The sequence below is a fragment of the Vigna unguiculata genome, chromosome 11, assembly GCF_037176805.1.
Source record: "Vigna unguiculata cultivar grain cowpea cultivar isolate G323 ecotype 2 chromosome 11, ASM3717680v1, whole genome shotgun sequence".
Classification (NCBI taxonomy): Eukaryota; Viridiplantae; Streptophyta; class Magnoliopsida; order Fabales; family Fabaceae; genus Vigna; species Vigna unguiculata.
The window spans coordinates 3,776,156-3,893,109 of record NC_140802.1 but is presented as its reverse complement, the minus strand read 5'-3'; the positions used below and the strand labels follow the sequence as shown (position 1 = coordinate 3,893,109).

General features: G+C 31.2%; 11 protein-coding genes, 4 long non-coding RNA genes and 1 pseudogene across 64 annotated transcripts; 7 read left to right on the top strand and 9 right to left on the bottom strand.

The window, feature by feature from the left end:
- Positions 1-1,801: 1,801 nt before the first annotated feature.
- BUG22 (cilia/flagella-associated protein) lies at positions 1,802-7,917 on the bottom strand. 5 transcript variants are annotated; one of them, XR_014986159.1, is made up of 6 exons: positions 7,825-7,917; positions 7,486-7,549; positions 7,354-7,385; positions 3,410-3,655; positions 2,195-2,431; positions 1,802-2,052 (listed from the first exon to the last, which is right to left on the bottom strand). XR_014986159.1 is itself a non-coding variant. In XM_028053264.2 (6 exons), exons 2-6 carry the CDS (start codon positions 7,536-7,538, stop codon positions 2,044-2,046), a joined length of 573 nt encoding a protein of 190 aa, XP_027909065.2. In that variant the 5' UTR covers positions 7,539-7,549; positions 7,825-7,913; the 3' UTR covers positions 1,802-2,043. The 5 variants fall into 5 exon arrangements, 4 of the variants coding, with proteins under 4 accessions (XP_027909065.2, XP_027909064.2, XP_085524571.1 ...); XM_028053264.2 differs by having other exon boundaries at positions 3,414-3,655; positions 7,825-7,913; XM_028053263.2 differs by having other exon boundaries at positions 3,414-3,655; positions 7,486-7,580; positions 7,825-7,903.
- A 6,205-nt stretch (positions 7,918-14,122) lies between these two features.
- LOC114170748 (uncharacterized) lies at positions 14,123-23,127 on the bottom strand. The gene is made up of 4 exons (XM_085668755.1): positions 23,090-23,127; positions 22,932-23,013; positions 18,915-19,025; positions 14,123-14,219 (listed from the first exon to the last, which is right to left on the bottom strand). The coding sequence occupies exons 1-4, from the start codon at positions 23,125-23,127 to the stop codon at positions 14,139-14,141; spliced, it is 312 nt and encodes a 103-aa protein (XP_085524881.1). The 3' UTR covers positions 14,123-14,138.
- A 6,086-nt stretch (positions 23,128-29,213) lies between these two features.
- LOC114169140 (cysteine-rich receptor-like protein kinase 10) lies at positions 29,214-32,477 on the bottom strand. 2 transcript variants are annotated; one of them, XM_085668679.1, is made up of 7 exons: positions 31,661-32,477; positions 31,067-31,183; positions 30,814-30,968; positions 30,288-30,498; positions 29,939-30,176; positions 29,702-29,852; positions 29,214-29,610 (listed from the first exon to the last, which is right to left on the bottom strand). In XM_085668679.1, exons 1-7 carry the CDS (start codon positions 32,451-32,453, stop codon positions 29,302-29,304), a joined length of 1,974 nt encoding a protein of 657 aa, XP_085524805.1. In that variant the 5' UTR covers positions 32,454-32,477; the 3' UTR covers positions 29,214-29,301. The 2 variants fall into 2 exon arrangements, with proteins under 2 accessions (XP_085524805.1, XP_027909978.2); XM_028054177.2 differs by having other exon boundaries at positions 30,814-30,953.
- A 10,914-nt stretch (positions 32,478-43,391) lies between these two features.
- Positions 43,392-48,511, top strand: LOC146880869 (putative disease resistance RPP13-like protein 1; annotated as a pseudogene). The gene is made up of 3 exons (XR_014986299.1): positions 43,392-47,304; positions 47,562-47,835; positions 48,049-48,511. The product of XR_014986299.1 is annotated as a putative disease resistance RPP13-like protein 1 (transcript).
- LOC114170543 (cysteine-rich receptor-like protein kinase 10) lies at positions 48,153-53,229 on the top strand. 2 transcript variants are annotated; one of them, XM_085668634.1, is made up of 6 exons: positions 48,153-48,290; positions 51,540-51,695; positions 51,779-51,988; positions 52,208-52,445; positions 52,590-52,740; positions 52,819-53,229. In XM_085668634.1, exons 2-6 carry the CDS (start codon positions 51,584-51,586, stop codon positions 53,122-53,124), a joined length of 1,017 nt encoding a protein of 338 aa, XP_085524760.1. In that variant the 5' UTR covers positions 48,153-48,290; positions 51,540-51,583; the 3' UTR covers positions 53,125-53,229. The 2 variants fall into 2 exon arrangements, with proteins under 2 accessions (XP_085524760.1, XP_085524761.1); XM_085668635.1 differs by lacking the exon at positions 48,153-48,290 and having other exon boundaries at positions 51,079-51,694; positions 51,791-51,988.
- A 174-nt stretch (positions 53,230-53,403) lies between these two features.
- LOC146880868 (uncharacterized) lies at positions 53,404-57,335 on the top strand. 2 transcript variants are annotated; one of them, XR_014986301.1, is made up of 3 exons: positions 53,404-53,457; positions 54,017-55,471; positions 55,644-57,335. It is a non-coding gene; the product is annotated as an uncharacterized LOC146880868 (long non-coding RNA). The 2 variants fall into 2 exon arrangements; XR_014986300.1 differs by having other exon boundaries at positions 53,442-53,552.
- LOC114169208 (cysteine-rich receptor-like protein kinase 10) lies at positions 54,593-57,542 on the bottom strand. Of its 2 annotated transcripts, none has more exons than XM_085668633.1 (7): positions 56,683-57,542; positions 56,416-56,529; positions 56,136-56,338; positions 55,837-56,047; positions 55,311-55,548; positions 55,020-55,170; positions 54,593-54,938 (listed from the first exon to the last, which is right to left on the bottom strand). In XM_085668633.1, exons 1-7 carry the CDS (start codon positions 57,455-57,457, stop codon positions 54,630-54,632), a joined length of 2,001 nt encoding a protein of 666 aa, XP_085524759.1. In that variant the 5' UTR covers positions 57,458-57,542; the 3' UTR covers positions 54,593-54,629. The 2 variants fall into 2 exon arrangements, with proteins under 2 accessions (XP_085524759.1, XP_027910053.2); XM_028054252.2 differs by having other exon boundaries at positions 56,136-56,305; positions 56,683-57,541.
- Positions 57,543-73,988: 16,446 nt separating this feature from the next.
- Positions 73,989-76,931, top strand: LOC146880867 (putative disease resistance RPP13-like protein 1). Its single transcript, XM_085668904.1, has 2 exons — positions 73,989-74,934; positions 75,142-76,931. The coding sequence occupies exons 1-2, from the start codon at positions 73,989-73,991 to the stop codon at positions 76,929-76,931; spliced, it is 2,736 nt and encodes a 911-aa protein (XP_085525030.1).
- A 1,006-nt stretch (positions 76,932-77,937) lies between these two features.
- On the top strand, positions 77,938-91,260 carry LOC114169211 (uncharacterized). 35 transcript variants are annotated; one of them, XR_014986352.1, is made up of 12 exons: positions 77,938-78,068; positions 78,587-78,792; positions 78,891-78,923; positions 79,023-79,376; positions 79,921-79,987; positions 80,446-80,559; positions 83,522-83,727; positions 83,826-84,266; positions 84,857-84,923; positions 85,390-85,513; positions 86,663-86,976; positions 87,070-87,624. It is a non-coding gene; the product is annotated as an uncharacterized LOC114169211 (long non-coding RNA). The 35 variants fall into 35 exon arrangements; XR_014986346.1 differs by having other exon boundaries at positions 83,826-84,312; XR_014986336.1 differs by having other exon boundaries at positions 83,826-84,690; positions 85,403-85,513.
- On the bottom strand, positions 79,162-82,392 carry LOC114169209 (cysteine-rich receptor-like protein kinase 10). Its single transcript, XM_085668687.1, has 7 exons — positions 81,619-82,392; positions 81,350-81,467; positions 81,071-81,240; positions 80,772-80,982; positions 79,827-80,064; positions 79,561-79,711; positions 79,162-79,470 (listed from the first exon to the last, which is right to left on the bottom strand). Exons 1-7 carry the CDS (start codon positions 82,390-82,392, stop codon positions 79,162-79,164), a joined length of 1,971 nt encoding a protein of 656 aa, XP_085524813.1.
- On the bottom strand, positions 84,098-87,513 carry LOC114169207 (cysteine-rich receptor-like protein kinase 25). Of its 3 annotated transcripts, none has more exons than XM_028054250.2 (7): positions 86,733-87,513; positions 86,293-86,406; positions 86,014-86,183; positions 85,716-85,926; positions 84,763-85,000; positions 84,497-84,647; positions 84,098-84,406 (listed from the first exon to the last, which is right to left on the bottom strand). In XM_028054250.2, exons 1-7 carry the CDS (start codon positions 87,511-87,513, stop codon positions 84,098-84,100), a joined length of 1,974 nt encoding a protein of 657 aa, XP_027910051.2. The 3 variants fall into 3 exon arrangements, with proteins under 3 accessions (XP_027910051.2, XP_085524812.1, XP_027910052.2); XM_085668686.1 differs by having other exon boundaries at positions 86,014-86,216; positions 86,308-86,406; XM_028054251.2 differs by having other exon boundaries at positions 87,027-87,513.
- Positions 91,261-93,348: 2,088 nt separating the features above from the next.
- On the top strand, positions 93,349-97,626 carry LOC146880865 (uncharacterized). The gene is made up of 3 exons (XR_014986217.1): positions 93,349-94,083; positions 96,768-97,026; positions 97,122-97,626. It is a non-coding gene; the product is annotated as an uncharacterized LOC146880865 (long non-coding RNA).
- LOC146880866 (cysteine-rich receptor-like protein kinase 10) lies at positions 94,600-97,548 on the bottom strand. 2 transcript variants are annotated; one of them, XM_085668508.1, is made up of 7 exons: positions 96,774-97,548; positions 96,475-96,621; positions 96,220-96,374; positions 95,923-96,133; positions 95,294-95,531; positions 95,003-95,150; positions 94,600-94,908 (listed from the first exon to the last, which is right to left on the bottom strand). In XM_085668508.1, exons 1-7 carry the CDS (start codon positions 97,546-97,548, stop codon positions 94,600-94,602), a joined length of 1,983 nt encoding a protein of 660 aa, XP_085524634.1. The 2 variants fall into 2 exon arrangements, with proteins under 2 accessions (XP_085524634.1, XP_027910123.2); XM_028054322.2 differs by having other exon boundaries at positions 96,502-96,621.
- Positions 97,627-102,552: 4,926 nt separating the features above from the next.
- Positions 102,553-110,642, top strand: LOC114169257 (uncharacterized). Its single transcript, XR_014986414.1, has 3 exons — positions 102,553-103,080; positions 103,197-103,372; positions 103,652-110,642. It is a non-coding gene; the product is annotated as an uncharacterized LOC114169257 (long non-coding RNA).
- On the bottom strand, positions 103,548-106,529 carry LOC114169256 (cysteine-rich receptor-like protein kinase 10). 2 transcript variants are annotated; one of them, XM_028054318.2, is made up of 7 exons: positions 105,755-106,529; positions 105,489-105,608; positions 105,219-105,373; positions 104,923-105,133; positions 104,337-104,574; positions 104,047-104,194; positions 103,548-103,952 (listed from the first exon to the last, which is right to left on the bottom strand). In XM_028054318.2, the coding sequence occupies exons 1-7, from the start codon at positions 106,527-106,529 to the stop codon at positions 103,644-103,646; spliced, it is 1,956 nt and encodes a 651-aa protein (XP_027910119.2). In that variant the 3' UTR covers positions 103,548-103,643. The 2 variants fall into 2 exon arrangements, with proteins under 2 accessions (XP_027910119.2, XP_085524902.1); XM_085668776.1 differs by lacking the exon at positions 105,489-105,608 and having other exon boundaries at positions 105,725-106,529.
- A 124-nt stretch (positions 110,643-110,766) lies between the features above and the next one.
- LOC146880864 (cysteine-rich receptor-like protein kinase 10) lies at positions 110,767-114,952 on the bottom strand. 3 transcript variants are annotated; one of them, XM_085668770.1, is made up of 7 exons: positions 113,310-114,952; positions 113,046-113,165; positions 112,765-112,919; positions 112,467-112,677; positions 111,916-112,153; positions 111,648-111,795; positions 110,767-111,559 (listed from the first exon to the last, which is right to left on the bottom strand). In XM_085668770.1, exons 1-7 carry the CDS (start codon positions 113,677-113,679, stop codon positions 111,251-111,253), a joined length of 1,551 nt encoding a protein of 516 aa, XP_085524896.1. In that variant the 5' UTR covers positions 113,680-114,952; the 3' UTR covers positions 110,767-111,250. The 3 variants fall into 3 exon arrangements, with proteins under 3 accessions (XP_085524896.1, XP_085524893.1, XP_085524894.1); XM_085668767.1 differs by having other exon boundaries at positions 112,467-112,919; positions 113,310-113,889; XM_085668768.1 differs by having other exon boundaries at positions 112,467-112,916; positions 113,310-113,889.
- Between the last annotated feature and the right edge of the window lie 2,002 nt (positions 114,953-116,954).

Below are 116,954 nucleotides of genomic sequence, written 5' to 3'. Positions count from 1 at the left end.
AGTGGGACCGGACCGGAAAAGTCAAGAGGAAACAGACTAGGCCGAAGGTTGAGTCGAGTTGACTTAGGCTGAAAGTCAAGACAACACAGCCCGATTTGAAGGTTACGATGACCTGACCCACACCGGAGGTCAAGCAGGATTGACCACGCCGAAGGTCAATACGGTGGTACCCTAATCAACTTTTCCAGCTCCTCAGTGAACCCAAAAAATAAAAACTCAAAGCCAAATCTTCTCATTTGCCTTTACTATTAATATTCTGGATGTAATGCCTTTGCCAAGCAAAGGTTTTCCCATTCATGGACGATAACAGCAAAACAACTTCTTTGATTCTCAATGGTTCCATCTAACTCAAAAAAATTGTTCTGCTTTAGCTTTCCAGTACAAAAAGTTGGATCATCAAATGAAGGAAACAGTATGTGTGCCCTTTCCAGTGATGAAACAGCCGTGTCTACAGATTCAACCTACATCTGATCCTCTGTCATGATTGGTTATGATGAAAGCTGCTAATGTTGCTGCAAGGCCTTCAATTCACTTTTGTACCATCTCCAAATATTGTTGCACAGATTCTTTATGATCAGATAGGTTCTTTTCATTGTCACCTGAAATTGGTATAACACTTTCTTTCTCTCATAATGCTTCTCTTTCACAGCTGGAGAACGCAACACCCACTCACTCTTCTACGGTAATTTCATAATCAAAACACCATGCTCACACTCACAACTCCAAAAGGAAGATTACAGATGATACAGAAACCAGAGAACTTCTCATTATTTTCTAAAAGCATACAACAAGACCTATATATAACCAGAATTAACTAAACAGCAGAATTATTAAATTTTGTTTAAAAAAGCTATTACAATATGCATTACATAAGTCCAATCCAAATATGATAATGTTCCATCAATTGAAATCTTTGTACTTTTATTTCATTATTTCCATTATCAAATTCCCACATGATTCACAATACCGTCATCCTCAGAGTCCTCAACTATACTGGCACTAAACTATGTTTTGTTACAGTCTTCAAGGTTAATTTGTTAAGAAACAAACAAATATATATAAAATATAACGGTTAGAAAATATACATAAAAAAAATCATCAATAATAATAGACGAAAAATAAAACAAAATAAAATATATATTTTATTTACAAATAAAAAAGACATGGGAAAAGAAGAAATGAAAATATAAATATCTTTAAAATCAATATTTGAGTAATTGATTTAAACAGACTATTAATCAATTAGAATCATTAATAATTGACTTCAGAAGCAATTCTTAAACTGAATTAATTCCCCGCTAAATTGAAGATTGTACAATTTTCTATATAGATTAAACGAACTTTAGTGTTGAAATTTGAAAAATAGGTTTCTCTAATCAAATAATTTTTTTTCTTCCGGCCATCGTTTGAATTATTAGGAAAGAAATGGCATCTAAGTAGGATTTGACCCTTTTTTTCAACTTTCTATTCTTAAAACTGGCATGCTTTTTATTTAGAACATTTCTAAAATTGTATAATGTTGATGCCTCTTACTTACACTTAGACTAAATATGATCAATATTATCACAATTAACTAATCACTACAATGGGTTTTGCCTGTAATAACATTTAAGAGTCAGCCATGAACAGTGGAAATTAAAATAGACATTGCAGTCTCACCATTCCTACTCCCAAATTATGTCTTCTCATCAATTATTATACTGTTTAAAGTGAACTTCTTACTCCATTAATTCTTCTCACAAAAATGGAAATCCTTTGTAGGATAAGCAGATATCAGCACATACATCAGTAAAGCAATGCATTTAAAGCAAAGCACAACGTCATAAAATTAACTTTCAATATAGCATCTAGCACAACCCTAAAGCATATCAGAACATCCTACAAAAGTACCAGGAACAAGCTGTTGCAAAAGTTATTATAGGATCTAACAGAACATAGATACAAATTTTAGAATAGAGTCCAATGTTACAGTTATTAAATGTAGCATGCATAAAAATAACACCCAACTCTCTCCAAGCTCCATTCCATCCTTCAACAGCATATTCACGATTTCTGCATGATGACAAGAACAGGGTGAGATTTTATCCAAAAAGAGAAAGTAAAAAAATACAAATAAAGAGAGATTCCTAGTGTACAAATTGACAAGATAAGATAAATATTGAAAAACTATTTGTACTTATGCAGACTCTCTAACCTGCATTGGAAGGTACAATTTGAACTCAGGAGGGAGTTCTTCTTCAGAGTAGAGGCGATCAGAGAAGTATATCCTTCTCAGGCGACAGTTTGCATGAACCTGAACTCGCAGTGTCTCCACATAATTAGTACCATATGCTCTCTTGGTAAAATCAGCCAGGTTAAACTGTATTTGATTCCACCCGTCATCCATTCTCAGTGGCATGGTGCAAATGTACGGCTTTACTCGAGTGACAGCCTATTATGTATTATGACATGAAAATTAGAAAGCACGAATCATTTGTAAATCATACGGATTGTATTCCAGTAAAGATATTGAGATCATTTTAGCAACAATATTATAATATTCCATGTCTCTTTTTTCAAGAACTGTAGTATACTACCTAAGAGATGGCTGTTAGAATGGGCCTAGAACAGGCTTTTATTAAAAAGTTGTTGAGTTGTTCCTATTTGTATGACACCATCAGTTATTACCTACCAATTCATGACCCAAATGATTAGTCCAATGCCCCAAGGTGGTTCCTCTTCATTAAATTCTTTTCAATTAACGCTCAATACCACAACTCCTAATAATGACGACACAAATTGCTATCTGAAAAGGAACTCATTCTACTTGTAATTCACATCCTATTTACAATTTTCACAACTATCGTAGGTTCTCCTTGACATTTTTCCTTCCTCTCCTGTGTCTCTTCTACAATTTCTAAAAATGTGAATGAAGCATTTGATCATCATGGATAGTAACCATGATTGTTGTGAAGTTCTCTCTATGGTCTCAAGCGATTTTCACATGCTTAGTTTTGAAAATATAGTCACACTATTCAAAATATGTTTACTTAATAATGTACATTGATGATATAGTAATACCGGAAATGACACTAATAGAATTTCAACTAAAGGAACAATTATGCAGTCAATTTCAAACCAAGGATCCTAGATGTCTCGGCCCAATCAACGGAAGGTATTGTAGTTTCCCAAAGGAAATATGATCTAGACATCCTAAAAGAAACAAGTATGATTGACTATAGACCAAAGCGGTTTGAAAACTTCAACTCGATCTGCCAAATTTTGGTGATTTCCATATTTTGGTGGGCTGGCAAGCCAGCCCACAGGCCACAGCTCACTTTGCCATCCCTAAAAAACATGATATGGAAGAAATAAAAATTCTACAAGCTGTGGACAAACCCCTTAGACATAAAAACAAGGGCAGACTTACACACTTGAAAATTTGAAGCTCGAAATCGTCGTCTGACATTCTTATCATCCAAAACTTGAATCTCAAATGTGAAATACTTCTTTAGATTCTTGACAATTATAACCAAGAATGGAAGTTTTATACCAAGTGTTGCAGCTGGGTCAGCTGGGCATGTAATGTATGTGGACTGAATATTTGACCCGATTATTTCCAGTACATTGGATTGAATGTCTTCATCCTGAGGTCGTTTAATATGACCATTCACAACTATAAACAAAGTACAAGAAAAATCAGTGACATAATACTTACTTTGAACAACAAAAAGACAGTTCATAGCATCAGACAACAAACCACAAATATGTTAAGACAAACAATTAACCACTAGAAACCATTTAATTCATCAAATATAAATCATCATCAGCAAGAAATGGGTCACATTGATCCTTAAATATGTGAGCCATTGTCTCTAAAGTCCTTGAAAACACAAAAAAGTTGTATTTAGCCCCTGAAAGTCTGAAAGAAAAGTCCAACATTACATCCTGCTCAAGGTTATTGAATCAACATTTAAATCACCAATCCAAGCTATTTTGAATCGTGAATGATAATATTGTATTGAATAATAAGATTCATGTATAATGAAAAATTACTTTAAATATATCATATAAATGATAAAAAGTGTTCAATAAAAACAATTTAAAGTAGAAATAGATAAAATAACTCCAGCAGAAGTCATACAAAACAAAACTATTACTTATAACTAAGTTTGTGAAATTTTATTTCAGAAGAAAGAAGAATGAAAACAAAATCATTAAATAGTTAGATATAGTACATGCATTGAATGAGTGAATAACAAATAAAGGTGGAAAGATCAAATAGAGGTGGAATGATCAAATAGGATAAGTTTACCCAAGTTCTTTCAAATTCATTTTCATTTAAAAAGTTAAACTAACATGCTCACTTAATTTTCTAATTAGAATTGGTAAAAATGCAAATTTGTGTTCTTTCAAATTCATTTTCATTTAAAAATTTAAAGTAACACGACCATTTAATTTTTCCTCATCAGAATTGGTAGAAATGTAAGAACATGTAAATCGTATTAGTCATTTGAAGATACGTAGATTAATTTTATGTAGCATAAGATACAAAGTCATTTAAGTTTCATCTTTTGATACAAATCAATAGAAAGTGAAAATGTACCAAAACAAACACAAGATTTGAATCATCACTTGTAACATTCTAATAACTATGTTCCTGCTATTAAACTTTGTTGGACCATTTTCTCATTAAAATTAAGGGCTTCGGGACCATTTCAACATTAAGCTATAACATTCAGGAATCAATTTGACTTTTTCACACATTCAGGGACTAAATCAGATTTTCTCGTTTTTTTAAAAGAGTAAATGATTGCGCCTCATACATTGAAAGACCAAATTGATCATTTACCCACAAGAAATAAAAGAAAGATGAAAATATTAGAAATATTTTCTTGCGAAATCACCCATCACTACACTTTATATAGGGAAAAAATGCAGAAGGCAATCAAGAGAATAAAATGCTAAATGTAATGTAACAGATTGCATGATAGGCATTCAAGGAATTTATGAGGGAGAGTTGACCTGTGGGATTGTAAGAAAGTGGAAAAGGACGAGAGGGAAAAACATAAGTAGAGGCCTTCCCATCTGAGGATGGGAGCTTAATATACAGTCTGATACTGCTATGGCACAGGATTACAGCGTCACAACACAACTGAAGGTCTCAGCAAAGGACCTTCCTGATTTCGAAAATTCCTACGAGAATCATAATAGTTTTGTATGTTTTACTTTGAAGATAAGCTGAAGGCTATGGAGGAAAGTATTCCTAGGAAAACCACCTATCACTAAAGTTTACATTAGGATTAGGAAAGACCAGAGAGGCAATCAAGGAGAATCAAATACTTAATTTAAAAGACTGTATGTATGATGAGCTATCAAGGGGAATTGAATGATTTCTCTCAAGTACAATGAGTTTTTTCTATAAATGATGATTGGTGCTGGAAAGTACTTTTTTTCTGTTTTTTAAGTTATATATACTTATATATTAATTATTATTATTATTATATATAACATTAATTATTTTCAATCTGCTCTGTTCTTTTCCATTTTCTGTCAGTAAGAACTTTGCCCACTTCTTTTGAATTAAATGGCACCCATACCCTGGATTCTGAACTTGGGGTTCTGACAATAACTTTCAGAGAGGCAACCAAGGGATTTAGGAGGGAAAGTCAACCTCTGTGACAAAAAGAAAGGAGAAAACAAGAAAGCAGGAAAGAATAAGTAGAGGACAGTAAGGAAGAGTGCAGGGTCTGTGAACACATTGTGTTATACCTTTTGTTTGGTACTAATATTTATTTCAGGAAATAATATATTGGAATAACCTCATTTAAATGTGTTCCATTACAGTTTCTAACAGATTATGCAACTCTCATTTCTCTTACACTTTAGGGCAGACTGCTAAAGCACAAAACATATAACAAAAAATATGTACGACAAGAACTACAATGAATTTCAGAGATTGGGGAATTTTCTCTACCTTTCACTTGTTTTATAAACTTCTTTACACAAAAACAACTGAACCTTACTATTCCCAGTAGAAGATGAATTGCATCCACTAATGACATTGTGCTCTATTCAGAACTAAGTTTTCACCATACTATTTACAGTAAGGTTCTATTATCAGTTTCTCCATAATTTTTTATCCATCTTTCTTTACCCCTTTTATCAAATATCATTCTTTTTGAGATATCACTAGAGCCACAAACAAATATCATCCTTTTATCAAATATCATCCTGGTGAGATTTTTCCACGTTCTTTACCACTTTTATCAAATATATTCTATCTTCTCTTCTACACATTGTACACTAACTTTCTCCTGGACAGATGATGCTTCCATTCCCTTTTTTTTCTCACGTTGACACTCCCCCCACATTTACAACAAGGGGGTAATCAAGACATGATGTTTCAGCTAAGGCATACAGACTACAAGAAATAAATTGAAAGCAGATACCGGACTGAAGCATGATGTTTCAACTATGATACAGAGTAACTTAATACAGTATATTAACGTATAGGAGAAAGATTCACCGAAAAAAAAAAAGTGATCTGAGAATATACAAATTCCTTAACACGACAGGAAAAATGGAAATACCAAGACTAATCTTACACATTAACCTTTCATGGCATCAATACGCAAAAAGATCAATGGGTAAGGATACCTGTATCCTACCATGAGATGTCCGGTGAAGTGTCAGTGTTACAAGGGTACATGAGATAGAAAGAAAGGTGATCTTTTATTGAATGAAGAACAAAATTTGGGACAATTGAATGAAGAAACATTTTAAGTTCAGTAGAACTCATAAAATGATAATGATACAAAAGAGTCAATCCCATATAAAATAGAGACTCTGGACTCTCCTAACTGTCTTGGGATTCTTAGACAGTTAATTCTTCCCCCATCCCACCTGGTGCATATGATAACCCCCTAAGTGGAGATAACAAACCTCCTAACCTGCCCCGTGTAACTTATTTTAACAATAAGCACACTCCTTTTCTTCTTGAAATTGGCATGTTTAACTATAGGTCTGCTATCAGTCAGCCTAGTAGTGTGAACCTTACTATTTAACAACATAATAAATAAATTTTGAAAATGAGAATAAAGTTACATAGTTTCAGACCAAGGCACAGCAGAGTATTGTTGCATTTAAATCAAGCTCAAATATTAGATTGTGGGGTGCTTTAAAAGATAAAGTACAGTAATTGGCTGGAAAATGAACAAGTAAGGCTAAATATCTTCATAATAATTAGCTATACACTGTGCATGTGTATTTTATGACAATCCCACTATCGATTCTTCAATCAATGGTCATAATTTTTCACATTGAAGCATTCAAATCCCAAAACATTACGACTACAAACCCGAAAGCACGTACCTTCTTTGTCCCATATCTGCAGTGGTTTACTCCTAAATAATATTAAAAAAACAACGAAAAATATCAGTAACTTCATCACAGACAATAGACAAAAACAGAATTGTGAAACGAAGATGCCAAAACGAAACATACCCAAGGCTGTATAATATGGAAAGAAATCCAGATTGGAATGTATTCTTGAACATCTTCCACACTGCTAAAAAAACCTCAACACAACAATATCAAACCTAGATTAAAAAAAATTATAAAAAAAAAGACACAAGACACAAATTAGAATAAGATTCCACACACAACAACCTAAACGGAATGAACTTGGATTCGGGAAAGTAAAGAGGGAACGAAAACGAGTAATCGAATGTTACAAGGCACATGAGAGGGATGAACGAATCCAAAGTAGCGATGTAAAACCCTAAACGCGAATTGTTGTGTAGACACAACAAATAACATAAACAAGTGAGAATAAGGACTTACAGATTGGAGCACCGATAAAGGTTTTGCTTCTTTCTGCGATCACAGAACCACAAACATAAAAAGCTCGCAGAACTTTAAACAACTTTGATATATAAATGGTTAAATGTGATTTTATTTCTAAAATGCAGGATGAAATCAATTTTGGCCATTAAATTTAAAAGAAAATTTATATTGATTTTTTAAAAAACAAATTTGAGAGAAAAAAATAAAACACAAAATATTATTTTTAATTCAAATACCAAAACTATCTTTTTTTAATATATCTTAAAAGGTGAAATATAATTAAATCAACTACAAATAAAAATATTTTAAGAATAGTTATCAACAATGTTATTAGCTTTTATCTTATTTCTTAGGTATAAATTAAGTGTTATCTATATTTTCCCCCAAAACAATTCACGGCAATAGAGAAAAATAATACGATAAATATAATTGTAATAATCTTGAAGAAAGAAACCCAAACACTATTTTTCACATTTTTTTTATAAATATAAAAAATAATTAAAAAAATTGATATGACTATTATTAGAATAAATAAAAATAACCAAACATAAAAAATAATATAATAATTTATATCCATTAATAATATATACTAGATAATTCACCATTTTAATGTAAATATACTTTTTTTAATATTACTCTTTCACAAATAACATATCTTTTAAATTAAAATAATTATCTTTTTAAGACACTGTTTTTTAATTTTTTAATTTTTTAATAATTTATTTTTAAAATTCAATTAGTTATATATTTCAAAAAAAAACTATAATTAATAAAAAGTTACATATAATAGAATTATAAAAATTATTTAATTTTTAATGATTTAGATAAAAGTTAAATTTTTTGTCATAATAAAAAAAAACATGAGCATATATTTTTTTAATTATTTAATTCTTTGTTTTATCATAATAATAAATAAATGAATAGGCACATATGTTTCTACTAATAAAATAAATATACCAAAACTAACAATTTTAAAAATATTTTTTTTAATCATAATAATTATATAACTAAGTCTTTTTATTTATTTACCACAACTATTTTTACGATAATTTCTCATAGATTATATAAACTAAAATTGTGAGGAATAAATACGAGGGTAAATAGAGGTAAAAAAAAAAATTGTACAGACAAAAACAACTACAAACAAATATAAGTCGATTATTGATCACTTTTAGTAACACACTCAAACAAATTATTCTATCTAGGGATATTAATTGGACGAATAGGGTATAGATAGGAGCTCCTAAATACCATACCTGCAAGATAAATATATGCGTTGTACCCATAACTATATCCATGTAGGTATTCGTTATGCGGGTACCCGTATATATTTTTTTAAATCCATAGATATTCAAGGGTACCTGTGGGTATTTACAAAAAGAAAAATTTAATATTTAACAATAAATTTTAACTATAAATTCAAATAAAAATACAATACATAATATTTATAAATTTCAAACAAAGTGTAAATAACTCATTTAAATAGTTTTGAATAACAATTTACAAATAAATGGAGATTTTTTAAAACCAATTGATACAAAATAACCCATTCAAAATGAATGTGTTAATATTTTAATCATTTTTTTAATTTAAATTAGAGTATAGCTGACACGGGTATCCACGAGTACGAATACTATGATACCTGTACATATCCCGTTAACATGCGGATATAAAAAATATTCATACCTGATGTGACCCCAACAAGCCCAAGCTCAAGTGCATAAACAAGCCCAAACTTATATCAAGGCCCAATCATAAGAAGCATGATGAGAAAGATCCACATGGACTTTTCACAAGATGATCAAGTCAATCATGGGCTTTTTACATTATTCACATGGACTAAAAAAATCTACAAAATATGAGTTGATGCATGAAGGAAGTAGTCTAGATTTAAATTGGGTCATTGTTTAGGCCTTGTTTTTCTAGAATAATAAGTTAAATAATGTGTAGTTGAATTAATAAAATTGGGCTTGACTAAGCCCAATAGGAGATTTGGCCATGAGCTACCAAAGGTCAAAGGTGGACTAAGCGGAAGTCAACATTCCTTCCTACACCTCATGGATCATGCATCCCATGGAGCGAAGTTGACTTTCGCTTAGTCCACCTTTGACCTTTGGTAGCTCATGGCCAAATCTCCTATTGGGCTTAGTCAAGCCCAATTTTATTAATTCAACTACACATTATTTAACTTTTTATTCTAGAAAAACATGGCCTAAACAATGGTCCAATTTAAATTTAAACTACTTCCTTCATGCATCAACTCATTTCTTTAGCCCATGTGAATAATGTAAAAAGCCCATGATTGACTTGATCACCTTGTGAAAGGCCTATGTGAATCTTTCTCATCATGCTTATAGTGATTGGGCCTTGATGTGGGCTTGGGCTTGTTGATGCACTTGAGCTTGGGCTTGTTGGGGTCACATCAATACCCATTATTCGCGGATATCCATTTTCAATATCCATTTTCTACCCGTTACGGGTTTTATCTGCAGCTACCCGTGGGTACGAATTTTTTTGACATTCCTAATTCTATCTATTATAAATCCAACATGAGCTTATTTAAGAAATAAGGTGTTTCAAAAATAAAATTATATATATATATATATATATGTATATAAACGAAAGCAACAATAGAAAAAGAGGGGTAGTTAATGAGGATAATCTCAAACCGATGCTAGCGATAAAGAGATTGAGATATTGACTAGATGATGATTCTACTCTTATGAAAATATATATAATCCAAGTCAATAGAAAAATATTGATAAAAATTTGAGGTATTTATTAGTATAAAAGGGTCGTATTAAAATCAGTTATATAAATTTTCCAAAGGATAAATATTTTATACACGTTTATTCATCAAATTATATTCAAATATTGTCTAATAGAGAAAAACATGAAAGAAGATGGTTAATTTATCGTAGACATTTGGATAGTCATTTGTTTTTGTTGCAAATTATTCATGAGCTAGAAAACTTTGAATATTTGTTAAGCATAAATATTTTGTATAACATTTTATTTGTAGTTAACTAGAGTAGTAAGAATTTACAATAAAAGTATATATGCATTGATGAAGTTATTGAAAAGTACAGATAAAATGGATTTGAAAATGCATTGATTTCTGCCAAAGAAATTTTTCTTGAAATGGATATAAGTTTTGTGAAAAACTTATTAGTCATAGAAAAGATAATTTAATAAAAATGTTGATAATGAAATTATAGAATCTCTTAAAAAATCATTTAGAATTGATTACTTTATGTACATTGTATATAAAGCAATAACCATGTTTCAAAATAGATTTGGACAATTTAAAATATATGAAGATATTTTTTATTTAGTATTAAAAATTTTAAAAAGTGTATATTTTTGAAAGATGGAAGATGAACCAAATTTTGACATGTAACACTCCCAAAATGTCAACTCGATGAAGAGAGTCATATTGACTTTATTTAACACATTGGAACACATATTAACATTCAATTGAGTAAAAGATATTGTTGTCAACATTGGTAAGTGCAAGCATAAAAGAATGTATAAGAGAGCCATAATGCATGAAAACACATGAGAAAGTGTCAAAAGAAGAAAAAAGTGAGACAAAAATTCAAGAATAAGGAAAACTTATATTCCTTTTTTTTTTCATTATTAGAATGTTATTATTTACATTAGCATAAACACAAGCTTTGGTGCACCTGTGTGTAGGTATTTTAAAATATACATGGTATTATATTAGTAGGGAGTGACAGATTTTGACCAAAAGTTTTGGAGGGATCAAAATAATATACTCAGAATTTATAATTTTAATCATTGTCACTAATATAATGAAAATATATATAATGTAGTATTAGATCTTCTTAGATGCTTATGGGCTCACATTTTTTTTCAAAAAATTAATAGGAAACTTCTCGATGTAATTTTTTAATCTTAAGAAAGAACTTCTCTAATTGAAAATTTTTAATATTAGTATCATGCTTCAAAATATGTGAAGGAATTGAATTTGTCTTGTTTTTACTTCGCAAATAGCTTTTCTTTTATGACTTTTAAAAGATGAATTTATTGTTTTATTCTTCATTAATATTGCTATTTTAAAAAAAAAAACTTTAAGACAACAGAGAGGGTTACTTTTTTTTTTTCTAACGATAGAAGAAAACATGAGAAATAAGACCAAAAATTCAAAAGAAAACATGTGACAATAGAAGATGAGTATAATCTGTCAAAAATTCAACACACAATGAAAGACAAAATAACAAATATCTTAATATTTTTTTATTATTTATTATATTTTATTTTATATTTTATTATTTATATTAAATATGCTACTTTACAAATATATAATTAACTATATAATTAATTTTCATAAATTCCTGAGCTATATTACTTATAATAAAAGCATAAAGGGGGGAAGGGGATTATGGCTTCCTCTCCCCTACTATTATTTGTCCTTTTTGTTGTTAGTAGGTGATGATGACATTGTAATGTTTAGGTTAATTTGCGTAAATAGAAGTGTTGTTGTACATGTGTGTACGCATTTTTTAAATTAATATACAAAATAAATTTATATTTATTAAAAATAAAATGAAATGAATGGAAAAAAGAATCGTTGATCAATAGGAAAAAAATAAGGAAAAAAGATAAATAGTTTTATAAAAAATACGTAGAAGTAACGGTTAACTTTTAAAAATTTAACAAATAATTATATTTTAAAAGATAAAATTGGAATTATAAATCTTCTTCATATATAGTTATAAATATACAAAATAATTTTTTAAGTTTAACAAATAATTATATAATTATATTGTAAAGGGTAAAATAGGAATAATGATTATGAACACAAAAGAGGGAGTCCTCTTTGTATATAGTTGTAAATATTTATAATTATAAGGATTAAATATATTTTTTATCCCTCAAGTTTCAGTGAATTTTGGAATTAGTTCCTCTTCTAAACTTTATACCAATTTAGTCATTCATATTTAGAAATGCGTGGATTTAGTCATTCTTACCAAATTTTGTTAAGTTTATTTGACATTTTAAATGCATTTTATGATAATATTTGAGTTATTATTGAAGTGAAAATGTGTAAAATGGTGTAAACAATTCAAATACTATTATGAAATGCGTCTGAAACGTTAGATAAACTAAACAAAATTTGATTAAAATGATTAAATTCCACGCATTTTTAAAGATGAAGTACTAAATTAATCAAAAGTTTTAAAGAGGGACTAATTCCAAATTTCACTGAGACTTGAGATATCAAAAACATATTTAACCCTATTTATAACAAAATCTCTAAAATATAGTTGCAGATTTTTATTTTAAAAAACATATAATTATCATTGATGAAAAAAATATCTGCAAATACTAAAAATGGTTTCTTGTAAATAATACATAGATACTTTCTGGATTAAATATTTTGCGAAAAAAATATATATAACTTTTATAGAAAATTTTATAGATAATAAATATTTTTCTAATAATGCGTAGAAAAATCTGCAAGTATTAATATTTTTTTTTTGCAAAATAATTTTACACAAAAAATTTTGTAGATATTTTTTGCAAAAAGTAATTTTGTAAAACATTTCATAGATACTTTTTACAAGAAAAAAAAACAGAATAAAAATTATAAATATATTTTACAAATATTTTTTTGGAGCAAAATTTGTAAGTAATATTTGTTTTCTAACAATGCATATATCAATATGAGTCATCTCTTTCTCGAAATACCAATAAAAAAAATATAATTTTTGAATTACATACTATAACTTTTTAATCTTATTCATAATTGTGTAAATTATGTTAATTTTACATAATTAAATGTAAATTTGAAATGTGTATTTCAAAATATCTTTTATTTTATTTCGGTTGTTTCAAACATACATGTCGAAGTATGCATTCTAGCTTATCTCTTACCCTAGTATAAGAATTATATAAATTACACATTCTAAATATTATTTACTTTACATAGTGTTTTGAAGCATCAAACACCACTTGCGAATAAATGTTGTGCAAAATAAAACTTTTGAAATTTTATTATACTTATGATTAAGCTTATTTACGAGGTTTTAGCGTAAAACATGTTATGCTTTGCAAAGTTACACGTAGAAGTGCTTAATGATTAATAGAATTGGGCAGGGAAAAATATAGATCTAAATGAAAATTTTAAAGTTTAGAAAAACAAATTAAAATGTAACTATGACAATTAAGCATAATGTTAAACCATATTTGTTACATATATCATAAAAGTTTCTGTAAAAAAAGTTTTCATAAAATTTCTAACAGTCACATTTAAACATAACATGATGGAGGTTACATGAATATTGTTAAACATGTTTACCCTTGAGACTTTCATCCCAATGCACTCCATTACCACTGGTACTTGGGCTATTTGTTTCTTCTATTGGCTGAAAGTCAAATAAGATGATAATGAAAATTAAAAATTTCAAATAATAATAACAGGATCAAAAAAAAAAAAATTATGAGCACTTTCAACTACAACAAACCATAAAAGCCAACAATAGATATATAAGTGAATATATGAACAATTATCCATTTCATAGTCTTAATCATAAATGATTCCCATTTTTCTTTTTTCAACTTGTGGCATAGGGTTTTTGGTGATCCATCTTTTATTAATACTTGACTTGATCAAATTAGCTTGTTCCCAAAAATAATTAGAGGTTTGGGAAAATTTTAAAAAAGAAAGATGAAGTAGTTCAATTGTTATTTGGTGGAGGGTGCAAAAGGTATCAAAGTTGGTTTGACAACCATTAAAACACACTCTTGTTCTGCTAATGAAAATAACATGTCTTGAAAGATCTCACATAATCTCAGATAAGCTAAGAAGTAGGTGTTAGTGACTATATAATGGACTCTAAGTCTATAATGTTCCTTACTCAATTCAAAGACATTTTGAACTAGTGTTTGATTTTTCTTATTCTGTTGTAGTAGTAGAATGTTGTGAGGGTAGTTCTTAATTGATGATGTGTTTTTTTCAACATCCTTCAACAATACCATTGTGTTTTTCTTTATTTAGAATATTTTTTTCTTTGGATTTAATAAGATTAAGACTGATAAAATATCTTAAAAGTACCTAAATATTTATTTCTAAAACTATCTAGGAACTTCTTAACACTAGTGATTTCTTGATATCAGCTCCTTTCAATATTATATCATTAATATAAACTAATAATGTTGAAGTGGATTTAGCAAACGGTGAATGATCATCATTGAATTGTTTATAATTGAGAGGGAAGAGTAGTAGGTAAATTTGGAATACCATTATCTAGTATAGGTTGTGTTTAGGCCACAAAGAAACTTGGGAAGCTTACAAACCTTAGAAAAACGTTGAACTTTAAGACCAAAACAACCATGTATACCTCTTCATATAAATCTTCACAAAGAAAAGAAATATTCACAGATGTTCCAACAACTAAATCAATTGCAACAAGTGAGAAAGTATCAAAACAATTCACTTCTTCTGTATGTGTAGCTCTTTCTATTAATTTGTACCTTTCAACAGTGCCATCAAAATTATGTTAAAATGAAAAAGTTTCAAACTAATTAAAAGCAATATGATAAGAAGAGGTAAAGTTGATTTTTATTTTGAATTTGTTAGATATGACACAAATAATTCGTCTTGCAATTTAATTAAATCAATTACCTTCTTTGTGTTGGGTTTATATATATATATATATATATATATATATATATATATATGATTATAATTAGTGAGAGATTGTGGTTCCATATGGTTATATGACATTAGTCTTATACATATAAGACCTTTGACACCACTTTTACACCAAAACTTTAAGGCAATAGTGTTATGTGTTTTTATTCTTATATAATGTTTAACTTTGTATTTTCTATTCAATGTGAGACTTTTTGACTCACACTTGGACTATTCTCAACACTTTGTGATGTTTCGTAGAATGACACAATTTACAAAAAAATTAAAAGATGAATCAATATAGTTAAAAAATGAAATTTACATGAAAATTAAGCAGATCAAGAACATTGTGTAAGGACAAGGTGTGAGATACTATAATAGTTCTTGATATAGAGGTAGGGACTTGAAAACCATTAGCTAAAGTAAAATGAACAAAGGAGATAAACATGTAATTGGTGAGATTCACTAGATTAAAGGTTATATTGTCAATAGCACATATAGAATGAGATCATTCAACATTATTTGAGATCTTAAATGAGAATATTGATCATTCAAACCTTCGAGGAAAATAATTATATATAATTGTTAATCTTTGAAAGTTCTCATTGACGGTATAACATCACAAGATCAAGCTTTGGAACCTTAAATTGAAGAATGAGTCTTAAATTCTCAAGTTCATATTAAATTGTTAACCTTACTCAAATATCCAAAAACTACAAGAGATCCTTGATTGGACTAATACAAATCTTCTCCAAGTTATGGATTCTAAGGATGTTTCTTTCTAAAAACCTATATCTGGAAGATATTTTTAAACATTTGAGGCTCAATCAATCTAAATAATTGATTTAAAGATTGACTATGATATTGAGTGATGGATCCATGAAAGAACCATATTTTTATTATAATGCTTCCATACACCATAAAGCAAAAAATGAATTTAATGATTGGTGTAAAATTTTGTCAATGAATATGATTTTGGTCTTTGACAACAAAATAAGTCTCATAGTACAAGTCCATGGATGATAATTTGCATTCATTCAAAAGTAGAGATATAAGAATCAAAGAAGGGTTATCATTTAGATGAAGGAAATTAAAGGTTTGACAGATTCATTGCAAGATCTTGAAAAATCTAGTTTGTCATTTATGAACATAGCAACAAAAGCATAAGCAAGATGAACAAGAAAGAAAATCAAGAAAATTGAAAAATAGACTCTTTGAGAGAGTTCTAGCACCATCTTTATAAAAAGAGAAAACAAAAATTTATTGATTGATGTTTTTCATACGTTGTACAACAAAGAAAATGACATGATATAGTCATTCAAGTACAACCTTAATAATGCATAATACAAAAAGTGTTTATCGACAAACTAATTGATTAAATTAATTACTAGAAACATGTTATACACTTCTTTTTGAAAAAAAAGTTATTCTAGTGTCGAAAAATCTGCTTTATCTATACAATTTGTCCATATATTAACCAATTTCATATCTAATTCATGTACTAATGATTTATTAACCACTTGAAATGTCTCATTGAAAGAATTTTTTTTCAACTCATCCAAGATGAGACCATATTTTTAAGCCCTTCATTTCTTAATTATCACGAACATCATTCTTTAGCTTAGAACCAAAATAATTTTTAAGAAAGAGAAGACTATACCCAAATGTCAACATTTGATTACAAACCTAATGTGAGATCCAACCCTACACAAGAGTAATATCTAATTGTAATGTTCTAGCACAAATAAAAAAAAATCATGTTCAATTAAAATAAGATGATTGCCTAAGATTCTCTGTGATCAAAGATAGTAACTTTAATATCATAGTCTTCATATCTTCAATATATATACAACCACTAATCATTGTAATCAAAGTTAAAATTGGGTCATAATTAGGGATTAGTTAGAAAATCGAAGAGTATGATGGTCACAAAATGGTCATCCAATCATGTGATAGTCATTTTGTTGCTTCTTGGAGTATAATACCACTTGATTGTACCTTTGTGATATACTAAAAGATTGTTGTGGCTTTGGTGAAGCACAACATGTTGGGTTTATATATTTTTCATATATATATATATATATATATATATATTTATATATATATATATATATATATATATATATATATATATATATAAATAAGACATTTGACACCATTTTTATTTCAAAACCTTAAAGTAATGGTGTTATGGATCTTTATTTTTATATAGTGTTTAACTTTGTCTATTCTATCCAATGTGAGTCACATTTAGACTATTCCCAACAATTTCTCCTCAAAGGTGAGTCCCTTTTTTTTTCATATGGTATATTTCCCATGAGGTGTAGATGACCTCTTTTGGTTATGGGTTATGCGGTCAGTCACTCGAACCTGACTCTAATACCACTGTTGGGTTATGTTTTTCATATATGAGTTATGGTTATTGAGAGATTGTGGTTCTATATATATAACATTTGTATTACATATAAAAGACATTTGACACCACTTTTACCCCCAAAACCTTAAGACAATGGTGTTATGGGTCTTTATTCTTGTTTAACTTTGTCTATTCTATCCAATGTGAGACTTTGACTCACACTTGGACTCCCAACACAATAAAGGATGCATAAAAAGGAGAATTTCAGATTTTATGTGTTCTTGGTGGAGATGGGTTTTTGGTTGAGGTTGTTGATTACCTGGTACAAATGTTACATCATGAGTTATGATTGGTGATGTATAGTGTCACTTAAATTCTAAAAATTCATACTCATCACAAGGGAATAATATGCTTTAAGGATATTTGTGAAAGAAAAAAAAAACACACTATATATTGAATCGGTGATTACAATTAAAGACATGTTTTTGTTTCCGTAACAATATCTTTATTAGAATTTTTATTGTTTACTCAACAGAGAATATTTGTAAATAATTGCAGGTAATAGTCCAATTGTACACTTTAATACAATTAAAATGATATTTACTTGATTGTCCATAAAGGTCGGAGAGTATATGATTAACATGTGATATGAAATGAAGAAAAATTGACAAAAGAATTGAAAATTAAAGTACTCAAAGTATTTAGAGCGATCATTGGTAAGATTTTTTCTTCTTGAATATGGAGATAAAATAAAATCGTAATAGAATCCTCATTTGTGAAAAGAAATATACAAGAAAATATACTAAAAAAGTTTTATATAGAGAAACACATGTCATTACATCTGCAATAAACAAAAAAGAAGTTTAACAAGGATAATGAAGTTGATAATTTTGATAAAAAACATAATCTCAATTATACCTTTACTATATCAATAAAAAAGAAATATTATAAGTCAATCCTTACAAATATCTAACATTGTAAAAAAGAAAAAGGTAAATACCATCTCATTAATTTATACATTTCCCAGCAATAATTTTTTTTTTTGAAAAAATAAAGTTGATGAAAACATACCTTTATATTCTCATGAATCTTCTTTTCCTGCTTATCAACCTTTTTTTCTTGTAAATGAACCTTCTCTTCTCTCTCTATGTCTTCTTCACTATCATCATCAATCATTTCAAGCTACTCCAAATAAAACATATAGAAAAAAATACAAAATATTCAAATGATATTCACTTGTAATATTGTAGCACAAAAATATGCAATATTATACAAACTTAAAAGGTGTACTTAATTACTTGGTGCTAGGGGAGAATATGTTAATGAAATATTATATAAATACATGATACCTTTGCTGGAAATTTAAATTTTATAAAAGATATGCAAAATAAATAATTATACGGATAGCACAAAGAAATAAAAATTGGATTAAAAATTACAATGTGTCTCGTTAATTATTATCAACATTTACAAAACAATGTTACTAACTTTTGTATTAGAGTTAACATTGAAGCCTCGATACAAGAACTCAAGTGTTTGTGAGAAACAAATAAGCAAATCCCTTTAAATTTTAAATATCCCAATTTAATTCTTCAAGGAGTTCTTTTATTCAAAGTTTTAAAGAACTTAAAACTAATTGTGCAGATTTAATTTGGTTGATTTGTACTCTTTGGATTGATGGCCGTTAGTATGTAATTATTGTTGATCTTTATTGACTTGAGTGAGAACTTGGTTGATTATGTGAAATTGGGTTGAATGATGAAAATGATATTTGAAGTTGTTGAGTGGTAATCTTAGTTTAAATGGGTCATTTTTATTAACTTGATATGTTTTGTGACTTTTTTAGTTAAGGAAAAATCCCATTTGAGTTAGGGAATGTGCAGAGAGTCAATATTATGTAGATTTATTGGACGAGCTCACTCCCTATTGGGTGAATACTAAAATTGAGTATAATACAAAGAGGGAGGAAGCTTTCTCACGAGTGTCAAATATGGGTTTTTCAGAGAGGTAGGAGAGGTTTGCTCATTAGGCGAGCCAACCTCTCATTGAGGGAGTTCGTGTTTTCTATTACAAGTCATCTAGAGAAAATTGAGATTTCTGCTTTGTTAACATTAGATCAGGCTAAAATTTTGACACCTGGTCTTACACATAGATTCTTCACTTTGACCATTGGAATCTTTGATTGAAGTTCTCTCGTTAGAGAAATGATTTTTTTCCATTTTGGTATAATAAATGGAAATATTGTAATTGAATGTTATGATAATGCAATAGAAAATAAATGATGAATTATTAGCATGTAATTTGAAATAAATAATAGGTGATTTGTGTTATGAGATGAGTTTGGATTTAGGTAAAATACATGTGTACGACATGGTGTGAGGATTTAAGATTATATGAGAATGTGATGAATGACTTATGTATGATATGTTTTTCTTGGGACTGTGTTTACCAACTTGTTAATGGTTACTATGAATTAAGATGAATATGAATGGAATGACTTTTGAGAAATTACTATGTTTTTTTTTTAGTGATTAGTGTTTTAAAGGAATGTAAACATGCTTTTATTTTTGAAGAAATTGTTGTGATTTGATATGTTTGCATATGGTGGAATGAGAAGGTACTAATTTCCAAGGGAAGATGATATTGTGTTTGGTTGATGTAAGAGTTCTGTGGTGAGACTATTTTGACTCTACTAAGTATTGGACTAAAATAGAGGAAGATGCCTAAGGTGAGAGCTAAATGAGGTCCTCATCCATAGATTTGGCATTGAGGGTTAAATCTACAACTAGGTGATTTACCCTGTTTCACTTTTGGTATGAGATGTGGCCATGAGATGATGAGGACCTTTGAAGGAGAATGGTGAGTTTAATAAATGCAAGGTATGAGATTCTAATCAATACACTAAGTCCTCTAGGACGTCGTGTCTAATGTATGATGATTGCAAAAGAGTGTGAAAGCGCCATGAGAGCCTTTATGATTGTAATGATTTTTGCTTTGTACTATAAATTGATGTGTGAATGCAATAATATGTATGATATTTTATTATGACCATAATGGAGAACTATTGGTATACTTTAATGACTCCAACTTACCATACTATTTTTGTGTCTATTTTGGTGTTATTACCTTTCTTCTATGATCGTGTAATTCACGTGAGTAGAGGATGATGCAAGAGTTGATAGGGAGTAACACTGATGCTGCCAAGAGACATATGATAATTGACATAGTTACAAGGATAGTATAGAGAAAGATATTTTGTACTAGTTTTAGATCTCCTTATATTTTGGAATATTGTTTTTCTAAAACTTCTAAGGTGGAAGATGGTATATAATATGTCTTGTATCCTTCGATGATGGTATGTTTTGATAACTTAATGATGGAAGCCGATTGATATTGATGCTTTAATATTAAAATTTGGGTTGTTACACTAGAAAAAAATATAAGTATAATATAATGTAAATAAAAGAAGTTATTAATTAGTTTTCTAAATTAGTTCTTTCCACAAATTGAAATTATGAATTTTTATAATAGATTTAGAAAGTCTTATAAATTAAGGTACTTAAAACTCTGTTTCATTTTATTTTTCTTTTCTTTTTGTTAATAAGTATAATAACTTATCATTTTGAACTATACTTTTATTAAAGATTTCTATACAAGAAATATGCAAAATAGTTAAACTTGTCCTTGAGTTGGCTCAATAGTATTTGCTTCATATATAGTATCAGAGGTTCCTATTCTCTATTGAAACAAACTTTAATATCTAATAATAGTTTCTCAAGATTTTTTTTACTTCATTTTGAAATTAATAACTACCCTTTAAACAAAACAAAAAATAGACATGAGTTAACTTCATTTGAAAATGATTGACCAAAAGATCAAAGGAGACATTTTTGTACAAGATACAACGTTGTAAAGAAGTGCTTTGTATTGAAGGACATACCATGACTTTGATAGAATGAAGAAGCGTTTAGAACAAAACAAAAAATTATAATATTATTCTAAAAAATGTGAAGAATTCAATATTAATGTTACTAAGAAAAATGGTGGAATAACTATTTGGTTGAGAAAGAGATACTTAGACCATATAAGGGATCTACCCTGTCAGAACATGAAAGTATTAAACCTCAAAATTAAAACTTAATCATCTAATTTAGCAAACTATACTCAAAATAATAATTAGAATATTTAATGTAGGATTAAAATTTTGATTTAAACATAACTTAATCTTAAAAAACCCATAAGAGATATCCCTACTTATGTATGTATTTTAATTTGTTTTGATTCTAATTGATGTGGAAATTTCTAACAAGGAAGCCAATTTTGTTGATTAAGGTTGGTTTTAACAATGAAACACAAATCCTAATGGTTTTTGTTCTAGGCACTTTGATTTGGATCCAATTACCGGAATTATATGCTTTCTTTTTTTTTACCTCATGCTATGCTATGATAAAAATAACATTCGCCAACTTTAATAGAATGAGAATTTTTCTATAGGAAAATTTTTAAATAGAAATTGCTTTATATAGAGTAAACCCATAAAGTTCTTATCACAGTACCATTAAGAGAGATACAAAGTTACAATTGTAATTCATAAATTAGATCTCTAAACTAGATTGGATGGTGACATAGTAAGGTTATATATTCATACCCAAATTTCATGGATGCATGTTACTTTTTAAGCAAATACTAACTCAACTATGCATGATTCCTTTTTTTTTTTTTTTTATTTCAGTAATTTTTCTTTTCTTTTTTCCATAGACAAGAAAGATCTTAGGGGAGTTTCTCTTCTGAGTTAGAGTGTGTTAGAAAATAACCTTAAAACTTTTTTGCCCATCTTAATTTACATCTCATGCATGTTTATACTCCAAATTCTACTCATTTTAGTGATGTTGACCTCACATTCAAATATGCATAAATTCAAATAAAAACCAAAACAACACAAAAAATAGAAAACTCTATACATCGAAATTATATGAAAAAGGCCCATCAAGACATATTTCAAAAATTCAAATCTAAATATTAACCTAATTAAATTTATATGAATTGAAAATGAAGTTAAAATAATTTTACAAAAGAAGAAAGAATCACCTTGTTCGAAACAATCTCAGGTGTCCCTGGTGGAGTTGGTGATGTCGATTGACGATGGTGACGACGACGAAAGTATTTAATTCTAAAAAAATTGAAGTTAAGTTCAAAGAACATGTAATGAAAGTAATACAAAAGAAAAATAAAATTTATATGAATACCCAAATCTTCTATCATCGCTTGCTTGACGAGCTGCCATTTTTAATCTCAACAAAGAAGAGAAGAGGAAGGTGACTTTAAAACTCGGTTAAAAAGACTTAATTTTTAGTGTAACAAAAATATTAAATACAACATTAATTGAAAAGAGAAAAATAATAAATATATCTTTTTAAAATATTATTTTCTATCTAGTAATAAATTTATTACAAAGTTTATTAACTCATTCACTTTATTATTTGCATTAACGAGTTAATTCCAAATAAAGTTATGGTGTGTTGAAAGTCCTACATCGACTAAAAATATAGGATAATTTCATAATATATAAGTAAAGTATGGTCCAAACCTTATCTCACAAGCTTGTTTTGTGAGCCATAATTAGGCTTAAAGTCCACTTCCTATCATGTTCAAAGGAAGTTTTTCATGATTTGCAATTTTTTTGTTGGATTTGGTTGGTTAGTTTACTATATTTCCTTGTAGTCATTTGCTTAAAGTGGCTGTCATTACTGTAATTATTTGAATGATTTGGAGGATGAGAAATCCTAGTAGATTTTTGGATCTAATTGCGTTTTCTTCTTCTATTTTTCAAATTAAGGTGTTAGTGCATATGATTGAGAGTAAATTTACGAAGCATATGAGTAATATTATATGTGATTGAGTATAGTGATTTTGTGGTCGTAATATAACAAGTTTCATCTGCTAATAGATATTGATAGTGTAACTAAAGGTTATCTTGATTTGACTTCATGTGTTAATATTTTTATAGAAAGTCTGGGTAAATACATGGATAATTTTTCAACTTTTTCAGGAATAAAAACTATTATTTATATTGAGTTTATAAAGGTCATTTATGCTTTGCTGCATTCATTAGTTAATTCATGTAAGTTTACTTTGATTTTTTAATTATCTAAGTAACCATTTTTTGGAGAATATGTGAAATAATTAATATTGCAAGATATTATATAATATCTTCTATGAAATGGTCCAAGAAAAAATTATATAATTTCTGTAACGTTCTATTGATATATTTCTAAAATATTTTTATTATTATTTATTTATCATGTTTAAAGTTAATATGATATTAATTACCCTTAATGTTTAAAAAGAAAACAATTTAGCTATCTAAAATAAATTTTTTAGCAATTAATAACCGAATATTATTTTAATCTCACTTATCTTAGAATAATGAATGACTTCTTTTAATGGAGATGAAGAATATCAACATGATGGATAGAATATGAGTAGTAGTTTCCTTGTACCTACCACTAGAAAATATATGTTCCATACCTATTTTCATATATATGCAGGTATATGTTATGTAGACACCCGTATAATTTTTAATATCTGTAGATATCCAGGGTACCCACAAATATTTATAAAATAAATCTAAATATTTAACAATATATTTGAAGCATAAAATTCAAATAAAAATACAATATATATCAATATCATAAATTTCAAACAAAGTTCAAATAACCAATTCAAATAGTGTTGAATGACACTTTACAAATAAAGGGAGATTGTATTTTAAAACCAATTGATAAAAAAATAATTCATTCAAAATCAATATGTTAATATTTTAATCATTATTTTTTTATTTATTTAAATTAGAGTTTAGCGGGTACATGTATTCACAGACACAGATATTGTGATATCCTTGACATGATCAGATAAGATAAGGATATAAAAAATTACTCGTACTCATTAACTATATATTTTTTCCTATTCCCTCCTTTGTCACTCAAAATTTTAAATAAAACATCAATTTTAAATAAAACATTTTCCTTCTCATGCCTCATGCTTTTACCGTTATCTTTAGGTTAAAATACCTTTTTAGTCCTAATTTTCGTCAATTTTTGTTAAATAAGTCATAATTTTAGTTTTGTGTTCAAATAGGCGCCAATTTTTGTTAATTTTGTTCAATTGAGTCTCTTTTTGCTAACACAATTTAAATCATTAACGGCCATGAACAGTGACTACCACGTGTCACTTCGTGGTTTTTTTGAATTTTTTTTATTTCTTGAATTTTTTTAAATGTCCAAGTGTCAATCCAGCAGCGTGTCATGTGTCAAATTCAATGTTCTATATTTAATTTGGTCCCTATATTTGTTATTTTTGTTTAATTTAGTCCCAATTTTTGTTAACCTGAACCAATTTGGTTTCTCTCCAAATTGAAACCAAATTTAATTTTTATATTAAAATTCACAATTTTTATTAAATATTTTTATATAATATATTAAAATTCACATCATTATAACTTTGATATAAAAATTAAATTTGGTCACGTCTTCAATAGGGACAAAATTGGTCAAATGTTAAACAAAATTGAGACTAAATTGAACAAAAATAACAAATATAAGGACAAATTGAATATAGAACATTGACTTTAACATGTGGCACGCTACTGCGTTGGCACATGGACATTCTAAAAAAACTTAAAAAAAATTTAAAAAAATTAAAAAGAAATCCAAAAAAATCACGAAGTGACACGTGACAATCATTGTTCATAACCGTTAATAATTTAAACCGTGTTAGCAAAAATGACCCAATAAAACAAAATTGAGAAAAATTGGAACATATTTAAATACAAAACAAAAATTAGGACTTAATTAACAAAACATGACGAAAATTAAGAAAGAAAAATATTTTAACCTTATCTTTATTATAGGAGTGGTTTATTTTTTCCTTCTCCTTGTTACTCGGAAGGATGTGTATATATATATTGACCCCATCGATGTTTCAATACTCGTCTCCGTCCTCATGTTCATTTTTGTTTTAAATTTCTAAAATATCTTTACTTTTTAGAAAATCTAAAAATCTTATATTAATTATTCTTTGATTTTTGATTTATTAAATGTTTACTTAATAAATCAAAAATTTGTTAGGAGTTGCACACATTTTATTATATTTACTTTTTTTATAATTATTTAATTTTTATCCAATTATTATTTTTATTTGATATTTGCATAATTATAATTTTTTTCTTTATATTCGATATTAAAGAAAAAATTATGTATCCTTTTAACATTGCATACTTGATAATTATATATATATATATATATATATATATATATATATAAATATTGTAAAAAAATTATTTAATTAATATTTTAAATAGTAAACGAACGATCAAATTGAAATGGTTATGTTTGTTTTAGGTTAAATTATCTCTTTGGTCCTTCTATTTTATATATATATATATATATATATATATATATATATATATATATAAATATTGTAAAAAAATTATTTAATTAATATTTTAAATAGTAAACGAACGATCAAATTGAAATGGTTATGTTTGTTTTAGGTTAAATTATCTCCTTGGTCCTTCTATTTGTCATAAAATTTCATTTTGGTCCTCACGTTTTTCGTTGTCTCAATTTGGTCATCATTTTCTTAAAAATGACTCAATTTGGTCATCACCGTTAACTTTGACCAAACAGTGTTAAAGTCAATGCCACGTGTCAATTTTGGGTTTTTTTTTTAAAATATTTTTTTTATTTTTTTTTCTTTTTGACATGTGTCACTTGACAATTGTGCCACGTGTCAAAGTGATTCAATTTGATCCCTATATTTGTTTTTAGTTTCAATTTAGTCACAATTTTTGTAAAAATGAAGCAATATTGTCCTTTCTCAAATTGACACTAAATTTACTTTTTTTATAAATTTTATGGTGATATTCTTACTAAAATTAATGTTTTTATTAAATATTTCTATAAATATTTTAAATTAACTTTAAATTCTACACAAAACATTAGACTTTGATTTTGTTTTGAACTTGAAATTTAGTTCCTAAATTTATGTGTGACAAGTTATTTGATTTTTAATCTTTACCAAGTTTGTATAATATGATACACTTGATACCTTTATATATGATGACAAAATTGTTAATTTTTGAAATTAAGTTTGGGGTTTAACTTTGTTTAATAATAAAACTAAAAAAAATTATTTAAAAATATTTCTATAAATATTTAATACAAATGTCAATTTTATTAAGAATATCATCATAAGTTGTATACAAAGATTAAATTGAGTCTCAATCTAAGGAGGAACAATATTGCTTCATTTTTTATAAAAATTGGGACTAAATTGAAACTAAAAACAAATATAGGGATCAAATTGAGTCACTTTAACACGTGGCACAACGGTGAAATGACACGTGTCAAAAATAAAAAAATACAAAATAAAAATTCAAAAAATATTAAAAAATTCAAAAAAACCAGAAATTGACACGTGACATTGATTTTAACACCGTCTGGTCAAAGTTAACGGTGATGACCAAATTGAATCATTTTTAAGAAAATGAGGACCAACTTGAGACAACGAAAAATATAAGGACCAAAATAAAATTTCATGACAAATAAAGGGACCAAAAGGATAATTTAACATTTGTTTTATTACATTCAAAATGCCCATTTACAAACTCAAATCGTCTATTTCAAACCGTTAACAAAAATTAGAGTGCTCACTCTTTACGGATTAAAACAAAATAGTATACTATTTGAAATTAAATAAAATACATTATAACTTTGTTGGAGCGTAATAATGTTAGGTTGTGATATTTTTTCCTTTTCAACGATATCTTTGAATATTTGGCTTTAGTCATTGGAGTATTCAAGGTATAAGGTTGAACTTTTAAGTCTTTTGCATAAGATTCATGTGTCCCTTTAGTATCTAATTTGATACTGATTAGATCATACTTTAAGGTTGGTGTGAAGCAAGTAAAATATTTGCTTCAGGCTAAAAGTCTTAATTTCTTTTAATACAAATATTTTCTATTAAATTAATTATAGAATTATGTCTAAAAAATTCAATTTTTTAATATTAATATATTTTTGTTAAATTGATTATAAAATTATGTTTAAATAAAAAAATATCAAATTTTTTTTGGTATTAATATACATCTATTATATTAATTATAACCTTATCTTTGAGAATAAAGTTTAATTAAATTATTACTGGTATCTATTAATTTTTATTGCTATTAAAAATGATATTTAATGAATTAAAATATTTTTTCAATAAATTATAAATTTTGCTTAAAAGAAAGAAAATGATTACTTATCTTTCTTCTCATATAATCAATTTTGATTCCACTCCTTTACTTTCATTGCTTTCTTATATTTCAGTATTCTTCTTTTGAGGGGTTTTAATAGATATTTTATTTATTGAATCTCATATTATTTGTATTGTATCAATATTTTTATCCTTATCTCTGATAAGTATCTTTTATGTTACTATTGTTCTTATTTTATTAGTTGAATTTATATTAGGATTAAAAATTTATTTCTTTTGTCCGATTTTTTATTTTTTGGTACTATTCGATTTATGAGTTTTTAGAATTATTTTACATATATTTTGACCAAGAATTGATTTTTTTTTTGGATTGAATTATATTTCTATTGTCTGATTTTTGTTTTTCGGTACTATTTGATTTATAAGTTTTGAGAATTATTTTACATATGTTTTGACGAAGAATTGAAATTTGTTTTGGATTGAATTGCAAAATGAACAAGAGTTGAAACTAAAGAAAGTTAAATAAAATTAATTACAATAATTTAATAGATATTTTACATAAAAAAATATAAAATTAAATAAAATTAATTATAATAATTTAATAAATAATTTTGCATAAAAAAAAATATAAGAGATGGCAAATCGTGTCGAGTTACTTTAATAATCTCATCCAACAAAGATATTGTAGAATGTGTTGATTTCGAATGTATATATATTTGTAAATTTTAATCTTATGTAAAATAGTGGTTGCGAGGCTTTCCCTTGATTTGACTCATTAAAAGTGTTCACAAACTACTTCATTATCGCTTGATATTTTCATGCAAAGAACAATAATACCTTAGCCTTGTACTTGATATCACAATACATTTCTTTCACCATCTTGATTGTTAGATAAAGTACTTGACTTCATATTAGTATTTTTCTTTCAAATGATCTACAACAAAGGTCGCCTTTACCCATAAATAAAGATGATACTCTAGCTTATTTAATTTCTTGTTTTAGTAAAAATAAAAGTTAAATAATCAAAGAAGGAAAAACAAAAAAAAAAAGGTTGGAAAAACAAATAAATGATGTTCTTATGCAAACAAAGAAGTAAAAGAAAAATATAAATACAAAAAGGTCTGAAAAATATATTGTGTACTGATCATTCATTATATGTCATTGCTTTCTCATAGTCAAACTATTTAAGCAAGTTTGATTACCTTGGTGCAATGCTAGAGATTGATGCATCATTAATGGAAATATTTTTGGAACTTTCAGTAGCAGAAGTTTCCACTGAGGTCATTCTTCCAACTGAGAATGCAGGTTTGTTGGGTTTTGGAATGTTCATCACATCACTTGCCAACAATACCATGATAGTGGACATGGTTGGTCTAGTTGTTGCTGCTTCTTGAACACACAATAAACCAATCTGTATAAACTTCTCAACTTCATTGGATATGTAGGAATTTTCTAACACTGGATCCATCAATTCCAAGCATTTTCCTGCACACCACATTCTCCAACTCTACATACCAAATTTTGATTTGAGAACTTTGTTACAACTCTAGATGATGCTGTTGGTGAAATTTATGGATCAGTTAAGAGGGAAAACTCACATATAAAAGAAGACTCTGACCATGTTCTGATAGAAAAAATCCACTGTTCTTTTTCCCACAAATGATTTCTAGAACAAGTACTCCAAAGCTGAAAACATCAGATTTCATTGAAAACAATCCTTCCATAGCATATTCCGGAGCCATGTATCCGCTGCATGATCAAAATTGATGTAACTTTCTAATCTCTCACATGAAAGAACATGTTTCAAAACTACATTAGGAAAGAACAAGTCTTACTAAGTGCCCATTACTCGGTTTGTATTTGCCTGGTTCTGACCATTTTCAAATGCTCTTGCTAATCCAAAATCTGATATCTTTGGATTCATTTCATCATCTAACAGAACATTGCTAGCTTTGAGATCTCTGTGGATTACCTTGAGTCTAGAATCCTCATGAAGGTATAAAAGACCTCTTGCTATTCCATTGATTATGCTTGACCTTAGTTTCCAATCAAGTTGCTTCCTTTTTTCATCATCTGACACCATAAGGAGATAGAAGATTTCTCAATATATAAAAGTATTGGTCATAGCATGGAAAGACACTAAAGATAACCATGAACAACTAATGAAGATATCTAAAATCATACCAAATAGGTGAAAGTCAAGACTTGCATTTGACAAATACTCATAAACCAGTATCTTTTCATTTTCGTCCAAGCAGCATGCCACAAGTCTTACAAGGTTGCAATGTTGCAATTTAGCTATGAATGTTACTTCATTCTTAAACTCCTCGGAGCCTTGACTAGAAGCTTTTGATAGCCTTTTGACTGCAACTTGTCTTCCATCTGGTAGAATTCCCTAATAAAATATTGCAGTAAAATAATAAGGTCTTTTCTATATTTTGAAAGTTTTTTTCTGCAAATATATCGTAGGATGGTTTCTCTAACCTAAGCTAGTATCAGACGTTGAAGAGAAAAGAAATATAGAGGTTTTGTTCACAGTTACTCACTACCACTAGCAATCTTCTTTACATTAAAATGTAACTATCAAGAGAGAAGAATGAGATTGTTATACAAAATAAAAATAAAATACAATTTACACAGCTAAATGTGTGTTAGTCAAATAATGAAAAAATTTATAAAAATTTACATCCAAATATCAATTATTAAATACCTTGTAAACTGGGCCAAATCCACCTTCACCTAATTTAGACGTTTCTGAGAAGTTATCAGTACTCTCAAGAATTGTGATTAATGGGATTATAGGCAAATTTGTATACGCAGACAGAGGAATAGTATCAGTTATCAGCCCATCTACAAAGACAAGTTCTGAGTTATGTATATAAGAATAGAATGGCCATGTTCAAGTAGAAATAATATATGAATTCTAGCATTAGCATTGTGTTATTGCTAGAAATTATTATTACCTTTTCTTACTCTATTCCAGTAGCATAAGCAATATATACTCAAACACAGAGCTACTAACCCCACCACACTCAATCCAATGATCAAGTTTCTTGACTTACTACCATCCCCTTGTTTAGCTGTAACAATATAAAACAAGTACATTAAATTTTTGACAAATTGTTCAAATTCAGTAAACAAACTAAACAATTTGTAAGGTTAAACATGTTTTTGGTTTTTTAACTTTAAGTTAATATTGAAATTAGTTCAAATTCGAAACTTTAACCCAATTCGGTCCTCAACTCTAGAAATGTGTAAATTTAGTCATTTTAACTAAATTTTATTAAGTTTATTAGACATTCCAAACTCATTTCATGATAACATTTGAGTTTATTATCCCGTTTGACATATTTTTACTTCAATGTTAGTTGAAAAACACATTTAAAAACATCAAACAAAGTAAAAAAAGTTTGGTTGAAAGAACTAAATCTACGTATTTATAAAAGTAAAAAACTAAGTTGGTTCTGGAATAGAACTAATTTCATTTTGGGAAAAAACATATTTATCCAAATTTTGTATGATTGCAAAACAAGAAAAAGGTAACTGAAGTGTTGTACCTGTTAAACCAGGCACAATATATGATTGGTTGTCGAAAAGGTAGAACATATAATCATCGTACTTTATGTGACAACTTGCAGTTCCCACGAGCCACCCCAGGTTATGTTCACAACATTTTGGAACCTGTGCCAGCATGGCCTCCAAGCACTGTCTGCATCTCTCACTGGTGAGGTCTCTGGTGCACTGCACCAGACCATACCTTCTCTGAGTGGAGCTCAAATTGAAGCCATCCATGTAGTACAACTGGTTGGTCTCCACAGTCGCTTTTCTGATCAAACTTCTCATGAAATCCTCACCCTTTTGAATCTCTTCTGCATCAGACACACTTTTGTTCCCAACATGATGTCTCGGATGGTTTATCGTGACATTCCCAATGAAGTTCTGATTGGAGTACCTCAGAATGCAGAAGTTGTAGTACATGACAGCGGAAACCCTGTTAGGGCAGTGCTGAAGGACTCTTCTGGAAGCAGCGGAGACACAGAATTGGCAGAAGTAGCCGACAACATCACCACGACAATCATAGAGGCCATACAGAGGGGTGCTGTTGCCTATGGTTTTGTAGTTATAGCCTTTGCTTGTGGCTGCATCTGAAGATAGCCATGAGAGCATGTTGTTAATGTTGGTTTTGTATGCATTGCTGAGAGGCTTTTGAGGAGTGAAATCACAGTCATCTCCCAAATAAAAGGGTGGTTGTGCTTTGGTAACTAGAGATTTGAAGCTTAGCAAGAACATGAAAACAAAGAAATATAGTGATCTCACATTGAGTTGTGTTTTTGGTTTTCCCATGCCCATGCAGAAGAACTGTGTGAATTTTGCTTTGGTGCCAAGTGATAAATATATAATCATTGTATATAAAATATTTATTTTTAAGAGAGACTCATCGAAAACTTTATTTTTTTTCTTATTACATTATATCATTCTATTACTTTTGGATAATGAATTATGGACTATTTATTTATCTACTTTTAACCCATCATTCCAATGAGAGTCCAGATTTTTACAGGTTTTTTTGAATGCTGTCTTCTACTGAGCATTAAAAATACACTATATTTGTATTTTAAATATCTTTTTAATATATTTTTAAACGTCAAAATTAGTTATAATCAGTGTACTATGAAGGCACAGTAGAGGAACAACACAAAATATCAACAAGAAATCCAAATTCCTCCAATCACCTTTAAATTATTACATCACACTACTAAAAAAATCAAAATAAATAATTAAATGATGATTAAAATATGAATTAAAAATAGGTTAAAAAAATAGGTGAGAACTATCATTATCCTTACTTTTTTTTTTCTATATATAAACGGACATTTTTAATTTTAATGAGACATTTTTCTATGTATTATGTATGTAAAGACATTTTTCTATATATAAACATTTTTCTAATAATTTTTTTAGTATAGAGATTTTGTATTAGTGTACATAAATTTTATCATTTTTACTTTTAAGTGATTATTTATTTAAATTAAAATATTATATTATTTTATCTTTTAAATAACTATTTATAAAAATTTAGTCGTCATTTTAAACTAAAAATATTTATTTACGATAAAAAAAAGTAAGCACAAATATGTATGTTTTCTCTAATTTATATATAAACTTATTTTAATTTATTAATTTTTTTTCTCTTACAAATTTATAGAAATTTTTTTTCCAAATAACTATGGAAGTAGATAATTTGGTTTATACTAAATCAAGAGAGTGAAAAATGCAGTGATTCATGTGATTATTATAGGTGGATGAAAGAGACATCAAGATACCTTTAGAGGTCCAATCTTGTGATATATGAAAAGTAAGGGAAATTATTAGAACTAGATCTCAATCAATGGAGGCACGGTTTTATTTTGAAAATTTTATTTTATAAAGTATAACAGATTTTAATTTCTTAGGAATAATTAAGATAATTAATATTATTATGGGTAAGTACTATATTTTATTATTCGTAATATACGTTTTATCCTTGTTCTGTTAGTGTAATCTAAATTGTTGTAAGAAGTATCATGAACTTGAGAAAAGAAAACTAAATCCAGTAATACCCATTCCATTTAAATATATTTTTAATTCTTTGAATCTAGAGTACTATTTCTTTTAATCTTTCAATTAAAAATTTTGATATTAGTTTTAATCACTGAGGTTAAATTATGTTAGTTACGTTGACAATGTGACAAATAATAATTTTCTCATCTTCTATCTGAACTTAATTAAGATCCTAATAAAACATTGGCATTCTAAATAACAAGGAAGTTAATAATTAAATAACTTAAAAAAAAACATATTCAATAAAAATTCAACAAATATATAGACCATCAACGTTTGTAATCTTGTCCATTTAAAAATGACATAACGCAAAATAAAAAAGTTAAGAAAACAATTTTTTTAAATTTAAATTTTTAATAAACGTTCTTAAAAAATATGTCACTCAATTAAATTCATTTAAAGAAAATATTTCAAAATCGTTACCACATCTTACCATTATATAGAGATAATTGACCTATGTGTACACATTTATTTTTTTACTTAAATTCTTAACAAATAAATAACCGTAGTTTTAAAACTAAAACAATATTTTATTAAGTTTATTATTTAAACCAGCGTGGACACGGCGCCATCGCGTCTAAGAAATAAATAACCGTCATTTTAAAACTAAAACAATATTTTATTAAATTTATTATTTAAACTAGCGTACACACGGTATTATTGCGGTGTTATCGCATTTGTGTGTACATATTTTTTAAATATGAATAATAATATGTTAGTAGATGATAATAGTATAATGTTATTAAGTTAATATATAAAATAAATTTATATTTATTAGAAATAAAGTGAAATGAATAGAGAAATTAATTGTTGATGAATAAAAAAAAAGAAAAAAAGTTTTATAGAAAATAGGTAAAAATAACTATTAATTTTTAAAAATTTAATAAATAATTATATTGTAAATGGTAGAAATGATATTACGAAATGTGGACACAAAAGAGAGAATTCTCTTTATATATTGTTATAGATGATTTTTTTTAAATATGACTATTTTACTTTTTAAACTAAAATAATTGTTTATAATAAAACAGTTATTTACATAATAAATAAAATGTTGCTACATTTACTTATGTACTTATGGGAATGGAGCAGAACCAATTGGACATGTTTCATGATTTTCTATCAAAAGTTCATTGCTTTGTATACAAATACATGAAATAAATTCATAATATTTATTGCTGCATTCACTTATGAAAATGGAACCGCGTGGATCTCATGACATCAAAAGCTTCATTGTTTTATTCATTCATACAAAACCATGAAATGAATTCATAATATCTATTGCTGCATTCACCTCTGGGTAGAGATGGCAAATAAACCCGTCCCCGTGGGTATTGTCCGAACCCGTCCCCGTTTTGACGGGGAATCCCCGCATTGACTGGGTATGGGTATGGGTATGGGGAATCCCCGACTTTTTCAGTTGGGTATGGGGATGGGTATGGGGATGTACATATACCCGCCATAATACCCGTCCCCGCCATATCTCCATTCTCGTTTAAATTATTAAAACATTCACAATTAATCAAGTAACCCCTATATATATATATATTTTTTTTTTCTTTTAATTATTTCATTTGTCATGAAACTCATTCTCATCTCCAATATATTTTTTATCTTATCATAACCTTTATGTAATTATGTTAAAATGATGTATGTTAATAAAAAAAAATTTATGCCTTACATTTGAATATTTATATTATTTTTTAATATTTTTATTTATTATAAATTTTCCTTTCACATGAGAATGTTTATACTCTCAATTTAAGGTAATATGAAAAAATTCTTTACTTATTATTATTATTAATTTTTGTTTAATTTGAAGAACTCTTTTGTTTCATTAAAATAATTTTTGTTATTTTTCAACCATTAAGTATATATGTTGATATTTGAAAATTTTTCTTAGTTCTCTAAGATATTTTTCGTCTTATCATACCTTAGTTATACATTTGATTTCCTTTGTGTGATTTTTTTCGATAGTCTCTCAAATTATTTCTAAAACACACATTTGTTAGTTTTTTAATATTTTTATTTATTGTTTTTATTTTCATCATGTAGAATAATATTTTGATATATTCTATCTAATTATTTTTTATTTTATAACTCATTATTAATCATAATGTAATTTTTTCACTTTAAATTCTGTTTGAAGTGGTTAAAATTATATATATATATATATATATATAATGATATTTAGGAATAATATATGATAATTCACTACAAGAAAAACATGAAATGGTGACTGATTTAGTCAGTAACCCATATCAGTCACTATTTTTCGTCATTGGTGGTAGTAGTTGATTTATTGTCTGAATCAATGATTAAATTAGTGACCGATTCAATGATCGAATCAGTACTTGATTTAGTGACCAATTTAATTACTAATTTATTTGTAATTTAATGACAATTTTTTTGGTCACTAATGATATTTCTATTTAATTTTAACCACTTCAAACATAATTTAATAATTAGTTCTCTAAGGTATTTTTCATTTTATCATACCTTAATTATACATTTGATTTCCTTTTTTGTGATTTCTTTCGATAGTCTCTCAAATTATTTCTAAAACACAGATTTGTTAGTTTTTTAATATTTTTATTTATTGTTTATTTTCATCATGTAGAATAATATTTCGATATATTCTATCTAATTATTTGTTATTTTATAACTCACTATTAATCATACTGTAATTTTTTTCACTTTAATTGTATAAATAACTTTTATTTACTACAACATAAAAATTTAATGTAATTGCTATGAATATTTTTTTGTCACTATCCAACATATATTGAAGTTCAAAAGATACAAAATCTATGTCAAAATTTTATTATTATGTTTATTATTATTTCTTTGTGTCATTTTGATCAAGTGATATATTATAACTTTTATTAGTGTATAAAAAAGAGATTCATTAGAATTTAAAAAATTGAAGTAAACAAACATTTAAAATATATTTTAATTTGAATATTTGTTTTCCTTTTATATTTTTTTTAAATATTTTTTAATTTTATCAACTAAGTTCATCAATGTTGTAGTTTGCAAATTTAATAAATGTTTTGGTTCACATGAAATTTTATTTGGTATTCTAATATAAAATATAAACAATTATAATTTATTTTAAGGTATTTGACATCGAAGAAAATCCTCCTAATATTGAATATTTCATAATATTATGTTTTCTTTACTGTAATTTATTTTCTTTTATAAAAATTAATATTGAAGTAGTTAGAACACGGGTACGGGTATGGGTACGAGATTATACCCGTTACCCGGTGGGGATGGGGATGGGAAAAAAGTTTGATACCCGTTGGGTTTGGGTATGGGGATGGGGATGAATTTTTTATGCGGGGATGGGTATGGGATAGCGAAACCCGTCCCCGCCCCGCCCCGTTGCCATCCCTACCTCTGGGAATGGAGCAGATTGGACCCATCTCATGATTTTTCATCAAAAACTTCATTGTTTTGTTCAGTCATACAAAGACATGAAATATAAATCCATAATATTTATTGCTGCATTCACTTTTAAAAATGGAGCAAATTGGACAAATATCATGATTTTTCATCAAAAAGCTTCATTGCATTTTGTTTAGCCATACAAAGACATGAGATAAATTCATAATATTTGTGAAATCTATTTTCACATCATTGTTGTTGCAAAAGGAAATTCGTTGCTCAGATGCTTTATTTTTTTCTTTAATGGTATTGTAACATCCCGTCAGGATATTACTAATTTATAAATCAAATATGGAATAAATAAAAACAGCGCATTTATTAATACTTCATTTTCCCAAAACGCGGGAAAATTTAAAGCTTTATTAATTGTGCGGATAAATTAAAAGCGTTCATTACAAAACTAAAACCTCAATAACATCAAGTCACCCCTCAGGGTTTACAATTGTTTTCAAAAACAAATAGATACATATGAAAGTTTCCCAGGTCAATCCCCTCTCCGCAACTAAGCTGCACCAGAGCCACCTGCATCACCAACATCTGCTCCCGTGTATCGCGTACACGATCATCGCCACACACACGCAGATAGGGTGAGCTTAGCAGATAAAATCACATATATATATACAAAGCTATAAACATATATATATATATATATATATATATATATATATATATATATATATATATATATATATATATATTTACATGTACATATCTCAACCTGCTTACATATCACAACACTTAACTTAACTTTCCACATTACTCTATGTTTATATTCCCTCGATTTAATCTCCAGTACGTTTATTCGTGTTCTACTTCGTCTGCTGATTTCTTCAAGGTGACTTGCTGCCATACCTATCGGCCACAACCGATAGAGCACGTGCGGGAAAACATGCTACGGATCATACACCGCAACGCCAGGTAGAGTTCCCATATACGAACAAAGCCCGTATCGTCCCAAGACTACCAAACTCGTCAGCCAACAACTGAGGAGGGCAATCTAACTGGACCCATCCGTACTGGCCACAACCAGCACACTCATACCGGCCACACTCGCCAACCAGAGCCACAACTCAAAGGTTTCTCGTGTTCATCCGCCATCCCGAGCCACAACTCAAGAGATGCTATTCCGAGCCACAACTCAAGGAATACCACGTGCTTAACCCCTATCCCGAGCCACAACTCAAGGGATACGTTCCGAGCCACACCTCAAGGAACTCCAGCAACCCCACCTTTGAAGCATCACCAAAAGCCTCGTAGATCACGCCTAGAGAATCAACAACACTAATACTGATGCAGTAAAAATCGTCTGGCGGGGGACACGTACCGCCAGGCACTGCCGCTTCCAGACCGCTTGGAAGTTATGATGAGTCGAACCTTGGCTCACATTCAATAATTAACTTTTGGGGAATTTAATATTATTTTTGCGCTTACAAATTTGATATTAGTTGTATCAAATTTATTATTAGATATCCTTGAGTTTAATAATGCAAGTGTAATTTAATTTAGGTCCTTAAGGGTGTAAATAAAGAATCTTTTAATTCATAAATTAAGTCCCAAAATAGGAATTTTGGAGAGAAATAGTCCAGGTACTAAATGCACCCCCAATTCTCATGTTTACACCCCTTTTTCCAAATGGAATATCTATTATTAAAATAAAATATTTCTAGAGCTAGCTGCACCCCCTGTTTTCAGGTTTACACCCCCTTCTGTAATTTAACTTTAAATTTCTGCTTTGCACCCCTCCTTTTTACTAAGCTGCACCCCTAATGTCACTTAAGATCTAATCCATCAGATTTCGCCACATGACAATCCTTCACTTAATAAAATAGCCACTCGCAGTTTGCCACATCATCAATCCTCCACTAACTCATATTACCAATCAAAACATGCCACCTCATCACTCTCTCTCTTTCTCTCTCTTTCACACAACCAAAATCCTAACCCTAATCTTCTTCTTCTCTCTCTTACGCACCAATCCATTCCGCAGCCGCCACCTTCGTTGCCGCCACGACCTCGTCCGACCACCGTAGCTCACGCCAGAATGCAGCCACCCGTCGCGCTCACGCCGGAAAATGCAACCACCATCTACTACGACGCATTCCGTTGCCACCAACGTTGCATAGAGCTCGGTCCAGCCTCCATGATTCACGGAACCACAGCGTCATTAACCTCCGACCACCGTCTTCGCAGTCGCGTTGCCGGAACCACCGCTGCACTTGTCCATCTCCGTCACGCATCAAGCTCGGACTTGAAACTCCCGTGCCACCATGAACCAGCCACCATCTCCTTCATCGCGCCTCTGTCTAGTCTCCTTCCTCGTTCATCTCGCTGCCACCACCATGGCAACACCACCAGAGCTCGCGGCCTGCCTATATCGAGCCCGCAACTCGCCAGAACCGCGGCCACAACCACCGGCAACACCCGCGCCAACGCTCATCCGCACCTGTGCTCGCGCCTCACCCTCTTCCTCGCGACGTCAACCATGGAAACCACTATCTATTCCGTTCAGTTTCACCAACATAGATATGCAGTGGAATCTGCACCTCCATTAGTCGCGAGAACCAGAAGCACCACCGTGAAGACGAAGGTACCCGCGACAGAAACCACGGTGGAGAAAGGAGGAAGAACCCTAGTTCTGGGAAGAGAAAACGCACTGCCACGTGTCCGCTTCTTAGTGGACAGTCACAGAGTCAAACTGGTCAACCAGTCAACTCTGGGCAAGGTTTCGTCACCGTTGGTCAAACAGATTATTTTTAGCATGTGGTTCCTCTTTAGGAACCCTAAATTGCCTAACAGAGGAAAGAATCGTCTGGCGGCAGTCCATCGCCGACCAGACAATTTCTGGAAATATTCCCGAATCACCACTTTAATTGGAATCCAACAATTCATACAAAATCATACCAAATTCAGAATATCAATCATAATTAAATTGATCGACGCATGAAATTACCCTATTTAGCATGCCAATCAAATTAAAATTAAAGTTAACGCGTAAAGCTCCCCTAACCTGGTTCCTTAGCTTAAATTAGAACAATTGATGAAGCTCTCCCTTGATCACCAATGGCCACCCTTGGTTTCCCTCAATTCTGCCTTCAACTCCCTCACGTCAGCCCCTCTCACTCACCCTTGCCTCTGTTTTTCTAAGTCTAGGTTCAGCTTTGCCAAAACCTTGCCTAAACTCCAACTTTTTCCTTTTAAACTAGTACTTTAGGTTACTTAAAAATATTAAAACGAATTTAATTTCATTTACCTTTTAATAACCCTCCATCTCTCATCATGAATGGGAATGCAGCCCCCCCCTCTGTTAACCTTTCCCATTTCCCTCTAAAGTCACCATTAGCAAAATAAAAACAAGCATAATTTCCATTTAGCCTTTCCAAGGTTTGAACCCATGACCCCTTTGTTACCACTCAAGTGCATAACCATTTCAACCAATCATGTTTCATGCTAACCATCACAATTCAAGTATAACATACAAGAACATGTTTTCATAAATTTAAATAACAAAACCATAACATCAAAAGTTAGCATACATAGGACTCGAACCCAAGTCCTCTCACACAATCAAAGTGCTCTCAACCATATGAGCTAGCACTTTTCCACGTCATATCAACCATAATTTAATGTCATAATTATTTCCCCTCCCGTATTTATTAATTAATTATTTATTTAGTTAATTAAATTCTACAGGTCTTACAGGTATCCTAAGACTCACCATTGCAGTAAGGGCTTTTTGCCCCGGTTATTTTCCTCATTTTGTCTCGGGTCTGGAACCGAGGCATATTGGGGTGAGGCCAAAAGGTACCCCCTTTTGGCCTCGGTTGTTACCCGAAGTCATAGAGTCCCTTTTATGCCTCGGTTCTAAATGAACCGGAGCCATATGGTTCCTTTTCTGTCTCGGGTCCACGTTTCCATTTCATCCCAAATAACAACATTTTGCATTGAATTTTAGTTACTCTTTCGATTAATTCCAAACAAAAAATTGGCATAATTCTTCCACAATTCAAGAGGCGCAATTCTAAACTCCAATAATATGCGCAAAAATCACAGTAGCAATATCATCAGAAACAAATATGAAATTGTCAACATTCTTCCACAATCAAATATGCAATTCCGACCTCTAATAACCACCGCGCGAAACAACACACAAATCATCGAAACGATTTCATCAAAAATGCACAATCATCATGAAAAGAATTGATTCAATTGAGATCGGAATCGAAATCGTTCACTGGAGACGAAGCCATCGAAGAACCACCACTGGCGCTGCGATCAACGAACCACTATCGTAGCGATGAATGCGAACCATTGTCGCAACGATGAACGCGAACCACCACTGCAAGCCATCATCGGTGCCGCTACGACGAACGATGAGAAGACAGGAAGAGCTCACCAGGAACCATTAACGCGAGAATGATTTCTTCGTCTCAGCGGCGATGATCTGGATCCGCGATTGGGGCTCGCGATTTGGGTCCTCAGGTTTGATCAGGTCTGGTGACGGTGCAGTCGCACGACCTTTGTTGCGGTGACGGTGGCTTTCTGCAGCGGCGGAGATCTCGACGATGGTTCCTCTAGTGGAGCGCGATGGCGATCTCGCGAAAGGTGCTGCCATGGTGGATCGCGTCGCCGCATTGCAGATCTGGTGCCCTGTTTTCGCGTCGTAGTGGTGGCCGGTGTTGTCGCTAGGGTTCATCACCAGTCAGAATGGGTGCGGCATAGATGGGTGGTGATGTTTGCTTTGTTCATGCGTGAGGTGAAAGGGAGAGGGGATCCAAGAGACTAGCGAGACGCAGAGAGAGATGGAGAAGATGCAGCGGCGCGCGAGGAAGAAGTAGAGGGGTCCGCGCTTTTGTGCCCTAATTAAACTATATGGCCTCGGTTCAATTAATAACCGAGGCATATAGCCCTATTTGGCCCCGGTTTAGTGCCACCCGAGGCCAAAGACGTAACGGCTACTGACATTTTTGAAATTTCTAGCCACGTTTTTGGCTTCGGGTCTGTTCAACCGAAACATATAAGCACTTTTGGCTTCGGATTTTTCTTGAACCGAGGCATAAAAGTTGTCTGGAATTGCAAAAATGACACCGCGCCATTTTATGCTTCGGTTCCTTGCCAACCGAGGCCTATAAGGCGAGGTAAAAATGCAATTCTACATTAGTGACTCCTTGCATCTAAATGTATTTCAGCATTTAAAATCCAATATAAATTATTCTTCCTTGTAATATTAAAGGTGACAAATTCAAAATTTGCAAGATTTAACATGTTTAGAAATAGTACATAAAATAATAGTAATAATAATCATCATCATAATAATAAAAATAATAATAATAATTTGAGATGAAGATTGATAAAGTCCAACTATTCTTATGACGAAAATAATAATATAAGATAAAATTGTAAATGAAGAAAGGACTAGGAAGAACCTAGATTAAGACATACAAAACATTGTCCTTAGAGAGAAAAAACTTCCACTAATCCTCAGTTGATTGGAGCATGGTGCTGATAACGCGTTATAAAATAAAACTAATAACAGAGAGAAGAATAGAAGAATAGAAGGAAAAGGAAGTATAGACAATGAGAGAATAGGAAACAACTTTTCTGTTGTCTCTCTTATTACTCATAGGAAGAGTCCAGTCCTATTTACAGATACAACATGGTAACCCATGTAACCCATAAATGATAGAAATCAAATAATCAAATATTTAATAATATATATATATATATATATATATATATATATATATATATATTAAAAGAAAAAATAAAATAAATACAAAATTAAAAGAAAATTAGTAGATTAGCCTATCTTCGAGCATGTGAGACAAGATTTTGAATCTACATTAACTGATTCTAAATCAAGATATACATCTTAATCCCTAAACCAAATAAATGATCCATTTTATAGTAGAGATATTAGGATATTTTTAGTCCAATAATCTCCTCCTATTCACAAGAGTCTCTCTCACTTCTACATAATACCTTTGCACCCTTACAATAAATTGATAGATAAGATCGAATATGTGAAACGTGATCAGAGGTTCTTATGCTTTGTAGACTTTTCTTATGTCTTCTTTTCATGATTGAGTGGGCACGTTATCATGTGATGGCAGAAATTATGTACGATGTAGGACCACTCGGTTTTATCGCATTCATAGTAAGCCATCCAAATTGACTAGATGCAATAAAGTTGTTAGATATTATGTTTCATTGTTTTGCAAATATATAATTTTCATCTCTATAAAATTGGAACTGTAAATTTAGTTCTAAAGGTTTCTAAAATTAAACAGCTACATCTTCTTGGCCAGCCATCCTTTATTGAATTAAAGCCATCTCCAACAAAATACTCACTCATTATCTTTTGTCAGTCCTTCATCCACCTAACGAAGCTGCAATTCCAATTTTCAAATCTTCTCTTTGATTTGGCCACTCATTTCCGACCATGCCGGTGCTTGAAACACTTGGTGGTGCTCTTTTTGGTGCTGTTCTTCAAGTGCTATTTGACAAGCTGGATTCTCATCAAGTTCTGGACTTCTTTCGTGGGAGAAAGCTCGATGAGAAGCTGCTGAAAAATTTGAGGAGGAAGTTGGTGTCCATCAATGCTGTGGTTGATGATGCAGAACTAAAGCAGTTTACTGATGCATATGTTAAAGCGTGGCTTGATGAGGTCAGAGACGTGTTGTTTGACGCAGAGGATCTGCTGGAGGAAATAGACTATGAATTCTCCAAAAGTGCATCACAACTTGAATACCAGAGCAGTGCTAGCAAGGTATGCAGTTTTGAATCCAAGCTCAAAGAAGTTCTTGATGACCTTGAATCTCTTTTAAACCAAAAGGATGATCTAGGTCTGAAAAATGCTGCTAGTGTTAGATCCGAATTGGGTAATAAAGTGTTAGAGATAAAAAATGAATCCTCATCGTTGGTGGCTGAAGATGTTATTTATGGCAGAGATGATGACAAAGAAATTATCCTTAATTGGCTGACATCAGACAGTAACAATCATAACCAGCTGTCAATACTTTCTATTGTGGGTATGGGTGGGATGGGTAAGACCACACTTGCCCAACATGTATATAATGACCCAAAGATTAAAGAAGCTAGATTTGATGAAAAAGCTTGGGTTTGCATTTCTGATGAATTTGATGTTTTGAAAGTATCAAAAGCAATTATTGGGGCTTTCACTAAATCAAAAGATGATAGTGAAACCATAGAAATGGTTCATGGAAAAATGAAAGAAAAGTTAACAGGTAAGAAGTTTCTTCTGGTTCTGGATGATGTTTGGAATGAAGACCGAAACCAATGGAAAGCATTACAAACTCCTCTTAGGTGTGGAGCTAAGGGAAGTAAAATTCTTGTGACAACACAAAGTAACAAAGTTGCTTCTATCATTCAGTCAGGTTACATACACCAACTAAAGCAATTGCATGGAGTTCATTGCTGGCAAGTTTTTGCTAAACATGCATTCCAAGATGAAAACTCTAAGTTGAATTCTGAATTGAAGGATATTGGTATGAAGATAGTTGAAAAGTGCAAAGGATTACCTCTGGCCCTCGAAACGTTGGGATGTCTTTTACACACAAAGTCATCTGTCTCAGAGTGGGAAGGTGTATTGAGAAGCGAGATATGGGACTTAGCGATAGAAGAAAGTAAAATCATCCCCGCTTTGTTGTTGAGCTATTACCATCTTCCTTCTCATCTCAAGAGGTGTTTCGCTTGTTGTGCATTATTCCCCAAAGACCACCAGTTTGACAAAGAGAGCTTAATTGGCTTATGGATGGCTCAAGATTTTCTACATTGCTCTGACCAGAGTAAGTCTCCAGAAGAAGTAGGCGAACAATCCTTCAATGATCTATTATCGAGGTCATTCTTTCAACAGTTAACTATAAATGACAACGAAACACATTTTATCATGCACGACCTTCTCAATGATCTAGCCAAATATGTTTCTGGTGAAGTGTGTTTCAGGTTGGGAGTTGATAGAGCAGAAAGAGTTCCAAAGAAAATTCGTCACTTTTCAACTATAGTTGATCCTGTTCAATATCGCAAGAGTTTATGTGATGCTAAAGGTCTACGGACATTTATATTCATTCGGGGGCACTTTGGGATGTCAATGCAAGAGTTGATCTCAAACTTTAAGTTCTTACGACTCTTATCATTGCCCGAGTGTTATGACATTAAAGAGTTGCCTGACAGTATAGGAAATCTTATACATCTCCGCTCATTAGACCTTTCTGGTACTCACATAGACAGACTTCCCGACTCAACGTGTTCACTATGTAACTTGCAAGTGTTGAAGCTTAACTATTGTTACTTTTTGGAGCAGCTGCCCATGAGTTTGCATGAACTCACCAATTTGCGCTGCCTTGAACTTATGGGTACTACTTTAAGAAGGGTTCCAATGCTTTCAGGGAAGTTGAAGAATCTTCAAGGACGGATGAATGACTTGTTGTTTGACGAAAGCAGTGGGAGCAGTATTCAACATCTAGGAGAAATTGATCTTCATGGAGAGTTGTCAATTAAAAATATTGAAAATATTATGAATCCCTATGATGCAATGACAGCGGATTTGAAGAATAAAAGACATCTAGTGGCACTAAATTTAGAATGGAATTTGAAGCGGAACAATGAGAACTCAATGAAAGAGAGAGAAGTACTTGAGAATTTACAACCTTCCAAACATTTGAAGCGGTTGTTAATCGATGGTTATGGTAGTACACAATTTCCCAATTGGTTATCTGATAACTCTTTATCAAATGTGGTGTTCTTAACCTTGATGCGCTGTAAATATTGCCTGTGGATGCCATCCCTTGGACTTCTGACATTTCTCAAGAAGTTAAGACTTGACGGCCTTGATTGCATAGCAAGGATAGATGCTAATTTTTATGGGAATAGCTCTTCTTCATTTGCATTCTTGGAAACGTTGCACGTCGATAATATGAAGGAATTGGAAGAATGGCAATGCATGAAGGGTGCTTTTCCAAGTCTTCGACGTCTTTCTGTATGGACATGTCCCAAACTGAAATGGAACTTGCCAGAGCAACTTTCTCATTCAAAGGATCTTATTATTGAGCGTTGCGAACAACTTGTGGCTTCAATTCCCAGAGCAGTAGAAGTCGAAGGAGTGAAGACGGAGGCATCTTCATTTGATATGATAGGGCCCCTCGTATCTCATACACCTCTTAAATTGGATATTTATTTTTGTCGGGGCATGAACATTCCTACGAACCTTTGCTACCATTTCCTTGTAGAATTGTGTATCAGTGATAGTTGTGACTCTCTCACGACCTTCCCTTTAGACTTGTTCCCAAAACTCTTTAAGCTTGAATTGGACGAGTGTCGTAACCTACAGATGATATCACAGGTGCGCCCTCACAATCATTTGAACAGTCTGATAATTGAAAGATGCTCTGAATTTGAATCATTTCCCAACGAAGGATTATTTGCACCTCAGCTAGAGAGATGTCGGATTGATAAATTGGAGAAATTGAAATCAATGCCTAAACACATGTCTGCCCTCCTTCCATCTCTTGAATATATGTCTGTACAACATTGTCCAGTAGTGGAGTTGTCTGACGGATGTTTGCCACCAAATCTAAAAGAAATGAATCTCAGGAATTGCTCCAAACTTGTTGCCTCCCTAAAGGGGGCTTGGGGAACCAACCCTTCCCTAGAATGCTTGCATATTGCTGAAATGGATGTGGAGTTTTTTCCGGGTGAAGGTTTGCTTCCACTCTCTCTTGCTCACCTAATCATAGACAATTGTCAAAATCTTAAGAAACTAGACTACAAGGGTCTCTGTCACCTCTCCTCTCTTCGGAAATTGAGTCTTCATAAATGTCCTATACTCCAATGCTTGCCAGAGGAGGGTCTGCCCAAATCCATTTTAGAACTCAGAATTAGCCATTGTCCGTTGCTCAAACAGTGCTGCAGGAAACAAGAAGGTGAAGACTGGAAAAAGATTGCTTGCTCACATTAAAACCATATGGGTAGATTGAAAGAGTCGCCAATCAGGAGCTGTGCTGATACAACATTTTAAAATTGCTTTGGACTTTGGAGATGATTCCATACCCATCTCTTTGTAGATATAAAATTCTGTCCACATCTGCTGCAACTCACAGTATTCTCAGAAGTTTTGAGGCAAAAACTCCCGACAGTGAGTGCATCCAAATTGATGACCATAATGGATTTTCATTTGATGTAATGTAAACAATGTACATCTAATTTTATAACAACATTATGGACGTTGTTTTTATAATGGACCCAAAAGCACCATTATAATTAGTTTGTGATGGTTGCAAGTTTTAAATCCTTCCTATCTTGTACAATCTTAAATTTTAGATGAGTTAAATTCAATATAATGTTATATCAACTGAAATTCTTCTACTTTCATTGAATTGTTTTCATTCTCAGATACCCATATGATTAACAATACCGCCACCATCAGAGTTCTTATGGCCTCTACAATTGCCGTGGTGACGTGGTTGGATACTTTTGTCAATTTTGTGTCTCCAATGCTGCCAGAGAAGTCCTCAGCACTGCCCCAATAGGGTGTCTGCTATGCTGTGGTATGATTTCTGCATTCTGAGGTACTCAAATGAGAACCTCTTCTGGAAAATTGTTACCTACCCAATATGGCATGCTGTTGAAACAAAAAACATTTCCAACAAGGAAGAGATGAAGAAAGGTGAGGATTGAATGCATGTAGTTGAAGGAACATGTCTAAAGATCTATAAATTGATCATGTATTGCTCGTTGCAAAATACAACAAGTTATTATATACAAGAGTATTTATCTAGAGACTATGTTTGTCAACAAATTAGGCTCAGCTTATTTTCAGATTATATAGTATTATATACAAGAGTATTATATATACGATCAGCGAATCACTTATTTTCAGATTAGACTCAGCAACTGAAGATGTTTGGTAGAAGATATGATCATCATACTTTATAGCACAACTTCAAGTCCAAATCGTCCATCCTGATTTCTGTTCTCGATATTTGGCAACTTGGGCTAATGCGGTTTCCAAACACTGTCTGCACCCTTCATTTGTGAATTTGTGAGATCTCTAGAGCACTGTACCGAGCCATATCTTCTCTCAGTGGAACTCAAACAAAAGACATCCATATAAAACAACTGGTTAGTTTCCTTTGTTGCTTTTCTGATCAAACTTCTCACAAAATCATCTCCTCTCTGAATATCTTCCATGTTAGATATATTTTTGTCTCCAAGACTATACGATGATATGTTTGTTAAAACAGTCCCATAAAAGCTCTCATTGGAGCTATGATGCTCCGACACTTCTCATAAATGGCATATTCCGTGTTCGATATGTATCGGACACCGATACTCATATAATACTTATATGACACACTATGTTCAATTTGAATTTGAAAGATACTTTTTTATCTTTCATATGATTTTAACAATTAAAATATGGAACAAATCTTATATTATTATTATTTTTTACATATTGGATATTAGATAAATAGATTAACTTCATTTTTGTGTTAGTTAACAATGTGTTGTTGATAGTTTCAAACAAAACATGTCTACACATGCCGTGTCCTATATTTTTCTAATTTAGCTTTATCTTTTTTGTGTCTGTGTCGTATTCGTACCCGTTTCTGTATCTGAACAACATAGCATTGAGTATCTTAGAAAGACAATGATACTTTAACCTATTTTTTTTAACTGACTTTTAATCCACTACTTTAATCACCATTAGATCATCACATCATATCACTTAAAAGAATTAAAATAAATGATCTAATGATGATTAAAAGAGTGGGTTAAAAGTAAGTCAAAAAAATGTGGGTTAAATTATCTTTATCCATCTTAGAATACAGAATTCATACCAAACCATAGTAGTAGAGACACAGAATTGGCAAAAGTATCCAACGACATCACCACGACGATCATAGAGGCCATACACAGGACTCTTGTTGCCTATGCTTTTGTAGTTATAATCTTTGCTTGTGGCTGCATCTGAAGATGCCCATCTGAGCATTTCATCAAGATTTGTTTGGTATACAGTCACTTCCCACAAATTTTGGAAAAAAAACCGAAAATTATGAAATGTTTAAAAAATTAAAATTAAAATAATAAAACAAATAATATTTTACGGCGTTAATAATATTTTTTAAATTTATTTTGGAATAATTTAAATTAACTGTTAAATTTAGTAAATATTCATATTTCGTTAAAAAATATTAAATTACTTATACTTAAAAAGTAAAATCTTAGAGTAAACTACTTAATTGAGTGTATACATAAAGGTGAATTATTTTTGTTTAACATTTGTTTTTCAATTTTATCATTTAAATAAAAGTTTTTAAATTAAAATAATTATTTTATCAATTTTATTTTTATGAATGATTGTTTTTAGATTTAACAGTATTTTCAAAAATTAAAAAAAAAGTATGAAGTAACATATGTGAGAGTCATCATTCTTCATTAACAGAGATAGAAAAAAAAAACTAAATTAAACAAAATTTAAAAATATTACGACCTGATCGAAAAAAAAATTATTAGAACCGAATGAAAAACTGAAGGAATATAAAGATTAAATACGTAATTTAATCTTATAAAAATTATTTATAAATTATGAACAAAAATGTCAATTACTTCTCCAGAAACATGTGACAATCAAAACTTGAAAGAAAAAAAATAAAAATATCAAATAATTAAAAAACTAATAATTGGAACAATCGTCAACAAAATAAACATGAATAAAAAATTAACTTCCATAGTATATTTCTTTTATATTATTTTCTTATATTATAATAGATATAAAAAAATTAATTTATTTAAATAGTATTATTTTATGAAATTAATATAAAATATATTAAATAACCAAATAATTAAAAATTAAATGATCCAATAATTATAGAAAAAAAAATAATACCAAAATGTAAATTAAGGATAAAAACGCAAGTTACTTCCATCGAGACATGTGGCAGAAAAGAACAAAAAAAAAAAAAAAACTAAAAAACTAAAAAACTAACCATTGAACAGAACTAACCCTAAACCAAATACAGGATCCATTTTATAGTAGAGAGATATTAGAATATTTTTATTCCAGTAATCTCCTTCTATTCACAAGAGTCTCCCATTTCTAATCTACATTTACACTTGAGTCCCACAAGCGTGATTGTTGAGTTCTCTCATTTCATCTTTTCATGATTCGGTGGGCACGTTATCACGTCATGGCTGTATAGGACCACTGGGTTTTGTTTTATTCATCACAGATTTTGCAACATCCATGTGTTACATCCTTTTTTGTGCATGCCCATATGAAATAGGAGTCTCATTTTTTGAATAAAACAACTTCACGCATTCATAATCTCTTTTTTCTTCTTAGAGTCCAAACAAGTATGAGTTGGTGGTGGCGTGTCGCCTGTTTGTGAAAATGCTTGGGAGAGCCATGGATCGCAAAGAAAAACGGGATATATATTTTTTTTTCTCTCTTACTTTTTTTTTTCTTCCTTCTAAACCCTATCACTTCTGCATTTTTACTGTAGGTAATTGTCTTTTTTTTTTCTGTAGAGTAAATTAACTATTTTTATTTAAGTTTCTAGATAAAATATTTATTTTGGTTTATGTTGTTGAAATGTTTTTAAATATTTTTAGCCCCTCAATATTTTGTTTATCATAAAATCTTATATGTTTTGCGTTGCATGATAATGTATGTAATTAAAACAAATGATATAAATTATTAAATGGTTAAATATATTTTTAATAGTTTAAGTTTTAGTGAAAATTAAAATTAGTTTAGTTTCAAAATTTTGTAAAATTTAGCCTTCAAACTTTAGACATGTGTGAATTTAATTCTTTTAATCAGATTTGGTGAGATTTATTTGGTGTTACAAACGCGTTTCATAAAAGTATTCGAGTTATTTATACTTTTTGACACACATTTTCGCTTTAATGTTAGTTGTGAGAAACGCAATTGAAACGTCAAATAAACTTAACAAAATTTTACTAAAATGACCAAATCCGCGCATTTTTAAGATAACAACAAAATTGGTTTAAAATTTCAGAGATGAGGTAATTCTAATTTTCACCGAAAATTAAGGGACAAAAACATATTTAACCCATTATTTAATAATAACATGTAATAAGGACATAATTGCAATTTAACTAAGATAGTTCTATAACTTTAGAATTTGAGATCATGTTCACATAAGACAATGACATTTTCGTTAGATTATAAAACATGTAATATAAAAATGCAAAGGTTTTAGTTCATCTTCTGATAGAATAACAGAAGAAACTTCATATATGGATGCACCATGTTGGGAACACAACTAAGCGTGAGATCAATATGCTTTGTTCAAAATATGGCTATTTGTTCAAAATAAGAGACTCAGACACTTGTCTTTGTAGATGGAATTCGGCGATCATCATTTCATAAAATTCAAACCGAGGAAATGTTGAATACTGACCTGCCTATAATCCCATTAATCACAATTCTACGTAGCACTGATACCTTTTCAGAAGCAGCTAAATTGGGGGAAGGTGGATTTGGCTCTGTTTACAAGGTTTTCATTATTTGAATTTGTGAAATATATTCTTTATTGCTTCCATCTATTTCTATGATTTTTTTATCCCAAACTTTTATCTGGGAATTCTACCAGATGGAAGACAAATAGCAGTGAAAAGGCTGTCAGAATTTTCTGGTCAAGGTTCAGAGGAGTTCAACAATGAAGTAATGTTCATAGCTAAATTGCAACATCGCAACCTTGTAAGACTCTATGGATGCTGCTTGGAGGAAAACGAAAAGATACTTATATACGAGTATATGCCAAACTCAAGTCTCTACTTTCACCTGTTTGGTATGTTTTCAGATTGCTTTTCACAAAAATTGGTATCAGTTAATGTCAGGTGGTGTTACTACGGGTTTTAAATTGTTGGGTTCTTTCAGAGGGAACAGTGGGAAATGCTATAATATCCTTTGGTATTTTTTTTTCCGTGTTAAGGAAAATACTTAGCATTTGCTGTTTTGCTAAATGGCCAGTGTTGTTTAAATCCCTTCTGTCTTCTTGAGTTGACAGATGATGAGAAAAGAAAACAACTTGATTGGAAAGTAAGATTAAGCATTATCAATGGAATTGCAAGAGGTCTTCTATACCTTCATGAGGACTCTCGACTCAGAGTAATTCATAGAGATCTCAAAACTAGCAATGTTCTATTAGACCATGACATGAATCCCAAAATATCAGACTTTGGATTGGCAAAGGCATTTGAAATTGGACAGAACCAAGCAAATACAAAGCGAATAATGGGCACTTAGTGAGTTCTACTTATACCAAACATAACTTAAAAGTAGCACTTGTGAATGCTTATTTCAGAGTTTAATTATTGAAAAAAAGATGAAATTCCTTGTTATAAACTTGAAACAAGAGAAATTAACAAAGCTTTATTGACTTGCATCAGTGGATACATGGCTCCTGAGTACGCTATGCAAGGATTGTTTTCAGTGAAATCTGATGTTTTCAGCTTTGGAGTTCTAGTTCTAGAAACCATTTGTGAAAGAAAAAACAATGGATTCTATCTGTCGGAACATGATGAGACTCTTCTTTTATACGTGAGTAATCCCTATCATCAATACTTGCTAGCAGAAGTATAACAGTATCATTCTCAAATTAACTACAAATAATTGCAGGCTTGGAGAATATGGTGTGAAGGAAAATGTTTGGAATTGATGGACCCAATGCTGGAAAAATCCTTCAAAGCCAGTGAAGTTGAGAAGTGCATACACATTGCGTTGTTGTGTGTTCAAGAAAATGCAACATACAGACCAACCATGTCAGATGTTGTAATGCTAGGGATTGACAAATTAAACCTTCCAAAACCCAAGCACCCAGCATTTTCTGTTGGAAGAAAGTTCTCAGGGGATGAACCAAAATCAAAAAGATCCAAGAATCTTCTTAATACTAATGTAACAATCTCTATTACTTTACCAAGGTAATGTATAATTACGAAAAGGATTTGTCTCTCCTCAAAAGTGACATACTAAAGTTGTATTTATCAGAAATATAAATGTAACAAGTATCACACGGATCATTGTTATCAATGACTGAGATTTATTCATGTAGATATTTATTTAGACATATAACACTTCGACAAATAAGAATATTCTACAATCATTCAGCATCTTTTATTATATATATATATATATATATATATATATATATATATATATATATATATATGTATGTATGTATATATGAATACTATGGGATATTTTCATGGTAGGACACTTTTATTCTTTGAACAATACGACGCGCAGTCACATCAACTGGTGCGTGATGTACATCTCTTCTCAAAATTCTGATAATTTGTATGTGTTCAGTAGGTTCAATGCGTGTTCCAATAAATGCTCTCAATATATGCTTGGTGAGCGTGTTTATCCTTATATATGGTTCAGTAATGTTCTTTTAACTATGTTACTATACCATGTACAAGATCCTTTTAATTCTCTTTGTTACTGATTTCAGTTTATACAACTTTCTACTGGCGAACTATTATGTGACAAAATAAGCTTTCAATGATTTGTGGCAATTCTTGAGAAGTAGTGATTAGATAACTCCTCCGAACTGAACATTGATTCATATTCTATCTGTCTCTCCTTGCAATTGAATCACCGCCTTTCAAATTCCTTTGTTTTTCTATATATTGGTTCTCTCAATGCTAGTTGATTTTTTCAATTTTTTGGCTCACTTTTCAAATGATATTGGTATCACGTTTCTTCCGGAAGGAATCTAAAAGTTTGTGCATGCCCATAGGAAATAGGAGTCTATTTTTTTATTAAAACAACTTCACATATTCATAATCTACTTTTTTCTTATAACCCAAACAAGTATGAGTTGGTGGTGGCTGTCGCCTGTTTGTGAAAATGCTTGGGAGAGCCATGGAGTGGAGCACAATGCCCATGGGTTTGCAAAGAAAAACAGGATATGGTGATGCTTATTACAAAATCGATGAAGTGAGTTTTTCGTGCCTGAAAATTGGGGGATACGCCACTCTTTATTAAGAGCTTCATATTCGAGTTAAGTTGACCTGTTGGTATTGTAAATATTTTCTTGTTAATCCGTTATCATGGCATATCCTGTGAGTTTGAGGCTATTTTGTTCTCATCGCAAATTTTTCCTTTCCTGTTTTTAGGAGCAAATATTGAGCTATGTTCATTACTGACAGATATTTTGGTTTCCACTTCCTACTTGAGCATACATGTATATTTGTTTTTTTATTTTTCTCCAAGATTGCTGTTTATAAAGTGTACATCAGGTTGAACCTTAAAAGAGTACATTATTGATAATGGAACAGTGACTAGGGTGTAGATGTGGATGCTGGCTGGCAAAAGTTTGGCAGGTTATGACTGGTCCGGTGGTGGTGTATCGATGCTGAAGATTTGTGAGGTGACACGCAATGTCCCATGAGGAGAACTAATGAAATCAAATACAAAATTGTTCATTACCTCGGTATAGTAACAGAGGTTGTTACATCATTAATGGAAAGATTCTTGGAACTGTTTGATGTAGAGAATTCCACTAAGGTAATTCTTCCTATCGAAAACGGAGGGTGCTTGGGTTTTGGAAGGACCATTCCCTCACTTGCCAACATCACAACAACATCAGACATGCTTGATCTATCTTTTGCATCTTCTTGAACACACAACAAACCAATCTGTATGCATCTCTCAACTTCACTCCCTACGAAGGAATTTTCCAGCGTTGGATCCATCATTTCCAAACATTTTCCTTCACACCATATTCTCCAAGCCTGCAAGTATTGTTAATATTGTCATGCATCAACTAGAATTCTTGAATAGTTCTTGGCCATATATAACATGAGGAGACTTACATACAACAGAAGAGTCTGACCATGCTCTGACAGATAGAATCCGCTATTCTTTCTCCCACAAATGATTTCTAGGACTAGAACTCCGAAGCTGAAAACATCAGATTTCACTGAAAACAATCCTTCCATAGCATACTCGGGAGCCATGTATCCACTAATGCAAATAAATAGAGCTTTATTATCTGTCATGTTAAGGTGTATGAAAACAAAGAATTTCTTTTTTCTAAATTACATGCTTAATAATTTCTCCATAAACCTTATTGTTTAAGAATCTTTAGTATGAGTAAAACTCACTAAGTGCCTATTACTCGTTTTGTATTTGCCTGGTTCTGTCCTTTTTCAAATGCTCTTGCCAATCCAAAATCTGATATTTTGGGATTCATTTCAGGGTCTAATAGAACATTGCTAGCTTTGAGATCTCTGTGAATTACTTTCAGTCGAGAGTCCTCATGAAGGTATAAAACACCTCTTGCTATTCCATTGATAATACTTAATCTTAATTTCCAATCAAAATGCTTTTTTCTCTCATCATCTGACAACACAAAAACAGAGAAGAAATTGAGCAACAAGACAGCATTTGAAGATCTAGGACATGATTATTCATTGCATGATATAACTTGAATTTAGTTTCAGGTTATGAAAGGAGAAGAGAACGCTTCTATGGGTATTATTATCCTGTCTTGCTGTTCCTATTCTTAAAATCAAGAGTACCCCATATACATAAAGTACTTTAAAGCACCATAGACAAAATGTAAGGAAACAATTGCAGAGCAAGCATTTGTACTTTTAATTGAAGCGTCGAAGCTGTGTAAGAACATACCAAAGAGGTGAAAGTCGAGGCTTTTATTAGGCAAATATTCATAAACCAGTATCTTTTCATTTTCCTCCAAGCAACATGCAAGAAGTCTCACAAGGTTGCGATGTTGCAGTTTAGCTATAAGCATTACTTCATTATCGAACTCCTCTGAGCCTTGACCAGAAAATTGTGACAACCTTTTAACTGCAATTTGTCTTCCATCAGGCAGAATTCCCTGACATACATAGCGATCAATCAATAAAACCACATTGAAAGATGATAAAAATAAAGAATGCAAATCCAAAATTCCAAATCACTAAAACCTTGTACACTGGGCCAAATCCACCTTCGCCCAGTTTTGATACTTCAGAGAAGTTAGCAGTACTTTGTAGAATTGTGATTAATGGGATAGTAGGAAGGTCTGGATTCAGTGTGTCCTCAGTTTGAATATTGTGATATGATGATAGAAGAATGGCACGAGGTATCAGCCCATCTACATAGTCAAATTTTCGTGTTCTTGTATGAACTAAATAACCATATTTGAGTATGGGATGACAAATAAGCCATAAAAAAAATTGTCATGTATTGTTCAAGGAAACTTACCTTTTCTAGTTCTACACCACCACCAATATACACTCAAACATAGTACAGTTATCGACCCCGTCACACTGAAGCTAATAATCAAGATTTTTGACCTGTTATTGCCCCCTTGTTTAGCTGTAACAGTATAAAAGAAGAATAATTATTTTCCAAAGAAATCAACCTCAATAAATAAACAAACAAGTATTACCTGTGTCACAGAAAGTCAATACTATCCCAATTTACAATACAACAAATGAAAAACCTGTTACTGTAAGATCAATGAATCACCTAATTTCGGATTAGGCTCAGCAACCGAAGATGTTTGATAGAACATATGATCATCATACTTTATGGCACAACTTTCAGTCCAAATCGCCCATCCTAATTTCTGTTCACAACATTCGGCAACTTGGGCTAATATGGTCTCCAGACACTGTCTGCACCCTTCATTTGTGAGATCTCTAGTGCATTGCACCGAGCCATACCTTCTCTCAGTGGAACTCAAATTAAAGGAATCCATATAAAACAACTGATTAGTCTCTTTAGTTGCTTTTCTGATCAAACTTCTCACAAAATCATAACCTTTCTGAATATGTTCAGTTTTGGATACATTTTTCTCTCCAAGAGAATGCCATGTTGGGTTTGTGAAAACTGTCCCATAAAAGTTCTCGTTGGAGTACCTTAGAATGCAGAATTCATACCAAACCATAGCAGAGACCCTGTTGGGGCAGCGCTGAGGTGCTTCCTGGGCAGCAGTAGAGACACAGAATTGACAAAAGTATCCGACAACATCACCACGACAATCATAGAGGCCATACATAGGACTCTTGTTGTCTATGTTTTTGTAGTTATAACCTTTGCTTGTGGCTGCATCTGAAGATGCCCATCTGAGCATTTCCTCAAGATTTGTTTGGTATACACTGCTGAGAGGTTGTTGTGTTGTGTTTTGACAGTTACTTCCCACAAAAATGGGTGTTTGTGCCTTCGTAACTTGTGGTCTGAGACTCAGCAATATGAAGAAACCATAGCATATTGATCTCAGGTGTGGTTTTTTTCCCGACATAACTCTGCAGTTGCTCAGAAAATGATTATACGAAAAATCAAAAACATTATAGTACCGAGTGATCCATTTGATTATACATGTATATCCTGATAAAAGAGTATATTAATTCCATCTTAAGTCAACATAGTTATCTCTCAAAGTCCTATCTATCTTCAATTATGTGGAAATTTCTCTGAAGGAACACCCTTTTCAATTTTTTTCAAACTGGTTTACTATTTTTAATATGGTTTACTATTCCAAGTCAAAATTTGAATTTTAACCTTCACGTGTTAAGAATATGTCAAAAACAAAAGAAAAAAAATCAACGTATGAATTGGGTTTCCTTACCAAATTCTGAAATGTTTTGAAAATTAAAATTAAAATAATAAAAATAAATAATACTTGACTTTTCCAAATAAGAGTTTGGAACGTTCACACAGAAGTCCAGAAAGTAACTGATACACACAAATGCAAGCTTTATATTTATGCTGGTCAGCCGGCCCGCGCAGGCTGCGACCTGTTGGTTTTTGCGGGCCAGCAGATTCATTATATTGGCCCGCCCTGCGTTTTTCTGACGGATCGGCCCACCGGACCAAGCTCATATTGCCACACCTATTTAGACGCACACTTAGATTTCCAACAATATATTTAAAAATTAAATTAGATATTTATCTTTTTGTATTATTATTATTATTTTGTTGTTCTTGTTCTTTTTCTATTATAAAACAAGGTTAGAGGACTGATTTTTACATAGAATGAATGAGATACTCAAAGTTTTATTTTATCTTAAAAGAACGAAAATGTTCATATAGTATTGAATGTGTAATAAATACAATGTACTATTAGCTTCATGTTTAACGCAACAGAAGACTTCTTTAGTCTCCAAAAAGTCCCATATGACTACTTTTCCGTTCGGCGCCTTCTCCTTGCACCTTCAAGTCTTCTTCAGTACCTTCCAAATTTACCATTTTACCCCTAATTAATTTATAGTTGCTGGTAGGTGAAAACAGGTGGAAGAGCGGTAAATATCATTTACTGCGGCAACATATTTTGTCTGAGCTGCACCCCCAGCTTCTTTCTCCTCTCCGTTTCTTCTCAAGTCCTTTGTGCTTTCTAAGTGTGGTCCCTTTCATCTCAGTGGTTCCTTCATTTTAATTCTCTTCTCTATACTTCATTCTCTCCTTGAAGGTGGTTCCTGGTCCAAGGTTCGTGTTCAGTCACGGTGGTCCCTTCATTCTCTCATTGTATTTTTTTTTCTTTTTATTCTATGAAACGGATTTCGTGATCTGTTTCAAGAAAAAGCAAAATGAATTTCAAAATCCGTTTGATATTTCTTTTATTTATTTTTTTTCAGAAACGAAATTCATGATCCGTTTCAGAAAAGTATGAAACGGATCTTGAAATCCGTTTCAGAAGTTTCCATGTTTTTTTTTATGAAACGGCTTTTGGGATCTGTTTCATACTTTTCTGAAATGGATCACGAATTTTTGTTTCACAAATTTTAAACTTTTTTCCAGAAACGAAATTTGTAATCTGTTTCAGAAAAGTATGAAACAGATTCCAAAATTCGTTTCATAAATTTTCACGTTTTCTTATCATTTAGTTTAATTTATTTTTCGAAAAGTTATTTAAAAATTAAATATTATATATAATTTTATTTTTAGATATATATTAAAAAATATGAAAACAATAAAAGAAAACAAAAATTAATAAATAAATAAAAGATTTCAAATTTAAAAAACATATACTTTAAATAAATTAAAAATAGTTATAATACAATGAATAATTTTTTAATTTACAGTTTAAGTATTTTTTTTAATTTAATTTGTTTTACGATTTTTCTTTTATATAATTAATTAAGAAATAAATTAAATAAAAAAGTAAAATTTAAAAAGAGTCAACTTTAAATTAATATATATATATATATATATATATATATATATATATATATATATATATATATATATATATATATATATATATATATATCACTCTCTTAACCATGAAGTCAAAAACTGAACAAAATAAATATTAAAACTAAAATAAAATAAAATAGAATATTCAAAAAAAACACGAAACGAATATCAAAATCCGTTTTCCAAATACATGAAACGGAACGCAAAATTCGTCTCAGAATTAGCAAAACCAAATTAATAAACGGATCTTAAAATCCGTTTCTGGAAGTTGTGAAACGGATTGCGTAATCCGTTTCATATAAAAAAACACAATTTTCACGAAACGGTTTTCAGAATCCATTTCTAAGTGGACGAAAAAATAAATGTGAAGGGGAAGGTTCATCAATTACCGTAAACATTCACGAAAAAACATTAAAAATTTGACAAAACTTAAGTGGACGAAGGGGGAGGTTGTTTGTGAATGTTGGAAGCATCGTCGCGGGACTGCTTGGGTTGGTGCTTGCTGGTGCTTGATGATCTTCTCCACACAGCAACGTCAATGGGTGAATGGAAAAATGAAGGCAAAGAAGGCAGCAGTAAGGGTGAATGGAAAAAAGAGAACCTGAATTTAAATGTGCCTCATGATTAGGGGTGATCATGGATTGGATTTTTAATGATCCAATCCACATCCATTTTAGATCCAAATAACTGGATTAGATTTTCGATCCAAATCTATTTTTTCAAAAAAAGTAGATTGGATTTTTTAGAAATCCAGATCCAAATATTTAGATCAAGTTTAAATCCAGATCTAAATATTTGGATCAAGTTCAAAATCAAAAATCCATTTTTCATAAAATAAATTCAAATTAAATTTTTTAAAACGTGTGTCCATAGGGTTGACACCATAGAATTTGACAGATTTTTTGTCGAGGCCAACGAGGCCAAATTTCAACATGGGATGAACTTGGATGACTTTCGAACGAATTTCGGTCGGGGATGACATGACCAAATTTGGGCCAAGGTCGACTTGACAAAATTTTAGTCGAGATCGACTTGACTGGATTCGACTGAATTTCGGCCAGGGCCGATTTTGCCTAATACGACCAAATTTTGGCCAAAGCCGACTTGGCCAAATATGACCACATTTTGGGCCAGGGCCTGATCAGTCAAATTTCGATCAGGGTTGACTCCACTAAATTGTCGGTCGGGACCGACTTGACTGAACATGGTCAATTTTCGATCACAGCCGACTAAGTTGAATAATGTCAAATTTCGTTCAGGACTCACTCGACCGAATACAGCTTAATTTGGGCTAGTGCCGACTTGACCAAATTTGGGTCATGACCAACTCGACTGAATTTGGCCAAATTTAGGTCAGGACCGACTCGCCTAAATATGACCAAATTTCAGTCGCGATCGACTCTGCCGAATATGACCAAATTCAGGCCAGGACCAACTCGGTCAAATTTTGGTCGAGGCCAACATGACCGAATTTTGACGGAAGCCGACTCGACTGAATTCGGCCGAATTTCGATCGTGGCCGACTCAGTTGAATACAACCCAATTTCGATCGTAACCGACTCATTTGAATACGGCCAAATTTCACCATAGGCCGTCTCAGCCAAATACGACCAAATTTGGGTGAGAGCCGACTCGGCCAAATCTCAATTGGGGCCAACTCGATTGAATTCGAACAAATTTTGACTGGAGCCAACTAGGCTGAATATAGTCAAATTTTGATAAAAAGATATGGAATTAATTTTATTTGATAAAAAGATATGGAATTAATTTTTTTTCCATAAGATTATCCTTGAGAGAACATTAATAATAACATAACTTCATATTCATATATATAGTTTACATCTATGTAATTGTTCATGAAATATTACAAATATATATATATATATATATATATATATATATATATATATATATATATATATATATATATTTATATATATATATATATATATATATATATATATATATATATATATATATTTGTAAAATATTAAGAGTCCTACATCAGAATAGAAGATTGTCTATATTTTTAATATCTCCTAAAGACATTAATAGAAAGTATCCATGAGTCAATCTTCAGAAGATCCATCAATAATATCTCGAACAACTCTCATTGAGCAGGTCCCTTTTCTGCTCATGCAACAGGTACATATGAAAGAAAAATATGAAAGGAGAGAGGTCTTTATAAGCCTTAAATATCAATCTTAATAAACTCAACAAACAATACAGACACTGGGGGCCTAGATTTGGACCTACAACCACAAAACTTGATCTTGTTTTACCATACATATGGATCCATATTCCACTTTTGATGATCCAATTTGAACATCAAAAGTTACTTTGGGAAGTGATTAGGTAGTTGAGTATTTCTCATAAAACATCGGTACAATCATAATTATTTCTTTCTCGAGAATATTAGCCATTCATCGGCTCACAAAAGAGATATATACTCATTACCTAACCTTGGTGATGCCGAGCAGGTATCGGATAGTCCTAAGTTTGGCCTATGAATATCCTAGTCCAGTGCGCTATTCTGAACTATCCAGATATTCACCTACTTGGTAAAACTTCCTTAGACCCCACCATGGTCCCTGCCTTTCATCCCGCAGTGTATCAAACTGTGACTTCCCAAATACAAACACTCTGACACTGGTTTAATCTCAACTTATTGAAACTAGACTTAACTCTTACTTAACTGACATACTCTTGGATATTTTCAAAGGTCATAAAATGTGATGACTATCAAATCATGTCATTGTATAAACTATACACAAAGAATATAAAACAATGATAAAATGTACATGCAATTTTCTTCTATCCAAGCTCACTGAATAAAATAATATTTACTTTCACTTCACATTTATTTTTATTTTTTAATTATAAAATAATGATAAAATAAGAATCAAAGCAAGAACTTTAAATAAATAATTAGATAAGGATTATAACATTATAAATAAATATAATAACAAAAATATAAATTAAACGGGACCAGTGCGTAACTAGAGATAAATTAAATAAAATAAATAAACAGGACCAGTGCATAACTGGAGATAAATAAAATAAAATAAATAAATAGGACCAGTGTGTAACTGGAGATAAATTAAATAAAATAAATAAACAGGACCAGTGCATAACTGGAGATAAATTAAATAAAATAAATAAACAAGACTAGTATAATTGAAGATTAAATAAAATAAATATAAGAGGATAATAAATAAAAATAAGTTAAATAAAAGTAAATAGAATAATATATGAGTCAAAATAAATAAAAGATTAATATAAAACCCATGAATTTATCAAGATTAATATAAAAAGAGCTTAACCTCACTCCCCCCTTACCTTATTGATTGAAGGGCACACTAATAATCGTTGAAGAAGACTAAGATCTCTTTGAATCTTTGCTCTAAACTTTCTTTCTCTCTCTTCTTTCTCTTCCTTTTTCTCTCTCTTCTTTCTCTCTCTCCTTTCTTTTTCTTTCTCCTTTTCTTTCTCCTTTCTTTCTTTCTTTCTTTCACCTTCACGTAACCTCATCCCGTATATATATATATATATATATATATATATATATATATATATATATATATATATATATATATATATAAGCAAGCCATGTGTTTATCTTTTTTTTTCAAAAATCATGATTACATGCATTAATGAAGAGATAATCCTTATCTCTTCATCTTATCTTTTTCTTTTCTTTTCTTCTTATCTTCTTATCTCTTCTTCTTCTTTTTCTTTTTTTTTCTTTTCTATATTTTTTTTATCTGTTTTAGAAGATTCTTCATATATATATATATATATATATATATATATATATATATATATATATATATATATATATATATATGTATATATATATATATGTATATATATATATATATATATGTATATATATATATATGTATATATATATATATATATGTATATATATATATATATATATGTATATATATATATATGTATGTATATATATATATATGTATATATATACATATATATGTATATATATATGTGTATATATGTATATATATATATATATATATATATATATATATATATATATATATATATATATATGTGTATATATATATATATATATATTTTATTTGTTTTGTTTTGTTCTTATTGTTATATTTAATAAGTAAACACTACATCATGATAAAATATATTTTTATTGTTTAAACTACATTTAGATAAAATATGAAACATTAGTAAAATCATAAGATTTCTAATTGTTTTATTTAAAATAAATAATACAGTTTATTAAAAATAGGATGTTACACATAAGGTTAGCTTTCCTATTTCCAGTAAAATAATGTATTTTCTCTTCTTTCGATCAATAAGAAACTTGAAGAAGGATAAACAGCAAAGAAGAACATTAGCATAATGCAACTAGTAAACCAAAGCACCATTATTTTATAAAAGAATCCAGTATTTCAGTGCAATAATGTGAGACGTGCGACGTGGGACGTGCGACATGAGACGTGAGACGTGAGACGTGAGACGTGAGACGAGAGACGAGAGACGAGAGACGAGAGACTGAGACGTGAGACGAGAGAAGAGAGACATGAGACGTGAGACGAGAGACGTGAGACGTGAGACGTGAGACGTGAGACGTGAGACGTGAGACGAGAGACGTGAGACGTGAGACGTGAGACGTGAGACGTGAGACGTGAGACGTGAGACGTGAGACGTGAGACGTGAGACGTGAGACGTGAGACGTGAGACGTGAGACGAGAGATGTGAGACGTGAGACGGAAGACATGAGACGTAGAACGTGTGTCGTGGGACGACATGGGACAAGTGACGTAGGACGTGAGACGTGAGACGTGAGACGTGAGACGACGTGGGACGTGAAACGTGAGATGTGGGACGGGGGAAATGGGACGTGCGACGTGAGAAATGGAATGAGAGACGTGAGACGAGAGACATGAGACGTGAGACATGAGACATTAAACGTGAGACGTGAGACATGAGATTTGATACGTGGAACATGAGATATTAGATGTGTGACGTGGAACATGGAACGTGAAACGTAGAACGTGAGACGTGGACATGAAACATGAACGTGGGACATGGGACGTGAAACATGGAACGTGGAACGTGGAACGTGGGACTTGAGACGTGAGACGTGAGACGTGGAACGTGAGACGTGAGACGTGTAACGTAAGACGTAGAACGTGAGACGTGACACGTGACACATGAAACGTGGGACGTGGAACGTGAGACGTGAGACGTGTTACGTGGGACACGAGACCACATAGGATGCGAGACGACGTGGGATGGGGGACGTGGAACGTGAAATCTTAAACGTGAAAAATGAGACGTGAGACGTTCGACGTGAGATTTGGGACAAGAGAAATGAGACGTAGTACATGGAACATGAGACGTGGAACATGAAACGTAGGACGTGAGATGTGGGACGTGAAACGTGAGACGTGGGACCCGGGACGTGGGACGTGAGATGTGTGAGAAGTAAGACGTGAGATGCGTGAGACGTAAGAGTCGTGCGACATGAGACGTGAGATGTGGGACGTGGGTATGTGACGTGATACGTGAGATGTGAGACGTGAAACGTGGCACATGAGACGTGAGACGTAAGACGTGTGACATGGGACGTGAGACATGAAACGTGAGACGTGAGACGTGAGACGTGCGACGTGTAATATGCGACGTGCGACGTGCGACGTGAGACGTGTGACATGCGACCTGCGACGTGTGGCGTGTAACGTTCGACGTGCGACGTGTGACGTGTGATGTTATGAGACGTGAAACGTGAGACGTGAGACGTGCGACGTGAGATGTGCGACGTGAGACGTGCGACGTGCGACGTGAGACGTGAGACGTGCGACGTGAGACGTGAGACGTGCGACGTGCGACCTGCGACATGCGACCTGCGACCTGCGACGTGCGACGTACATAAATTCATACTAACAAATTTAAATTATACTCTTGTAAAAAAATGTATTAATAAAAAGATATTAAATACATATAAAATTGAAAGAATAAAAATATGTGGGTAAAAGTAATAATTAATGTTTATTGAACACATAAAAATAAAAATTATGAGGATAACAACAATAATTTATATTTATTGAACTATTAAATGAGCGGAAGGAAGCAAAAGATGATCTGAAAAGTTCAACTAAGGATAGACAAAAAATCTAATTTTCATGATCCTATTCATTTTCTCTATGATCCAATCCATTTAATATTCATTTTATTAAAAATTCAATCCATTTTATTGGATTTGGATATCAATCTGATCTACATTTTATATATTTTATGGATTGTATATCCATACTCTAAACCTAGATTTTCAAAATGGATAATCTAAAATATCCAATCCAAATTTTCAGTTTATATTTTTGGTTAGGTTAGGCTAAAGGTTGAGACGGATTAGCCTAAATTTAGTCGTATTTGATTGAGTTGGCATGACCCTATACAAAATTTGGCTGAATTAGGCCAAATTCTGTCAAGTCGGTCCCGATCGAAATTTGGCTCAGTTGGTCCTGGATAAAATTTGGAAGTATTCAGTTGAGTTCACCTCGACCCAAATTTGACTACATTGAGCTGAGTCGACTTAGACAAAATTTGACCGTATTCGGCTGTCGGCCGAGACAACCACGACCAAAATTTGGCTGTATTTAGCCTAGTTGGCTCCAGTCAAAATTCGGTCGAATTCAAATGAGTTGGCTCCGATTGAGATTTGGCCGAGTCGGCCCTGCTCCAAATTTGATCGTATTCGGCTGAGACGGCCTAAGATGAAATTTGGTCGTATTCAAATGAGTCGGTCACGTCGAAATTTAGCTATATTCAACTGAGTCGACAACGACCGAAATTTGGCCGAATTCAGTCGAGTCGACTCCGGTCAAAATTCGGTCGTGTTGGCCTCGACCAAAATTTGACCGAGTTGGTCCTGATCTGAATTTGGTCGTATTCGGCAGAATCGACCGCGACCGAAATTTGGTCATATTTAGGTGAGTCGGTCCTGACCTAAATTTGGCCAAATTCAGTCGAGTTGGTCATGACCAAAATTTGGTCGAGTCGGCACTAGCCAAAATTTAGCCGTATTCGGTCGAGTAAGTCCGAACGAAATTTGACTATATTCAACTTAGTCAGTTGTGATCGAAAATTGGCCATGTTCAGTGAAGTCGGTCCCGGTTGACGAATTTAGTGGAGTCAACCCTAACCTTAATTTGACTGATTAGGCCCTGACCCAAATGTGGCCATATTTGGCCAAGTCGACTTTGGCCAAAATTTGGTCATATTAGGCAAAATCGGCCTTGGCCGAAATTCAGTCGAATCCAGTCAAGTCGATCTCGACTGAAATTTTGTCAAGTCGACCTTGACCCAAATTTGGTCATGTCGTCCCTGACCGAAATTCGTTCGAAAGTCATCCAAGTTCATCGCAAGCTGAAATTTGGCCTCGTTGGCCCCGACAAAAAATCTGTCGACTTCTATGGTGTCAACCCGATGGTCACAAGTTTTAAAAATTTAATTTGAATTTATTTTATGAAAAATGGATTTTGAATTTTGAACTTGATCCAAATATTTAGATCTGGATTTAAACTTGATCTAAATATTTGGATCTGGATTTTTAAAAAATCCAATCTATTTTTTTTGAAAAAATAAATTTGGATCGAAAATCTAATCCAATTATTTGGATCCAAAATGAATGTGGATTGGATCATTAAAAATCCAATCCATCATCACCACCTAATATTCTTTAAAGATCTCTTTATTTTCATGCCGTGTTAGCAAAGCTTTGTTATGGTCATTGTGGTGATAATAAGTTAAAGATAATAATTTTATTGTTTGGACTTTGTTATTTGCTGGATTTGATACATTGACATTTACCTTTTAAAATACTAATTATTTAATAATTATTTTTTTATAGACTAATAAATTTAAAAAAATAAAAAAAATATTTACTATTATTTTAATGGTTAAAATACTCCCTTGGTCCATGTTTTTGTTGAAAAATCTCAAATAGGTCCTAAGATTTTTTTGTCTCAATTAGGTCCATATTTTTAAAAATGTGTAACAATTAGGCCCATTCCGTTAGTATGGTGTTAACGGTTTTAATGATATGCCACATGTCAGCTTCTCATTTTTTTGAATTTTTGAATTTTTTTGAATTTTTTGAATTTTTTTGAATTTTTAATTTTTTTTTGAAAATCATTCATGCCACGTGTCACATCAATATTGTGACACGTGTCAAGTCAGTAAGGTGACACGTGTCAAGTCATTGTTTAAATCTCAACTTGGTCCATATATTTGTTATTTTAATTATATTTCAGTCCATTTTTTTTTAATTTTTAATTTCATCCTCTCGAAATTGAGATCAAATTTAACTTTTATATACATTTTATAATGATATTTTTATTAAACATTTTAATAATATTAATTTTATTTTATATTTTGTTTTAAAATTTTAAAATATTTATGTTAACTTGTTACAAAATTGTTTTAATAATTTATATACAAATGTTATAATTGGTTTAAAATTAAAAATTTTATAAATTTAAATATAAAATTTTAAAACAATTTTGTAAAAAGTTAAAATAAATATATTTAAAAAAATTTTAAAAAATGGACTGAAATGTAATAAAAATAACAAATATATGGACCAAATTGAGATTCAGACAATGATTTGACACGTGTCACCTTACTGACTTGACACGTGACACAATACTGACGTGACACATGGCATGAATAATTTAAAAAAATAAAAAAAAATAAAAAAATTTTAAAATTTTTTAAAATTTTTTTAAAAAAATTCAAAAAAAATGTGGAGCTGACACGTAGCATATCTTTAACACCGTTAACTCTATACTAACGGAATGGGCCTAATTGTTACACATCTTCAAAAATATGGACCTAATTGAGATTAAAAAGATCTAAGGATCTATTTGAAAATTTTCAAAAAAACATGGACCAAGGGAGTATTTTAATCTATTTTAATTAACGATTTTCTTTAAAAAAGGTATTAAATTTTGCTATGTGAAATGGTTGAAAGTTGAAAATTGGTATTTCATTCGCCTTTTGATTTATCATGTAAGTATGCGTGATTATTTATTTTTAGTAAATCACGTCTTTGTATAAAGATCTAAAAAATAATTTAAGAATTATAATAGTTTTAAAGATGATATTTGTTAATTTTATTTATAAATGTCAAATCTGATATTTTCAGCTTTGGAGTTCTTCTCCTTACCTGCAGAAGCAAAACTAAAATTATCTTTCCCTTCTCATCAAATATGGTCAAAATAGAACTTTTCTTTTTGTTTACAAAAACTCCCTCAATTATTTGTTTCTCTTTCTCTCAAAGAGAATTCTCAATTAAATAGAATGAAATGAAATAATTTTCATATTTATAGGGTAAAAGAAATCATTCCTTCACAAAAAAATACATAAGTACTCTATAATCTTCATAAACAGGTATAACTACTAACGAAAAGATGTCTCTATTCATTAAAATATATAACCTTTCATTGGAAATATTTGATCGATTAAGGGAGAAAATTTCATACTTCAGGACAATTTTTTTTTTGTCTCTAAAATATTAAATTTAGTATCAACTTATTGTAATTTTTTGTACATAAAGAAAATGTTCTTGTTTTGGTGGGTGTTACAGTAATTAAAAATGTTGGGTTTTAATTAAGTTGCATATTCTTTGAAGTTCCTTTGTATTTTGATGGCGTGTTGGCAAAGTTTTGTTATGGTCATTGTGGTGTTAATAAGTCAGAGATGATATTACTTTTACTTTTTGGACTTTGTTATTGCTGGATTTGATACATTGACATTTTTTTTAAATAATAATAATTTAATAATTCTTTTTTGATATAATTGTAAATATGAAAAAGTAAAAATTTATTATTATTTTGATAAATGATTTTCTATAAAAGAGGCACTAAAATATATTTTCCTTTGTACGTGAAATGCTGGAAAGTTCAAAATTGATGCTTCATTCTCCTATTCGTTTATGAAGTAGCTATGCGTAATTATTTATTTTTAGTAAATCGACCTTTTCTCTTTTCAACAGAATAATAATTTTAAAAAACTCCTAAATATTACAATGATATTAGTTTTTTCTATATTAAGATGATGTAAACATGATAGAAACATCTTTCGTATAGTAAAATGTTAGGCAGTGATTACCTACAAAACGTTACATTATTTTTTATTTTTATATTTTGTTTTCAAGAAAGAAATTATATGAAAATGAAATATATTATATTTTATTAATAAAAAAACAAAACGAGAAATTGAATAGTAACATAATTTAATAAAATATAAAGACGTGTTAATTATTATAGAAAGTTATAATAAAAATAAAATAAAGTTAAAAAAAAACTAACTTTATGGAAGTTAGTTATTACTGACAATTCTCACGTTACATGAGATTGAAAATTTACAGAAATTTTTTTTTTTTCTAAAAAATCTTATTTTGACAAGTATTTCTTTTATAGATAATTACTTTTTATAAAGTTATAAAATTTATAAGTATTATTTACAAAATTTGTTGTAAAAAATATTTTATATAAATATTTTATAGAAAGATTGTATCAAGTTCTTGCAAATTTTTTTATAACAAAATTTATAAATATTTCTTAAAAAAATAAACAAAACAATAAAAAATATGAATGAATTCGAAAAGTGAGAAAACTGCGGAATATATGTTGTTAGATATATAATTTTTTTCTATGATAATATTTTTCAAATTGTATTTTTGTTTCGTATCGGTAAAACCCTAAATTATGAAATTTAGGTTTTTTTTTTCTTCGCCTGTAATTGATTTCTTCAAATTGAAATCATAAACAAATGCTTACGTTCTTCCTCCGCTGCCTATCATCATTGATTTATTGATTGTGAAGATTAATGAATGACCCTATGTATGTGTGAGGGGTTTATTATGATTGTACCGCGTGGTTCAATTTCAATAGGAATTAATTAGAAGATTTCAATTGTTAAATCATTAAAAAATGTCACATTAAAAATTGAAGGCTTAAATAGTCATTTGGTCTTAGGTTTGGTCAATTTTTTTTTACTTTGGTCCTACTTTTGAAATTGTTTTCAATTTGGTCCTACCTTTCGTTAAATTTTTTCAATTAACTCCTTTTTCTTAACTCCGTCTAAAATGTTATAATTGAAAGTTAGGTTTGTGTGATTTTGAAATATGGTTGTCTTCCATCCATCTTGAATAGGAATGTCTCGTTGGGCATCTTCCTCTTCTTGCAATAGTTGGGTTCACTCAACTTGCAATTCATGTCATGGTAGTTCTAGGGTTTCAGGCTCACCCCCAATTTACGATTGCAGAGACATTATAGTGGTGCACAATCATTAACCCTAATCATTAACACTAATCCCAAAGAATAGTCAATACAAATCAAATCCTAAACCAAAACCTACCTCCGCGATGAATACTTTCAACCCTCCGCGAACGATTCTTCAAATATCAACGTCAATATTGGATGACAGAAATTGATCTGAAAGGGGCAATTGAAGGATATCCCCAAATCGACAAACAAATCCCCAATTCGACACCAAATCCCCAATTCCACAAACAGAACCCTAAACCCAATTCAATTAACCTTAAACCTTAAATGTTGCAATTACAATTAAATGACCAACACAATAAATTATCAGACACGTCACTCAAAGTGCTCCACGTCATAGGAAAGAACCACGTTGGCTACTGTTCCGTTAACCATTTAGATGAACTTAAAGAAAAGGATTTAATTGAAAACATTGAACGAAAGGTAGAACCAAATTGAAAACAATTTCAAAAGTATGATCAAAGTGAAAAAAGTTGACCAAATGACTATTTAAGTCAAAATTGAAAGTCCCAAAACTAGAACCAAATGATTATTTAAGCCAAAATTGAAACTCTTGGAATTGGAAAGACGTTTTCCTTCTTACGCTAATGGATTCAATTGGAAAATTCAAAAGAACTTCTATCATGGTTTTTGGAGAATTGAGTGTCACGGCATATAAAATAATCGAATGGTACAGTTCGCGTACCAATAGCAATAATGGGATGCAATTACTATAATGGACGTTATTGATTATATTTTCAATATAAATTAATGTTCATTTTATTATACGGATGGTGTGTTTTTAATTTGTCTCTATTGTTAAATTAAAATTTAAAATTAACGAGAAAAAATGTTATATATGATTAATAGCAATAATATATTATATATATAAATAAAAAATGATATATTTTGTTAGTTATTAAAGTGTTAAAATTTTAAAATTATTTGATATTAAATTATTAGTTTTTTTTATTTATTTTAATTACTCATGTTATGGATGTTAAATTATGTATAATTGATTTATAGGTTATTTAAAATTCATTATTATAAGACATTTTTGTATCGTCATAAGGTTGATCAATTGTTTTTATAATTAATGAACATGATTGTACATAGTTTTGTATGTGTCGTTAGTTTTATTTATATACTCAAAGCTAGTAAATGATTTTAGTTTATGCATATTTCAATTATTATTAATGTTATAATATAATTAACATCATTATGTTTCTGTACTAATGTATCACCCAAAGGAAAATATTGGTATGCATAAAATGATTATTTATATCTGAATCCGTATTTATGTTTAGTTTTTGTGACTCAACATTAATATTAGGCATTTGTTAATGGAAGTCTCTGTTCCAATATCTTTACATTTGCTCGCTATATATATATTCCAATCTTCAATGGGTTGAATTTCCCTCGCTAGAGTTTATGTGAATGAGCATAGCAAGCAACATTAAGTCCTATTTCCAAAGTTGATAATGCAAAAAAAATTATGAAATTTTTGGAAGAGCACTCTTAAACAGTTGACAAGTTCCTTGTTGTGACATTAATGAGTACCTTTACCACTATGAAGTTTGATGATTCATGTACTATGTACGAGTATTTGATTGAGATGACAAACATCACAACAAGACTCAAGTATTTGGGAATGACAGTGGATGAAAGTTTTCTCGTGCAGTTCATTTTGAACTTGTTATCGTTTGAGTATGATTCGTTCCATATGAACTACAACACTGTGAAGACAAATGAAATGTGCGTGAATTGCGCAATATGCTAATTCAAGAGGAGACTAGACTCAAGAACTTAGGAAGTCTCTCCATTCATTGTGTGAGGAATCAAGGAGCTAGAAAGAAAGTTTTTAAGAAGTATGGAAATGTAAAGGACCGTTAAAGATTGATGAGTCATCCACCAAAATCTAGAAGAAAAATTATAAATGTTATTTCTATTGAAAATCATGACATTTCCAAAAGGACTAGATAAAGCATAGTGCTTGGTTCGATAAGAAAGGTGGGCAACACCTATATGTTTTAAATCAAACTTAACTGAAGTTCCTCATAGATACTTTTTATGTACCTAGTATCACTAGAGATTTAATTTCTTTATCTAAGGTTGATTTTTTTTATACTCTTTAAAGTTTGGGAATGATTGTTTCAGTTTATTTAAGCGTACTTGTATGATTGAATATGATACACTTTATGATGGTTTATACCAAATGAATTTGGATAATTTATATACGAAACTTTTATGACCTTGGATCACAATGTTGGAACTAAATATAGTTTAGTGGATGAACGACCTGCTTACTTATGGCATAAGCATTGGGACACATTTTCAAAGAAAGAATGCAAAGATTAATAAATGTAAACCAATAAAACACACAAAGAAAGGAGCTACAAGAAACACTCAACTTCTTGAAATTGTATACACTGATATATGTGATTCGTTTGATGTAAATTCCTTCAATAAAGTTAAGTTCATCACCTTTATTGATGATGGAGATGTTTATTTATAGCATGAAAAATCTCAAGTAGTGAATGTCTTAGAAATTTATATAAATTAAGTGGAAGACAATTAGACAAAAAGATGAAATGTCAAGTTAGATAGAGATTGTGAGTATTATGTGAGATATAATAAAAGTGGACAACACCTAATCCATTTGCTATGGTTACATTATTTATTTTTATTATTATAATTTTAATTTTTTAATGACTAAAATATACATTTAATTATAAATACACTCAAATCGTAGTTTAAATTAATATTTTAATTTTTAAGTATAAGTAATTTAATATTTTTTAACATAATATGAATATTTACTAAATTTAACAATTAATTAAAATTATTCAAAAATAATTTCAAATACTATTAATGCTGTAAAACATTACTCATTTTTATTATTTTAATTTTAATTTTCAAAACATTTCATAATTTTCGGTTTTTTCAAAATTTAAAAATTCAAAAAATAGTTCAGAATTTGGTAAGGAAACCGAATTCTGACGTTGATTTTTTATTTGACATATTCTTACAACGTGAAGGTCAAAGTTCAAATTTTGACCAAGAACAGTAAACCCTATTAAAAAAAAGTAAACCGTTTGAAAATAATTTAAAACGGTGTTCCTTCTCGATAAAATTTTCACATAATTGAAGATAGGACTTACAGAGGTATATGTTCACTTAAGATGGAAATAGTACACTATTTGATCAGAATATACAAGTATAATGTTTTGATGTTTGGTATAATCATTTTCTGAGCAAGTAAATAACGTAACTGCAGAGTTATGTTGGGAAAAAAACTACACCTGAGATCAATATGCTATGGTAAAGGATTGGAAAGCATTACAAACTCCTCTTAGGTATGGAGGTAAGGGAAGTAAAATTCTTGTTACAACTCGCAGTAACAAAGCTGCTTCTATCATGCAGTCAGGTTACATACACCAACTAAAGCAATTACATGAAGATCACAGCTGGCAAGTGTTTGCTAAACATGCATTCCAAGATGAAAACTCTAAGTTGTATTCTGAGTTGAAGGAGATTAGCATGAAAATAGTTGGAAAGTGCAAAGGATTGCCCCTAGCTCTTGAAACACTAGGATCTCTTTTAGGCACAAAGTCATCTGTTTCAGAGTGGGAAGCTGTATTGACAAGCGAGATATGGGACATACCGATAGAAGATAGTAAAATCATCCCTGCTTTGTTGTTGAGCTATTACCATCTTCATTCTCATCTCAAGAGATGTTTCGCATATTGTGCATTATTTCCCAAAGACCATAAGTTTGACAAGGAAAGCTTAATTCTATTATGGATGGCTCAAAATTTTCTACAATGCTCTCAACGGAATAAGTCTCCAGAAGAAGTAGGTGAAGAGTACTTCAATGATTTATTATCGAGGTCATTCTTTCAACTAGGCCCTGATATATACAGCAAAACATATTATGTCATGCACGACCTTCTCAATGATTTGGCCAAATATATTTCTGGTGAAGTTTCTTTCAGGTTGGGAGTTGATAGAGCAGAAAGAGTACCAAAGAAAATCCGGCACTTTTCAACTGTAGTTGATCCTGTTCAATATCAGAATAGTTTATGTGATGCTAAAGGGCTACGAACATTTATATTCATTCGGGGACACTGTGGGATGTCAATGCAAGAGTTGATTTCAAACTTTAAGTTCTTACGGCTCTTATCATTGCCTCAGTGTTATAACATACGAAAGGTGCCTGACACTATAGGTGATCTTATACATCTTCGTGCATTAGACCTTTCAAGTACATTCATAAAAGAGGTGCCTCACACTATAGGCCATCTCATACATCTCCGATCATTACAACTTTCAGATACACTCATAAATGAGGTGCCTCACACTATAGGCAATCTTATACATCTTCATTTATTAGACCTTTCAAATACAGACATAGAAGAGGTGCCTCACACTATAGGAAATCTAATACATCTCCGTTCATTAGACCTTTCAGCTACCAAAATAGAGAGACTTCCCAACTCAATGTCTTCACTCTGTAACCTGCAGGTGTTGAAGCTAAACATGTGTTTGTATTTGAAGAAGCTGCACTCGAATTTTCATGAGCTCACGAATTTGCGCCGCCTTGAATTTATGGGAACGATTTTTAAAAAGTCTCCACTTTTGTCTGGAAAGTTGAAGAATGTTCAAATATGGATGAGTGGGTTTGAGGTTGGCAAAAGTAGTGAGTCCAATATTCAACAACTAGGAGAACTTCATCTTCATAAACATTTGTTAATTCAAAATGTAGAAAATGTTGTGAATCCCCATGAAGCATTGGAAGTGGATTTGAAGAATAAAACGCATATTATAGAGCTACGTTTAGAATGGGATTTGATGCGGAACATTGACGATACAAGGAAAGAAAGAGAAGTACTTGAGAATCTGCAACCTTCCAACCATTTGAAGCAGTTGTCAATCGATGGCTATGGAGGTACCGAATTTCCCCGTTGGTTATCTGATAACTCTCTATCAAATGTGGTGTCCTTAAGCTTGAGTAACTGCAAATATTGTCAATCGTTGCCTTCCCTTGGAATTTTGACATTTCTCAAGCACTTGACAATTGACGGCCTTCATCATATAGTGAAGATTAATGCTGATTTTTACGGGAATAACTCTTTTTCCTTTCCATCTTTGAAAATGTTGGACATCTCTAATAATAAGGAATTGGAGGAATGGCAATGCATGACAGGTGCTTTTCCAAGTCTTCAGAGTCTTTATGTGAGGAATTGTCCCAAGCTGAAAGAGCACTTGCCAGAGCAACTTTCTCATTTAAAGAATCTAACTATTGAGTGTTGCGAACAACTTGTGGCTTCGATTCTGAGTGTCGTAGAAATTGAAGGTGTGAACATGGAGCCATCTTCATCTGAAATAATTGGGGCCCTCGTATCAGAAACTCCTCTTGAATACTTGCGTATTTATTGTTGTCCAGGTATCAATATTCCCATAAACCATTGCTACCATTCCCTTGTAAAATTGAATATCAGTCATGGTTGTGACTCTCTCACGACCTTCCCTTTAGACTTGTTCCCAAAACTCTGCGACCTTTGTTTAGAAAAGTGTGATAACCTACGGATGATATCACAGGGGAAGAAGCCTCATCGTGACTTGAACAGTCTGAGAATTAAAAAATGCTCTGAATTTGAATCCTTTCCGAGTAAAGGATTATCTGCACCGCAGCTAGAGAGATTTTGGATTGAAGAATTGGAGAAATTGAAATCAATGCCTAAACACATGTCTACCCTCCTTCCATCTCTGGATGACATGTTCATAAACGGTTGTCCAGGAATGGAGTTGTCCGACGAATGTTTGCCATCAAATCTAAAAGAAATGCGTCTCTGGAATTGCTCCAAACAACTTGTTGCTTCGCTGAAGGGGGCTTTGGGAACCAACCCTTCCCTAAAATTCTTGCATATTTACAATGTGGATGTGGCACTTTTTCCGAGTGAAGGTTTGCTCCCACCTTGTCTTACCGATCTATTTATACAGGATTGTTCAAATCTTAAGAAATTGGACTACAGGGGTCTCTGTCATCTCCCTTTTCTTGAGGTATTGGGTCTTCGTAATTGTCCTATACTCCAATGCTTGCCGGAGGAGGGTCTGCCCGATTCCATTTCACAACTCATAATTGAAGACTGCCCCTTGCTCAAACAGCGTTGCAAGAAACAAGAAGGTGAAGATTGGAAAAAGATTGCTCACATCGATAGCATTTGGGTTGATGACGAATTTGTAGAAGAGAATCCGTAAAAGAACAATAAGACGAACTGCTAGTTGCAAATTAGTAATGCTGAAATTCTTATATGTCTGCATTTTCATAAGGTGCCAATTCTTTACACTATCTTTGAAGCATTTGTGTTCCGATTCCGACCCAAGTTTGTCCGTCAGTCATTGTTAGGAACAACCACCGCGTTCCCAAGGTATTGTCCGCTTTGGAAAATTTGAACTCCGTCACGGTTTTGTCCTTAAAAGATATCACAATTTGAAATTGGTGCAAATATTTTAATATCTAGTTCACGCATCAACTTTTCTTGTTTCTAATGTCTTATTATCTTATGTTTAGGGAACATGGAAAATGGTGAATTGGGGAAAGTTTGAAAGTTCTGGCGCCAATTTTGTACTTTGTACATGCAGTGGTCATGGTTTCATCCATTCAGTTGTTAGGTAAAGACGTTTTCTTGCCCACTCTGTTTCCCCCTTTGTTCAGGTACATTATATGATTTTTTTACCAATAATTGCTTTGGACTTCGGAGATGATTGAGTATCCATCTCTTTGTACATATATAATATTATGTCCAAATCTGCTGCAATAGTTTATATCTCAAACAGTATTATCAGAATATTTGAGTCAAAAGCTCCCGACAATTATTGCATCCAAATTGATGACCATAATGGATTGTGATTTAATGTACTGTAAACAATGTACAACTTTTCTAATAAGATTAAGGACGTTCTTTTTATAATTGACCCAAAAGCACCTATATAATTAGTTTGTGATGGTCGCAAGTTTTAAATCCTCCGTATCTTGTATAATCTTAAATTTTAGATGAGTTAAATCCAATTCAAATATAATGTTACAACAATATGTCAAAAAGAAAAAAAGAAAAAAATTGACTGTCGGAATTTGGATTATATAACGACCCAGTTATAAGTGTTATACTACTATTTTTATCGATATTAAGGAATTCTAAACTACATAAGCAACGTGAGACTATTAAACATGATGGTAAGTATATATATATAATTGAGAGAGTTTTTGTAAAGAAAAAGAAAAATTCTATTTCGACCATATTTGATGAGAACGGAAAAATAGTCGTATGAGAGTTTTTTGGAGACAAAGAAGTCTTCTGTTACGTTAATTTCAAACTTGAAGCTACAAATTTTCAGGTACTACTTTGTATTTATTACACTTTCAGTACTATATGAAAATTTTCCTTCTTTTTTTTAAGATTAAACTGTGAGCATCTCATTCATTTTAGTAAACTTTAGTCATTTAACCTTGTTTTATAATAGAAAAAGGACAAGAACAACACAATAACAATGAAAAAAAAGGATTAATAACCAATTTAGTTTTTGAATGTATGAGATTCTTTCATCTGAACTTGATTAGAAATAATTTGTCTGGTTGAATGGTTGTCAGAATAAAACAATGCTGGATTTTTATAGTCGATTTTAAAATCATCAAGAAGATATATGTAAGTCGCTGCAGTTCACAAGATGATGCAGCTAAGGTTCTGTACAATTTGATTCTCTGAAGGGTATTTGTTTTCTACAACTTTTTTGGTTCACCTCAAATGATTAGTGCACGTGCATGCCCATAGGAACTAGGAGTCTCTTTCTTGGAAAATATAACAACTTCACACATTAATAATGACATTTTGTTTTTTTGTTATCACTCAAACAAGAATGAGTAGGTGGTGGATGTGGCCTGTTTGTGAAAATGCTTGGGAGAGCCATGGAGCAGAAAGGCCATGGATTTGCAAAGAAAAATGAGGATATGGTGATGCCTATTACAAAATGAATGAAATGATTCTTTCATCGCTGCAAATTTGGGGATTTGAAATTCTTTATTAAGAGCTTTATATCCGAGTTACCTTGCCGTGTTGGAATCGTAAGTATTATCTTATATCTTATTAATGGGTTGTCATGGCATATGAGTTTGAGGCTGTTTTCTTCTCATTGCAATTCTTCTTTCCTTTCTATTTTTAGGAACAAATATTGGGCTATATTTATTACTGACAGGTATTTAGTTTCCTTTCACCTTAAACATACATGGATATTTGCCTCTCATTTTTTCTCAAACATTGTTGTATATGAAATGTACATCAGCTTTTTCTTCAGCTTGCACCTTAAGAGAGTACAATATTGATAATGGAACTGTGACTAAGCTGCCATGGTGGTGTGTTGGTGCTGACGACTTGTGAGGTGACATGCAATGTCCCATGAGGAGAATAAATGAAATCAAATACAAAAATGTTCATTACCTCGGTATAGTAATAGAGGTTGTTGCATCATTAATGGAAAGATTCTTGGAACTTTTCGGTGTGGAGAAGTCCTCTAAGGTCGTTCTTCCAACTGAAAATGGTGGATGATTGGGTTCTGGAAGGGCCATTGCGTCACTTGCCAACATTACAACAACATCAGACATTGTTGGTCTATCTTTTGCATCTTCTTGAACACACAACAAACCAATCTGTATGCATCTCTCAACTTCACTTCCTACAAAGGATTTTTCCAGTGTTGGATCCATCATTTGCAAACATTTTCTTTCACACCATATTCTCCAAGCCTACAAGTATTTTGTAGTTTGTTAATATTTTTAAGCATTAACTAGAACTGTTGAACATTTTGTTGGCCATATATAACTGAGGAGACTTACATACAACAGAAGAGTCTGACCATGCTCTGAGAGATAGAATCCGCTATTCTTTCTCCCGCAAATGATTTCTAGAACTAGAACTCCGAAGCTGAAAACATCAGATTTCACTGAAAACAATCCTTCCATAGCATACTCAGGAGCCATGTATCCACTATTGCAAATCAATAGAGCTTTATTATTTGGCATGTCAATGTGTAGGAAAACAAAGATTTATTGTTTCTAAATTATTTATTGTTTAAGAAATGTTTGGTATGAGTAAAACTTACTAAGTGCCCATTACTCGTTTTGTATTTGCCTGGTTCTGTCCTTTTTCAAATGTCCTTGCCAGTCCAAAATCTGATATTTTGGGATTCATTTCAGGGTCTAATAGAACATTGCTAGCTTTGAGATCTCTGTGAATTACTTTAAGTCGAGAGTCCTCGTGAAGGTATAAAATACCTCTTGCTATTCCATTTATAATGCTTAATCTTAATTTCCAATCAAAATGCTTTTTTCTCTCATTATCTGACAACACAATAACAGAGACGAATTTAGCAACAATACAGTATTTGAAGCAAAATCTTTCAAATACCAAATGAGATTTGGCCTTAGCCTAGGAAAATAAATTTAGTATTTTATCCTTAAAGATGATCTATAACATGATTATTCATTGCATGATTATGCTAAAGTCCGGATTGCACTGGTCCAACCCAAGTTTATTAATTACCAGTTACCATTATCATTATATTATCTCTCTGTTATTATTATTTTTATCCTATATAAGTTGTTAACAAAACTCATGGATCAATTTATCCTATATAAACACTCTATGAGTAAACACACTATTCAATATTAAACACTCTTTAAACTCGGTCCATACTCTCTAATTACTTTAGCATCAAAAAGTTTTATGCAGCAGCTAGATCTCCCCTCTGACCTCCCTTGGAGCTCAGTGCAAAATACTCATTAGTTGGAGCCCGACTTCTAGAGAGAGGGTTGACTCAACTCGAAGACTCCTTGGTAAATTCCGTTAAGAACACCCAGTCTTGCTATTTTTATTCTTAAAATCAATAGTACCCCATATACATGAAGTACTTTAAAGCTCATAATAGAGCCACTTGACATGTGAATCAAGAATAACTTCTATTTTTAAACCTAAAATTGCAAAGAAAATATTGCAGAGCAAGCATTTGTACTTTTCATTGAAGCTATGAAGCTGTGTAACAACATACCAAAGAGGTGAAAGTCGAGGCTTTTATTAGGCAAATATTCATAAACTAGTATCTTTTCATTTTCCTCCAAGCAACATGCAAGAAGTCTCACAAGGTTGCGATGCTGGAGTTTAGCTATAAACATTACTTCATTATTGAACTCCTCTGAACCTTGACCAGAAAATTTTGACAGCCTTTTAACTGCAATTTGTCTTCCATCTGGCAGAATTCCCTGACACACATAGCGATCAATCAATAAAAGCATATTGAAAGATGATAAAAATAAATAATCTATATCCAGATGTCCAAATCATTAAAACCTTGTACACTGGGCCAAATCCACCTTCCCCCAGTTTTGATACTTCAGAGAAGTTATCAGTACTTTGTAGAATAGTGATTAATGGGATAGTAGGAAGGTCTGGATTCAGTGTATCCTCAGTTTGAATATTGTGATATGATGATAGACGAATGGCACGAGTTATCAACCCATCTACATAGTCAAGTTTGTGAGTTATTGTGTGAACTAAATAATCATATTTGAGTATGGGATGGCAAATAAGCCATCAAAAAAGTAGTCATTTATTGTTCAGGGAAATTACCTTTCCTAGTTCTATTCCTGCACCAATATACGCTCAAACATAGAACAGTTATTGACCCCGTCACACTGAAGCTAATAGTCAAGATTTTTGACCTATTATTGCCCCCTTGTTTAGGTGTAACAAGATAAAAGAAGAATAATTAATATTTCAAAGAAATCAACTTCATTAAATAAACAAACAAGAATCACCTGTCATAGAAAGTGATTACTACTCATTTTACAAAAGAACAAGTGAAAAAAGTGTTACTGTAAGATCAATGAATCACCTATTTGCAGATTAGGCTCAGCAACTGAAGATTTTTGGTAAAACATGTGATCATCATACTTTATGAAACAACTTCCGGTCCAAATCATCCATCCCAATTTATGTTCACAACATTTTGCAACTTGTGCTAATATGGTCTCCAAGCACTGTCTGCACCCTTCATTTGTGAGATCTCTAGTGCATTGCACCAAACCATACCTTCTCTCAGTAGAACTCAAATTAAAGACATCCATATAAAACAACTGATTAGTAGTACCCTTAGTTGCTTTTCTGATCAAACTTCTCAAAAAATCATCACCTTTCTGAATATCTTCCTTGTTAGATATATTTTTGTCTCCAAGAGAATGCCATGATCGGTTTGTTAAAACAGTTCCGAAAAAGTTCTCATTGGAGTACCTTAAAATGCAAAAATCATACCAAACCATAGCAGAGGCCCTATTGGTGCAGCGGTGAGGGGCTTCTTTGGCAGCCGTAGAGACACAGAATTGACAAAAGTATCTACCCACGTCACCACGACATTCATAGAGACCATACACAGGACTGTTGTTTCCTATGCTTTTGTAGTTATAACCTTTGCCTGTTGCTGCATCTGAAGATACCCATCTGAGCATTCTCTCAAGATTTGTTTGGTATACACTGCTGAGAGGTTGTTGGGTTGTGTTTTGGCAATTACTTCCCACAAAAATCGGTGTTTGTGCCTTCGTTACACGTGGTCTGAAACTCAACAGTAAGAAAAAACCATAGCATATTAATCTCAGGTGTAGATTTTTCTCCACCATATCTGCAGTTTGCCTTAAAGACTTACTCAGATGTTGATTATATAAAAATCAAAACATTATACCAAGTAATGCATTTGATTAGACCAACTAATGCATTTGACCATGTCTATTCTGATCAAATAGTATTACCCTCTTATCTGCAATATGTGGAAACTTTCTCCCAAGTAATTAACACCGTTAATTCTTTTGTTTTTTTTTTTCAAACGGAATACTTCATAGTCAAAATTTGGTTTATGAAAACCGAGTTTTAAACTTCATTCTTGCAACAATATGTCAAAAAGAAAAAAAGAAAAAAATTGAATGTCGGAATTTGGATTATATAACGACCCAGTTATAAACATGGTAAGTATATATATATATATATATATATATATATATATATATATATATATATATATATATATGAAAATTATTTGATTCTATTCTATTTAATTTGAGAATTCTGTTTGAGAGTAAGAAAAACAAATAATTGAGAGAGTTTTTGTAAAGAAAAAGAGAAATTCTATTTCGACCATATTTGATGAGAACGGAAAAATAGTCGTATGAGATTTTTTTGTAGACAAACAAGTCTTCTGTTACGTTAATTTCAAACTTGAAGCTACAAATTTTCAGGTACCACTTTGTATTTATTATACATTCAGTACTATATGAAAATTTTCCTTCTTTTTTTTAAGATTAAACTGTGAGCATCTCATTGATTTTAGTAAAATTTAGTCATTTAACCTTGTTTTATAATAGAAAAAGGACAACAACAACACAATAATAATGAAAAAAAGGATAAACAACCAATTTAGTTTTTGAATGTATGAGATTCTTTCATGTGAACTTGATTAGAAATAGTTTGTCTGGTTGAATGGTTGTCAGAATAAAACAATGCTGGTTTTCTATAGTCGATTTTAAAACCATCAAGAAGATATATGTAAGTCGCTGCAGTTCACAAGATGATGCAGCTAAGGTTCTGTACAATTTGATTCTCTGAAGGGTATTTGTTTTCTACAACTTTTTTGGTTCACCTCAAATGATTAGTGCACGTGCATGCCCATAGGAACTAGGAGTCTCTTTCTTGGAAAATATAACAACTTCACACATTAATAGTGACATTTTGTTTTTTTGTTATCACTCAAACAAGAATGAGTTGGTGGTGGATGTGGCCTGTTTGTGAAAATTCTTGGGAGAGCCATGGAGCAGAAAGGCCATGGATTTGCAAAGAAAAACGAGGATATGGTGATGCTTATTAAAAACTGAATGAAATGATTCTTTCATCGCTGCAAATTTGGGGATTTGAAATTCTTTATTAAGAGCTTTATATCCGAGTTACCTTGCCGTGTTGGAATCGTAAGTATTATCTTATATCTTATTAATGGGTTGTCATGGCATATGAGTTTGAGGCTGTTTTCTTCTCATTGCAATTCTTCTTTCCTTTCTATTTTTAGGAACAAATATTGGGCTATATTTATTACTGACAGGTATTTAGTTTCCATTTCACCTTAAACATACATGGATATTTGCCTCTTTTTTTTTCTCAAACATTGTTGTATATGAAATGTACATCAGCTTTTTCTTCAGCTTGCACCTTAAGAGAGTACAATATTGATAATGGAACTGTGACTAAGCTGCCATGGTGGTGTGTTGGTGCTGACGACTTGTGAGGTGACATGCAATGTCCCATGAGGAGAATAAATGAAATCAAATACAAAAATGTTCATTACCTCGGTATAGTAATAGAGGTTGTTGCATCATTAATGGAAAGATTCTTGGAACTTTTTGATGTAGAGAACTCCTCTAAGGTCGTTCTTCCAACTGAAAATGGTGGGTGCTTGGGTTCTAGAAGGGTCATTGCGTCACTTGCCAACATTACAACAACATCAGACATGGTTGGTCTATCTTTTGCATCTTCTTGAACACACAACAAACCAATCTGTATGCATCTCTCAACTTCACTTCCTACAAAGGATTTTTCCAGTGTTGGATCCATCATTTGCAAACATTTTCTTTCACACCATATTCTCCAAGCCTACAAGTATTTTGTAGTTTGTTAATATTTTTAAGCATTAACTAGAGCTGTTGAACAGTTTGTTGGCCATATATAACTGAGGATACTTACATACAACAGAAGAGTCTGACCATGCTCTGACAGATAGAATCCGCTATTCTTTCTCCCGCAAATGATTTCTAGAACTAGAACTCCGAAGCTGAAAACATCAGATTTCACTGAAAACAATCCTTCCATAGCATACTCAGGAGCCATGTATCCACTATTGCAAATCAATAGAGCTTTATTATTTGGCATGTCAATGTGTAGGGAAACAAAGATTTATTTTTTCTAAATTACTTACTGTTTAAGAAATGTTTGGTATGAGTAAAACTTACTAAGTGCCCATTACTCGTTTTGTATTTGCCTGGTTCTGTCCTTTTTCAAATGTCCTTGCCAATCCAAAATCTGATATTTTGGGATTCATTTCAGGGTCTAATAGAACATTGCTAGCTTTGAGATCTCTGTGAATTACTTTAAGTCGAGAGTCCTCGTGAAGGTATAAAATACCTCTTGCTATTCCATTGATAATGCTTAATCTTAATTTCCAATCAAAATGCTTTTTTCTCTCATTATCTGACAACACAATAACAGAGACGAAATTGAGCAACAATACAGTATTTGAAGCAAAATCTACCAAATACCAAATGAGATTTGGCCTTAGCCTAGGAAAAGAATTTAGTATTTTATCCTTAAAGATTATCTATAACATGATTATTCATTGCATGATTATGCTAAAGTCCGGATTGCACTGGTCCAACCAGAGTTTATTAATTACCAGTTACCATTATCATTATATTATCTCTCTGTTATTATTATTTTTATCCTATATAAGTTGTTAACAAAACTCATGGATCAATTTATCCTATATATACACTCTATGATACAGGGAGTAAACACACTATTCAATATTAAACACTCTTTAAACTTAGTCCATACTCTCTAATTACTTTAGCATCAAAAAGTTTTATGCAGCAGCTAGATCTTCCCTCTGACCTCCCTTGGAGCTCAGTGCAAAATACTCATTAGTTGGAGCCCGACTTCTAGAGAGAGCGTTGACTAAACTCGAAGACTCCTCGGTAAATTCAGGTAAGAACACCCAATCTTGCTATTTTTATTCTTAAAATCAATAGTACCCCATATACATGAAGTACTTTAAAGCTCATAATAGAACCACTTGACTTGTGAATCAAGAGTAACTTCTATTTTTAAACCTAAAATTGCAAAGAAAAAATTGCTGAGCAAGCATTTGTACTTTTCATTGAAGCTATGAAGCTGTGTAAGAACATACCAAAGAGGTGAAAGTCGAGGCTTTTATTAGGCAAATATTCATAAACTAGTATCTTTTCATTTTCCTCCAAGCAACATGCAAGAAGTCTCACAAGGTTGCGATGCTGGAGTTTAGCTATAAACATTACTTCATTATTGAACTCCTCTGAACCTTGACCAGAAAATTTTGACAGCCTTTTAACTGCAATTTGTCTTCCATCTGGCAGAATTCCCTGATAAACATAGAGATCAATCAATAGAAGCATAATGAAAGATGACAAAAATAAAAATCCAAATCCAAAATTCTAAATCATTAAAACCTTGTATACTGGGCCAAATCCACCTTCTCCCAGTTTTGATACTTCAGAAAAGTTATCAGTACTTTGTAGAATTGTGATTAATGGTATAGTAGGAAGGTCTGAATTCAGTGTTTCCTCAGTTTGAACATTGTGATATGATGATAGACGAACGACATGAGATATCAGCCCATCTACATAGTCATGTTTGCGAGTTCTTGTGTGAACTAAATAACCATATTTGAATACGGGATGGCAAATAAGCCATCAAAAAAATAGTCATGTATTGTTCAAGGAAATTACCTTTTCTAGTTCTACACCACCACCAATATACACTCAAACATAGTACAGTTATTGACCCCGTCACACTGAAGCTAATAATCAAGATTTTTGACCTATTATTGCCCCCTTGTTTAGCTGCAACAATATAAAAGTAGAATAATTTATTTTCCCAAGAAATCAACTTCAATAAATAAACAAACAAGTATTACCTGTGTCATAGAAAGTCACTACTATTCCAATTTACAGTAGAAGAAGTGAAAAAAGTGTTACTCTAACATCTATTACTAGATAGTTTTTCTTATGGTTATAGCGGTTACACATCAGTTTTTGTATCAGGTTTTTTTCTGTTATACAGAGTTTTATATAAGCTCTGTTTCTTCTCTTTCTATAGTACGTTTTTCTCAAATCAATACAATGAGAATTCTCACAAAATCTGAGAACTAAGAAGATCAATGAATCACCTATATGAAGATTAGGTTCAGCAACTGAAGATGTTTGGTAGAACATATAATCGTCATACTTTATCACACAACTTCCGGTCCAAATCGACCATCCCAATTTATGTTCACAGCATTTGGCAACTTGGGCTAATATGGTCTCCAAACACTGTGTGCACCCTTCATTTGTGAGATCTCTAGAACATTGCACCAAGCCATATCTTCTCTCAGTGGAACTCAAATTAAAGACATCCATATAAAACAACTGGTTAGTCTCCTTAGTTGCTTTTCTGATCAAACTTCTCATAAAATCATTACCTTTCTGAATATCTTCCATATTGGATATGTTTTTCTCTCCAAGAGCATGCCATGACGGATTTGTTAAAACAGTCCCATAAAAGCTCTCATTGGAGTATCTTAGAACGCAAAAGTCATACCAAACCATAGCAGAGACCCTGTTGGGGCAGCGCTGAGGGGCTTCTTTGGCAGCAGTAGAGACACAGAATTGACAAAAGTATCCAACCACATCACCACGACAATCATAGAGGCCATACACAGGACTCTTGTTGCCTATGCTTTTGTAGTTATAACCTTTGCTTGTGGCTGCATCTGAAGATGCCCATCTGAGCATTTCCTCAAGATTTGTTTGGTATACACTGTTGAGAGGTTGCTGGGTTGTGTTTTGGCAGTTGCTTCCCACAAAAATGGGTGTTTGTGCCTTCGTAACATGTGGTCTGAAACTCAGCAACAGAAAAAAGAAGAAACCATAGCATATTGATCTCAGGTGTAGTTTTTTTCCCACCATAATAACCCTGCAGTTGCTTCAATTACTTGCTCAAAAAATGATTATATCAAAAATAAAAACAGTATACCAAGTATCACTTGGATTTGATTATACATGTATATTCGGATCAAATAGTATCACTGTCTTAAGTCAACATAGTTATATGTGGAAGTCCTCTCTTCATTACTTACTCTAAATAACGGAGATATAAATTTGTTCTTAATTAAAATAGATATAATTTTTTTAGAATTATAAAATTACAAAATTATAAAATATTAAATTATAAATTATAAAATTATAAATCATATAATCATAATGATAAAATCATAAAATATAAAATTATAAAATTATAAAATTATAAAGTCATAAATTATAAAAGAATAAAATTACAAATTTGGAAGGAAGAGATTACGAGAGATTCTGAGTTCAACTCTCCTGGTAACATTTGGAAGAGTTCCGGTTAATAGGTTGAAAGAGTTCAAGTTAATAGGTTGAAAGAAACTAACTAACTATTAATATGCACTGATAAAAAAACTAACTATTAATATTTATAGATAAAAAAACAAAATTATAAAAATTAAAGAATTACAAAATTATACAATTATAAAATTACATAATTTATGCACAAAAGATAACGAGACAAAATAAATGTCATATCATTGAATATATAATCATATCACTTAACTAACAAAAAGAATCTACCAAAATCTAGCAATAAATACTCAATTAACAATTTAAAATTTCTAGGGACTTAAAATTGAATGAAACCTATATTTTAATGCCTCTTTTAAAAAAAATTATATATTAAAGTGGTATTTTTTTTATATTTGGTATTGTATTAAACAAGAATTTATAAATGATTATTATTGTAAAATATAAATTCAATATATACCAAGTCCGTCACAGAAGAAACCTAATCAAGACGCAAAAGCACTATCTCTGACTTATTATTACCAGGACAATGACCATAAGAAAACTTTGCCAACACGGAATCAAAACAAAGACAACTTTGAAGAATATGCAACCTAATTAAAACTCCATAAGATCTTTAATCACCGTAACATCAACCACAACAATAACATTTTATTTATATTTATGTAATCATTATTATAATGGGCTGATAATAAATTTAATACTTTAAAAAACAATTTTTTTTGTCATTAAATATCAATTTTCTCTCTTAATGGACCAATATTTCCCATGAAAAGTTATATATTTTAAGAAAAAAATTGTTTTAAGAATATATAGATCTAAAGATGAATTTTAATTAACAAATTATAATATATTTTTCATTCAAAATTCAACATATAATAAATATATGTATGAGATTATACATAAAATATATTCAACAAGTGAAATATCAACTTGCGTCTACCAGAAGACACACATCAAATATGTCTCACTAACCTTTGATCCAACATTCAAGACTTGTATTTTATTTACAAGCAATCTAAGGAAAAGATCGGTATAAGTTCAATACAACTCAAGTCGTGCATCTACCCATGTCATAGTGTGTAAGAACTTATATCTATGTGACTTAATCATCTATATAAAACAAGATGATACGTGTTAAAAGATAAATTCCAATACTTAAATAGTAAAATCAAACAACAATCCAATATCCTCCCTAATATGTGACCACAAATTCACATAATTCTAATTAATTTTGACAACCATTTTCATATAACATAAATTCCATCAATCTCAATAAACATTGTTATATTATATAATTCATTTAAGTAAAATAATAAATCAGTCATATAAACGATGAAAAAACTCAAATGTTAGCATAAAATGTAAGGCCCAGTTTTCTTCCCTAAAGTTTTAAGGGCTGCCTTTAAGCTATTGGGCCTAAGGGCTGGCCCAAAGTATAAAACCAGCCAAAATGTCTGCCATAATTCACTTATCCTACTCTTTTAGAGTCTACCCCTTGGTGCTTTGAGCCGCAACCGTCTTCTCTGCTAGGGTTTCACGACACCTTCCGTTCGCATTCAGCTTGGCCATCCCTAGCTCACCTCTGAGTCTGTTCTTAGAAGCTGTTCGTGCTCCACGGTTGGGTGTCGAGGTTTCCAGCTAGCTTTATCCAGGTACGGGAAGCTAGAACCTCTCTGTTTAATCTGTTTAATGTGATTATAAGTTGTTTACGGTATATTTTTTTTTTTATGATCCTTGAACTGGTATGTTGTTGTGAATGCATGAGATGGTTGGTGTTGTTGTTGGCATGTGCAAAATACGACTGTTACAGACATGGCAGTGGCGGCGACTATTAAACTCGCCCAAGAGAGCTCATCTCGCCTAGGCGAGGTGAGCAGAGGCTCGCCCAGGCCTTCTCGCGCAAATGGCCGCCCAGGCGGCTCGCTCAATTTCGAGAAAGCGAGCATCTGGCCCAAGCGAGGCGAGGCGAGTCTCGCGTAAGCGAGAACGTGCGGAGGCCCCTGTTCCAGATTTGCGAACTCTCGCCTAGGCGAAGAGGACTCGCCTGAGCGAGAGACTCTCGCCTGGGCAAGACTCCTCAGCCTGAGCGACGGGTTGAGCGAGGTTGCGTTCAGCTTGGGGTTTTTCTTGTCTTTTGATGGTTGAACTGTGCTTTATTGTACTATTATATGATGGCTTGAGGGAAATGAGTATGCATGTTGGGAGGAGTTTATTCGTGGGGAATTGTGGGCTTGGCATGATTTGTATATGAGTTGTACATGAGAAGTTGGATACATATATATGTGTGTATAGTCACAAATTTGGCATGAGCAACAATAAATCTTGATGGTTGGTAAACCAGTGGCATGGTTATGTTATGAGGAGAAACACTTTACTCATGGTTGGGAATAACGAGTTGGTAATGATTCAACGTATGAGAATTGAGGAGTTGGTTATGGGTGTTGGCATGAACTTTCATGTGTGATGTATGTGAAAATTCTTGACTGTTTATATTAGTTGGTCTATGTCAGTGCGTAATTCCTTGGAGTCTCTAGGTGAGACTTTCAGGGTCGTGCTTCAGTGGTCGGGACGTAATTCCATGGCCCCTGTTAGTGGGTGTCCATGGTGGTGCCCCATCTATATGGTCTGGTAAGGATTCAAGGTAAGGTTGCATCCTGGCACTCTAATGAGTCAGTTAGTCTCACTTAGAGCGGACTGACTCTTGTGGTGAGAGTAGCAGGAGGCCCGGAATTCATTAAGGGTTAACCTTGTGTGTGAGGGAAATTTGATTCATTATAACACTTGTAACACTTAGCTCGGGGGTGAGCAGAGGTATCCACCACAAGTGCAAGCATCCGCTGAATCCGACCAGGCTATATGTATCCGGATGAGTCGAGTCTTAGTGTATTGATTGAAGGGTCATAATATGTTTGAGTGATATGTGTATGTTGTATATGTGTATATTGGCTATGAAGGTACATTTGATTGCATGATAAAATTATTGTTGGCTCTAGCTTACCCGTTCTTATTGGTTGCTTTGTATGGTGTTCTTCTATCTTCGCGATGATCATCAATTCTATTGATGGAAGCAGACGCGAGAGGTAACCATGGTCAACAAGGGAGAGACGAATCCGCTGCTTAGCCTTCTTGGGTTGGACTTTCTGTCCTTCTTGGGCTATCTTTAGGGCTACGGCCCATGTACTTGTCCGCTTTTATATCTTTCTAGGATTCCAGTAAACTCTTTAACATGTTTCCTTTTTTTTTATGGCATCGCAGTGTGCCTTGGTTTGTACGGCGTTATGTTTAAACTCCAGGACTGCATTGTTATATTATAATTGTGTGACGTTTCTTTAATTATGCATATTAATTAAATGGGACGTTACATAGAACGTGTTTGACATATCAAAAATATTTAACATAATTAGGTTAAAAACACTATATCCATTAATTTTGCGAGTTTGGGGAGAAAATATATATCAAACTTTTGGACAATGACAAATTTCAATTTTATGTCAAAATTCAAGGACTATATATATATATATATATATATATATATATATATATATATATATATATATATGTTTATGTATGTAAGTTAATAAGTTAATATTCGATTTGCATTTATAAACATTTACGTTCTATGAATTTAAGAAACTAGAAGAAGAAAGAGAATTTTTTTAGCTTTAGAAAATATTTTTTTCTTGAGTGAAAATATGCTCTCTTGAGCAAAAAGTAGGCAAAACATAGGTTGGGTTACAATGTTATTTACTTGACTGAAATATCCTTCACTCGAGTGAAATTAAGGTTACTTTCAATTCTATTTTTGTTTGAGGGATAAATCTTTTGGTGGAGTAAAAATAGGACAAAATTAAGATCGTGTTTGTATTTTATTTTCGGTCGAGCAAAAATCCTTCACTAAACAAAAATATAAGAGAAATCAACCTCAAGAGTACAATCAAACCAATTTTTAAAGATATTTCAAAAACATTTCAATAATGATTTGCTCAAGCATCATCTTTCACTCATATAAACTCAACATTCAAGTCCCAATTTTCTTTTTGTTTAATCAAGTCTCAATTTTCATCAATTTTATTTAATTTGGTAATATTTTTTTAACGTCGTTTAAACAATTAATGGTAACGAACAGTGGTTGTCACGTATCACTTTGGTTTTTAATTTTTTTTAAAATATTCACATGTCAACCCAGCAGCATACCACATGTCAAAGTTAATGTTTTATATTCAATTTAATCCCTATATTTTCAATTTAGTCCCATTTTTTTTAATGGAACAATTTTATCTATCTCTAAAATGAGACCAAATTTAATTTTTATATTAATGTTACACTAGTATTTTTATTAAATTCACATTTTTATTACAAATTTTTGGTTTACGGTTATAGTTACTTTAAAATTAGAACAAAAATGTTAAAAATGAGGACTAAAACTATTGATTTAAAATTTTACGAAGTTAAAATTATATATCACATAAACTAAGGGTGTTACTTCCACTTTTGAACCTCAAAATTTAAAAAATCACATGTGATTTTTAACCTCTTCAAATTTTAAATCAATAATATTAATTTTCGTCTTTAACATTTTCATTCTAATTTTAAAGGAACTCTAACCCTAAACCAAAATTATTTAATAAAATGTGAGTTTTAATAAAAATATGAGTGTAACATTTATATAAAGTTAAATTTAGTCACAAGTTAGAGAGGGACAAAATTTCATCATTTTTAAAAATATTAGGATTAAATTAAATAAAAATAACGAATATAGGGACTAAATTAAATAAATAAAAAAAACTTTGACATCTGACACGTTACTGAGTTGACATGTGAACATTTTTTTTCAAAATTAAAAAATTAAAAAATTTTAAAAATTAAAAAATCATGAAGTTGACATGTAATCGTCATTGTTTAACACCATTCATGATTTAAATTGTTTTAGAAAAAATAACTAAATTAAACAAAATTAACAAAAATTGATACATGATTAAAAAAAAATATTAGAGTTGAACGGAAAGAATTGAACAATAATAAAGACAAAAAATATATATTTTAACCAAAAAAACTTCTTCTCATACCTCAAATATGTCAAATATTCTAAAATCTTGGATTCATTTAATATTATTTTCGTTTAAACTATAAACTACACATCAGATTAAAAGTAAATGATGTTTATTTTTTAAATAAATATTTAAAATTAAAACTTATATGAATAATTAATTAAAATTTATTTATTTAAATAAATGTCTAAATTTTGCCATAAATAATTAGGAAAACATGTCATTTTAACGTGTCATATAAAACTTATTTGCTAACAATCCTTAGTTTCCTGCAATGTTTCTTATATATTTAAAGCGGTATAATTTTTTAATATATTTTTAAATAATGCATTTCATATCTATAAAAAAAAACACTAAATCCCGGCTGAAAAATCATTTTTAAATTCCAAGCATTTTCCAAAAAATTCTCATCAGGTTTTTATGGATGTATTGTCTCTTTTTTTTTTTTCTTTAAAATTCTCTAAAGTTGTTTTGCTTAGTTGTAATGATGATGGTATGCATTCTCTTCACAAAGGAATCTGCACGTTTGAGCATGCCCAGGGAAAACAGGAGTCTAGTTTTTTGGTTGTCGTTGAAACTCATAAACTTAACACATTAATAATCTTATTTGAGTTTCAATCAAACAAGTCTAAGTTGCAGTGGCTATGAACTGTTTGTGAAAATGACTAGGAGAGCTATGGTGACTAGTTAGTTTTGTATATATTTTCTTAAAGGGTTGTGGTGACAAATTCTGTGAGTTTGAGGCTATTTTGTTCTCATCAAACAATTTTTTCTTTTCAATTTTTGGGAACAAATATACTTGCTCTTGGTGTTTTCTGATTGGAAAAGGGTTATTGCGACTAACCTTGAGGTCACTAAAGGATGTGATAGCTTACTTTCAAAAGCTTGTCGAGTAGAGATGAACATTTTAGCTCATACGTACATATGGCTACCAATTCCCACTTGAACTTTTATGGATATTTGCTTGTTTATGAAAATTCTCGCAGACTTTGCTGCTTCGGGAATGTGAATCAACTTTGTTCGGCACTCCTGCGTTGCCAGCTTGTTCTGGCTTTGATAGGGACGTGCAGGGTTATTGAAGATGGTTTTCTCACACCAGCAGTTTCAGGTATTTTGTCTGTGATGATAATTTATTTTTTAGTAACTTTGGTTGCATGTTGTGGTGAACATATATATTTTGTGTGGTTTGGTCAAGGTACAATTTTTTCTTGGAAATTGATCTATATTCTAATACAACAAAAGAAAGATGTTTATCTTGGAGACCGAACTGTATTCTAAAGTAAAAGGTATGGGTGCATTCAATGCTAGTGTTAATAGATAAACTAATAGAGAATTTGTTTACATCAATGATAAATATAACTGCACTTGTCTCTTTTTTAAAGTGAGTCAGCCCAGCTAGTTTTGTCTTGTCCCACCGCTGATCCATCATAAATTAGATAAGGTGAACTGAGAACTTGGGTCTTACAATATTATAATAAATGATTAAAATTTATTTTTATAAATATTAATAATTTAAGTTTTAATGTTATTATATATATTATCCTTCCAACAACACAGAACTTGGGTCCTACTATATTATATACATTATATATTTTGAAGTTAAATCCTTTGTGCAATCATCAAATTACCTCGGTAAAGTAATAGATGATGTTATATGATTAATGGAAAGATTTTTACAACTTCTTGATGTATAGACTTCCTCTGAGGTCAATCTTCCAACTGAAAATGCTGGGTGTTTGGGTTTTGAAAGGGCCACTGTGTCACTGGCTATCATTACAGCAACATTGGACATGGTTGGTCTATCTTTTGCATCTTCTTGAACACACAACAAACCAATCTGGATGCACCTCTCTACTTCACTGCTTATGAAGGATTTTTCGAGCATTGGATCCATCAATTCCAAACATTTTCCTTCACACCATGTTCTCCAAGCCTACACAAGTATTTGTAGTTTTATAGCATTGTTAAGCTTTAGTTATCGTAGCATTGTTGAATAATTTCTTGACCATACAAGAAAGAAGACTTACATATGAAAGAAGAGTTAGATCCTCTGACAGGTATAATCCACCATTCTTTCTCCCAGAAATGATTTCTAGAACGAGAACTCCAAAGCTAAAGACATCAGATTTGACTGAAAATAGCCCTCCCATAGCATACTCAGGAGCCATGTATCCACTAATGAGAATCAATAGAGCTTTATTATTTATCTCATGTCAAGTAACATATAGAAAATAATTTCATTTTACTACAATTAAATACTAAAATATGCACTGATAAATCTTATTATTTTAAAAGTATTTGGTATAAGTAAAACTCACTAAGTGCCAAATACTCGTTTTGTATTTGCCTGGTTCTGACCTATTTCAAATGCTCTTGCCAGTCCAAAATCTGATATTTTGGGATTCATGTCATGGTCTAATAGAACATTGCTAGCTTTGAGATCTCTATGAATTACTCTGAGTTGTGAGTCCTCATGAAGGTATAAAATACCTCTTGCTATTCCATTGATAATACTTAATCTTAGTTTCCAGTCGAATTGTTTTCTTTTCTCAACATCTGGCCACATCAACAGCATAAATATTTAAACAACAAACAGTTAGTGAAGCAAAAAGATAGCAAATACATCAAATGCTATACCAAAAGAATTTTCCATTTCCCCCTTACAGATGACTTATAACATGATTATTAATTACATGATATAACTGAATTTAGTTTATGTGACTTTGAAAGAAGAAAACATGGCATGATTTCTTTAGATATTATGATCTCGTCCTGCTGCTCTTATTTTAAAATTATAATAGTACAATATACATGCCAAGACAACTACATTAAAGCTCCATAGTTTTCCGCGCTTGTCTTGGGAACCAATACCATTAGTGTAGTAGAGAATTGAAAAACAAAATTGCAGTAAAAGCAACACAGGTACTGGAGTTATGTGAAAACATACCAAATAGGTGAAAGTTGAGACTTTTATTCGGCAAATACTCATATACAAGTATCTTTTCATTCCCCTCTGAGCAACATGCCAAAAGTCTTACGAGGTTGCGATGCCTCAGTTTAGCTATAAACATTACTTCATTATTGAATTCCTCTGAACCTTGACCAGAAAATTCTGAGAGTCTTTTTACTGCAATTTGCCTTCCATCAGGCAGAGTTCCCTGATAAAAGTTTGCAATAAATAAAAGCACATATAAAGTTGGTAAAAATAAGAAATCTATATCTGAAAATCCAAATCATCAAAAACCTTGTAAACGGAGCCGAATCCACCTTCCCCTAATTTAGATTCTTCTGAAAAGTTATCAGTACTCTTCTGAATTGTGATTAATGGGATTCTAGGCAGGTCCGTGTTCCCTATTTCTTCTGGTTGAATTTTGGGAAATAAAGGTAGAGGAAGCCGTTCTACAAAGAGACGTTTGTGAGTTCATATCTGAGCAAACTAGTTTTATCTGACTATAAGAAAATCAAGGAATGTGTGCTTGGAGAAGTTACTCTCTCTAACTCCACCCGTCATTTTTTCTTGATATACCTTTTCTCATTCTTTTCCTGTGCCAAAAGCAATATACGCTGAAACATAGTACAATTATTGGCCCAATCACACTGAAGCTAATGATCAATATTTTTGATCTGTTATCACCCCCTTGTTTCTCTGCGACAATGTAAAAGATGAATGAGAATACAAGGTTGATTTGGTGATAAAAGAGGAAGGAATATCCCGTTGGTTTGAATCCTTCCACTAACAAAAACTAATATATTAACAACTAATATTTGTTCATAAATATAAAATGGATTCAGATTCACCTTGTGTATTGGGCGCCGGAGCTGAAGGTGGTTCGGTGTTAAGAAGGTAGAACATATGATCATCATACCTTATCAAACAACTTCCAGACCAAATAAACCATGCTATTTTTTGTTCACAACATGTGGGAACTTTCGCTAGTATGTCCTCCAAACACTGTCTGCACCCTTCATTTGTGAGATCTCTGGTGCATTGCACCACGCCATACCTACTCTCAGTGGCACTCAAATTGAAGCCATCCTTACAGTACAACAGGTTAGTTTCATTAGTTGCTTTTCTGATCATACTTCTCACAAAATCCTCACCTGTCTGAATCTCTGACGTGTTGGATATGTTTTTTGTTCCAATAGTATGCCATGTTGGGTATGTCATAGCTTTCCCAAAGAAGTTTTCATTTGAGTACCTTATAACGCAGTAATCATTCCACACCACAGCAGACTCCTTATTGGAGCAGAGCTGAGGGGCTTCTCTTGCAGCAGTGGCAATACAAAATTGACAAAAGTATCCAGCCAAGCCACCCCCACAATCATAGAGGCCATACACAGAGCTATTGTTGGTGCCTATGGTTGTGAGGTTATAACCACTGCTTGTGGCTGCATCAGAGGGCATCCAGGCCAGGATTTTATCAAGGTTGCTTTGGTATTCACTGCTGAGTGTTTGTTGGGTGGTGTTATGGCAGTTACTTCCCAGGTATACCTCTTCCTCAGCCTTTGTAATGAATGATCTGAAATTCAGCAGCAACATGAAAGTAAAGCATAGTGTTTGCATTTCTATCATGAACTACCTTCTTAATTATGTTATTTTCTACAATTATTGAAACATATAGCAAGTAATGCATAAGAGTTTCATGTGTTATTCATTCTCAATTGTCAACTTTTACTGCTAAAATACCATTAACTGTTCTTCAACAGTAGGTATTGAATGAGAAAAACTTTAAATCTGAAATTCAACACGTATAAAATTTGAACTATCCTAGCCAATAATTGAGCGCAAGCACTGGTAAAATTCTGACTAGTCCATATGAGTTTGTATCTAGCAGCCATTCTGACTTCAGGTACATGTTCAATTTTTCCTATAGATAACTATACCATTTTCATCTGAACGACAAAGAAGAGAATATGCAAAATAATGTTGTTCCTGGATGTCTGAGAAATTCTTAATTTGATTTTCATGTAAAATTTATGTTTAGTTAAGTTTCTAAGAACATAATAAATTTAGGTAACTTCTATTATTTTTTTTATTGGATATTCAAAATTTTATATTTTTTAATTAGGTATCTGTCGTGTAAATTTTTTATTGGATAAGGAAGTAACAATTGTTATTTATCTAACAAAAAATTTAAAGCTCTAAAGTCAATTTAAAAGTGTAAAAATTTTGAATATTCAATATATAAAAAAAAAATGTAGAGGATGACTTCCAATTTTTTTTTTCTGTCAATATTATTTTAAGGTTTCTCTATGAATGATCGAATTTTGCTTTTATCTTTAATATTTTTTTTAACTTTTCAGAATGTAAGAAATTTCAATTTATTGTCCTATAATTTTTTAACTCTCTAGCTTCTAATATATTTATTTATTTAATTTGATCCAAAAACGTTATAATACAGTGTTTTTCTTTAAATGTTTTCGGTATATAAATATGTTGTATAATTTTAGATTTATCCTCATAACATTTTGTCAGAAATTTTCTTTTTATTTAACTGTTGGGAACTTCTATTATTGTTTGGTGACTGTAAAAAAACTGTGGAAGTAAGGGTGTTGTGAATTTTTTTTAACCAGTCTAAATTATTTGATTTCACCTTCCAGAATTATTTTTTTAAGAACAAAAAATAAAAATATTAAAATTATAAAATTCAATAATTTATCATAGATAAATAATGGTGTATGTATTCTCTAAAATATTCCATCATATCCACCACACTGAATTAACTCACAAGTCCTAAGATAGAAGTTCTTAAGCTTCAATATTAATGGTGGAAGTGAATTTTATATACTCTCATTCACACTAGATAGTCAACAATGGCACCTCAGTGATAACACTGTTAATTTGTAGACATTTCAAATAAAGTCAAAGTTGGTCTAAGAATATTCTAAATCTAATCTAGGTTTGAAGTAAAGGTATAGGGAAATAGGATATATAAATGTAATATTATTATAGTTATATATTTTGGATGAGTGAATTGATATATTTTATGTTTTGGATTATCTTTTTTTAATATTAATTTTAAAATATTTTATTTTACTATTATTATTAAAATGGGACACGTACATGTGTAATTAGTACTGTATATATAAAGTAAAAACTTCAATATGAATTCTTAAAAAAATAAATTTAATTCATATATACATTAATTTTAATCTACAGGAAGTTGTTTTTCTTTTCTCCTCTCGTTGGCTTGTCTAATTTGAGCGTAAGAAATTATAATAGATATGACCCATAAGATTAATTTTGAGCTATATTTTTAAATAATAATTTATAAATAAGTATTACAAAATTGAATTAAATTGAAATAATTTATTTTATAATTAATAATAAAATAAATAAAATATTTAATATAATTAGATTATTCATGAAAAAAAAACATATTTCTTCTGTTTTTAGTTTTTTTTTGTGTTCGTTCATTAGCAACATGAAATTGATTTTTTGATACAAGTTTATTAATCTATAAAATATTTTTTATTAAATATAACCATAAAAATAAATAATTTAGATATTTTAAATTTTAAATAATTATTTAAATTTTAAAAAGCAGTTATTAAAAACAAAAAAAAAATTAATTTATAAAAGAATTAAATTTAAATAACTTTCATTAAAAGATAAAAATAAAAATATAACTATTTAAATTTAAAATAACTATTTGAAAAACAATATGTATACAAACAAAATGAATTCTCTCAGTATAAATAATACATACACTAGTGTAGAATCGTGTTTTTAACTCGCCTTATAAGCTTCGATTACTGCGTAACCGAAGCTTATAAAGACGCGGTGGCATTTTTAAAATTTTTTGAACTTTTTTGCCTCGGGTCCCCATCCAACAGAAGCCTATAAGACCTTTTATGCTTCGGTTATCACTCAACCGAGGCCTATAACTCGTCAGTGTTTCCCAAAATTTCAAAATTGCCACTGACAACAGAGGCTTTGGCCTTGGATGGAATAGGACCGAGGCCTATACGACTTTATGCCTCGGTTATTAATGGAACCGAGACCATAGACCTTATTTAGGGTTCCAAATTTGCAAACCCTGCACCTGTTCATCTTCTCTACGCCAACCCAAATTTTTCTCCTCTTCGTGAGCGTGGTGCAAATGTAGGTTCGCGTGTGCAGGTGCTCCCGCTGCCATGACTGGTTGCTTCAGCCGTGACTGTAGTTGCATTCTCCGATGCCATGGTTTAGGCGAGGTCCATGGTGTTTCGTTGTTGCAGATCTATTTCTGGCTCATGCGTGGAGGCTCGCGGTGATTGTCAAGGTGTGTTGAATGTTGCTGTTTCACGCATGGTGAAGGTAGTGGTGGCTGCTGGTTCTGATGCGGTGGCTGTCATGGTGAGGTGCGTCGTGACAGGTGTAGTGAAGCATGGTAGTGCGGTGATGAGCGGCATGGTGGTGTGCTGCCGCAGGTGCGTCGCGATGAAGGTGTTGTTGCTGCATTTTTAGGTGCGTGAACAGTGACTCCATGGTGGACTGCGCGTCGACGATGCTGCTGTTTTGTGCATCTGTTGCAGGTTGGTGCGTGAAGATGATGGTTGGATGCATGAAGATGGCTTCGGTTCTCATATACCTGAAGCAAAAAAGTCCCTCTATGGCTTCAGTTCCTTTGCAATCGAGACCAAAAGCCCTTTTGGTCTCATCCCAATATGCCTCAGGTCTAAAACAAAGGCAGAATGACGAAAATAATCAGGGCCAAAAGCGCTTACTGCACTCGTAATATTTTCCATTTTTATTCAAATTTTAGGATTTGTATTATTTTTAATGTTATTTTTGCTCAAATTTTAAATTTCATATAAATATAGGCTTAAATATACATTTGACTCTATTTTTGTTGTTTTTATTTAATTTAGTCATCATTTTCATTTTGTGTTTAATTAGGTCCTTATTTTCGTCAAATTTTGGTCAATTTAGTCTTTTTTACTAACGCTGTTTAAATATTGAACTTCTTAAACAGTTAATGCAACATGTCAGCTCCTGATTTTTCTTTTATTTAATTTTTAAATTTTTTTAAATTTGTTTTATTAATTTCAAAAAAATTGTCTACGTGTCAAATTATAATTGTGCCACGTGTCAATGTCAATGCCACGTGTCATTTTGTGATTGTGCTAATTTTTTTGTTCAATTTTGTTCCTATATTTATTGTTTTTGTTCAATTTAATCCTTAAATTTATTATTTTTGTTCATTTTCATCCTAACTTTAGTTAAAATGAATCGGTTTTTTCAATTTCAAATTAATATTAAATTTAATATCTTTTATAGAAATTATACTAATATTTTTTCTAAAATTTACATTTTTATTAATTATTTTTGAAATTAAATTATAAATGAAATATAATTCTTAGATTTAATTGTTAAATAGAATATAATTATTTAAAATATTATTATAATATAATTATTAAATATTTTCTTCTAACATTTATACTCTAAGATAATAATTCTTTTAAAATTGATATTTAAAAATATTTAAAATATTAGAAATATTTTAGAAAAGTAAACTAATATTTATAAATTAACATTTAAATGTAAAACATTTTAGATGTTAATATTTAAAATGCAATAAAAATATTAAATACTTTAAATTTAAATGTCAATTTTACGAACGTTGATATATATTTTTAAAATATTTTAATAATACTTTAAATAATTATATTTTATTTAATAATTGAATTTAAAAATTATACTCAATTTATAATTAAATATAATAATTTATAATTGGATTTCAAAAATAATTAATAATAATGTCAATTTTAAAAATAAATATATAATATTTATAAAAAATTAAATTTGGTCTCAATTTGAAAAGGAAAAAACTAGGATTAAATTGAACAAAATAATGAATATAAAGACCGAATTGAACAAAAAATAACGAATGTCAAGATTAAATTGAAGAAAAAAAATACAATCATAAATTGACACTTAGACACTAGCATTGACAAGTGACATAATTGTAACTTGACACGTGGACAATTTTTTTAAAATTAAAAATAAAAAAACTAGGAGCTAACATGATGTGACATGTAGTGTTCAAGAATGTGAATTATTTAAAGACCATTAGTGAAAAGGACCAAATTGACCAAAATTTGAGGAAATGAGAACTTAATTGAATGCAAAACGAAAATGAAGACCAAATTAAACAAATACATCGAAAATAGAGAATAAATGTATATTTAAACCTTAAATATAAAAGTAATATATATATATATATATATATATATATATATATATATATATATATATATATTTAAAGAAATATAAAAAATTAAAATTAATGCAAATATTAAATTTTAACTTTTTAAAATAAAATAGTATAATGTTAAAAATGCGGAAAGTTAATTTTTTCTATAAATAATTGGGAAAATATTTAATTTTAGCGTTTCAAATTGCTCTTACTTGTTAACAAGCTTTATTTTCCTACAATTTTTCTCATATGATTTTCAAATTGTTTTAGTATATTTTCAAACAATGCATTTATGATATTTACACCCTTTCTTCGTATCTATTAAAAAACACAAAATCACTGCTGAAAATTCATTATTAAATTCTTAACATTTTCTGAAAAATTCTCAGGTATCTATGCATGTTTTTGGTTAAAGTTTTGTGTCCTTAGCATTTATTGTTTTTCTAAAGTTGTCTTTCTTAGTTGTAATGATATTGGTAACCATCTTCGTAGCAAAGGAATCTGAGGGGGAGTCTTTATATTTGGTTGTTAAACTGACACAAACAAGTTTAAGTTGCGGTGGCTATGAACTGTTTGCGAAAATGCCTGAGAGAGTTTTGGTGATCTTTTTTGTGCTGGAAAATTGGGGGTAAGTCTCGAGAGCAAACTTACCTAGTTGGTGTTGAAAATAGTTTCTTAATGGGTTATGGTGGCAAGATCTGTGTGTTTGAGGCTATTTGTTCTTGTCAAACCTTTTTTTCTTTTAAATTTCGGGGAACAAATATAGTAGCTCTTAATGTCTTCTGATTAGAAAAGGGTTGATGTGATTAGCCTTGAGGTTGCCAAACGACGTGATAACTTACTTTCAAAAGCTTGCCGTGTAGACATGAACTTTTTGGCTCATACGTAGATTTGGCTACCAATTCCCTCTTGACCTTTTATGGGTATTTGCTTCTTTATGAAATTTTTCTCAGACTTTACTGCTTTGGGAATATACATCAGCTGTGTTAGTTGTGTGGCCAATTGCCTCTCTCATGTTAGCGTGTTGCCTATCATTCAGGTTCCTGATGATGACTTAACGGAGTGGAAGATATGGAACCATTTCAGTTAAGAAGAAGACTGATGGCTCAGTCAGGCTTGATTCCTTGTTGGAGAAACACAGGGTGCTTCTCGTTCTGGCTTTGACAAGGACTTGCAGGGTTAATGGAGATGGTTTTCTCACCCAAGCAATTTCAGGTATCTTGCTTTGCAGGGTTTATGAACTTTGGATGCATGTGGGTTTTTGTCTGTGTAGTTTTTTCTTGGAAATTGATCTATATTCTAATGCAACAAAAGCAAGATATTTATATTGGAGATTGAACTATATTCTAAAGTAAAAAGTATGGGTACATTCAATGTTAACATGAGAGGATAAGTTAAAAAATAATTTGATTTAAATCAATTATAAATACAACTTTATTTGTCACTTTTGAAGTGATATATTCAAATCCATTGTGCAATCATGAAATTACCTAGGTAAAGTGATGGAGGTTGTTATATCATGAATGGAAAGATTCTCGGAAGTTCTTGATGTAGAGACTTTCTTTGAGGCCATTCTTCCAACTGAAAATGCTGGATATTTGGGTTTTGGAATGGCCACTGTGTCACTCGCCAGCATGACAACAACATCGGACATGGTTGGTCTATCATTTGCATCTTCTTGAACACACAACAAACCAATCTGTATGCACCTCCCTACTTCACTGCCTTTGAAGGATTTTTCCAGCATTGGATCCATCAATTCCAAACATTTTCCTTCATACCATATTCTCCAAGCCTACACAAGTATTTGTAGTTTTTTAATAACCTTAAGCCTTAGTTCTCTTAACACTGTTAAATAATTTCTATACCACACTAGAGTCGATACTTACGTATACAAGGAGACTTTGACCATCTGACAGGTAGAATTCACCATTCTTTCTCCCACAAATGATTTCTAGAACAAGAACTCCAAAGCTGAAAACATCAGATTTCATGGAAAATAGCCCTTCCATAGCATATTCAGGAGCCATGTATCCACTAATGGAAATCAGTACAGCTTTGTTAGTATCTCGTGTCAGGAAACATATAGCAAAGAATTTGATTTTAATATAATTAAATACTAAAATATGCATTGATAAATCTTATTGCTTTCAAAGTATTTGCTATAAGTAAAACTCACTAAGTGCCCATTACTCGTTTTGTATTTGCTTGGTTCTGTCCCACTTCAAATGCTCTTGCCAATCCAAAATCTGATATTTTGGGATTCATGTCATGGTCTAATAGAACGTTGCTGGCTTTGAGATCTCTATGAATTACTCTCAGTTGAGAGTCCTCATGAAGGTATAACATACCTCTTGCTATTCCATTGATAATGCTTAATCTAAGTTTCCAATCAAATTGTTTTTTTCTCTCAACATCTGAAAGCACAATAACATCATAGAGATTTGAACAACAAAACAGTGAGGGAAGCAGAAAAGTAGAAAATAGACCAAATGCTATGATTTAGCCACAGGACGGGAAAAAACCAAAACAATCTATCATTTCTTCTTAAAGATGAGTTATAACATGATATAACTGAATTTAGTGTAATGTGTATTTTAAAGAAAGGAAAACATGGTATGGTTGTTTTAGCTACTATGATCGTGTTCTCATGCTCTTAGTTTTCCCACTTTTCTTGGGAACCAATTCTATGTTTGTATTGTTGAATGCTGAACAACAAATTGCAGTGAAAGCAACACTGCTACTGGGGTTATATGAAGACATACCAAATAGGTGAAAGTCGAGACTTTTATTCGGCAAATACTCATATATGAGTATCTTTTCATAACCCTCCGAGCAACATGCCAAAAGTCTTACAAGGTTACGATGCCTCAATTTAGCTATAAACGTTACTTCATTTTTGAACTCCTCCGAGCCTTGACCAGAAAATTTTGATAGTCTTTTTACTGCAATTTGCGTTCCATCAGGCAGAGTTCCCTGATAAAAATTTGCAATAAATAAAACCATATAAAAAGTTGGTAAAAATAAGGAATCTATATCTGAAACTCTGAATCATCAAAACCTTGTAAACGGAGCCGAATCCACCTTCCCCTAATTTAGATGCTTCTGAAAAGTTATCAGTACTCTCTAGAATTGTGATTAATGGGATTCTGGGCAGGTCAGTGTTCCACATTTCCTCTGGTTGAATTTTGTGAAATGAAGGTAGAGGAAGCCGTTCTACAAAAAGAAGGTTGTGAGCTCATATCTGAGCAAACTAGTTTTATTTGACTAGGAGAAAATCAAGGAATGTGTACATTCTCTAACGCCAACCGTCACTTTTTTTGATAATTACCTTTTCTCACTCTTTTCCTGTGCCAGAAGCAATATACGCTGAAACATAGTACAATTATTGGCCCAGTCACACTGAAGGTAATGAGCAATATTTTTGACCTCTTATCATTCCCTTGTTTATCTGCGACAATATAAAAGATGAATGAGAATATAAGATTGATTTGGTGATAAAAGAGGACGGGACAGAGGAAGGGATATGCCATTGGTTTGAATCCTTCCATTAACAAAAACTAATACTTTTTGATAAGAATATGGATTCAGATTCACCTTGTACATTGGGAGCAGGAGCTGAAGGTGGTTGGGTGTTAAGAAGGTAGAACATATAATCATCATACCTAATCAAACAACTTCCAGACCAAATATTCCATGCCAGTTTTTGTTCACAACATTTAGGAAGTTCAGCTAGTATGTCCTCCAAACATTGTCTGCACACTTCATTTGTGAGATCTCTAGAGCATTGCACCACGGCATACCTACTCTCAGTGGCACTCAAATTGAATCCATCCTTATAGTACAACTGGTTGGTTCCATTAGTTGCTTTTCTGATCAAACTTCTCAAAAAATCCTCACCTATCTGAATCTCTGTTATGTTCGATATGTTTCTTGTTCCAAGAATATGCCATGTTGGATATGCCATAGCTTTCCCAAAGAAGTTCTCATTTGAGTACCTTATAAGGCAGTAATCATTCCACACCACAGCAGACACTCTATTGGAGCAGAGCTGAGGGGCTTCTCTGGCAGCAGTGGAAATACAAACTCGACAAAAATATCCAGCCAAGCCACCCCCACAATAATAGAGGCCGTACACAGAGCTATTGTTGGTGCCTATGGTGGTGATGTTGTAACCATTGCTTGTGGCTGAATCTGAGGACATCCAGGTCAGGATGCTATCAAGGTTGGTTTGGTATGCAGTGCTGAGAGTTTGTTGGGTGGTGTTATTGCAGCTACTTCCCAGGTATGTCTGTTCTTCAGCCTTTGTAATGAATGACCTGAAATTCAGCAGTAACAAGAAAGTAAAACAAATTGTCTGCATTCCTATCATGAAGTACTTGCGTAATTATGTTATTTGCTACAATTGCTGAAACATGTAGCAAGTAATGCATTTCACAACAAAGAGTTTCATGTGTTATTCATTCTCATTTGTCAATTTTGACTGCTAAATAAAATACCATTTTTAACGGTAAATATTAAAAAAAGATAAAGTTGCAGTTTTAAATTCAACATATATAAAATTTCAACTAACCTAGCCTATAATTGAGGGCATGTCTTTGTAAAATTATGACTAATTCATATGAGTTTGATTAAGGCAACCCTGCTGACATCAGGTACGTATGGAATTTTGCTTATAGACAACAGTATCATTTCCATTGTAGTGATAACAGAAAAGATTCATAATATTCTAAAATAATGTTGTTCCTACGTCTGAGATTTTTTTTAATTTGGGTTTTTACGTAAAATTTATTAAATCGGTTTTATACATGTAGAATGCTATTTATTTTGACTTTGGTCGTCGTACATGTATTATATTTTAAATTTGATCCTTATATATATATATATAGTTTTAATTTGATCCATTAAATGGCCAAATTAAGAATTCATTAGATATATGTATGGACCAAATTTAAATTGCATTTAACACTCAAACTTGATCTGTTTGCAAAAGTGATAAAGTTAAAAAATGGACTGAAATAAAATTTAAATTTATTGTGTCTATTTTCATATGGAATAAAGTTTAATGATCAAATAAATAAAAATAATATTTAAGATATCTATTTATAAAAGAGATTTTATTTAGAGAATTAAATTTTGTTTCTTATTATTATCATTGCTTTGATTATCTTTTCCTGAAGTAAATAGAGGGAGGTATTCCTTTTTAATCCATCTATACATTTAGACATATCAGAGTTAAAAGTAAAGATGGAGAGAGCTGGAGGCACATGCTACAGGAGAGAATCACTTCCATTTATTGGTCTTATTTTTAATTTCAATATTTGTTTAAATTTTTTTCTATAAATGATTAAATTTTGGTTTTACATTTAACATATTTTTTAACTTTTCAGAATCTAATAAAATTCCATTTGTTGTTCTATAGTTTTTTTTAACTCTTTAGAATCTAATAAATATTTATTTTAATTTGATCCAAAAAACGTTGTAATACAATTTTTTAAATGTTTATGTATATATATTGTATAATTTTACATTTATTCTTATAACATTTCGGGTTAAATGTTCTTTTTATAAAAACGGTTGTGAACTTCTATTTTTATTTGGTGAATGTAGAAAAACTGTGGAAGTAAATGAGTACCGCTAACTTACATTACCAAGTTTAATTGAATCTAATATTCAATTTTTCTTAGTTCCCTGGTTGAATATTGTTTAATAGATCAAGTAAATTATTATACAAAATAATGCTAAAAGGCATAGTATAACTTTACGAGTACGAGTTAATCAGTTATATATGGTTTGAAAATTTAAAGTCCGTTTCAAATTCGTGTAACGTGTTATACAGATGAGTTTGTTTTTAGTACTGGTTTATTTAGGTGGGAGCTTAAAGAGACGGATTCATCTTTGTATATATATATATAAACAATATATAAAGAGGATTTTCTCTTTTTCTATAATTATATATAAAGAGATTCTCTCTTTTGTGTGTGTTCACATTTTATAATTTCAACTTTATCCTTTATTATGTAATTATTTATTAAATTTTAAAAAATTAACGGTTACTTTTACAAGTTTTTATAAAACTATTTACTTATTTCTTTCTTTTTTCTCTTATTCATCAACAATTATTTTCTCATATTTTGTTCATATATTTTATTTTTGATAAATATAATTTTATTTTATTTATTAACTTAGTAACATTACAATATCATCAACTACTAAAATAATTTATGTATATTAAAAAAAATGCGTATACACAGGCGCAATACTGTCCGTGTTTATTCATATAGAATGACAATTGACATGTGTAATTTTATGTTATTTAAAATATTTTATTTAAATATATTTTCTATTCTTTGCTAATATAGTTTTATCATATATTTTCTATCCATATGTTAGAAAATTACTAATGTAAATTAATATTTAAAATGTTTTGTATGAAATTGTGTACATTTGTTACACCTAATAACAAATTTCAATTCGGTCTCAGGCTAACATAACTCATTTTCATAATTTGTCAACAAATTTTATTTTTCATGAAGGTAAAACTTTTTTTAATAATATATAACCTTTTCCATGATTTTATTCATATACGGGCGCCAACATACAAGTCTAGATGTAACAAATATTATCATACAAATAAGCATTTTTTGTTTTACTAATTGATAATGTAAATTCTCTGGTATTCAAGCATGTATTTCCTTCTCTCCACGTCCAATAGCCGTTTTCTTCGTTCTCTTCAATACCAGGTTCATTCTTTAGTATCTATAACAATATATAAAGAGATTCATTATTTTGTATTCACATTTCAAAATATCAATTTTACTCTTTAAAATATAATTATTTATTAAATTTTTGAAAATTAATCGTTATTTTTACAAACTTTTTTATAAAATCGTCTATCTCTGTTTTTTTATTATTATTTATCAATAGTTATTCTTTTATATCTTCTTATATATTTTACTTTATTTTTAATAAATATAATTTTATTTTATATATGAACTTAATAACATTATATTATCATCACCTACTAATATAATATCACGTATATTTATAGTGTCTGTGTACGCTATTGGTTCTTTGAAATTGTTCTCTTAGCATTTATTGTTTTTCTAAGTTGTTTTGCTTAGTGGTAATCATAATGGTATCCATTTTCTTCACAAAATCTGCACATTTGTGCATGCCCAGAGAGAAGGGTGTCCTTTTTTTTTGTTGTTGAAACTGACACGAACTAACACATTAATAATCTTATTTGAGTTTCAATCAAACAAGTCTGGCGGCCATGACCTGTTTGTGAAAATGCGTGGGAGAGATATGGTGATATTTACGGAATGTATGATAGGGGTTTTTTGCGCCTGAAAGTTGGGAGATAAGCATGTCTTGAGAGCATTATTTGATGTGAGTAAATTTGCCTTGTTTGTTTTGTAAATAATTTTTTAATGGGTTATTTTGGCAAATCCTGTGAGTTCGAGCTTATTTGTTCTTATCAAACAATTCTTTCTTTTCAATATTTGGAAACAAATATACTCGCTCTTAATATTTTCTGATTTAAAGGGTTGTTGTGATTAACCTTGAGGTTGCAAAGGATGTGATAACTTACTTTCAAAGCTTGTCAAGTAGACATGAACATTTTAGCTGTTAGGTAGGCGATGGGGAAGTGCTAACTGATATCCTTGGACTGATTCGTAAGAGGCCTATGCAGAACAATTAAGGAACAAGAAAGATTATTAACTACTTCTAACAGGTTGGGCACACCATCTTCTCATCTCTGTGTAAGTCAAAGAAGGAAAATTGGCTTTTTAGAACCTGTAAGAAGAATCAGGTAAATTTTTCCAATACTGCACTAATCTCTTCTAATTTGTTGTTAGTAAGTCCCACGATGAAATGAAAAAATACAAAATTATGTTAAAATGTAACTGGGGATGATAGTACTCAGTCCATATAAACAGATGGTGTGGAGAACAACTGCAATAGTTGAATGAAGGAATTGGGGTTTAGATTTGTTTGGAGAGGTATCTATAATGGGAATTTACAAAAGTTAGAATGCTGGGGAGAATTTGGGACTATAAATAAGATACGGGATAGGATCAGGAGAAATTTAGAAGGGAGAAAATCTTAACTAACCATAGCAGGTTCAAATATGAATACACAAGAGAACAAGAACAACACATGCAAATCAGAGATACAAGCAAGAGAAATAAACCTGAAGCATTGGAGGGCAACACAAAGAAGCAAAAAAAGAAATTCTATGAGGGTGTACGAAATATAAAGCAGGAAATGGTGTTATACACACTGTATTTGTCACTAACTAGTTTTAGGGCCCTTCCAGGTAGTAGTGAAGTTGTATGAGATGGTCTGATTTAACGATCCTTGTAGTATTTTGTGATTATCTTTGTAAATAAACAGGGAAAGATTTGGAATACCCCAAGTTTTCCATCATATATAATACTTTTTTATTGCTGATAAAGAAAAACATATATTTAGCTACCAATTCCTACTTGAACATTTATGGATATTTGCTTATTTGTGAAAATTTTCCGTGACTTTCCTGTTTCAGGAATGCACATCAGCTTTGCTCTTTACTCGTTGTTGTGTTGCCCATTGCCTTACCCATGTTAGCGTGTTGCCTATCAAACAGATGATAACTTAACAGAGTGGAATATAAATAATGGAACTCTTTCTGTTAATGAGAAAACTGATAGATAAGTCAGGCTTGATTCCTTGGTGGAGAAACACAGGGTTCTGCTTGTTCTGGCTTTGACAGGGACTCTGATGGTTTTCTCACACAAGCAATTTTAGATATTTTGGCTTTCTGATGATAATTTTGTTTTATGAACTTTGGTTGCATAAGATGGACATATAAGGGCTCATTTTGTGTGCTTTTTTGTCTGTGCAGTTTTTTCTTGGAACATGATCTATATTAGGCAACAAAAGGAAGATTATTATATTGGACATTGAACTATATTCTAAATCAAAAAGTATGGCTACCTTAAATGTTAATATGAAATTAATAAGTAACTTAATTCAAATCAGTTATAAATACAACTTTATTTGTCAATTTTGAACAGATATATACAATTCCGTTGTGCAATCATGAAATTACCTCGGTAAAGTAATAGAAGTTGTTATATAACTAATGGAAAGATTCTCGGAACTTCTTAATGTAGGGCCTTCCTCTAAGACCGTTCTTCTAACGGAAATGGCTGGGTGCTTGGGTTTTGGAATGGCCACTGTGTCACTCGCCAGCATTACCACAACATCAGACATGGTTGGCCTATCTCTTGCATCTTCTTGAACACACAACAAACCAATCTGTATGCACCTCTCTACTTCACTTCCTATGAAGGGTTTTTTCAGCATTGGATCAATCAATTCTAAACATTTTCCTTCATACCATGTTCTCAAAGCCTACACAAGTATTTGTAGTTTTAGTACAAGTCTTACTTATCTTAGCATTGTTGAATAATTTCTCGAGGACACTAGAGTGAAGACTTACGTATACAAGAAGATTTTGACCATCTGACAGGTAGAATCTACCATTCTTTCTCCCACAAATGATTTCTAGAACAAGAACTCCAAAGCTGAAAACATCAGATTTCACTGAAAATAGTCCTTCCATAGCATATTCAGGAGCCATGTATCCACTAATGGAAACCAATAGAGCTTTGTCAATATCTCGAGTCAAAGAGTATACAGAAAAGAATTTCATTAATATTGAAATATGCGCTGATAGTTTAAAAATATTTGTTATATGTAAAACTCACTAAGTGCCCATTACTCGTTTTGTGTTTGCCGGGTTCTGTCCTACTTCAAATGCCCTTGCCAATCCAAAATCTAATATTTTGGGATTCATGTCATGGTCTAATAGAACGTTGCTGGCTTTGAGATCTCTATGAATTACTCTCAGTTGGGAATCCTCGTGAAGGTATAAAATACCTTTTGCTATTCCACTGATAAGGCTTAATCTTAGTTTCCAATCGAATTGTTTTCTTTTCTCAACATCTGACCACATAACAACAACAGAGAGATTTGAACAACAAAACTGTTAGTGAAGCAAAAATACAGGAAATACGCCAAATTCTATGATTCGGCCATAGCAATGGGAATACTAGAAGAATTTTTCATTTTCTTCATAAAGATAAATGATGAAATTATTATTAACTGCATGATATAATAGTACTATATACATGCCAGGACAACGACGTTCCGTAGTTTCCCCATTTTACTTGGGAACAAATACTATTTTTGTACTAGAGATTGCTGAAGACAATTACAGAAAATACAACACTGCTGCTGGAGTTATGTGAAAACATACCAAATAGGTGAAAGTCGAGACTTTTATTCGGCAAATACTCGTATACAAGTATCTTCTCATTTTCCTCCGAGCAACATGCTAAAAGTCTTACAAGGTTGCGATGCCTCAATTTAGCTATAAACATTACTTCATTATTGAACTCCTCCGAGCCTTGACCAGAAAATTGGGAGAGTCTTTTGACTGCAATTTGCTTTCCATCAGGAAGAGTTCCCTGATAAAAGTTTGCAACAAATAAGAGTATATAGAAAGATAGTAAAGAAATAAGAAATCTATGTCCTAAACTCCGAATCTTTACAACCTTGTATACGGGCCCGAATCCACCTTCTCCTAATTTAGATGCTTCTGAAAAATAATCAGTACTCTGTAGAATTGTTATTAGTGGGATCCTAGGCAGGTCTGCGTTCCACATTTCCTCTGATTGAATTTTATGTAATGAAGGCAGAGGAAGCCCTTCTACAAATAGAACTTTGTGAGTTCATATCTGAGAAAAAGAGTCTTATTTAACTAGGCGAAAATCAAGCCATGTGTGCTTGAAAAAATGAGATTCCTTAACCCCACCCGTTTTTCCTTGATAGTTACCTTTTCTCAGTCTTTTCCTGTGCCAGAAGCAGTATACGCTGAAACATAGAATAATTATTGGCCCCACCACACTGAAGGTAATGATCAATATTATTGATCTGTTATTACCCCGGTGTTTATCTGTGACAAAATAAAATATTAATGAAAATATAAGGTTGATTTACTGATAAAAGTGGAAGGAGGGAGAAGGGAATAGATCCATTAACAAAAGCTAATATAGTAATGACTAATATTTGTTGATGAAAAAAACGGATTCAGGTTCACCTTGTGCATTGGGCTCGGGAGCTGAAGGTGGTTGGTTTACAAGAAGGTAGAACATATGATCATCATACCTTATCAAACAGCTTCCAGACCAAACCGTCCATGTTACTTTTTGTTCACAACATTTGGGAACTTCAGCGAGTATGTCCTCCAAACACTGTCTGCACACTTCATTTGTGAGATCTCTGGTGCATTGCACCACGCTATACCTACTCTCAGTGGCACTCAAATTGAAGCCTTCCTTATAGTACAACTGGTTGGTTTCATTAGTTGCTTTTCTGATCAAACTTGTCACAAAATATTTACCTTTCTGAATCTCTGTTATATTGGATATGTTTCTTGTTCCAAGACTATGCCATATTTGGAATGTCATAGCTTTCCCAAAGAATTCCTCATTTGAGTACCTTATAACGCAGTAATCATTCCACACCACAGCAGATACCCTATTGGGGCAGAGCTGAGGGGCTTGGTTTGCAGCAGTGGAAACACAAAATTGACAAAAGTATCCAACTGCGTCACCACCACAATCATAGAGGCCATACACAGAGCTATTGGTGCCTATGGTGGTGTGGTTATAACCAGGACTTGTGGCTGCTTAGAGTCTGTTGGGTATTGTTTACACAGTTACTTCCCAGGTTTGGTTCTTCTTCGGCCTTTGTGATGAATGATCTGAAATTCAGCAATAACGAGAAAGTAAAGCATATTGATCTAATCTTTCTTTGTATTCCTATCATGAGGCACTTGCTTAATTGTGTTAAATGCTGCAATGTTTGAAACACATCGCTAGTAATGCATTTAACAACCATGAGTTTCATGAGATATTCATTCTAATTTTCAATTTTGATTACTAAAATACCATTTTTTTTTATCCTTTTATAATAAATATAAAACAAGATAAACTTCAAATTTGAAATTCAACATGTATAAAATGTCAACTAACCTAGCCAATAGTTGAGGGAAAACCATGGTAAAGTCACGACTAGTTCACTGAGAGCTTGTATCTGGCAGCCCTTCTGACATCAGGTACGTATTCAACTTTGCTTACAGTTAAAATTATCGTTTTCACCCAAACAAATAAACAAGGAGAATATCCAAAATATCTTAAATTAATATTGTTCCTATACATAGAACTTTATATATTTGAAGAAGTGATATGAAAGATGGACTGAAATAAAATTGAAATTTATCGCGCCTATTTACAGATAGAATAAAGTTTGATGATCAATTAAAACAAGGTTAAATTATATCTTTAGTTTCCATTTTCGTAACAAAATATCAATTTGATCCTTCAATTTTTTTTATCTCAATTTGGTCCTTATTTTGAGAAATTTGATGCAATCAAGTCCTTTCCATTAGTGGTGTAGCAACGACATTAGATGGGGTGTCACGTGTCAGTTCCTGGATTTTTTGAATTTTTTTTTATTTTTTTAAAATTTTTTAAAAAATTAAAAATTTGTCACGTGTCAAGCTAACATCGTGCCACATGGCAGTGATAGTGTCACGTGTCAATCTATGTTAGGTGTCATTTTCCTATTCTCAATTTGGTCCCAGTATTTTAATTTTTGTCTCAATTTAGTCACAATTTTTGTAAAAATTGTGCAATTTTGTCCCTCTCCAAATTGAAACAAAATTTAATTTCTATATAAATGTGCACAAAGATTTCTATCAAAATTGATATTTCAAGTAAATATTTTTAACAAAATTAAGTTTATTTTAATTTATATTTTACATTAAACTTTATTTAAAATTGTTTTAAAGTTGTTAATAGAAAATAATGCTAATAACAAAAAATTTCATAAATTATATTGATATTTTATTACATCATACTTTAATATTGTTTTTTACTTGAATTTATATTTTAAATAATTGCATATTTTTAAAATTTGTAAAATTCAATAATTTTTGTACAAATGTTTTAGTTGGTGTAAAAATAATAATTATATAATTTAAGAAAAATTAACTAGTTTATGCAACAATAAAAAACAAATAAATTTAAAATTTGAAAACAATTTTAAGTAAAATTGAGTGTGAAACAAATTTAAATAAACTTAGTTTTGTTGAAAATATATAATAAAAATATCAATTTGAATAAAAAAATCAAATTTAATAAAAATATTTGTATAACATTTATATAATTTGTTTCAATTTGAAGGGGACAAAATTGTATAATTTTTACAAAAGTTGAGACTAAATTGGGACAAAAATTAAAATACAGGGACCAAACTAAGAATGAGAAAATGACATCTAACATAATAGTGACATGTGGCACTGTCACGTGGCACCATGTCAACTTTACACGTGACAAAATTTTAGTTTTTTTAAACTTAAAAAAAATTTCAAAAAAAAATTCAAAAAAATTCAAAAAATTCATAAATTGACACGTGTTACCCCATTTAACACGGTTACTACACTACTAACAGAAATGACTTGATTGCATCAAAATTCCCAAAATAGGGACCAAATTGAGATAAAAAAATTGAGGGATCAAATTGATATTTTATTACGAAAATGGAGACCAAAGGTATAATTTAACCTTAAAACAAATTTTAAAGATATATATTTATAAAAGAGATAAAATTGAGAAACTAAATTATTTTTTCTTGTTCTTATCAGATTATGATGTACTGAACTAAAAAGAGGGAGGTATTCCTTTTACGTCTATGCATTTACATATTTCCAAGAATTAAAAGTAAAGAGGAAGAGGGCCGGAGGCAAATGCTACATGAGAGGTTATTATTTTTGGACAATGATACTTTAATCCATTTTTTTTTACCTACTTTTAACTTACCACTTCAATCACCATTACATTATCACATCACATCATTAAAAAGAATCAAAATAAATGATCTAATGGTGATTGAAGTAGTAGGTTAAAAGTGGGTCAAAAAAAGTGGGTCAAAAAAAATGGGTTAAAATATCATTTTCCATTACTTTTAGTATCCTTATTATTTTAATGTTGTATACATTTTTCTATAAATGATCAAAATTTGGATATCATTCATAAATTTTTTAATATTTTAGAATCTAATTAGTTTTGATTTAATCTTTTATAACTTTTCAACCCTTTATAATCTAATAAATTTGTATTTAATTTGACCAGAAAGTTATCTATTCCAATATATAAAAGAAACAAAATTGTTGTAACTGTATTTGTATATAATTTTACTTTTATTCTCTTAACATTTTGGTGGCATTTTTCTTTTTCACGAAAACCGTAGGAATACGATGTATGAGACAAGAATACGACAGAAATTATAAAGAGTCCCATAATACATGTATAATTTGTTATAACAATAAATGTTAAATAAGAATGAAAAGGAAAAAAAAATTAAACAAGAATTTATCTTGAAAAATTAAAGGTCATCGTAAATACATTTTATTAACAAATATACCAAAGAAAATATGTGTGGATAAGAAGAATGATATATGATATTAGTTGATTGAACATAAATGCGTAGAGAATAATTTGATCAATAACAAAATAATAATGACAATTGATAAAAACTGCTAATTAAAAAAAAAAAGTTGCAAAGTAATCTAATTTAAATTTTGGAAGACTTCTTCATATATATGTTTCATCATCAATTATCAGTAATTTGAATCCTCTTCTGACTGTGACTCCAGACACTGCAATATATAATTGTGTAT

Coding starts and splice junctions, on each gene's coding strand:
- LOC114169207 (XM_085668686.1), bottom strand. CDS start 87,513: ATGGTGGGAAAAAAACTACACCTGAGATCAATATGCTATGGTTTCTTC. Junction 86,407..86,732: donor TGAACCTAATCTTCATATAG/GTGATTCATTGA, acceptor ATATTGTTGCAG/CTAAACAAGGGGGCAATAAT. Junction 85,001..85,715: donor CCTCGACTTTCACCTCTTTG/GTATGTTCTTAC, acceptor TTGTGTTGTCAG/ATAATGAGAGAAAAAAGCAT.
- LOC114169208 (XM_085668633.1), bottom strand. CDS start 57,457: ATGTCGGGAAAAAAACCACACCTGAGATCAATATGCTATGGTTTCTTC. Junction 56,339..56,415: donor GTGGTGTAGAACTAGAAAAG/GTAAGTTTCCTT, acceptor ATGGTTATTTAG/TTCATACAAGAACACGAAAA. Junction 54,939..55,019: donor GTCAGACTCTTCTGTTGTAT/GTAAGTCTCCTC, acceptor CAATACTTGCAG/GCTTGGAGAATATGGTGTGA.
- LOC114169140 (XM_085668679.1), bottom strand. CDS start 32,453: ATGGGCATGGGAAAACCAAAAACACAACTCAATGTGAGATCACTATAT. Junction 30,969..31,066: donor CTGGAATAGAGTAAGAAAAG/GTAATAATAATT, acceptor TACATAACTCAG/AACTTGTCTTTGTAGATGGG. Junction 30,499..30,813: donor GATTTGGCCCAGTTTACAAG/GTATTTAATAAT, acceptor ATATTTTATTAG/GGAATTCTACCAGATGGAAG.
- LOC146880867 (XM_085668904.1), top strand. CDS start 73,989: ATGGTAAAGGATTGGAAAGCATTACAAACTCCTCTTAGGTATGGAGGT. Junction 74,935..75,141: donor TCGTGCATTAGACCTTTCAA/GTACATTCATAA, acceptor TAGACCTTTCAG/CTACCAAAATAGAGAGACTT.
- LOC114169256 (XM_028054318.2), bottom strand. CDS start 106,529: ATGATAGGAATGCAGACAATTTGTTTTACTTTCTTGTTACTGCTGAAT. Junction 105,609..105,754: donor TCCTGCTCCCAATGTACAAG/GTGAATCTGAAT, acceptor ATATTGTCGCAG/ATAAACAAGGGAATGATAAG. Junction 105,374..105,488: donor CAGGAAAAGAGTGAGAAAAG/GTAATTATCAAA, acceptor TTCTTTTTGTAG/AACGGCTTCCTCTACCTTCA.
- LOC114170748 (XM_085668755.1), bottom strand. CDS start 23,127: ATGGCAGCTCGTCAAGCAAGCGATGATAGAAGATTTGG. Junction 19,026..22,931: donor CTGAGATTGTTTCGAACAAG/GTGATTCTTTCT, acceptor TATTTGGAGTAG/CTTGAAATGATTGATGATGA. Junction 14,220..18,914: donor AGATTCATGAGAATATAAAG/GTATGTTTTCAT, acceptor TTTGACTTTCAG/CCAATAGAAGAAACAAATAG.
- LOC114169209 (XM_085668687.1), bottom strand. CDS start 82,392: ATGGTGGAGAAAAATCTACACCTGAGATTAATATGCTATGGTTTTTTC. Junction 81,468..81,618: donor TTGCTGAGCCTAATCTGCAA/ATAGGTGATTCA, acceptor TTTTATCTTGTT/ACACCTAAACAAGGGGGCAA. Junction 79,471..79,560: donor GTCAGACTCTTCTGTTGTAT/GTAAGTCTCCTC, acceptor AAATACTTGTAG/GCTTGGAGAATATGGTGTGA.
- BUG22 (XM_028053264.2), bottom strand. CDS start 7,538: ATGTTCAAGAATACATTCCAATCTGGATTTCTTTCCATATTATACAGC. Junction 7,386..7,485: donor TCCATATTATACAGCCTTGG/GTATGTTTCGTT, acceptor AATATTATTTAG/GAGTAAACCACTGCAGATAT. Junction 3,656..7,353: donor GCAGATATGGGACAAAGAAG/GTACGTGCTTTC, acceptor CTTTGTTTATAG/TTGTGAATGGTCATATTAAA.
- LOC146880866 (XM_085668508.1), bottom strand. CDS start 97,548: ATGATAGAAATGCAAACACTATGCTTTACTTTCATGTTGCTGCTGAAT. Junction 96,375..96,474: donor AAGAAAAAATGACGGGTGGA/GTTAGAGAGAGT, acceptor GTCTCTTTGTAG/AACGGCTTCCTCTACCTTTA. Junction 95,532..95,922: donor TCTCAACTTTCACCTATTTG/GTATGTTTTCAC, acceptor TGATGTGGCCAG/ATGTTGAGAAAAGAAAACAA.
- LOC146880864 (XM_085668767.1), bottom strand. CDS start 113,679: ATGACATTCCAAATATGGCATAGTCTTGGAACAAGAAACATATCCAAT. Junction 112,154..112,466: donor TCTCGACTTTCACCTATTTG/GTATGTTTTCAC, acceptor TTATGTGGTCAG/ATGTTGAGAAAAGAAAACAA. Junction 111,796..111,915: donor AAACGAGTAATGGGCACTTA/GTGAGTTTTACA, acceptor GGTTTCCATTAG/TGGATACATGGCTCCTGAAT.
- LOC114170543 (XM_085668634.1), top strand. CDS start 51,584: ATGTTGAATACTGACCTGCCTATAATCCCATTAATCACAATTCTACGT. Junction 51,696..51,778: donor ATTTGGCTCTGTTTACAAGG/TTTTCATTATTT, acceptor ACTTTTATCTGG/GAATTCTACCAGATGGAAGA. Junction 52,446..52,589: donor AAGCGAATAATGGGCACTTA/GTGAGTTCTACT, acceptor GACTTGCATCAG/TGGATACATGGCTCCTGAGT.